The 125129-nt window shown below is 48.1% G+C and overlaps 2 protein-coding genes and 1 long non-coding RNA gene across 3 annotated transcripts; 1 reads left to right on the top strand and 2 right to left on the bottom strand.

The window, feature by feature from the left end:
* The first annotated feature begins 12119 nt into the window (after positions 1-12119).
* Atg7 (Autophagy-related 7) lies at positions 12120-35286 on the top strand. The gene is made up of 2 exons (XM_089554993.1): positions 12120-12548; positions 27288-35286. Exons 1-2 carry the CDS (start codon positions 12326-12328, stop codon positions 29105-29107), a joined length of 2043 nt encoding a protein of 680 aa, XP_089411119.1. The 5' UTR covers positions 12120-12325; the 3' UTR covers positions 29108-35286.
* A 7251-nt stretch (positions 35287-42537) lies between these two features.
* Positions 42538-69162, bottom strand: LOC149334022 (REST corepressor 1-like). The gene is made up of 14 exons (XM_089554992.1): positions 68865-69162; positions 68062-68121; positions 66648-66722; positions 65387-65439; positions 63280-63441; positions 61876-61997; positions 58326-58389; positions 57883-58007; positions 55602-55821; positions 54567-54644; positions 53352-53409; positions 52218-52390; positions 49438-49679; positions 42538-47776 (listed from the first exon to the last, which is right to left on the bottom strand). The coding sequence occupies exons 1-14, from the start codon at positions 68974-68976 to the stop codon at positions 47671-47673; spliced, it is 1650 nt and encodes a 549-aa protein (XP_089411118.1). The 5' UTR covers positions 68977-69162; the 3' UTR covers positions 42538-47670.
* A 4787-nt stretch (positions 69163-73949) lies between these two features.
* Positions 73950-74869, bottom strand: LOC149334021 (uncharacterized). Its single transcript, XR_016284983.1, has 2 exons — positions 74643-74869; positions 73950-74095 (listed from the first exon to the last, which is right to left on the bottom strand). It is a non-coding gene; the product is annotated as an uncharacterized LOC149334021 (long non-coding RNA).
* Between the last annotated feature and the right edge of the window lie 50260 nt (positions 74870-125129).

Below are 125129 nucleotides of genomic sequence, written 5' to 3'. Positions count from 1 at the left end.
CGCTGTATTGTGTCACTGCTGTCATCTTCACTTGGTTCTTTTAGAAACTGCATACTTGCGTACTTGTAAGTTCCATTCCGGCATTTTCGAAGTCGGGTGCGATCAACAAAGAGATGCAAACGCAATCATGTCAACGAGGTCAACAAGCCTACAATTATCCCCAACTGTGCTGAGCGAGTTTGCAAATGAGGTAAAAAAAAATTGCGCTCTTGCTTCTTCATCCCCTTTCTTAAAGTTTAATGAATGTTTTTCTCCGACAGTCGCTTTGGCAAATTGGTGTGACATTACTTTTCGCAGCGCAAGGAACAAAGGACAAATCAAGTTCACAGACTCAGCGCCGTGTCTGTGAACTTGTCTCGTCCTTTGTCCCTTGCGCTGCGGAAAAATAAAGAAATTGCTGGGGGTTTAGCATTGCTAAGCACGGAATATTGAACGATAGCAAGTTTTTGCAGGTGGACGCCAACGCCAGGTACATAAGGGCGAGATTGAGGTGTCCACTGACCCAGGAATTCTAGTTGTGCACCTTTCATTTCGTCATAACCAACGGAGTCTAGAACGTTGTCAACGCCAATGTCAGTGAGCCCCAATGAATGCCGGCGGCCCACTTCTTTTGTATGGTGAGCAAAAACATAACAGGAAATCAATACTAAAGATAGCAGAAATTGCGGCAAAAGCTCAAGAATACACAACGCAACTCGTGAAAAAAAATTGCAAACAACTCAGCGACTCGCTTATGGGTACTCTAGGCACGGCCAGAACCTGGAATCTCTTAAGAGCACTCATCGATCCGACAAAAATCAAATCGGAAAGCAATAAAGCCATCAAAAGGTTTATACACTCATTCGAGGGATAGGACGCCGCCCTCCTATAGAAGGCACGCACAAAATGTTTCAGTGATCACAGCCCCCCGCTATAGACCTTATGCGAAATGCACTGCCATCTAGCGGTCGCCGCGCGCGATCCGCCATGTTGGAGGATAGCCGCCTGATTCACAGCACGTACTGGTACACGCTCGTCGCACGCGCTTTAGTTTCACCGTCCTCAGTATGCCCACATATTGCTTAGTGCCTTGCTGTACGCAGAAGGGTCACAAAGACGCCCAGGGAAAAAAAAGGCAAGAGGGCTTGATTTGAGCGCATTTCTATTTTTGAACTGCGATCCCCGACATCGGCGACACAACTGTTGCAGTACCGTCGCTACATGTCGAGACGTCGCGAAACACATTTCGTTAGCGCCATGTAGCAAATGAAATTAGAAATAAGCTTTGTAGGCACGAAGAAAATATCACACAAAAGTAGTTTTTCTCCTGCGATTGCCCTGAAGTGCTGCGATTATCGGCCTCGCAATAGAGTAATCGTGATCAGCTGTTCAGTGGTACCGGTCGCGCTTTGTGAGAACCGTCGCTCCTAGCGTTATCCGCCGCAGCGATTTCACATGCTAGTTTTTAGTGCGAATATTTGTTTCGACGGAAACACCAGCAAGGGTCAAGTGCCCGTGGCACGGAACGTCAGTCAGTCAATTGTTTCAGTTAGACCAGGGAAAGGTGCCTATTTTGTGGAGCGACGGCTTGATTGCATGTAGCGATTTCACTTAACCGACCGGTTTCCACGAAACCTTGTTTTGTGTAAAAAAGAAAGGACCGTAAGGGAAGCCGCTCAAGCGGTACCATAGTTCCAACTAGTAGCGGGAATGCATAACGCATGTAGAATCCTCCAAAAATCTCAGTGCACAACGGCTTGCTCGTCGTGGTAAAGCCATAGACACTGCTGCATTCACGGGCTACGTGTTTTTAACGGCGATAGTCCAAGAATGGTAAACAGTTGTATAGTGGGGTCGTGCGAGGACCTAGGGGTCTATATGCCCGGTAATAAAAATAACGTGTGTTCTTTCTCTGGCTAGGGCACTAGGGCAAACTAGGGGCTCTGGGCGCTAGAGCACTAGGGCAAACAAACATATGCTGTATGAACTTTTCAAGGAAAATGAAAAGCGTCGCATGTTGACAGGCCACTTTTTTCGACACTGCCAACATGAGCGTGAAGTTTACTATCGTTCGCTTTTGGTGTCGACGCAACACACAGAAAACGCTACCACAACAGCAGCAATTCAAGCGGCATGCCCGTTCGCAAAAAGTATCCAATCAAATAAAAACTGACTCAAACTAGACTGAAATGCGCACATTTTTAGCCGTAAACGAAAATTACACTTGCTTCGTACATTTCTTGGTGTTCAGCGCCGGCAAACTGACATAGGACTCCGTGAAAAACTTCTATCTACGTACCCGGTGGCGTTCGGAAAGTGTTTTGGACGCGTAGTAAGTGTCTGCGAAGTCGCTTGGAAACTTGGGCAGCAGAAACAGGTCGACTGACCATTAAGTCATGTTTACAGGCTCAAGTGACAGGAAATAAGATTTTCGAGCCAGCACAGCAGTAAGGAAGCTAACGCAGGGCACGCCTAAATCCAGAGAGCAGAGGCGGAACGAGCTTCAGTCATCCTCCAACATGGCGGATTTCCGCTGGTTCTTCTTTTCTCCGATAGATGGCAGCAATTTTGCATAAGGTCTATACCAAGGAACGTATCGGGGAGCCGAACTCGACCGCCCCATAACTGTAGAAGAAGTTTACGCTGCCATAAGGAACACGACCAGAAATACGACAGCAGGAGCGGACAGATTCGACAACGCCCTGATCTGACACCTGAGCGACGACCTCACACAAGAGCTCGTGAGCTTTCTTAACAAACATTGGGAAGCGGAGACGGCTCCCGAAGATTGGAAATACGCCGAAGTAATAATGATACCTAAACCTGTTAAAATCTTGAAATTGAAAGCCTCAGGCCCATGTCGCTCACGTCGTGCCTTGGAAAGCATTACGAGCGGGTGGTTACGCTAAGACTGCAAAATTACATGGAAGATAACGACTCTGTACCCCATACCATGTTCGGCTTCAGAACAAAACTCTCGACGCAGGACGTTCTCCTCCAAATACAAGAAGGTGTGCAGTGAAACGCGCCCCGGGCATGTGAAAATGTTGTAATGGCCCTGTGCATCAAGGCGGCATTCGATAACGTCAGCCACGAAGCGATACTTTCGGGCCTAGACGACCTGGACTGTGGATGCAGAGTCCACGGCTACGTCAAAGCCTTCCTGTCCGATAGTACTGGCACCATCGGTATAAGAGACCTTCGATCGGACAAAATTCGCGCGCCAAACAAGGAAACACCCCAAGGGTCAGTTATCTCACCCATACTATTCAACATGATAGGCCTAGCTCGAAAATTAGAGAATACCGAAGGCCTCAGGCACGCCATGTACGCCAACGACAAACAGTCTGGACAAGCACGGGCTCCCTCGGAGACACAGAAGAAAGGCCTACAGGAAGCGGCCTCCTGTGTAGAGCAATACCTCATAGAAAGAGGACTCGCATGCTGGACCGAGAAATCGGAACCGCTGCGAGACTGCCGAGGCAATCAAAGCCGGGCCGTCCCAACGAACGAGGACCTAAAACTCAACGTCCACCTGGAAGGATCGCCCATACCCGAAAAGAAAACAATAAGAACCCTAGGCGTGTGGGTTCAATCCAACCAGCGCAGTACTCACACTTTCACCCTGCTCAAAGCAACAATGCTACAAGTCGCACGCATTATCACCCGCGTGACCAATAGGCGACATGGCAAGCATGAAGAGGACCCACTAAAACTAGTTAGAAACCTGGTAGTTAGCCGAATCACGTACAGCCTACCCTACCAGTCCCTCAACAAGAGCGAAGTACCACAAGCGGATGCCCTGCTACGCAAAGCGTATAAGACAGCGCTCCGACTACCGCGCAACACGTCTACTGAAAAACTCATGGCCCTGGGATTGCAAAACACCTTTGAGGAGCTACGAGTGGCGCAGCTTGAGTCACAAAAACTCAGGTTGTTGTAGACAACGACTGGAAGAGCTCTTACAGAGACTCGGATACCGCGAGCAGATGCGAGAAATGAAGAGGACGGAAACAATCCCCTACCAGGTTCGCAAGTCCCTCAATGTAGCGCCAATACCAAGGAACATGGACCCCAACCTCCGATGAGGCAGAAGAAGCGAGGGCTGAATTCATCGAGAAAGCATACGCTCCTCAAGACACGACCGTGTATGCAGACGTGCGCTGGAGAAGAGGAGGCACCAAAATCGCAGTGGCCGCAGTGGTCAATTCTCCTCTACGCGAAATGACCAGCGCGTCTATGCGAGACTGCACGGTGCAGAGGCTGAGGAAGTAGCCCAGGCTCTAGCGCTGGCGGAGGGCTACAGAACTGGGCGGTCGCTAACAATGCTCACGGACTTTCAAACAGCTTGCCGAAATTACAAGAATGGCAGTATAGGTCATCACGCGCACCGTATACTTCTCGCAGCGAGCTACAGAATTAAAAATGACAAAGAAGAAAACGATAAGACCACACATAAAATTGTGTGGGTACCGAGACAAACGGGGGTGGCCGGTGGCGGGAACCAAGAGGCCGACAGGATAGCTCGAGGATACATCACTTTCGGAGCATCCAACGAGACCGCGGAACTCACGCCAGCACCCAAGGAATAGTCGGCCAAACTAGAAAACTATAGAGTCAGAGGAATGCGATATCATCCGCCACACAAATCAGGCACGCCAACAGCGAAGAAGCTGTCACTTGCAGACAATTACAGAGCGGCTCTTAACCAAACCTACATATACAAACATATATAAACAAAACCCACCCTACGATATACGCGGACAAATGTATCTGGTGCGATGAAAAACCCATTCTGTATCACATCACATGGGCGTGCCAATATATATACGTGGTCCCCAAAACTGGCTGTGGTTTAGCTCTGGTCAAACCTGGAGTGACGCGGTAGCTACAGCTGGCTCCGGTCAAAGGTTTGGTCGGCGTCTTCCTTTTTTTTGGTACTAATAATGACCCTGCTACCCGACCAGACGAGATTTGGTCAAACCTTAGACTTCATTCAGTTATGATGGTCGAAATGGCCAACCTTTAATGACTCAAGTACGCCAATACGTTACCTCCATGGTCGTCCGGCTATCATCCTTGAAGGATCATTTGAAATTCAGCCTCGCCTGCAAAGCAAACAACCTGATTCCGACCTCGCTCCGCTTGCTTCCACCCGTCGACTCGGCATTTGGTTACCAAGTCGTATCAAGAGCGGAACGCCAGCTACTGCAGGCCATGATTCTAGACTGCAGAGACACCACCAGGATTCTTCAGACTCAACTTTTCTTTGCTCGTCTCCGCCTTGAGTACATATGCCCTAATGAGTTCGCGAGCATCGAACTGCATGAGAACTACAAGGCCAGCCTTCAGTCCCGCCGTTGACAAGCGGCGCACAGGAACAAGTTGATGAGATTGATGCCCTGCCGCAAGGATCCCAGAGCTGTTAGTTCCGCTGTCTGCACAAGTTCCACGGTCCACAATCTTTCTTGCTACAGACCCACCCCGCCCGAGCTAGCCGTGCTTGAACTTGGGTGAAAGTTCAACGCCGGACCTGCACCGGACACGAAGAAGATGATTTCTGCTGCTGAACGCGCAATTAGCCGAGGTGGCCATAGTCGCCGTGATGAGGCTGACACGAGCAGTGACGTTTCTTCCTACCCTTCCACGCCTACAGCCCGCACATGTTGGATGAGGAGCGCCATGCAGTCATCCTCATCATCAGCCTGACTACGCCTACTGCAGGGCAAAGGCCTCTCCCATGTCTCTCCAGTTAACCCTGTCCTTTGCCAGTTGCGGCCACCGTATCCCCGCAAACTTCTTAATCTCATCCGCCCACGTAACTTTCTGCCGACCCCTGCTACGCTTGCCTTCTCTTGGAATCCACTCCGTTACCTTCAGGGACCATCGGTTATCTTGCCTTCGCATTACATGCCCTGCCCAAGCCCATTTATTCCTCTTGATTTCGACTAAGATGTGATTAATACGCGTTTGTTCCCTCAACCACTCTGCCCGCTTCTGGTGTCTTAACTCTTCACGTTACGCCGATAACTTTTCTTTCCATAGCTTGCTGCGTTCTCCTCAGCTTAAGCTGAGGCCTTTTCGTTAGCCCCCACGTTTCTGCCCCGTAGGTGAGTACCGGTAAGATGCAGCTGTTGTACACTTATCTCTTGAGAGATATTGTCAAACTGCCATTCATGATCTGAGAGAGGCTGCTATATGCACTTTACCGTATTCTTAATCTTCTAGTTATTTCCCTCTCATGATCCGGATCAGCAGCCACTACCTGCCCTAAGCACACGTATTCCCTTACCACTTCCCGCACCTCGGTACCAATTGTGAACCAGTGTTCTCTTGCAAGACTTTTTAACGTTACTTTGGTCTTCTGCTAGGAGTGCAATCGCACCAATTTACAAACGACTTCGCGTCAAACCCTCCAACTGATGCAAATAATTTCTTTAAAGCAGATTTGAGGAATAAGACTATCGCGGTTAAAAAGCAAACTGCATAGTATATACACAGTATACTTACATGAAAGGCGCGAATTTTCTGTGAAAAAAAAACATCCACACTCATGGCCTGGGAAAACACAGCCTTACATCCTTTGGACGTACACCTCGTCTCTCAAGCGGATATATAAATGTGGACACTGTCCGTACCTTCGACGGGCGTACGGATAAGGATATCCGAAGCCGAATTGCGTTTGTATGTCCGACGGACGTCCGATCTCGGCGCAGGACGTTAGGATCTAGCTCGGACGTACAACGGATATCTGTTGTTGCTTGGGAAGGTTCGTGCGTGTAAATCACGGCAGTGTGAGGTAGCGATGACTCTCATGCGGTGCAGAACTTAGGCAGATGCGGGTTCAGTCCCTTACAGCTTTGAAAGACTTGTGGAGACTTAGAAACACTGGGCCATTTCCTACTATCTTGCCGGAGGTTTGCACATCAGAAAAGGACGTATCTAGAAATTCCAGTTACTAGGTTGGGACTCACTTTGTCGGTCCCGCTTCTTCTCTCCTTCGTTGCTAGCGCCAGAGGTTTTGCATTTCATCAAGTTTGGGAATACCTCCACAATTATATGATTGCTACCTACCGGCAGGTTCCCTTGCTAATGGTATCCAAAATTTCCGCATTTAAAAAATCTCTCAGCAATTTTTCTTCCATTCAATAGACGATATGCGAAATTGCTTGGCGGTCTGGCAACACCGCGCCCACAACTTCCGGTTTCCATCTTGGCTCGGTCGAGCTCGTCGAGCTGGTGTATCGTTTGCTATGCGTGCTTTCTTCTTGCGAGTGGAATTTCAACATGCAAGCTTCAGTTCCTGCGTTGTTTTCACAGCTGATCTTTGAATGTAGGTGCTTTCAATACTTACTCCTACCGCGTCCTCAGCTTCGCTTGAAGTCTAGCGCTGATGATCCCAATAATCGGCACTCGAAAGCGGGTTGGAAAGTCGAACCGTGACCGTGTGCTGTTATCGTGTTAATGCTCGCATTAAAGCACCAGTTCAGGCATCATGCATTATCATGGCTATTTTATTCCCAGGTGGACGCGAATTCATCTGGTAGGGTAGCGAGCGGTTATTTTGCGGTGAGTGCGCACGTGTGTTGACAAACTTCTGTGACAGTGCGAGCTTTCGTTCGCGCCGACGCCAGGAGCTTCGTGCATTGCAGTATAATCACACAAGACCCTCGACCAGCTGCGTAATTCGATTCCTTTACTGTAATGTGCAATGCGCATCCGCGGTTTTCAACGTCACCGTTTCAGAGCCCGGCGTCGGTTGATTTTCGCCACAATTCGTTGAAACCGCGTCCTGCTTAAGACGCAGTCAGTCAGTCGACATTAACAAGAGGAAAGTAGGCATGCACATATAATTCAAAATATTGTAAGCAAAGACGCAGCTTTTTTTTTTCAGATAAGCACTGAGCCACCGCGGCGTCTTGATTAGAGAAAGATGCTACAGCTGTAGGTGCATGCATGCACGGACTCGATACGCTGGTCAAGCTGTGTGTGCAGGGGCGAAATTAGCATGTTCGGTTGCTTCCGAAACTTAATTAGCTTACTCCCAAACTTGGACAAATGGCTTTGTTGCGAAGCAAGTTGGAGCTTGTTACAACGATAATAAAATCTGATGGCCTGAAGCGTTTTCAGAACACTGTTGCACATACTTCCTAGCTTAGAAATGCGTCCCTCCTTCATAATAAAGTAGCTATATTATTCGCTTCTTTTTTTTTAAGATTTTCGTCGCCGCAGATATCGAAGGTATAGGAATCCTTAAGAAATAGAGCATTCGCACCTCAGTTTTTATACGTAGGGTGTATTGCTTCACAAAGACTCCTTAACGCGCATGACATATGCGTATGGTCCAAAGAGTTTGCTCGCCCTTCTAAAACTAATTGAACACGTAGCAAACTAAGCAGTAATCTGCATATGGTTCTTCGAGTGAACTTATTTCGCCACGGCACGAGCGATTGGCACGCTCAAAAAAATTACCTTCTCTATTACGTTGTTCAAGTATGCGTCTATATATATTCACGCCCGACCAGAGAGTTGATAAATGCACGAAATCGGCTTCTAATTTTGATCAGAGAATACAAAGGCTGTGGTCCCTATCTTAATTTAAACGCAAATCAGCTCGAAAGCTTTGTCAAAAATCAGCGCAGAAAGCGAAAGCTGCGCACTCCGCGTGCAGACACATGATACCTCGCATGGCGTTTTGTGTTACTAAAACGTTGGGACGGAGTGAAAAAATAGAAAAGCGAAAAGCTGGAACGCACCTAGTTCTGGCACGCATCGTAGTGTCTTTTCACAGTGGCGAGGGTAGCGCAACACTGCATCGGCATTTTACTTTTCAAACGAAGCGCAGCCGTTTTAACCCAAAGCTGGGCAGCGGTTTCGTTTTCTGTACCGAACCAACATGGAGGACTTAGTTCTCGGAGCGCCGAGAGATGGCGCTGCGCATTTCGCGGAGAGATTAAGTCCGCTGGTAAAAATGCAGCAGCTAAATTTTGGTCGTACGTAGCGTCTATGGACGGCAGAACACCAGACCCGCTGATCAGAGATGAAGAAACGGGAAAGACGGGCGATCTCCACCGCGTACTGACAGACCACATGAGGCAACTACGCAACTGACGGCATGCCATACGTCTTCGAAGGCGTGGAAACACCCTCACGACCTCCGGACGACAGGCTGTGGACGGTTTCGAGTGGAGCGGTCGACAGAGCCATTGGCAAAATCAGCGCGCGTACAGCCTGCGGTTTGGATGGCATCCCCGCTGGCCTCGTCAAGTGCCTCGGAGCCCAGTCAAGAAAACAAATGGCGAATATCTTCGGGGACATTCTGGAAGGTGCACCGATACCAGCAGACTGGCTTCGTGCCAGAGTGACACTGATTCCCAAGAGGGGTGGGGACAGCGGCCTTCTGCGGGACTACCGGCCTCTGACAGTGACAAGTGTAATGTACAGAGTGTTTACGCAGGTGTTAAAAGTGTGGATGAGTGGCTGCGCGGAGCAAAATGGGCATCTGACGGAGCTCCAAAATGGTTTTCGTCGAGACCGGCGGCTGGAAGATAATATTTTTGTCCTCACCCAGTGTATTGAGGTTGCAAGAAGGGAAGCTCGTGGGCTGACCTGCTGTTTTATGGACGTCGCGAAGGCGTATGACAGCGTACCACATGAGCCTCTAATGCAACGCCTAGAGTCATTGGAAATGCCCTCCGCCTGGATCGACGTCCTTCGTCGCCTCTATGCACGCTGCACAGTGGTGGCCACAGTGTGCGGCGTCAGCTCGGAGCTAGTGGTCGTACAGAAAGGGTTGAGGCAGGGCTGCCCGTTGTCCCCTCTTCTGTGTATGTTGTACGCTGCAGGGGTGGAGCGTAAGCTGTTGGAAGCGCAGTTGGGGTTCACGCTAAGCTACATCAGCGGTGGTGTATAGGACCGATGGATACTGCCAGGTCTAGTCTTTGCCGATGATGTAGTACTAATGGCAGAGACAAATGCGTACCTCCAGGCCCTCATCAACATATGCGCTGAGACCATGGCACCACTTGGCCTGATCTTCAACTCAAAGAAGTCGGCGGTGCTGTTTTTCAGCGCCGCTGGACGCCGAGCAGCCGGTCCACCTACCTAACGGGGACGTCCTCGAGATGGCAACGGAATACCGATACCTAGGCATTAGGTTCAGCACGCAGCCAGAATATGCTGCAAGACGTGAGGAACACTTGAAACAAGCTTCGCAGCGAGCGGGAAACAGGCGGTGCCTATGGGGCTGCAATCGATTTGTTATGGTCCGCGAGCTGTGGAAGGCAGTTCATGTGCCCGCATTGTCATTTGCGAACTCAGTTATCTGCGTGACATCGCCCACAAGGGAATGGCTCGAGCGTGGTCAACGAGCGGTGGGACGTCTGGCGCCGGGGTGCCATATGGGCGGGTGGCTAACGAGGCAGTGCAGGGAGACTTCGGTTGGTCTACCTTCGAGGCTCGCGAGGCAAGAAGCAAAATAGCCTACGACGGCCGGCTGCGCCTGATGCACAAAAATAGGTGGGCGCGCAGAGTCTGACTATGTAAGTCAAAATTGCCTGCGGACTACATGGGTGAAGCGGCTCCAACACCTTTGTCGCAAGTTCGGCTTCTTCAGAAATGAAGTACGAGCCGACAACGCGAGGAAATGGACCAAGGCAGTTAATACCCAAGTGCGTGCGAATGAGTGAGAGGCGTGGAGGGCTGCCATGGAGGGGAAGTCGACACTGGAAGTGTACCGGGCAGCCAAGCAGGACATCTACGTTGAGAGCTTCTACGGCAGTGTAGGCAGCCGCCTGTTTGAGGCACGCGCGGGTGCCATGCCAACGCCTGTGTACCGCAAGCGCTTCGACACTACAGTCGAATGCACCCAGTGCAGAGCCTGCGGAGAGCACGACGAAACGGAGCACATCGTCCTACTCTGCGAGAAGCTGCCAACGCCACCGCACGAGGGCGCTATGCTTCCGCAGGCGTTGGGTTTCCGTTCTTCGAACGAGGGCTGCACAACGGATGCGGCAAACCATGCGGCAGTTGCAGCGACGAAGCGCCGATTGACAGAGTGGTGGACGCTGGTGCGACATTAGACCAGTACTGTTTCGTCGGTAATTGCGTGTGTGTTTGCCGCTTCGCGTTTGATAGTGGTGTTTTTATGTTTGTGTGTATCCAGCCAGGGCACCTTTGGTAGGCGCCCGCCCGTTACAAAGGGAAGGCTAAATCATCATCATCATCATCATCGTCTATTCTCTAATCTTTTCTCCCGTTTATTTTTTACTTCATCTTTATTTATTTTTATAATTTCCTCTTTAATTGTTCTGAATTCTTACCCAAAGTTAAACCATTAGCTTTGGTAAAAACTGGTCAATTGGTTTTTGACGAAAGGGGATGGCGCAGTATCTGTCTCGCATGTCGCGGCGGACACCTGAACCTGAAATTTCCGGAGAATTTCACTACGGCGTACTTCATAGCCTGAATCGCTTTCTAATGTTAAACCCCCATAAACTAATCTGTCTCGTATCTCTGTGGACACCCGAACAGCGCCGTAAGGGAAGGAATAAAGGAGAGAGTCAGTGCAAAAAGAGAGAAACGGGTGCCGTAGTGGAGGTCTCCGGAATAATTTCGACCACCTGGGGATCTTTAAAGTGCACTGACATCGCACAGCACACGGGTGCCTTTGCGTTTCGCCTCCATTGAAACGCGGCCGCCGCGGTCGGGTTCAAACCCGGGTACTCCGGCTCGGTAAACGAGCGCCTTAACCACTGAGCCACCACGGCAGGTTATCTTTGGTGCCAATTTACTTTCTTTTGGCTCTCCTCACTTAACCCTGGCCTATCCCCCGTCGTGGGTATGTGCCATTTCACCATGGAGGGGAAAAAACTACATGCATGCCACTAAGGCAAGAACAACAACAGCTACTGTCAGCCGTCCAATGGGACTCCTTGCCATGCTTTTCTCTAATCCTCCCGATGACACGCCATAAAAATGAGCCTAATGCACACTGTCAGCGCTGGCTTTTGCACTACGCAACCAAAAACGAAACTAGAACCGAAACCGCGAAACTATTTCACAGCGCCCTTTGATGACCGTGAGAGCCTTGCGCGGCTTGTGTTGTCATCATCACATGCCCGCTGTCTTTCGCTGGCGGCTTTGTTTATCGCTACTTCCTCGGAGGGCGGCGTGGTTCGTACGGCGTGTGTGTACTTTGGAGACGAAATTATGCATCAGCTGTGAGGGAGAGCGGCGCTCGATGCACCGCTGGGGCGTCCCCCAGGCAACGTAGAAGCGCCGCGATCGTGAAAGCCGTGCGTGTTTTTCCGGCAGTGTGGTGCAGTGCACGGTAAACGGCGCAACCATGTCGTCAGCCGCTCCGCTGCAGTTCGTGCCCTTCTCGTCGGCCATGGACGGCACCTTCTGGAGCGAGCTGAGTCGGCGCAAGCTGGTTCAGTACCGTCTCAGCGAGGGGCCCTTCGAGATCAGCGCCACGTACAGCTGCGGCTCGGCGGCGGGCCTTCCTGCCCTGGCGAACCTCGACATCGCGTCATTCGGCCACACCGGCGGGGGCCTCAGGACGCCAGGTGTGTGTCTGTCGCTTGACCCTGAAAATCAGCGCTCTATGGGTGTTGCAACCCTTGACCGCGTAACAATTTCAGGGTGAACGATCGCGAGTTGCAGCCACCTGTTCTGAGCGGGCGCCCGAATAGCCCATTAGGCTACTGCCCAATATGCACTGAAACTCCCTTGGATGTCCTGTGGACGTCCATGGGACATCCATGGGACGTTAACTGCCTATTGGGTGTAATGTAGAGATCGAAACTGCTGCGCTGCGCTCTAGAGTACCTCAAAAGCTAGGTGGAAACCGCAGCGTGCCGTGAGCTTTGGCGAGCCTGCTCATATTCGAGCATTGCTGTGTGCAGTGCTAATCTAATTACATCTCGGAGCTCTGGCTTCGATCGTCGTCCTTAGCTTCATTACCCTGGTGGCAATTAATGATGCCCGGCCGCTAAGCTGGACGTCCTGGGACTGAGATCTTTGTCAGAGTCGGGCACATACGAAGTCTACAGGGTGCGGACACCGTGGATGCTTCCATTTTTCATTCATGAAAGTATTCTAATGCCATCAGTTTTGGGTACTTGACGATTTCATTGTAGTCGCTTATGTGTGGTGCCTGGGTTGGCTTCCTACAATGAAAAAACACCCATGAGAGTTCAACAGTGCTGTTATGTAAAGAGAATTTGCAGGCGAACTAGCTCATGCTACTTTTGACTGGAGCACATTGAGGCTATGTTTCAGTTCCAGACTGCAGTGTTTCAGTGCGTTTTAAATGATCAGGGACAGTTGTAATAAGAAATCAGGATCCCGAGAGAAACTCCCTTCATAATGCAAAGTTTGCTGAATTAGTGGAAACCGCTGGTGACATACTCAGATGTAATTATGTACACTCTGTCAAACAGCGCCAACTGTGTGGTATTTTTCAGTGGGGAAGAAGCTCGTGTGGGTATTGGGTCTATGGCCGCCTCCAAAATGCGATTAGTTTCTTTCTTCACTGTCTGGCTGCATTACCATCGGTGGTGTACAAGAAGCAGCTCTGATATCGTACATTACTGCTTGTACAAGGATGGAACCTTTTGATGCCCTAGCTGCTTTGCACTTCTTTTAAAGGGTCAGTCTACTGAATTTTATCGACCATATTTTCTTTGCAGCAACCGATAGCTCTTTACTCAAATTACCGTTTAGCCAGCTGTGGTGCCAAGGAGTGCGGTAGAACATTTTAAAATAGAATTTATTAATGTGGGAACACATCTGTATGAGATGGTAGTCTCATCTGGCAACCATATGGATTTCCGCCCCGCGGCGACAAACATGGCGGCGCCCGTCGAAGCCGGACCTCTCGCTTCGGACTGAATTCTCGTTGTTGCTGCCTTTTTCAGTGCGTTCACTGGCCATAAATGGGGCGCCTGTCTTTCGCTTCGTCTCATCTCGCCTATAAGAAAACATATAAGAGATAAATTTGCTTTATTTTAATGATTAGAGTGACGATTCTGCCGCTCCTAGGCTTAAGTGGAGAGTCGGTTTGTTTACAGCAATGGTTCCCGTCCTGACGACCAGATGGCGTCACTATAGGCTGAGTTTATTTTTGCGTCTCTGCTAGCATACGCTGAACTAAAAGTGGGAATGTGCCTGCGTTTTGAGTACGTGTAACTATAAATATTCATGTGATTTACAGAAAAAGCGAGCGGTACGCATTCTACAGTTTACTAGAACAAAACGTGCGTTTCTCTGGCATTGGGGCATACAAATGGTACGTAGTATATTCACTTATGCTTCTACAAAAAAAGACTACCACTTTCTTGAACAAAATGAACGTTTGGGGTCGCCACCATGCATTTTTACGCGACTTTTAACGCCGAAATAAAATATAAATTCCTGCCTAAACCGGGCGCAGACCCCTCGTTATTGATGTTATAGGGTGCCAACTACCAGAATATGCCATTATTTATACACTCATCTCGGTGAGTAGACTGACCCTTTAAGCCCAGCCACCTATCAGTGAATGGGAATGTTCACTGAAAGCTTCAGCATTTAGCAATTCATGCTTTGGCAAGCGAGCAGAACTTGGCTGAGTGCCACACCTCATATGCAGGAGCATTTACTCTACTTCAGTGTTGGCCAAGCATAACTTCCAGGAGATTCTTTTAAAAATAATGTAGAATTGCATCTACGTGAGGGTAAAAAACATATCGGGTGTTCTGGACTTTGAACTTCACATTTTCAAAAGCTATTTGATGAACATCATCATCATCATCGACCTGACTACGTCCACTGCATGGCAAAGGCCTCTCCCATGTCTCTTCAATTAACCCTGTCCTTTGCCAGTTGCAGCCACCGTATCCCCGCAAACTTCTTAATCTCATCCGTCCATTCTAACTTTCTGCTGCCCCCTGCTTGACTGCCTTCTCTTGGAATCCAATCCGTTGCCCTTAAGGACCAGCGGTTATCTTGCCTTCGCATTACATGCCCTGCCCAAGCCTACTTCTTCCTCTTCATTTTGACTAGGATATAATTAACCTGCGTTGGTTCCCTCACCCACTCCGCCCTCTTCCGATCTCTTATTGTTACACCTATCATTTTTCTTTCCATAGCCCCTTGCGTTGTCCTTAACTTAAGCTGCACCCTCTTTGTTAGCCTCCACGTTTCTTCCCCATTCTGCCCTTTTCTGATGAACATAACCCTCTTCGTAATTAGAGTACATATATAAAAGCCTTATGTGAAGCACAAGTGCAGTTTTTTTTCATTTCAGGAAGTTTTCTTGTAACCTATGAAATTAAAATTTTGAAAAGAATGTGCAGTTTGTTCATTTGAAACTCATGGATTAGTGGAAGAATACGTACTGCCAAGTATTCAGGATGCAATTCACAGTTCGGGCTTTTATGCTGCCAAGTCTCTGTACGCATGTGCGGTGTAGATCTTGTTAATGCTTTTGTCATTGATCCCATCATGATGACATCAGAATTCATTTCTCGCTTGCTGAGCGTGTCCGGTGTATACTCAACTTCCATGCCAGGGGAACTTGCGAATCACACGAGGCTAGTTTTCTCACCAGCCAGAGAAAAGAAACAACTTTCTATTGCTGCATGTTTGGCAGGGTAGAGTGCTCGAGTGTAGATGAACCTGCAAATTCGTCAGCAAAATGTGTTATGCTTGTGAATGGACACTGTTCAATGTCAAGAAGGTGGTGAAAGTGAACGGAGGAAACTTTTCAATGCCTGGCGCAAGGTTGTCGGAGTGGGTCTAATAGACGCAGCACCTATCTTGACAACTTCAAACTGTGTGCATTTAGACCATGCTTTTAAATTTCTTTCGATGTAACTAGATGCCAGCTGTGAAGAAGCCTGCACATGAGTTTGCAAAAGGCATGAGTCTTCCTTCATTGTTTAGTCGAAGGCTGATCGATGACTCTTGGTTTAGTGCAATGCAGACATTATGCGAAAGCATCTGCAGGTGTATTTGACTACTGCAGCAATGTCGTAAACTGGAAAGATCGCTGGCAAGAGGAACTCTGGGAGGATTTTCTTTTTACCGGGTGCCGTCCGCACCGTTTTTCTCTGCTGGATTCTGAGCACTAAAATTTAATTTCCATTGTACAGTATGCGATGACTAAAAGAGTGTAAGAGAAATCTACACACTGATGTTTCTAATTCATAAATCATTCTATAATTTGCCTGATAACGTTGTTGGACAAGCTTATTGCACCAAAGTGCTTAACAGCAATTGTTCAGTGTGCAAAATTAAACTGCGGGTAGCAGAGTGAAAGCAGCTTACTTCTAATTTTATTCGTGCATGCCAAGCCATTTGCTTAAATTTCTTGTGATCTAGCTCATAATTTATTTGTTTTATTCATTCATTGCGAGTTCGAGATGCACATATTCAAAATATGTGCACCTATTTATCTGGCAGTTATTCCTCAAGTTCATAGCACAATGACAGTGCACACAGAACATTACTTTAAAACAGAATATTGGGTAGTTTGATGGCTTTGATTTCACTTAGCATGAGTCTGAACATTTGCAGGCTAGTGAACAGCATCGCCAATCAAATGAAGCGTAAATGTAGGTTTCCCCCATTATATTGAGGTAATATACATGGACAGCAACGTATGGGCCCTGGCAGGGGAACAATAGGCTGGAACAATCTTATCTAGCAGCCATGAATTATCAAACAGGCCAAATAATTTCACAAGCCTTCCACACAAGTAGGAAATATAACTTCTCTTGGCAGCCATTGAGGTCTTGTATGGGCCACAGGAGGTTTTTGAAAAGTCACGTCAGAGTAAGGACACTAAATAATTCTACAGCATACCTTGAGAGAGTAAATGAAATCATTAATTAATGAACACATAAAGCCTTTATTGCAAGGGAGGACCGGCTTTTTCCGCTGTTTGAGAATCTGGAGGGATGGGGCTGTAGGCGCAGAACCAATTTCTAGTCGGTCATTTCCATAGCCTTCTGAGCTGTGCATCGTAAGTCAGGCGAGAAGAATACAGTTTTCTTGGAAGCAGTCGGGGAGTTTTGAGGACTGCACTAAGCTTTTGTTCTGAATCGAGAGTCATAATCCAAAGAAAGTAATCCTACGAACTTCCCTGAAGTGAAATGCACAGGTTTTTAAGCAACCATTGAAAAAATGAAGCTCGCTTTCTTTAGTCTTTCTTATTAGTAATTTGGCTTGACAATTGCACGAGTAATTATGGTCCTAAGGTTCGTGTATTTTACACGTTCATCAGGTGAAGTTTGGCTTACAGGAGACAACCTGAGTGGCAGCACACCTATGTTAACAGCTTGCTTAGCCAGCTTTTAATAAAGTGAGGTTAGCTGGTTTTTTTTTTTTTTTTTTTCAGAGTGTGTATCGAGAGTACTTCACCTTTCATTAAGCAAAGCTCGAACATTATGGTTAAGGTTTGGTGTTCTCGACTACTATTTCCTGAAAAATTCAGCAGCCTTTCTTAGTGTTTATTTCAAAACAATCTTTTTTTCGATGGATATTGTTTTCTACTTGCGTATTATTGGTTTTTTGGTGATATAATGTGGTATTGCTGTGGGGTCAATGGTCCCTTAGAGTTTATCTTCGCCTTTTCACCTATGGGGCAGAAACGTGTAGGCTAACAAAGAGGGTTCAGCTTAAGTTAAGGACAACGCAGTGAGCTATGCAAAGAAAAATGATAGGTGTAATGTTAAAGGGACACTGAGGAGAAATTGAAGTTGGCTTGTATCGACAGAATACCAGCTCCTGATTACAAAAACGCCACTCATACTGACAACAAAGCTCTTGTAACGTAGAAAAGAGCAAGAACCAAAATACAGGTATCGCCGCCACAGGCCAAACTCGCAAGTACAAGCGTCATGACGTCATATAACAAAACAGTGTTACTGGAACCAATGGTTCTAGCAACGCTAGGACACGAGAAGCACAAATCACTGAGGCGCAGCCAATGCATGCGCAAATCTCCTTGACGTCGCCAGATGGCGCCACGTGCCGGGCAGCTACGCGCTCGCCTGAAGCATCGGGACCAATCAGCGCCTGCTCGCCGGCGTTAGGCGGGCTCCCGGTATTCCGCTAGCGGTATCAAGGTACACGGTATGCTAAAGGTGTCTATTTGCGAGAACTTCGTTGACGACTTCGAGAACGAGATCCATCGTAACGCTCGCAAAACGCCGGTGCAAACGTAAGCGAAGCGACTGTAGCGACGGCCGCAATAGCCGATAGATGCCTTCAACGTGCGGCCGGCGGTAGCTTTCTTTTCTGCTGCTGCTAGGCCGCACTGCTGGCAGCCAGAAATCACGGAGTCTGTATCACGTCATGTTTCACGTCACTTAGTCCTCTGTCGTCATAGCCGAATCCCAAGTTTGAATCACAGCGGCGGGAAAAACCTTTTCAAATTCGAATCCAAATTTCTTAGAAATAAATGCATTTTTCGCTGCCGGCCAAGTGGCAACAAAGCCATGACATGCCGAACTATCGGATTTTGCTATAAAAAATATATTAATAGTGCTCTCCTCAGTGTCCCTTTAAGAGATCGGAAGCGGGCAGAGTGGGTGAGGGAACAAACGCGGGTTAATGACATCCTAGTAGAAATCAAAAGGAAGAAATGGGCTTGGGCAGGGCATGTAATGCGAAGGCAAGATAACCGCTGGTCCATAAGGGTAACGGAGTGGATTCCAAGAGAAAGCAAACGTAGCAGGGGACGTCAGAAAGTTAGGTGGGCGGATGAGATTAAGAAGTTTGTGGGGATACAGTGGCGGCAAGTGATAACGGACAGGGTTAATTGGAGAGATATGGGAGAGGCCTTTGCCCTGCAGTGGGGGTCATCAGGCTGATGATGATGTGTAGTTGATTTACTGTGGCATTACTTAGAGGTGCGCTTGCCAAAGGAAGCACTATTACCATTAAAAAAAAGAAAGTTCGGAAGTTATGGGCTGGATCTGTAAGACAAAAACGTAAGTGTACTTTCAAAAACTAGGTTTCCTTGTTAGCCTTGGATGTGTGGGCTGGTTTGAATTTTGAAGGGTCCGTTCAAATGCTTGGCTGTTTCTGCAGCTTCTCGTTGCTGCGTGTTCTAACTTGTAGCCTCTCGCCCTGTGTGCTCGAGATCTTCGCCTTTTTCCCCTTTCATCCCTTCGTTCTATGCCAGGAACGTTGGCTAAGGCCGTTGAAGAGCAGGCACTGTGGCACATCAAACGCTGAAAGCAGCTATAGACACGGAGGGCTCTGCAATGCTCTGCCCAGTACCACAAAAAAGAAACAAGCAAGTCAAGAAGTGGCTCGGTGTGGAGGCAGATAAAAGCAGCAAAGAAAGCCGAGCACCCTGTTCAGCTAAAAAAGAAAAAATCCGGCTGATGGCAGAGGCTCCTGAAGTTGCAAGCAAAGCTAGGGACTAGACCATGCGTGCTACTTAGCAGGAGCAGCAGCATGGATGAAGAAGTAAGGGCACATTCAACAGCCAAAGGACCTGACCACGACAGATTCTTAGCACTGCAGTGTTTCGGGACCCACTTGGTCCCTTCTTCGCAGGCTACTGAGAGATGATCGAGCAGCAACAGGGAGCGGTCTACCCTACGCCGTTGTTGTCACATGACAAAGGCCATGAAAGAAGAAGTGAAAGAAAAAAAATGAGATGGAACGCTGGCACATACAAAGTTGGTTTGCATCAATTCTCCTTGGCTAAGCAAATTTGTGATCTGAGTCCTGGAGGTTTAAATTATCTAGAATTCATAGGTCTGTTTGAAATCCTTATAATATCTTATTTAGTGGTTTTCTTGGATAAGCCTATTTGTGCTTCCGCACTCAAATGGAACTGAGGAAAGAACCATCGCAAGCCACATAATCGTCAGCTGTCCTTATGCAAAGAAGTGTCTCTTGTTAGCTGCCTGGAGATAGCAAACGCATCCTTTTGCCATGTGTTATGTTGTTTTGTTATTTCAAGGTTTTAATCCCATCATACATAATGCCCTGACACGTTTCATCCTGGCGTCACAGGCGTTTTTGAGAGCTGTGTTTACGTGAAGGTAGGACGTCGAATGCAGCCGAACTGAAAAACAAAGAAAAAAATGCTGCTGAAATTTTAAATACATGAAGAGTGCAGTAAACCAAAAAATTTTTGTTTGGTTGTTTGAATTTGTGGTTAGTGCCGCAAATTCATGTACTTTTTCGCGCGAAGAGAAAATTCTTGTGGATCAAATTGAAATTTCTCGCATAAAACAAATTTAGTCTTTTTTGTTTTGCATACAGACATCACACAGAAAACAAAGCAAAGCATCAGTCGGTTTGGTTAGAAAACCCATCTACGTTCCTGTGGTCCTTAACCCATGTCGCTTCAGAGCCAAACCCTGGACTGAACCCAAACTGAGCTAAAAAAATTCCTATTTGACACCCTGTTTGGTGCACGTTAAAAAACTCCAGGTGATCAGAATCCTCCAACAGCGGTGTTTACTTACGGTACACAGCATTGACTTCAAGAGTAAAAACTCGTCTGTTTGTTAAAGGTAGTCAAGCAGAACTTTTTGCTGGGCTAGTTGGTTCATTGTGATAAGAGTGAAAACAGCGCGAAAGAAGCCCGAAGGTGAAACGAAGAAGGGACAGGAAAGAGCACTGAACTCGGACAATATATAGGAAGGCAGTGGCAAAGATAATCAGATGCAGTCAACGTCACATGGTGTAAAGAGCCATAAAAGCGATAGAAACATGACAGGGTGAACAAGCTAAAAGTCAACTGAATCAAACAAGGGATGATAACAAAAAGAGATACACTTGATGACTATGAACAGTGAAAGCAACAAGGTGTAAAGAGCCATAAAAATGGATAAAACATCAATAGCGGTTAACAAGGATAAAACCGATAAAAACTGACGAAATGAAATTGTGAAAGGAATAAAAACTGGCTGAATATGACATCGTGGGGCTAAAAAAGTGCACAGACCTTAACAATAAAACGATGAAACAGAAAATACTGAATGGCTGCCGCGGTGGCTCAGTGGCTATGGTGCTCGGCTGCTGGCCCGAACGACGCGGGTTCGATCCCGGCCGCGGCGGTTGAATTTCTTTGGAGGAGAAATTCGAGGCCCATGTACTGTGCAATGTCAGTGCACGTTAAAGAACCCCAGGTGGTCGAAATTTCCGGAGCCCTCCACTACGGCATCTCTCATAGCCTTAGTCGCTTTGGGATGTTAAACCCCATAAACCAAACCAAGAAAATACTGAATGATTGAAACACACATAGTCAGCAATAAAAACTTAGCAATGTAGTTCTAAAAAGGCAAGTTCACTCCCGTACAATGATTTTGACGCGTCACTGACACATTCCAAGCCCTTTCTTTCTGTAAAGAAGGCTTCCTTTAACTCCCGGGCTACGCTGTCTCTACTTCTATCTAGAACGACAGTTTCGCGTAACCGAGGCATGCATTTGCATTCTTTGCAATGAAGCGCTAGATTAGAGCCAGTGCCTTTTTCAAGTGAACGCTCGTGTTCCCTTAAACGTTCGTTCAAGCACCTTCCGGTTTGTCCAATATAAACTTTGTCGCAAGTAAGCGGAATCTGGTAGATCACCCCTTCCCTACACCTGACGAACATGTTGGCGGGCTTTACGCCACAGGTATGCTCACTTGGTTTTTCGTTATTAATCCTATTACACAACGTAGCTAGCTTGCAAGGGGCAGAAAACACTACGGGAATCTTATATTTATTGGCGACTTTTTTCAAATTATGTGCTACACGGTGGGAATACGGGACTACGGCTGGTCTCACCCTCTTGTTAAAGGGACTGAATTTTGAAGGCCAAATTTTTTTTTCACCACAACGGTAAACTTAGTGTGCCAGGCTCTCGATTCCAGAACGATTTAATTATAAACACTGGGGAAGATTTTTACCACAATTTTTTCCCATCAATGGATGCGCCCCATTTGAGCACCCCTAAGCTAGAAACCATGATTATTTGTGTGCGACAGCAGTTTCACGCCGTCAAAAGTGGTTTACCAAGAACTAGTCTAATCCCGTCTGCCTGACAGTGATCAGCCAGTATTAGCAGAGTCCTTCAATACTTTAAATGTATTGACTCTGGTAGCCTTGTAGGGCCGCATACCCTGCAGGACTTGGCTTTGGGGTGAAGAAGGAGGGGGGGGGGTCACCAGACTGTGTAGTGCCAGCCTTGCCTCCACTGGCACCGCATTTGGGATCAGTTAGCTAATTTACCCTATCACCTTCCCATGGAGACAAGGAGACAGGGAGTGTTTGTACCGAACAAGTAAACAAAAGGCAGGAAAATAAATCCTCCGTGCTTCAATTTCAAGTACAGAATCATTTTTTTACATTACCTGTAGTTTCTCCACATACCTCGATACTTTTTCACCTGGAATGAAAGTTAATTTTTCTTGGACAGAACTTTTATCTTTTTGCTCAGTTTAGGGCTTTTTAAGTCAAGTAACAGTGCCGTGAATACAGCGTTTAGTTTAAGGCATCTTGTTTTTGCACAACTGTGATGAACGTGAGAACTTCCTCGCTCCAAAGCATAAAATTTTGGTGCCAACTTTCTTTTATGTTTTACAAAGGATGTAAATTTGCAATGAAATGAAATATTTTTTGACTAAAAAAAGTATTGTTCATACAATAGCATTAAAAGTCTCATCGGGGTAGAAATGTGTCGTCGGTCATGAAATTCGCCCATTGGCTGGTGAGAAGCGACGTCAGCAGAGTGGGTCATTCCTATAGGCTGGAGGGAAGCCACGTAACCAGACTGAACCTGACGTCTCTTCCTGTAAATGCCCGCCGCGGTGGCTCAGTGGTCATGGCACTCGGCTGCTGACCCAAAAAACACGGGTTCAAATCCCTGCCGTGGCGGCCGAATTTAGATGGAGGCAAAATTCTAGAGGCCCGTCTTCTGTGCGATGGCAGTGCACGTTAAGGAACCTGTTGTGTCCCCTTATTGCTTTTGTGTGTGTGCGCCCCCGCGTCCTCCTCCTAACGACAGTTCGCATCCTCCTCCTAACGACCACTCAATCCTCCTCCTAACGACCACTCGCATCCTCCTCCTAACGACCGCTTGCCCCTCGTCGCACGCTGTCGCCGGATGCCCCCCCACGGTGCGTCCCCCGCACCCTCCTCCTGTTCTGGGAAGCCACTCCCTGCCGTGGACGCTTCTCCACTCCCTCCTTTCTTCGGGCGGCCAGTTCGGCTCCTGCCTCGGTCGACGCTGGTCGCACCCTCATCGGCTTTAAATAAACGAAGTCTAAAAGTACCGTGTGCGTCTTTCGCTGCATTCAACACAGCGACCGGACACGACAGTGGCGACGAGAAAGTGGATTCGACCCGCGCTACGCAACGCTATTGACAAGCCATGGCTACGCGAGGGTTTCCCAATCAGATACCAGAGTTCAACGGCTCATCGTGGTCATCGTGGGTTGGACGCCTTCAGTTCTACTTTGAAGCTAACAACATCACAGACCCAGCCTTGAAGAGGGCCAACCTGCTGACGCTGTGCGGGGAGCAGACCTACGATACTGTCTGCGCCCTTATTCAGCCAAGCACACCAGCGGCAGTGTCTTACGACGACATCGTAAAAGCGCTGCAAGAGCACTACAACCCAAGGCCATCCGAGGTCTACAGCCGGGCTCGCTTCCAACGACGAGATCAACTGGGAGGAGAAACTGTGAGCGCCTACGTAGCCGCGCTCAAGAAGCTCGCTGCCGACTGCAATTTTGGAACGCTGTCGACAACAGCTACCGGGCAGGAGGGAGACGCAGCTTCTTCTGCTAACACCACCATGCTTCCCTTGGACGTGATGTTACGCGACAGATTTGTGTGCGGACTGAGTGACGAGTCACTGCAGCAGCGCCTGTTCGCTGAGAAGGACCTCACATTCAGCAAAGCTTACGACATCGCCGTTCGAGCGGAGAGCGCCGGTCACCAGCAGAGAGGGATTCGCCGGAACACCGAGCCGGTACACCAGACAAGCAACCAGGTGCGCAAGCCTTCTGTTGTTGTAAAATCGGTCAAAAAGGCACAACGCTGCTGGCGGTGTGACGACCAACACAACCCCCAGGGATGTCGATTCCAGTCAGCCACGTGTAATTTTTGCCACAAGCGAGGGCATATCGAAAGAGCATGCATTACGAAACGGAGACTTGCCAAGATAAAGTCACCTTCCCAGCCTAATCACAGCGTCAACGCCTCAGAGAATACGCCGCTATCTGATCTCCATGGAACAACATCAGCAACACCATCTGTGTTGTACGACCTGAACACCATGAATCTCGGCACGCGACCGAAGATTTTTACAGAAGTAAGCGTACATCACCAGCTGATTAAGTTCGAGGTGGACTCCGGCGCAGCCTGTACTCTGATCAGTGAGGACACGTTCCGAACTTCATGGCCATCTGACGCACCCGCCCTGCAACAAGACGACACGCACCTGCGAACGTGGTCAGGACAGAATCTGCCGCTATTGGGCTCTGCCAACGTGCAGGTTAACTACAACGGCCAGACCCATACGCTACCTCTGCTTGTTGTGAAGGGCACAGGATCAAGCCTTCTAGGGAGAAATTGGTTTTCTCTACTAGGCGTGATGAAATGGAGTAAACATCAAAACGCCGATGCGCTAAGCCGTCTGCCACTAGACGCAACTGTTGACGAACCATTTCCACCAGGAGACGTTCTGATGTTCGAAGCACTGCCAGAACCTCCGCTTACAGCAGGCACAGTTGCAGCATCTACGCAGAAGTGCGCAGCTCTCCGGCTAGTTTACACAGCTGTTCAACAAGGCAACGTGCATAAACTCAAAGGGGACAACTTCGACGCTTACCGCAGGCGAGCTACAGAGTTGAGCACCCATCGCGGCTGCATCATATTTGGGTCCCGAGTTGTGATGCCGAGAGAACTACGCGCACAAGCTATGTCTCTCATCCACGCCGGACATCGGGGCATCGTTGCAATGAAAAAGTGTGCCAGAAGCTACATGTGGTGGCCTGGCATTGACAACGACATCGAAACAGTGGTGCGAGAATGCAAGCCTTGCCAGAGCAGCCGGAGCGCCCCGCCGAAAGCTCCTGTCCCAGAATGGGAAAAGCCAGACACACCATGGCACACACTGCACATTGATTTTGCAGGACCAATTGAGGGCTGCACTTTCCTTGTGGTCGTAGATGCCTACACAAAGTGGCTTGAGATAAGGCAAATGGGACAGACGACTTCGGCAGCAGTCATTGACAACCTCCGATCACTATTTGCAATGTTCGGCCTGCCGCGCAAGGTAGTGTCGGACAACGGAACACCGTTTGTGTCTGCGGAGATCCTCAAGTTTTATCGCGACAACGGGATCTCATCAGTTACATCGGCCCCCTACCACCCAGCGACAAACGGACAAGCCGAGCGCTACGTAGCCGAGCTAAAACGCGCCCTTGAAAGAGATCAGACAGGCTCGCTGCAGCGCCGCCTTGCGCGCTTTCTCTTCAAGCAGCACACGACGGTTCAGAGCACAACAGGCGAGACCCCCTCGAAAATGATGTTCGAGCGTGAAATGCGAACCCAGCTCACAGCCATCCTCCCCGAGCCAAAGGCAGAGACGTTCCGGGAAGAAAAAGCAATTCCGCGCTGCGGCACGCTTAATGAGGGGCAGCGCGTCCTCGCCCGACAGTTTCTGAAAAAGCCACGCTGGGAGGAAGCTACAATTGTCAGACGCATAGGCCTGCGCTCTTGGCTCGTCAACATACATGGCACAGTAGCACGCCGACATCTCAACCAGCTGCGTAGATTTACGACGCCGTCTGAGAGCTGTCCGCCAGCGGAGAGAACACGTGCACCATTTTCCCACATAGCCTGGCACCTCTTCCCGGAAGAAGAGACTTCGCCCAGGACAGACCCAGGAGACACAGCGAACAACAGCCAGCCTACAAGTGTTTCTCCCCCGAGCGCACAAAGCCAGCGCGCCTCCACGCGTGAGCGCCGACCCCCTGCACGATACCAGGCAACTTTCTAAGGGGGAAGGAAGTGTTGTGTCCCCTTATTGCTTTTGTGTGTGTGCGCCCCCGCGTCCTCCTCCTAACGACAGTTCGCATCCTCCTCCTAACGACCACTCAATCCTCCTCCTAACGACCACTCGCATCCTCCTCCTAACGACCGCTTGCCCCTCGTCGCACGCTGTCGCCGGATGCCCCCCCACGGTGCGTCCCCCGCACCCTCCTCCTGTTCTGGGAAGCCACTCCCTGCCGTGGACGCTTCTCCACTCCCTCCTTTCTTCGGGCGGCCAGTTCGGCTCCTGCCTCGGTCGACGCTGGTCGCACCCTCATCGGCTTTAAATAAACGAAGTCTTAAAGTACCGTGTGCGTCTTTCGCTGCATTCAACACAGCGACCGGACACGACAGAACCCCAGGTGGTCGAAATTTCCGGAGTCCTTCACTACGGCATCCCTCATAGCCCGAGTCGCTTTGGAACGTTAAACCCCATAAACCAAACCAAACCTTCATCGAAAGCTAGGTAGCACTGGGAGGAGAATTAACCCATTAAAGAGAGTGGACACGTGATGTCCTGTCTTTTTCACTGCTCTTGTCTCATTCCAGTGCTGTCTAGCCTTCGATATGATGAACCAACTAGCTCAGCATCAAGCGCTGTCTACATTTCACCTGGCAGATAGCTGTGACAAACGCGTGCAGTGCCTTCATGCGGAAGACAGGGCGATAATGACTGTTCATCCTGGTGGCCTTTTGTTGTTGATGCTTAAACTCTAAGCTCACTTTGAGCTTTCGGGTAAGGTAGAATGAAAAGATGGTCCCGGGATGGGGAGAGAAATCTTGAAATGTCTAAGTGGGTTTTGCAAATGCAACACTGGCACACGCTTAAATGTGACACTGGGCATCATGTTATTCGTCACTGAGTGCATGCCACAGTGCGTATGCACTAGGCAGAACTCGTTTCGGCTAAAATTTGAGGCACCACAAAATTTACTGTCTATGGACTGTGCCGTGTATTTCAGTTGTCTCGGTGTTGCATGTCGTCTTGTCACGTAGCTTGAGCGGCACTCGGTAAACACTCGTTAAACGTGCCCATTTGGCTAACCAACTGTAGTAAAACGGCAGTTTGGGCGAGTTGGTTAAGCATCTTGTAATAAAACAGCGCAAGGACACAGGACGAGAATGAAGAGAAGACACACATGGCACTGATGTGCGTCTTCTCTCCGTTCTCGTCCTGTGTCCTTGCGCTGTTTTATTACAAGTGGTTAACCAACTTGACGAGTTTAAAGCTGATCTGTCCTTTTAAATATGCTGTTTCCATTTTGCAGATTCCTGTCCACTGCGGGGCCTCCTCTACCTGCCCAACAGCGTGGCCGACATGAAAAAGATGGACAAGGCCGAGGTGATGCGCACCTCGGGCGAGCGCGTGTGGCAGGCCGTGCGCGACGGGCGAGCCGTCAAGGACCCGAGCCTCCTCAACCGCTTCTTGGCACTCATCTACGTGGACCTGAAGAAGTACACCTTCTGCTACTGGTACGGCTTCCCGGCCGCACGTCTGCCCGAAGAGGTGACGGTCACGCAGCCGCCCCGGCGCCTTGACGAGCTCTTCGATGACAAACGATTGACACGGCTGAACGCCGCCTACACCACCCTCGACACGCCTGAGAAGCGAGCAGCATTCCTCGTGGTCCCCGAGTCGTCTTCGGGAGATCTTGAGATTCGTCCCCTGGAAGATCTACCCACCCTGATTGGTTCCAAATTCTTCCTCGCCTTCTCCGACCCATCGACATCGACCACCCACCCGGGGTGGCCGCTGAGAAACCTCTTGGCCCTCGTCATTCACCACTGGGGCCGCCTGGTGTCTGAGTGCGACGTCCTCTGCTACCGGCACGAGGCACGCCACGGCCGTGTGCAGAGCGGCCACAGCCTGGTGCTTTCCGTGCACCTGGGCGGGAACTTCGTCGTCGCGGACGGCGAGGACGGAGCACCTGGATTCGTGGGCTGGGAGCGAAATGCGGCGGGGCAGCTCGGACCGCGGAGCGTCGACCTCAGTGCGAGCCTGGACCCCGCCCGACTCATGGAGAACGCGCTTGAGCTGAACCTGCAGCTTATGCGCTGGAGGCTGGCGCCCACACTGGACCTGGAGACCGTGGCGTCCACCAGGTGTCTCTTGCTGGGCGCTGGCACGCTGGGCTGCAGCGTGGCGCGTTGCCTGGTCAGCTGGGGCGTGCGGACGGTCACGTTCGTCGACAACAGCGTCGTGTCGTACTCGAATCCCGCGCGACAATCACTGTACACTGAGCGCGACTGCCGGGATGGAGGACGGCTGAAATGCGACGCCGCTGCCGATGCGCTGCGAGCCGTCTCGCCTGCCGTGTCAGCCCGGGGCGAGAACCTGACGGTGCCCATGGCGGGCCACAGTGTGCCGAACCGCTCGGAAGCTCAGGTTCGAGCCGACGTTGAGAAGCTGGAAGCGCTGATTGCCGAGCACGATGCCATCTTCCTGCTGTTGGACACGAGGGAAGCCCGGTGGCTGCCGACGCTCATAGCGGCCGCGCAGCGCAAGATCGTCATCAACGCAGCGCTGGGGTTTGACACATTTCTCGTGATGCGCCATGGCGTCGCGGGCGAATCCGGGCCTGACGACTCGGAGAAACTGGGCTGCTACTTCTGCAATGATGTTGTCGGGCCTGCAGACTCGACACGCGATCGCACTCTTGACCAGCAGTGCACCGTGACGCGTCCTGGGGTTGGCATGATGGCTGGGGCCTTAGCCGTAGAACTGTTGGTGGGCCTTCTGCAGAGTCCTCTCAAGGGCCGATGTCCCGCCTTTGGAGCCACACGGGACGGGACCGGCGATAACGAAACGGAGGCCAGCGAGAACCCACTGGGACCGGTACCGCACCAGATTCGTGGCTTCCTGGCTCGTCACATGTACATGGTACCGGCATGCATGGCGTTCCCCATGTGTACGGCCTGTTCACGGCCTGTGCTGGAGGAATACACTGGTCGTGGCTGGGAGTTTGTGCTTCAGGTGCTCAATGATGCCTCCTACTTGGAAAGACTGACAGGACTGAGCAGGTTGCATGAGGAGACTGACCTTGATCAAGTCTGGGCACTCAGTGACAGCGAGGAGAGCAGTTCTTGAACTGATCACATGTGTCACGACAACATGCTTTCTTGTCGATCACTTTTTGAATACTATAAGAACAGCACAGAGCCCGTGGTTCATTTGCATTGTGCAGAGATGGCATGAAGCAACTTGCCACACTTTACCCTTGAGAGATTTCATATGCTCTCGCGGCACTGTAGCTGAGGCCAGTGATGAGTGTAGACTTTCTCGCAGCAATGCATAGCTGGAGTTGCAGGTTCTCAGCCAATCATGTGTCTGAAATATATCCAGTGTAAATCCTAGCTAGCACTTGCCTTTCCAATAGTACAATGCATGCTCAACCAGCTATATATTATGAGATGTCATACTGCCTGGAATATAAATTGTGCAGTCCACGTGTTTGTCTTGAGCACTTAACGGCATACTCAGTTGTGTATTTGTGACATTCGCTGCTGCTTGACATGCTCGCTGTATTTTTCAGCGATATGAAAAGTTAAACACGATCCATGGGAATGTGCAGGCAATATAAGATGATGTTTCGAACCCGACGGCACTTGCCAATGACGCCAGTGTACACCCCTGTGAGCTGCTCCAGTGCTCTAGACAAGTGTATGGACAAATGTACCTGCTTTGTATAGCACGCTCATAGTAGTTGTATTGTCATTGCAATGAATACCACGGCCTTGCTGTCAGAAAAGACAGAAGATGCTGTTCAGCACACCGAATGCAAATGAACCATTGTGTTGTGCAGACAATGTCTTTTCCATTCCTTTGCCACAGTATTTAATTTTAGTGCATAGTCATGAATACTTTGGTATTTGCGCATTTTGATTGTGCATACTATTTATGAACGATGAAGGTACGCTTTTATTTTTTCCTCCGTGCGTAGCCTTGTTTAGTGAACGTGTTTGAGATACCATTAGTACAGACAGTTAACCTTAAGAAAATGTGTGTGTTATAACGGAGTAATTACTCATTGACGTCCACCCTAGCGCAGCCATACGGCTACAAAGGAAAGCTATACAGCTTTTTCAGAAACTTCGCAGTTAAAGAAAAATTCGTCCTGGTCCGGGGTTCGAACCCGGGACCACCGCTTCACCGGAGCAGTCACTCTACCAACTGAGCTAACCGGGACGGCAAGCTTATGGTAGGGCGAGGGCGAATTGATCAGTAACTCGAAGTGGGAACAGTGTTGGTCAAATGTTTTAGGGGAAACCCCCAAGGTGCAGCAGTGTCAGTGAGTAATTACTCCCTTATTACAAATCTACTCCACCTTGGGGGTTTCCCCTAAACATTTGACCAATGTGTGTGTTAATCTTTCGATGCTCCTGAGTGATATTCCATGTTTGGGGATGCAACAAATACTCAGTTTGCTGACATCAGTGTCGTGCCATGGTTTCTTTGACCGTGGGATTTTATACGTACAGCATGAAACCGTTTTTCAGCTAGTCTCGTTTGGAGGCCAGTTCTCAATTGAATAGAGTTGAGTTCGCTCACCTTTGAAAGGACTATGAACGTGAAAATGGTTTGTAGTGATAAATCAATGTGCCATGACAACAAGCTGCCGCTTGCAACAAAACGGACATTTATTGAATTGTGAAAATACATAAATGTCAGTGCTGCCTGTGATGTAAGATGGCTCAGTAGCCCATAGAATCATGAGCTTAAATTTCATGGTGCTGTTGTCACTTGTGCTGCCTTTTTGTAACTAACTGGTTTGGAGTGTCAGAATTACCGTATAAATGCGTGTAAGGGCTGCACCCGTGTATGGGCCGCACCCCGTTTTCCCCAAGGAAATGTTAAAAAAAAAATAAATCCATGTAAGGGCCGCACCCGAACTTTCCATGACCCAGGAGGGTATAGCCTTCTAAATGCACGCGCCGTGGCCTCCGCGATCGGCTCCGGCTGCAAACAACGGCGCGTTCGATCATGGAGCGCTTGATCGTAGAGGCCAAGCACACGCACAAGAGCTTCCAAAAACCGTCTATAGATGGCGCGCGAGGCCGCAGCCATCATCATCGTCAATTTTTTTCCCCCCGCATCTTCCCGCTATCTACATCGGCATCAGTATCGCCAGCTCCAGCCTTTTATGGCGTGTTAGCGCGTCCTCCGTAGTTGTGGCTTTCGCGTGCTGCCGCCGAGTAATGTAGATTTAGCACGACGGGCAAGCACGTTATCAGCTACACGGCTGGGAGTTAGCTCTCGAACGCGGCAAGCGTGCGGCGGACAGGGAATTCGACGTGGCCGAGAAGTGCGTCCGATGATCGTGCTATCAAAAGGGTGCATTGAGAAACACAAGCTGCAAAAAGCGCGCTTTCCGAGGCGAGCCGTGCTTGTTTCCCGAACTGTAAGAAGAGCTGCTCTGCTATGTGATGGAAATGCGGAGCAACGGCTACGCGTTGACAGCGGACATGCTGCGTGGCTTCTTTGGGATGAGCGTGCATCAGGGCACAGCACCAGCTTGGAGTCGAAATACTCTGCGAGTGACGATTGAACGTAGAATAAATGCCGCTCATTCCCTGATTGGTGTGTTTTTGCTTTTAATTTTTTTTTTTTTCGTGCGCCGCGTGTATGGGCCGCACCCCAAAAATTGGCCCCCGAATCTCGAAAAAAAAGTGCGGCCCTTACACGCGTTTATACGGTAGTAATGTGCAGCAAATCAGCCAAAAACTAGCTCTCTTAGCCCAAGCAAGGAATTGGTTGAAAACACTTGACCGAGTTTGTGTTTAAAACTGGTGAGATGGGCGCGCAAGTCGACGTTACGGTAGTTACGTTTTCGTTGTCGTTCACCACACCTATAAGTGAACGCAGCGATGCTAGTTTGTACCGTGTTGATGAATGTGCTGAAAAATGGTTTTAATGATTTCTCATCATAATTCATTTTAGATTAATTTTTGCCTTGCTACAGCCAGAATGCCTGCAGATGCAGCAGCTTTTTCAAGCGTTCGAATCAACTACGGCCTTTTGTGGTCGTTATGCATAACTCGCTGCATTAGTATAATATGGTGGCTAGCATAAAAACATGTTTTGTTCCAAATAACTTCTTGGGGATTAGATTAGATTATGTGTTTGAAACCTCTACTGAGGAGATAGAACATATGTTTATATGTTTTTGAGAACAACAATAATTTTAGAACAATTTACATTAAATGCTTACAAAGTCGTCACAAATGGCTCTTATTCAGAAACATTTACAAACTGTTTTGAGCTTAAGTTTCTGATCACTTTGGAGGGGGGGAGTCTCAAAGGTGCTCCGCATAGTTTTAAATGCATTTGAGTGATTACTGGAGGAATATTTCATAAATGGCCTCAAGCAATGCTAGTGACGTGACACCCGTGCTGTAGATCTTTGCAGGGTGTCGCCCCTGGAGGCCGGCGCGATATCGGTCTTCTACACAGAACCGCGTAAACACGAGGGCAATCTGGGGAAGAGCATGATGCTCAGCATTGTATGCTCGTTAGCTTAATAAATATCCTATAGTTTACGCAATCACGGCTGACATCACGAATTCAGCCACTGGAGGCGCCTTTGGGAGAGTTGTTCTTTTAATTGCAAGTTCTCCAACATATGTCTCTTTTCTCAACGAAACAGACAGGCAGAGCAGAACGGTGGGGCTAAAAAGTAACATTCAAAAAACCAAAGTAATGTTCAACAGCCTAGCAAGGGAAGAGCAGTCCGCAATTGGTAGAGAGGTGCTGGAAGTAGTGAAAGAATATGTCTGTTTAGCGCAGGTAGTGACCGCTGATCCGGATCATGAGAGGGAAATAACTAGATGAATAAGAATGGGGTGGAGCGCATATGGCAGGTTCTCTCAGATCATTAATGGCAGTTTACCAATATCCTTCAAGAGGAAAGTATACAACAGCTGTATCATACTGGTACCCACCTATGGGGCAGAAACTAACAAGGAGGGTTCAGCTTAGGTTAAGGACAACGCAGTGAGCTATGGAAAGAAAAATGATAGACGTAATGTTAAGAGATCGGAAGCAGGCGGAGTGGGTGAGAGAACAAACGCACGTTAGTGACATCCTAGTTGAAATCAAGAGAAAGAAATGGGCTTGGGCAGGGCATGCAATGCGAAGGCAAGATAACCGCTGGTCCTTAAGAGTAACGGAGTGGATTGCAAGAGAAGGCAACCGTAGCATGGGGCGACAGAAAGTTAGGTGGGCGGATGAGATTAAGAAGTTTGCGGGGATACGGTGGCCGCAACTGGCGAAGGACAGGGTTAATTGGAGAGACATGGGAGAGGCCTTTGCCATGCAGTGGCCGTAGTCAGGCTGATGATGATGTTGAGACACATGAGGGGCGCACGATAGTTCCCGCTGTTGGAAATTCTAGAAACAATTTAATTGCTCACGGGGTGTGTTCTCATATTCATTTCAACAGGAACTTAGAAGTGGTCTCATAAATTCCCCTACTTACTGCCGGGATGCGATGTTTGCGTGGTAATGCTTAGAGTGTCAAAACAGCGAACTAACCCATATATGCCTTCGTCCTGCATACAAGACAGTGCTTTTGTGTGCAGTAATTGTAAAGGTATTGTACAGACGCTTGTGGCCGCTAGCGTTGGTTGGGGAGGCTCTAAACTTTTACTTAATGCGTGCTCTGTTTGGTGCGTTATTGTGCATTCAGAAGTAGCTGAAAGTCTTCTAAGCAGAGACCGTATCGACTAATTGTGATTCAATCACATCAGCTACACTGCACAAGGAAAGCGAACAAGATTTTGCGCATTGCCTTGAGAAAACCACCACGTGTAATGAGAAATGTGATCTTAAAGATCGATGTCGAGTGCTTCAAGCTTTGCCGCACGCAATAGTTAGTGTATTTACCTACTGTCCTATATTGTAGGATGGCTCAGAAGTCAGTGTCGAGAAAAATATTCCCATCGATAGAAGAATTATTGTGAAGTGAAATGAACATTTTATATCAAAGATATTTATTTTTCTGAGTTTTAGGCATATACTGGCCAATACCTGTAGTCGGAAATTGGACCCATTGCTTTTTTCGGATGTTATGCTAGTCCATTGCAATATTTTGTAGATCACAGCAAGCGTATGTAGTTGTGTATTCTTTCTACAACGAACTGCAATCATGGTTGAAAAACAGCGCACAAAAGACTAGACACAAGAGTAAAGGCGACGACAGGACAAGCGCTGAACTCACAACTAAGGCTTTATTGCGAAAACCTGGGTATATAAGGAAGGCATAGTCATGAAAACAAAATTGAACAAACAAAACTATGACAATGATAAAACTAGCGTGCGCCCAAAGCCCAAAATCTGCCAAGAAACGTGATCTCGTTATCACTTAAAGCAACAGAAGGTTTGCTAATGCAGCCCCGTTGCTCCGTTGCGATGAAGTATGCTTCTGCTACTTCCCGCGTGGTTTGATCTCTGTGAGAATACAACACCTTTGCTTGGCTTAACAAAGCAGTGCACTTTTTCTTCTTGCTTTTCATCACTGCGCACCCCTTGCAATGAATAACAAGATAAGATTGGTCATTGCATTTATCTAAATTGTTGTTGTGTTCTTGCAAACGCTTGTTCAAGCAACGGCCGGTCTGTCCGATGTAGCGGGCTCCGCAGGAAAGGGGAAAGCTGTAGACGACACACGTGCGGCAATTGACAAACGGATCCGTGTGCGCGACACCGCAACCTTTTTTCTTTTTCGACACTTTCTTCCTTTCTATCGCAGCACACACTTGTTTAAGCTTGACAGGAGCAGACAGCAATACATCAACGTGGAACCTTTTTCCTACATTTTTCAGTCCGTGGGAGACCTGGTGCAAATATGGCACAACTGAGGTGCTTTTCTTTTCTTTTTCCGGACTGTTGAGTGGTGCATTCAGGGCCATCTGTCGCTTGAAGCACTTAAGTAATCTGGAGCAAGCCTCGTTCACCATTGCATCTTGGTAGCCGGCATTCTTTATCCTCATGATGCCTTCCTTATATACCCAGGTTTTCACAATAAAGCCTTAGTTGTGAGTTCAGCGCTTGTCCTGTCGTCGCCTTTACTCTTGTGTCTAGTCTTTTGTGCGCTGTTTTTCAACCATGAACCTATACCAACTCGCCCAACTTAACGTTCTACTAAGAACTGCAATCATTTGTCACCTGCGGGCTTTTTACCATGTGTTGCTCATTTTTGTTTTGTGTACGTGGTGGAAAGCTGTGTAATCGTGCTCAGTAAATGCTGTGTGTTCAAGCATGAAACCTCATATTTGAGTCGTGTGTTGGTTTTTGAATCCACATGCTAGCATGTGCTGCATTGTCACATGGTGTGACGACGCACAGTCGAATGAAAGTGAACACGAAGAAAAACAAAACAAAAACTTTATTGGGCGAACCTAAAGGTGTCTTAAAAGTACAGAACTTTTTGCCACTGCTATTCACACATGCGTTGGGGCTTTTGCTCAAACGAAACTGACGTCGGCCTTCTGCTGAGCTCTTTTCAAATGACACTAAGAACTTTCTTTAGCCTGCGGACACCTTCACGAAGAGCTATGATTATCGTAAAATGAAGCGCATGTAATCGCGAACAACCTCGTAGCTTCGCGCGAACATGTTTGATATAGCTCGTCTACTAAGACCCAATTGGAATTGATAAAACCGTTTGCAGAATGGTGATCGAGACTGCCAAAAGTGCCAGAACTTCGAGGCAATCCAGGGTTTCATTGAAGACTTTCCTCAATTTCCAAAAATAAGTTTTTTGAGTTAGAAGAATGCTTTCTTTGACATAGCATTATCAGCAGCGTAGTACATCAGAATACAGCTAAGACATGCTAACTAGCAGTCTGGTTAACTTATATTAAGTAGTCAACTTTTTAACTATTACTGTTAGGCTCCTTAATTACTGAGAGGCGTGAGCCCACTGTAATACTCGTATCAGTTTTTCGAATTTCCAAACTTGGTTACCCTCGGCGCGCTGCAGCCAAAAACATTTTGGCTGCATCGCGCTAAAGTGCATGCACTTTCGAGAAGCTTGCAGGCAAAGCAACCTCTCCAGTGCGCGTAACTCGTTGAAATAGCCAAAAATTTGGTGGGCCACAGCGCCGAGGGTAACCATGTTTTCGAAATTCTAAAAGCTGATATGGATATTTCGGTGGGCTATACTACTATCAGTAATTAAGGAGCCTAACAGTAATAGTTAAAAAGTTAACTAATTCACCATTAGTTAACCAACCTGCTAGTTTGCACGTATTAATTGTATTCTGATGTACTACACTGCTGACAATGCTATGTTCAAGAAAGTGCTCTTCAAACTCAAAAGCCTATTTTTACAAATTGTGGAAAGTGTTGGGTGAAACGCATTGTGTAGGCCCTACGTTAAATCGACACCGGTCGTTTGATGGGACAATGTGTTGTGCCGAAGAAGCTTTACATTTTACCATCGTCTGTCGGATCTTGCAGTACAGACTGCGGCAAACAATATGCCAATGCGACAACGAACACCGCATGACGACCGCACTGATTAAAAATGAACGTTGCTTTGATTTTGCACACGAGCCGAACTGCCAAAGTAATGCAGGAGCACTGCGCTGTGATCGCTTCCCGTCACCTGTAGTTGGTTTCGAAACGATAAGTGGCGGAAACGACATCAGTTGTCGCCTGTGTGACTGCACTAGCCAATACGGCCAGTTAGGAGCCTCCAGATAATGTACAGCCTTTGTCGAAAGTTGCCAGCCCAACGGTTTACTTTGGGGCCATGCTACTTGTGGCACGTCACCAGCGTTCCATATTTCTTGAAAGTGAGCTCTCTCAGAAGCCTAGGTCTTCCACGGATGGTACGAGAGCCCGACTACAGGGCTTTAAGAGACAATGAGAGCAGCTCCGTCGAATCATTGTTCTCAGTGACAACTGAATCTCTGGCTGTGTTGACGTTTGTCCGGCGGCTAAAGGTGCATTTATCGCTGTAAAAATCTGATTTAAACGCCTTCCCACCAGTCCATTCAAACTCGTGACGTCAGGGCGAAGTATGTGTTTCGTTTTTGGAATTTTTATAGCCTATAAAAGCTCCGTTTCTGATGACAGTGGTCTTTGTGATTGGAATGCAGTACACTGTCGATCCTTTTAAAAGCAAACACATTGTGTTAGCTTTTTACTTTTTACGAAAGTTGCGCCTGCTGATTGGATGGATGTTCTGAAGCTTCCCCTTAGAAACGATGTGGTGGCAACGGACGCGTCGCGAGGTAGTGCAAGTCTCGAGCATTGTTCCTTCCCTAATCTCCACCAATCCTCTATACTTATTGAAAATTAATTAACTATCCTCGTCTACTTCGAGCGAATTGACTACTTGCTGGCAGTTCTTAAACTGCAGTGTTTCTTGCGGTTCCGTCGTACATGCTGAGCCTTGCAGTGTGTTGAATTGTCCTCATCTCCAAACTGTGTCTGGTAGCATCTCAATATCGAGAGCAAGTTCAGGTGTGTGCGAATTAGAGCTGAGCACGCTACAGTACATACAGTACGGTAACACTGTAATGAAGTCACTTTTCTCTGGATGTGCGCTTTATTTGCTGGTTGCCTCAACCGAGCAGCCAAAGCACAACGTGCAAAGTTTCCTGTAGGCCAGTAGCCTGGGTTAGTAGGTCGCGCATGTTTTGATGTGAACGGTGCTAAATAGAAAACGCGTGAGAAACAAAAAAGGCCCAACAAGCGTTGCTTTTAGTTAGTTTTTCGTTATCATGAAAATGAATTTTCGTTTTTTGAGGAAAGGAAATGAAGCAGTAACTGCCTCGCATACCTCAGTGGACACCTGAGGGGTGCTGTAAGGGAAAGGATAATTAAAGGATTGAGTGAAAGATCCCAAGTTTCTTTTGCCCTGTCTACATTAATGTAGTAGGTTATTGTGTGTATCCATGGCATCCCCAGACATTCTTGGCTCAGTGCCACCAGACCGCTTTCCTTCTCGCATCTCAAACTGCCCTCAACTGTTTTGTAGGGCAGGATGGCAACAGGAGAGGAGCCAGGCACTTTACAATGGTGATGAAGTACAAGAAAAACCAGAGTTGCGGCACACCCACGCGCTTTCCAAGACTAGACATGCACAAGTTTACGCCTGACAGTCAAGCGTGTGAATCGGTGACGGTTGTATCGTTGTAACAGTTGTCGCGCACTGCAAATAATCGGTGATTCTCTGTTCTTTACGAAGATGTTCTACAGCGTGCACATCGGTATCTTTTCTAATTCATGGTGACTTCAAAATATGAGTTCTTGCGGCATCTTGTCGCAGATTCTTGAAGAAGTTCGCAGGCAGAAAGCGGCAAATCCATTCTTCGCTTCTTTCTTGCTTGTCGATGCTTGGTGCGAACAGAGTGCTCTAGAGAAGGACACTGTCAATACTGTCAGTAAAGGCGATACTTCTGCGACATAGTCACCTAATTGTTTTGAATTTCTTGCCATGAAAAGGCAGTATGGAATGTGCCACAAAAAGTCAAGTGTTTCCAATCTTGGAACAAATCCGCTCCTTCTGGTGCCTTACCAAATCTCAACAGTGGTCTGTCACAGCGCATCAAATTAGTACTGCGCTTTGAGGCAAATTGTGCTTAGAAGTATGCACTAAATTTAGCGATCGATAGCTACAGCGCAAATGTCTTTCTTAAGCATCTTCCTTGCTCTAAATCTCCTCTTCTTTTACGGCACTGTCCAGGTTTTCTTTCCTAACTTCCTTGGCTTAATTAGAGCGAGCAGCTAGGCATTTTACCCACGACTGTTAGCTATTTTTTTAAATAGTCTTTTTGTACATCCTCGGGACGTTCCCAGAATGTATATCTGAAGACGCTGCGTCGTCCTACAGCTGAGAATGTCCTGTCATCATCATCAGCCTGACTACACCCACTGCAGGGCAAAGGCCTCGCCCATGTCTCTCCAATTAACCCTGTCCTTTGTCAGTTGCCGCCACTGTATCCCCGCAAACTTCTTAATCTCATCCGCCCACCTAACTTTCTGCCGTCCCCTGCTATGTTCGCCTTCTCTTGGAATCCACTCCATTACCCTTATGGACTAGCGGTTATCTTGCCTTCGCATTGCACGCCATGCCCAAGCCCACTTCTTCCTCTTGATTTCGGCTAGGATGTCATTAACCCGCGTTTGTTCCCTCACCCACTCCGCCCTCTTCCGATCTCTTAACGTTGCACCTATCATTTTTCTTTCCATAGCTTGCTGCGTTGTCCTGAACTTAAGCTGAACCCTCTTTGTTAGCCTCCACGTTTCTGCCGCATAGGTGAGTACTGGTAAGGTACAGCTGTACTGATCCTCAACAAGTCTTCACTTGTTCCTGTTGTCCAGCCTTGATACGTCCTCACAAAATCCTCGAACTTGCCCCAGGTGATCTTTTGGTCTCTTTTCAGAACATAAGATGACAATGTGGCGTGGATATTGTGCGTTAGTATTTGCTTAATTATTGTGGGCAGCATTTATGAAAATTACTAAACAGTTTCTCTCCTTTTGAGCTGAATTCTGACAAAAATGAATTTTGTAGAAGTTAATTTGGCCACACTCAGAAGAATGACTGGTTTACCACACCTTTGTCAGAGCCCACGGTTTTGTTTGTGCAGTCTCTTCATGCAGTGACAGATGTAGCTCTCTCTAGACTTTTAATTGTCGACTTGCAAAACTGCACGAAAGCTGAATTACAGGAAGGTTTCTTCCAACCAAAAACCGGCCTCATTCCCAAACAATTTTCACTTCCATGTCTGCTGACTGAAGGAGAGACGAGTCAGTCACCCTCCACTGCATCCTTTTTCGAAAAGGTGAGGGGGGCTTCCCCCTAATCTGCATAAAACTGAAGCCCCGACAGTCACCATCAGCTTGCGAGATAGAGTGTAAAGGGAAGCTGTTGAAAGGTTACAACGATGCATTCCCTTGACGAGTAACTGTCTCGACCCGGTCCTCGCGTTGGCACCCAGGTGCTCTGTTGTGTCCTTTCAACAACTTCCCTCTCGTACGCATAAAGGAACATCTCCCCTCCCTTTACGAACAAGAATGCGAGATTGCCGTCTGCGAGCAAGGGTTTTCGGTTGGGAAATTGTAGAGGGCACTCGTTATTCTTCAAGTTGTCAGTTCTGCAACTTCAGTGCCGAAGTCACTGAGCTAGATAAGTGCATTTACAATGCGCGAAAAATGTAATAGTCCAACCCCACCAGAAATATGCAGTGGATAAGAACAGAAAATGTAAATGGCCTCGTGCGACTTCAACCTTTTGACATCAAATGCACTGCTCAGCTGCAGACACTGCAACTATATTGGGAAAGAAATTCTATTGCGAATTATTTTACTGGGCGCGGGCGAATTCCACGTGATTTTTAATGCCTTGCGCACCATTCCGAGAGAGAACATCGCAACGAAAAATTGTCACGGTGGTATAACCATGTATACGTACACCCCCATTGGCCCAATTATTACAAATGCTAGTGCCAGTATCTCTTATTTGCACACAGTGGCCTGTACATAAAAAAGCGTATTTATCCTGATGACACACACATATATATATATATATATATCGTTTCTTGGGTCACAATTATTTCCTTCATAATATCACTATTGCACACAAATTTTTTAATGAAACTGGCAGATTTACGATATGAGGTGCACATGCACGAGATTGAGCTGGCTTGATTTCAGTGCAATGCCACAATGACATCCTCCCAGTAACGCACAAACTGAGGACATCCTTTTGAGGACATTCGGCCATTCACTTAAGATATCCCAAGGACGTCCTGTTTGAGATGAGGACGTTTGTGCCATTTGATGATGTCTTCAGGTGGTTTGGTGTTCTCGGACATTGGCGTAGTGTCACCAGTGGCATGCATAAGAATACAGCTAAGACGTGTTATCTATTAGGGTGTTAAAGGAGCCGAAAGGGACTGTGAGGAAATTTAGGTTGCAGTATGCCTAGGATGTGAAAGGACGCTGCTTCACCAATATCCTCCCGCAAGAATTTTTTATTGAGTTTTGTGCTGAGTCATCTGTAGTCAAAATTTGAATTTACACGTCTTTGCGCCTTCCTCTCTCCACTCGTCACGCGAGCGGGAGGTGAGCTTCTTGCCGCGGCCATGACAGCTGCGTGACAACAGAAAGATGCCTCAGCGAGCCAATGACAGCCCTCCACTGCTAGCATAACGAACGCTGCATGACGCGTTGCGCGTGGATTCAGGCAAGAGCCCGACACAGCAGGTCGCTGCGAATTTTTAAATATATATTGTAAGTGATGGGTTCACTTTTGATGTCCTGTACGTGGCATAAACACACGGTGGCCTGTACATAAAAAAGCGTATTACAGACAACCTCAAACACCCTTTCAGGGACGCTTTAATTAATATTACTGAACTCTTTACCTGTTATAGCTAGGCTCATTTCTTGAGAGGATTGTAGCCCACGATAAGTAGCATCCATATCAGATGCTGGATTTCTGAAAATGCTATTCTCATCGCAGCAGCACTGCAAGGAATTTCAGGGCTGTACATGGGAAAACCGAAACCGCGCGGCCAAGAGAAAGCATTAGCCACGACTACGAGTGCGTGTCACTCAGCGATGTGGGTGTCACGCGCTGTCTGCTCGCTCGCCCTTTACACCCGAGCGTTGCGAAAAGACCCCGCAACACCCGCGCCGCCATGTGATGCGTGCTCGTAGGTGTGGCTAATGCCCTCTCCGGCCGCGCAGTTTCAGCTTTGCCCGTGTGCAGCCACGAAATTCCTTGCGCTGGCACTTTCGTAAATCCCCCGTTACCATTATGACAGTTACGTGCAAGCAACAAACTCTCCCGCACTTGCATGTTGCACTCTTCCTTTCCCGTGGCAATAAAGGCGCCTTAGTGCGCTCACCTACCATAAGGATCGCAAATAAGAGATACTGGCACTAGCATTTGTAATAATTGGGCCAATGGGGGTGTACGTATACATGGTTATACCACCGTGACAATTTTTCGTTGCGATGTTCTCTCTCGGAATGGTGCGCAAGGCATTAAAAATCACGTAGAATTCGCCCGCGCCCAGTAAAATAATTCGCAATAGAATTTCTTTCCCAATATAGTTGCAGTGTCTGCAGCTGAGCAGTGCATTTGATGTCAAAAGGTTGAAGTCGCACGAGGCCATTTGAAAACACCTGTTCGTTCACTCGCTGCCACTGCTGTTTCTGGGACAGCAGGCTATAAGAACTGAAGCAAAATCGAAGGAGGGACTGGATCGCATGGCATCTCATACCCATCGTTCGAAGCTGCAACTACATAGGAGAAGGAATTATAATCTGCCCTCCGTCAGCGAGTTCAGCGCTTTAGCCCCTGTTTACTGATGACTTATGCTTCATTTCAAACAACACAACAATTCGGTGTCTCTACTCCAAAAGCCCCTCGCGTTAAGTTTTTGCTCAAAATCATCGATCAGGTACTGCGCTCTTCGAATGATGAAGGCTGCCAGTGCCGCGTTTTTCAGCCAACGCCAGCCAGTCGCAAGGAAGGAAATATCTCGACAGCCAAGTCCATCCGAAATTATACTTATATGTTTATTTCTCACATTCACATCACTTACACATTCACTCCTCTTTCAAGAAAGCACAAAAATACCGCACATGCACACAACATAAATTAAACACTTCACTTCTCAAGCACTGTTCCACTCACTTGACACCACAACAGCACACTTTCCCAACAACGCTGCTACACACATAATGAAATCTCGAAGCAGAAAACTCGGAGCGGCCATTAGCTAAGGTGTCTGGAGCAGATAGCAGGCACAGGACGCGTGTTCCTGCATGTGCGAAAAAAGCACGCGTCTGACCAGAGCGCAGAAGCGAAAAGCATAAACTTTTTTCATCACTCAATCTCCACAAAACGCTTCTGACAGGCCTAGCGTAGCCCCAACAGGCTTGTCGACCTTTACCTTGTGAAACCAAGATTACCTTTACACAGACAAGGCCATGCACTTGTATTACGCACTTTTCTGTGAGGCTGCCTACAGACTCCATGGCCAACCAAGATAACACCTCAATGGCTGCTTCGCAAAAGTTAGAGCTGAGGATTCCATTTAATAGCATAATGACACCACTGAAAGACCCACTGACCTGAGAACAGAAAGGACATTTGCTAACAAGACTGAGCTAAGCCTAATGTGCCAACAAAACAAGACTGAGCTAAGCCTAATGTGCCAACAAAACAAGACTGAGCTAAGCCTAATGAGCCAACAAAACAAGACTGAGTTAAGCCTAATGTGCCAACAAAAGATGACAAAGGACTTGAAGCAAGCTCCACCGCAATCAGCTTGAGCTTCTGCACATACAAGCGATACGTGGCATTCAGCAACTGTTACAACATAGCAAGTGCTGTCTGTACCCACGAAAGAGCTACTAGACTGCTTTGACCGCCCATGCTTCCCAACTGCCAACAAAGACGTGTTTGAGGCTCAATGTGCAATACAGCACGCAGCTGCTACACCTTGGGTGTGCTGAATGCCCAGAAGCTAACCTAACTATCAATCATCCCAGAACAGAAGCAACAGCTGGAGGCAGAAAACAGTGCACTCCTGCTGACACACAGACATGCGTACCACCAAACCACGCAGGTGTTTCACCACTGCACAGAACTGTACACGCGAAGCCCTTAGGACAAAAAGAGAAACTGAATAACAGGTCAACAAAACTACAGTAGTTGATACCACCGGTCAAACTAGAGCTGCCTTACACACACTCCATGAGAATATGGGTTGCATTAGGCATTCACTTTGACACTGTTGATGAAAAGTAAACACCTACTCCATGACGACCACCTGCTACTTGCAAGAGCGCTATTGCAAGGCGAGCGAGGAACGTGATGATTTCTAGTAGTTATTGAGCAAATGTGTTCGTTTTAGTCCTTGGAAAGAGCGCAGTCAGACAGCATCTACAAGGAGTGGAAGCCAGAGACAAAAAAGGGGGGTGGGGGGGATGAACTACCGAGACGCACCACATATCTCCAGATGGCCTCTGGCAGACTCACTACACCATGTGCGAGACACTCACAACCACTGAAACCGTCACGAACACTCTAGAACTCGCACGCTCACCGATACAGATGCACACTACTAATATACATTTGAGTGCTGTCAACATGCCCGACAAGGAAAGAGTTTGTGTAGCAACTGTTTTTCGCGCATATAGCCACCGCGCATTACATGGGCAGCGGAGTAGCCTGGTCTAACCACATCCACAGGTGATTTTGGCATCGTGAATCAAATGACATTTTCTGCAGAGACGACGACCCACGAGAAAAGACGGAGAAAAAGAGTAGTGCACGACATATTCTGCCCTTACTTCCCAGGTCACGACTCGAGACACACATAAACAGGTGCAATTAGTGCGTTGTGGTTTCAATGCCATCTTAGCAAGAGTGATCTTACACGAGCAAAGCCACTCGGCCCACTGGTAAAACGATCGTTGGTACAGCCACGGACAAGCACATCTCAATTCATACGGAGCAACTTTTTCTTATAGAGTCATGTCCTCCAAAAAGGTCAAGACGCCCTCACAGATACTCAGTTCTTGCATCACGGTGCCAACACATGCGACAGTCTCTACAATAGTGCATCCAGCTGAAACAGCCTTGTGTGAAAGAAAGTACAAGTTTTGGAAACGCAATGCTTGGAAACTTAGTCGGACACAACTTAAGTCTGCAGTGAAGCCCCACCCACATTCAAGACTGCCACACAGAATTTTCCACGCGAAAAAAAAAATCCGTTTAAACTTTTCCGTTCGCTAAACAAGAAGATAATCAATCATAAGAAAAAATCATAAGCTCTAGAATTTTGATACCTGGCTTGTTTAAAAAAGTCAAACATTCCAAAGCCAATTTTGTAAACTGTTTTGATTGGTTAGCGGAGTACTACAAGATGCCACGGACCACAGCCCAATGTTAACTGCCTTCTTTTTTTAAGCTGTATCCTATTATAAATAGCACTAGGAGTCTAGAGAGAAGTATGAAACAGCATGCAATAGTAGCAAAACAAGAATCTACCACAGACAAGTGCTCCTCCTGTATCTAGTGAAAAGTTTTGAAAAAGCTCCAAACAGGAGACACAGCTATGAGAGGCACTCAAGTGCTATCTACCGGGCTAAACAACTCGGATCTTTGTATAAGCTGCATTTATTGAAAAAGTTGAGTGGTCCACAAGTAGTTTTGAGCACCAGGGGCACTGCTTCATCGAGAAGGGTGAAGTGATCAAGAAGAACCTGGAAGAAACGAAATCGACCGACGGAAAGAATGCCACAATGTGCAACTGCAAGTATTTGTCTGGCGTGTTCAAGGAAAGGCTCAAAGCATGCACCTATAACAAAAACAAGAAAATAGGTCGACAAGCAATATGGCCACCACCATAACCATGGCAAGGCAGTGAAGACAATTGACAGACAATCGCGGCAGACAATCGTTAACATTGCACCCACACAACTTGCAAAAGACTCGCCCAAAGGCAGGCGTGATCACACGACCCCGCACTTACAACTTCCAAGGAACCTGACTATGACGTACAATGCCGATGTTCACCAAAAGGCCACGTATGGCAACCTGGAAGCTAGGAACACGTGCTCCACAAGTTGCCCACACGAACCCTCCTCATGCAATCCTGTGAGGCAGAAATGTCCGTCAGAACACTCGGGCAAATCCTACCTCTTTCTCACACATCAAGGCTCTGCTGCACAATCAAGTAAGAAGGAAAATGAAAAGAAAAAAAGCAAAAGCACGCACAAACCAGCCATCAAAGATCACATAGCCGACCTTTTCCACCTCAATGTCACACTCACGAAGGCCATCGTGTGACCGAGTTTGTTTCAAGGACTCTGCTACTAATCGTGGTGGCTTTATGTTGCCTGTGGAGCATTGTGAAGCTGCTTCCAACACGGCCAAGCAAGCCCACAATGCACCACCACTCCATGGCAGACAGGACAACACAACCCAATACAATCCGTGGGATTATGATGCAGTCTGATAAAAACTAGATAAGGCCGCCACTCTATGCACTCTATTTCCAGTGTTGCACACACAAAAAAAAACTCTGAGCAAAAGGCACCAAACCAATGTGCGTCAAAAAGAAAGGTCAAACACCTAATCAGTGCTGAAGGGGAAAGCAATGATAAGGATTGAAATCTGCCTTCAGAAAAACGGAAGAGGCTCTCAGTGGTCTGAGCTTGATTGAACTCTCAAAACTGCTACCGGCACTCTGATGCTGCTCACAAATTGCATGTGGCACAATTCATTTCACTGCTTCGGTGACGATTCGACAGAGCAGGTCGCACCAGACAAGACATCCATGAAACATCCATGAAACAGTAGCACGGTCTAGTCGGTGCACTGTGCCCTATGCATCCATCCAGAAGGTGGCAAGCAGGATGACGCACCCCACGCAGCAACAAAACATGGCAGTGTCCAATACGCAGGGTTCATGACCCACCTCTTGAGGGTCGCACCAAATCGCCACCAGCACTGATCCACCCACAATGGTGCTTTAGTCCGTAACTTGCACCATGAAACCGGACTGCAACAGACCGGTACGGCACATGCGTTGCCACTTGTTGCATTCACCCTCGCCCCAAAAGGAAGACACGGGGCGGTTGACCAGATGTGCGTGCCTGCTCTACGTCTTGGCTGCATCACTCAAGCTCGATGCAGCGCTACAGTACGATTTCCCCAAAGTTCAGCAATCTACCGATTTCCACGGAGTCCAGCAATCCACCATTTCCCCAGAGTCCAGCAATCCACCTGGTTCTGTACAACTTGACTCCATCAAAACGACAAATGCTTGTACTTTAACCAAGTTCACAATAAAGCCACAAACCACTTCACAGTAGTGGCACCAACACCCTGGCTTTACCTTCGTCCAAGTGGGCAGCACACTGGGGTGCAGAAAGAAACAAGCAAAAGCTACAACTCGATTGTTGTCGCAGAAATGGCGCCTGCAAGTTTTGAAACGAGCCAAATCCGGTTAAACAAATGGATCTGCACGACACGCCGCTCGGTGGAGAACTACTCCATTCGGGCAAGATCCAAGACACAATCTCGCCATGCTCATTCCAGAAGCGGCTGCCCTCGACGACTTGTCAATACAAAGCGGGAAATGCAGTGTCAATCTCGGCAGGTGCATCAAGGGACCTGTGCGAGAGTCCGGTGCCAAGTGCCGCAGTGTCATTCCAACCAGCTGGCTCTCCTTGACGTCTCCACTGCATCACACTGAACTCAGAGGATGCCGGGCAATTTCAGTCTCAGCAATTTTCTTCTTTTTCCAATATCCAGCACTGGAATTCAGCCTCGAACCGAGTTGAATGTCCCGACACCACCGTCTGATGCCACACGATTCAAATGCCCCACTGTCTTTTGTAGGTGCCAAAGGTCACACCAGCAATGAAATGAGCTGGCCAGAAAAACAAAGAGGGAGGGGAAACACACGAGCACAAAAGTTGTCCGGTCCACAGAGTCCAGAATGATGCGGAGGCAAAGGGCCCCCCCAAGCGGTGCAGTTGTCGACAAGCTTCTTCTCTGCCATCCACAAGTTAGAAGAAGCCTCGACAATGCGGCCAAGGGGTGCACAGTACAGGAGAGGTGATGGTCATGGCTGCCCCTTGTGGCCATGACGGACGGAGCCCCGCCTTCAGAGGGCGTTGTGCACCTGCGGCGGCTTGTGGACAGCCGCCGCGGATGCGGAAGTGGGCCGGATCAGGGGCGGTGGCTGCTGGAGGATGGACCAACTGCCGGACCTGCGAGCAGAGGAAATGGTGCGTGAATGAACCACTCTGCACCGCAAGCGGACTAATGGCCCCGCCTGAGAAAGAGGCACTCGTGGAGGCATGCAAACGCCACCTTTTTCTAGTGATATACATCCATCATCATCATCATCCTGACTACGCTCACTGCAGGGCAAAGGCCTCTCCCATGTCTCTCCAACTAACCCTGTCCTTTGCCAGCTGCAGCCACTGTATCCCCGCAAACTTCTTAATCCCATCCGCCCACCTAATTTTCTGCCGGCCCCTGCTACGCTTGCCTTCCCTTGAAATCCACTCCGTTACCCTTAAGGACCAGCGGTTGTCCTGCCTTCGCATTACATGCCCTGCCCAAGCCCATTTCTTCCTCCCGATTTCATCTAGGATGTCATTAACCCGCGTTCATTCTCTCACTCACTCTGCCCGCTTCCGGTCTCTTAATGTTCTACCTATCATTTTGCTTTCCACCATCATACTCATAATTTATTACATCGTTAAAAGACCCCTACAACAATTTGCACCTATCTAGTACACAGGACCAGACACATCGGCGATTCAAAACGATCCCCTTCCCCTTCTCTCTAATCATACACCTCAGCGAGCCACAGGTCGCAGGCCGGGGCTATGCTCCATCTACAAATGCATCACCCAGCTCGGGTGTTTACTTTTTTTTTTTTTTTTTTGAGGCTACACGACATTGCGTGCCAGGATTTGCGGAAGAGGTCAGCTTGCTTGAGGACTTATATACGGCACGAATGCTCATTAGTCTTTACTGTACATAAATGCGTACATTTTCTGGCTACCTTCAAAAGTGTGTCCAGGAACATTTAAAGATCCACTTTTGAGATTGCTACAGCAGGTCCTCCTCTCCACCCTGATAATTTCCAGCAAACCTGATAGCCATGCAGCACTTTAGTAAGCACAGATCAATTTTACTGTTTTTTTAAAGCAGACAAGAGTCAGAATGTGAGAAAGCTGGCATCTGTTGCCAAAAGGGCATTGCCAATAAAGCATAACACAGTTTTTTAGCATGGCATCAAAACGAGTTTGTCCACCATAATGCCTGTTGGAACTCCTTCATGGATGAGAAGCATGAACATTGAAAAATGAAGAACACTGAAGAATTAGAAGGACTCAAAATACATTGGTGATTGCAGATAAAAACTGTTCCAAGATTACTTAACATTGGTAGTTAGTTACTCTGCCATCAAAGCAATGCTGCTTTGATGGACAGACAGGACTGGTGCCAGTCCTATGTTGTGTGTGTGTTGTCTCCATCTTTTAGCGCCAGTGCGCTTTTTGCGTAAACCATGTCAGGCTACAGCCAACTAGCTGAAATAAAAGTATTGCCAGATACTAGCCGTTCTTTCCCTTCCTTACGAGGGTTCAAGGCAGAAACACTTCGACAATTCTGTATCAAAACTGTGAGCAAGTAATCTCGAGGAGCTGTGTCCTTTGAGAGAATGCTGTGATAGAAACTCTCTCCCAACGCAGTGCTGAGATGGCTTTGCATCAGTCCAGAGGGTGGCATACGTGAGGGGGAAAGAAAGGCTTACGACAGCACTCGCCAACAAGTAGCACTGTTTTTTTTTTTTCATTACTGCGAGAGCAGTACTAGTTTCACTTTATGAGAAAGGTGGAACCTGTCATCCACCCACCTGGGTGCGGCCACTGGGAGGCCGGGGGGGGCCCCCTTGCCCTGTGAGGAGGGGGATCCGGGTGGGGGCCTGAGCAGAGGGGGAGGGTTGCCCACCCCTCCTCCCCCTGGAGCAGCAGCAGCTCCGTTGGAGAGGACACTGTTGCCCCCGGTGGCTGCTGCAGTGGGGGACCCCGGCCTGCTTCCTCCGCCACCCCCGGACTCCTTGGTGGTGGCTGTGGGGGGCTCCACATCACCTGCCCCCTGCAGAGGGGAGAGAGAGAGAGAGAGAGCAGGGGATGAGGCTTCTCTCAGGAGAGGATGGCAACACACGCAGCCTCTTCTTCATCCTCTCCATGCTAAGCTACGAACACACCATCGAAAAAAATTTCTGACGATTACATCACTTCCTAATGCGACATTTGAGCGCAGCTCATCAGCTGTTTCAGCTTTTCGATAGGTTGAGGCAAAGAATTCGAGCAAGACAAGTATATACAGTCGAACCCAGATATATCGAATTCAAAGGGGATCAGAAAATAGTTCGATATAGCAAAAATTCGATATACAGATATAGGCTAAAACTGCACTCCTGATCATAACAAATTCTGGCTTACCGTTTGGAACAGCCGCGAATCACATAGTATAGGCACGCAATGTGAAAGCACTTTATTTCGCGGAAAAAAATCACTAATTTTGGGCTGCTTTTTCCTCTGGGAAACGAAGTTCAAAACACTGGTCTCGATCTTCTCGAGACTGTCCAGGTGCGAGAGCCCAGTGCCTGCCATTTCACTGCAACAGCGCCGAATCAGGCTGAGCGCTGACGCCAGTTCAGTGGCTGCGCACGGACGCGTTTCTTAGACAACACAGTTGCCCTCGTCGTCGCTGGAATCGGCGTCATGAACGCCAGCTATTCCAGCCACAATGTCCTCATCAGCGAGGTCGGCTACCGCTTGAACTTCGCTGTCAGCGTTATTAAAGTCCTCAACAAGACAGAGCGGCACCGGGAAAATTGGACAAGTCGCGAAAGGTCCAAGCACTCATCGTCATCTAAATCTTCCGGACATTCATCTCCGGCCACTTCAAGGCTTGCCTTTCCAAAACAGTTGGCTACTGTGGCCTGCTTCTCGTCGCGCGTTGAAACACAGGCACACAAGAAAAACATGCGAGGCGCAGATGGAGCGATCCGAGCGAAGCCTATGCGAGCGGTAGTCAACCCGGCTGCGAAGGAATGACAGAAGGAAAAGAAAGAGCAGGGAGAAAGATCGGCGCTCTGGGCTTCGCTTTTTTTTTTTTCTCTCTTCTCCCCACACCCGCGAGCGACCGTTTTCTCCCTCTTCCTTTCCCCAGGAGGCGTGGCTTGGAAATGTCGCCGCGCGTCTCCATGCCGCGCACTCTCTCCGCTGAGCTCCAATGACCTTGCCCAAGCACACTCCGGCGGTACGGGAGGAGCGGGAAAGCTCGCGCCGGTGGGGTGCAAAAACGGGGGAACAAAAAAAAAAATAAAGCCCTGCGCCTGCTGACTGACTGCGGAAATGTTCTCCGCTGAGGCGGCTGAGGACCGGTCAGGAATGTCTTTGGGGAAAGCGCACCTTCCAGGGGCGCGGTGTTCGATATATCCAATGTCCGGCGAAAATGGAATTCGATATACAACGCAACTGTCCTATACTTTTACATAGTATTTTCAAGGGGGTAATCTGTGTGTTAGATATAGCCAATAATTCGAAATATGCGGGTTCGATATATCCGGGTTCGACTGTATTTCGAATCAAACAGAGCTTGAATTATCAAGGTTTTAGTGTACTACCATCTGTGAGAAATTCGCACCATGGTGACCATTCAAACCAAATAACTCTTGGCAAGTACAGAGAAATGTGCAGCTTCATCCACGGTGTCCACTGATATCTCGTATGCGACGTGCATAACAGATAAAGTTTCAAACCAATACCGCCAAACGAAAACATTAAAAAGATCTTGTAGATTGAAAAGGACACAGACAAACTGCAAGCACAGTTGTCTTTACTTCAAGCCATGGCCATCATCATCGTCAGCCTGACTACGCCCACTGCAGGGCAAAGGCCTCTCCCATGCATCTCCAGTTAACCCTGTCCTTTGCCAGTTGCCGCCATTGTATCCCTGCAAACCTCTTAATCTCATCCGCACACCTAACTTTCTGCCGTCCCCTGCTACGTTTGCTTTCTCCTGGAATCCACTCCGTTACCCTTAAGGACCAGCGGTTATCTTGCCTTCGCATTACATCTCCTTCTCAAGCCCATTTCTTCCTCTTGATTTCAACTAGGATGTAATTAACCCGCGTTTTTTTCCTCACCCACTCCGCCCTCTTCCGATCGCTTAACGTTACACCTATCGTTTTTCTTTCCATAGCTCACTGCATTGCCCTTAGCTAAAGCTGAACCCTCTTTGTTAGCCTCCACGTTTCTGCCCCATAGGTGAGTACCGGTTAGAAAGAGCTGTTATATACTTTTCTCTTGAGGGATATTGGCAAACTGCCATTCATGACCCGAGAGAACCTGCCATATGCGCTACACCCCGTTCTTATTCTTCTAGTTATTTCCCTCTCATGGCCATACCACCGTTAACCATGCTTTCAAGCGTCTTACACATGCCAACTGCAGCTATGAGTAAGAATGCTTTGTCTGCCCAAGAAATGGTCAGAGCAGTGCAGATTTCCCGTAGATGCCACAACATCCGCATACGGATGTCCAACGGATGTACAACAAAGCACAGAGGAACGGCATACGGATGTACAACAGAGCAGCGCGGAAGAGCAGTGGCAGAACCAACCTTGCTGTCGTCCGTGCTTGGCGTGATCCCGTGCTCGGCCTCAAACTCCTGCAGCACGGCGTCCAGGTTGTAGCGGCGGCGGTAGTTGACAAAGAAGCTGCGCACGTGCGCCTCCGTCTTGTTGCCGATCACTTCCGCGATGGCCTTGAAGTCACGGCCGTACTTGCGGATGCCTGCGCAAAAGGGCGACCGAGGCATCACCGGACCGTCACACGGAAGAAACCTTCACCACCACCACTCGACAGAATGCCAACCGAAGGCTGCTGACGACCTACAGAAGGCCAGCAAATGTTCAGGCAGATTCAGAACACACTCTGCACTCGTGTTAACGCTGTTAAGGGGGGATGAGGGTCTTAAAAACTTTTTTTCATTTGTTAACATATCTCTCCAAAACTTAGCACCTTGGTATATCATCGAATGCTGATTTCGAATATGCATTTGGATTTCAGATATCTCGGCTGGAAGGAAATATGCGGCAAAATAAAATATCCTAATTAGGTAATGTTTAATGGGCCTTTTTATTAATTTATCGGTTAAAGAAAATTTTTTTAAGAATAAGCAGCCATTTGCAAAGGCCCAAAGCACATCCAGAGCTAACAGAATGTCTACAAAATCATTTTGTTGATCATAAATAAATAATAAAGCTGGAAAGGAAAAATGATGTGGCAGTAATTAGCCCACACTTGGCCTATTTGCTAATAGTATATCATGTTTCAAGGAAAAGAGAATGCTTTAGGATGTGCAGTGGACCTCTGGGAACAGTTCCATATTCTTAAATAAAGCTTTTTTTAACTGATAAATTACCATAAAGATCCGTGAGAAATGGTCTAATTTGGATGTTACTTTGTGATAAATTTTCTTCCAGGTGAGATATCTAAATGCATATTTGAAATAAGCATTCCATGACACACCTATGTGGCAAGTTTCAAAAAGTTATGTCTACAAATAAAAAGTTCGTAAGACCCTCATCCCCCCCCCTTCATACCCGTACCCTCCTTTCAGGGAGTGCTTGGCATCACTTAAAAACGGCAGATAGACAACAGGCCTTGTAGACAACAGCACTTTTAATTCATGGGGCCCAAGTACTGGCTCAAATAAAGTTTGGGAATGCTGCCTCAGATTGCTAACACTCACCCTGGACGGCGATGAGCAGCTCGTCGTTGGTCCAGCGGGCATTCACTCGGGTGTTGCCCTGCAATGCATCGGCAGAGGGGAACACTGTCAACACATTCCACTGGTTTACGATGCCTTTACTGCACCTACTGTGCACAAAAACAGCCTCTTCACTCTCACTGCTCGATCTGAGAAAAGACAGCCAGAAAATCACGAGCCTTTGCACCAAACTGATTGCACAAACATCAGCCTACAACAGCGGAGCAAAGGGGAAAAGGAGAAATTGCTCCCTTTCTTCTTAATTGCAACAACACAGGACCTTTGACCACTGACTACAGAACCAGAGGCAGTGATTTAGCCACTGCAATTTAGAAGGAAAGGTGAAGTCCCAAATCCAAAGGCTCTCAAATTTTCAGCAGGGCATTTCTCAACCCTGACGGTCCCACCAGTGAGAGACAAAGAATCCTTGAGCTCACACCAATGCAGCATTTCACTCAGAGAACTTACATGCACTGAACAAGCGACAGGCAAGATAAGAAAAACCACAAAAAAGCAAAAATAAATAGTAAACAAACAAATAACAGAGTGCGACCTTTAGCTACTTGGTACACTGCCATGTAGGATATTAGTGTGAGGGCGTAATACACAACGAAGGAAGACAGCACAAGCAGCAATTGCCGAGTGAAGGTTCCACAGAGAGGAAAACAAAACACATAACGAAGGTTTAGATAACCCTGTGCACAATCTATGAAGCATTTACTCTCTTATGCGAGCCTTCTTCTTTATTTCTTTCCTCCCAACAAAACCTTCGGGTGTCAGTAGCACTTCTGTCAACTGCCTTTCTTGCATCCCACAGCCTTCCAGGTAAGTAATATTCTGCATACAAACATTACATGACGTTATGACAAAATATGGCAACATAAATAACTCTTCTCGCATGTGCCTCAATTATAGCTGCACATTTGCGTATTTAGGTTGAACATGCTACTGCAGCATTGGTACCCTTGCAGGCAACAACAAATGCACACATCAGACAGTGTGATTACCAGCTCTTCCTTACAAGCAGCTGTTGGCAGCGCAGTAGAGGTTTACTGTGGCCGGGAAGTGGTATGAGCTGCACCTAGTTCTCTGAATGCATGTGTCACCAGCGAACCCCACTACTTGGGTGCTCTACATCATAGCCCCTCTTGGACCGCTACAGTTTTGTGCACGGGGGGAGAAGCAGCGACAACGCACCTCGGGTGGGCGCAGGTTCTCAATGCCCATGGCCGTCTTGTGGCGCAGCTGGCTGATTATCTGCTTGTTGTTCTGCACCTGCACAGTCAGAGGAGAGAAAAGGCTGAACAACACTGTGACAAAACAAGATACGGTCACAACATACAGTTCCTCACGGAGTTGCCACAACTCTTGACGGTCACACTTCAGGGTTGTGACAGTTCCACAAGAGCTCCGAGTGATTGCTCAGTACCCATCGCTCACAACTCAGGCAATCAGCAAAGACTAGCAACACATGAACCAAGACATAAGCACACAAGGCACAGCCAGCCTTTCTAAACAGGTCGTCTCCCTTGCCATTCTTCCAACGAAGCTCTCTGCTCCACTCATGGACGGCCAAATATTTTTCTAGAGCACTTGAGATGCGCTCCTGAAGAACTGAATAGCAGGATTGGCAGGTTAGTCTACTAGGTTGGTGCTGTGCTCAGCCAGCCCATTTTCTATCACCAGGCTTTTATCTTCCTGGCTTTTCCTTATTGGCTGCTTTGGACAGAGATGGCTAAACTGATTTCGAGTACTCCACGAAGCACACAGTGAACACGGCCACAAGTTAGCCACAGACTGGCTTGCTCGACTCGAAGCGCTGGAAACCAGCATTTAACACAATGTCTTTGTACAGCATCATGTCTACCAGCCAACAAGAAAGGATGGGGGTGAGTGAATCATATCTTTCTACTGCGCAAGAAAGGATGGGGGCAAGTGAAATGTATCTTTCTCAGTCTCACAAGACGTCACAGGACACCACCACAATCGGCACTGTGCATTTGTGACATAGGGCAGCACTTGTCCGTGAGGACTGCCACGTGCAGTTGCCAGGCTTCTGGAACATGCGACGGGTCATCTGAGACATGGGAGACCAATTCTTCGCTAAGTGTGGGAAGCTAATGAACAAAGATGGGCCCTGTTCCAGGCTATTCTGCCTCATTTTCCTCCTAGAGAACATGCATGCACTCCATGAAACGCATGGAATTCTCCTCTACTGCTGTCGTGGCCCACCTGGCGCTTGAGGGCCACCAGCTCGGAGTCCATGGCCCTGAGGATGGCGTCCCCCTGGCCCTGGGGTCCCGTGGCCATGGTGACCAGGTCGGGGTACTGCAGGCACATGCCACGCGGTGGACGCCGCTTGCCACCCCCCGCTCCTCCACCCCCACGGATGGGGGCCTGCCGCTCGTGGTGCTTGCGGGCCAGGGTGCCCTTGCAGCTGCCACCCGAACGCCTGCGCATTGGACCACCAAGTCATGTCATGCAGGTACACGTGAAAGGGCTGCAGAAACAAAAAGGCTGCCCTCTGACAGCTCAACTGGCCCAATGAACCCAGTCGTTTTGACAGCCATCAAGGACAAAACATAATGTTTGTCAGTCTAGCTACGTCCACTGCAGGGCAAAGGCCTCTCCCATATCCCTACAATTAACCCTGTCCTTTTACCAGTTGCAGCTGCCATACCCTCGCAAACTTCTTAATCTCATCCGCCCACCTAACTTTCTGGCGACCCCAGCTACGCTTGCCTCCTCTTGGAATCCACTCCGTAACCCTTACGGACCAGCGGTTATCCTGCCTTCACATGCCCTGCTCAAGCTTATTTCTTCCTCGATTTCGACTAGGACGGTCATTACCCTGTGTTTGATCCCTGGCCCACTCCGCCCTCTTCCAATCTCTTAATGTTACAGCTATCATTTTCCGTTCCATAGCTCGCTGCGTTGTCCTTAACCTAAGCTGAACCCTCTTTGTTGGCCTCCACGTTTCTGCCCCATAGGTGAGTACCCATAACATACAGCTGCTGCATACTTTTCTCTTCAGGGATATTGGTAAACTGCCATTCATGATCTGAGAGAACCTGCCATATGTGCTCCACCCCATTCTTATTCTTCTAGTTAGTCCCCTCTCATGATCCCGATCAGCGGTCACTACCCGCCCTTCAACCTTCAACTTAATATCTTAATTCCCTTGGAATCCACTCCGTTACCCTTGAGGACCAGCGGTTGTCTTGCCTTTTCATTACATGCCTTGCCCAAGCCCACTTCTTCCTCTTGATTTCAACTAGGATGTCATTTACACACGTTTGTTCCCCGCCATGCAATGCCCTTTTCCTTCAAGTTTCAGCACCGTACCGGGAAGGGGACAGAGGTGACATTAAAGAAACAGAGAGCAATTAAAGCTCCCAGTTGTTGCACCCTCCCTCAAGCAAAGGAGTGGCAGTGATGCTCTTTCCACATCCCATCCTCACCACAGTGGTTGCATCAACTCCCAACACCAAGCAAGCCCCAAAGAGAAAGCACAGTGAAGCTACAGCGACAACCACATTGAAGTGCCCCAACTTTCTTCAGTGGAAAATTTAATATGTGGTGAAAAGAGAATAAAGAATCCACCAAACTGTGTGGGAAACATCAAACAGTCCTCTAGAATGCACCTCACGTTATCTTGAGAACAGGTATGAACATACAGTGAGAATTTTCTTTCCCCACCTTTTCAAGGTAACTGAAGTAACCTTTGCCACCAGACTTGAGAGCCACTAGAACGAGTCAGCTTTTTGATACCCTGGGGCAGAGCGCATCGTGTGCAAGTGCAAAGGAAAAAGTGGCTGTGGGTACGACACAATTTGACGCTTAATAAAATTAAATCTCTCCCTTCTTCTGACACAGTATGACGCAAGAGGGCTCATCACTTGAAAACAGCAAGACTACTACTCCGTAGACAACAGCTGGTGAGCTCTCAACACCACATTAGCCGAGAGTGCACAAACTGCAAGAAAACACTGCTGGAACCAAGGAGCTAAAGAATGACTATCCACACATTTGGCCCCCTACTGGGGACTGCTGTGACTGCGCCATACATCCCTCCTTCACAGCGAGTCTGCATCCCAAGTACACCTTGGGATCACATACACGACCCCAATAGCCACATGGCCTTCACGTGACTCAAAGCAACTCTGTCTGTGGACGTTGAGTGGGAGTTTCTGGCCACAGCACACTATGACAGCAGAGTCATTTATACTTCAGAAAAAGTGACCCTCAACTATCACTAAAGAGAAGAAGAAAAAGAAGTACACTCACCCTAAATACACACCAATTGGCAAGAGCAGTTCACTGCTCCCCTCGTAGCTTTATACAAGCACCAGAGTTTCAAAATTCAGCCCTTCTGTGCACTCTGCCCCCCCCCCCCCCCCCCTTCAAGGACCACCTTCTGACTGTGATACCAGCCACTTACCACGAGCAGAAGGCTCACACTGTTCAGGTGGCATCAATTAGAACCACATTCCAAGACACCCCCCCTACTCACTTCCAGTGCTGGTAGCAGCTGGAGCAGAGGCTGCCCTTGCTGGAGGTGTACGACTGGGCCATGGGGGCCCCACAGCTGGAGCAGGGGCCGCCCGGGGGGGTGGCGGAAGAGCCACCATCCTCCTTCTGCAATGGAACAACAACAGGGGACTCCCTGAGATGGCCCACAACGCACTCACTCATCTGCTGATGCCAGAGACATGCACGTGAAGGGTTTTCCAGTCTAACACAGCAGTGGCATACAGAGAGAGTGAACCACACTCTTCTGATACAATGCCCCGAGAACGCTGCAGTGTCACTCTGGCCCAAGAGCAGGGGTTTTTCATCAAGAACTTGGCCCACAAAACAGCAAAGTACCAACGCCAAAGAGTGGCCAAGGGAAGAACGGCTAACCTCAATGTTAGTTTGCAGACTGAGCCAACTCAAAAAACGGAGGCCACTCACGTTTTCGGCGTTGTCCACCTCCATGTCGCTGTCATTCTCGGAGCCACCGTCAGAGCCACCCTCACTGCGTCACAGGGGAAAAGGAAAGGGGACAAGGCCCATTAGGGAGACACCTTTAAACAAAGCCCCCCAACAGCACAGACAACACTCAGACAGTTGAGCACGAGGACTTTACGACCGAAGCTCAATCCGGCAGAATTAGCTAAGGACACTAGCCCATCAGCCGTGAACATGCCTGCGACAGGGACATGAGCATGCCGTTATTGACAATCCACTGAGAACCAAACATGTCTGAGGAGAAGGAGGAATTCCTTTTCCGAAATCTCTGATGTTAGTAAAAAGACGAACACAAATGGGAACCAATACATACTACATTCTTACAGCCAAACACAGCTAACAGCGAGTCAAGTTAAATATAAAACACACATAGTAGCAGTGAATGCATCTGACACCTGTCCCATCAGTAGACACCTGTCCCGTTGGTAGCAAAGTTACAAATGCAGGGCATGACAGAAACATAGCATCAGGCATGTTTAGTTTATTGGTTTATTGGGGTTTAACGTCCCAAAGCGACTCAAGGCTATGAGGGACGCCGTAGTGAAGGGCTCCGGAAATTTCGACCACCTGGGGTTCTTTAACGTGCACTGACATCGCACAGCACATGGGCCTCTGGAATTTCGCCTGCATCAAAATTCAACCGCCACAGCCGGGATCAGATTTGTTAAGAGTGCAGTTAATATTACATAACCACATTAATGCGTCTGAACGCATATGTACAATAAGCTGTGCTTCATAAATAATGAAGCTCCAATTCTTTTGGGGTCAGGGAACAGGACCCTCCCAAGACCGATTTCGTACCTTGAAAAGGTACGAAATTAACTTCAGACTCAACCTTCATCGTGTTTCCTGTGAACTGACTTCATCGAGTAGATTAAAAGGAAGACCGTGCTAGAACAGGATCGCACCTAAAGGGAAGCATTATGCACTATCAGCTTGACTGGCACTGATCCAGTGAACATCATGAAACATCATCCACACACTAAGTTCTCCGTTCTACTCTGAGTAACCACATGTACATTACTGAAGCACACTTGGCAACACCCCATAGCAACATGGGTGCAAGCAAATGGCAGGATATTTTGGGGACTGGCCCCTGGTCACATGACAGGGAATAACAAAAGGTGGACACACACACACACACACAGGAATGACACTACGACACCGAGGGGGGGGATATGGCATAAGTGGATGCTGAAAGTGCGAAATCCACACTTCATGCTGTTCCCATCAGTATCTCTAAGTAAGCAAGAAGACTGCGTTTTACGCCAAGTCTTTTGGCGCATAAGCAGCAGAAAGCCCTGCAAACCAACACTGCTCTCCCAATGCCCGGCACCCCACTCCAGTTAGCCAGCAGAGAGCTAGCTTGACTGAGATAAAAATGGAGTGCGCAGCAAGGAACGTGAGGATCCATGGAACAGCTGTTTTTACTGCCAAAGCTGCACACTGGCTGTTATAACCACCACAGCTGGACAGAACAGTGCAATGATTCCGACCACCCTTTTCCTATCTTGTGAGGGAAGAGCTTTACATCTGCGCCCTCAAAATGCAGCTACCCCAGGAATACCGAACTTCTGAAGCTACACACTCAACAACTTGCCATAACCACAGAGCTAAGTATACAGTCGAGGACAAAGGTCCGTGGACCACGTATTTCTCACATACTCATGGAGACCAAAAAACAAAATTTTGACTGTCACCTCCCCAAGTGTGGTCTCCAGCTGCCGGCTAATAATAGAGCTATCGCTAAATACGTGGTCCACAGACTTTTGTCCGAAACTGTACATATATGTTCTGAGGAGGAACTGGGAAGTGGAAAGGAAGGAAAGCCTGCAAGCCGCACCTGCTCTCTTGCAGTTTAGTCAGACCGGCTGGGATGCACAATCATCGCAGAGAACACAACAGCTTGTGAAGTTCAAAGACAACCTCTCGAAAAGAGCAAAAACCAAGAAAAAGACACCACCAAGCAGCTCACCAACTGAATAAACATGGGCATTCGCACGGAAATCCTGTGTTGATCAGCTGCTGTCTCTACCAACTGTGTCTCCAAATATCAGCATGACATATCAGTGGTGTGATGGTTGAGACAGTGCAAAGAAGGGATGAATGAACGAGAAGTAACATATTTACACTACTGTAAGTCGACTCGAATGTAAGTTGACCCCCAATATCATGTGTTAGGAAAAAAAGGAGGGGGGAGGGGGCATGCCCCCAGAGCTAGAGAGCAAACATAAAACTGCAGTCACTCTATAGTATACCCTATATCTCATCTGTCTCACCTTTATTTATGGTGCCATGATTTGGTTTTGACTGTCAGTCCAACCCCACTTCAGATTTTCAAATAAAAAAAGAAAGGTCAACTTACAATCGTGTAAAAGTATTAACTAATTCACATATGCAGATGCTACAGAAGCAGTCGTGTGCGTCACATTCTGTCTGTCCTCTCGCTGCTCTCTTTCATCCTTTATGCCCTGCACCCACTAACCCAGCTTGGCATTCCTTTATGAACACAATGATACCTGCAAGGTAAGAGCAAGCATTCTTGCGGCAGAAATCTGCGAGTTCCGAATTCGGACACGGATCAGCTGCATACCTCATAGCGACGTACCCTTCGTAGATCCAAAAAACAGCCAACGTCTTGACAACCAGCAACGCAATGCACTGCTCACACAACAACCTCTGAATGATCAAGCTTCAGAAAATAACCACAATGTATACCACAAATAAAAACAAGGTATAGGGAAACGAAGACCCCTCCCCCACGTAGCCCCAAGAGCCAAACCAAAAGAACGAAGTTTAGCAGAGTGGTTTGTTGGGCGAGTTGGTTTACCATATTGAAATATACCTGCGCTTAAAAGACACGGACTGAAAGATAGAGACACACACACACACAGCGCTGGACTTACAACTGAATTTTTTATTCGGGAAACACTGCTCTTTATAAACACCAGCAGCTGATAAAAATGGAAGACGGTAACACCCGGATGATGGTGACGAGACAGTTTGTTGATTTTTTATCATCCGGGTGTTACCATCTTCCATTTTTATCAGCTGCTGGTGTGTATAAAGAGCAGTGTTTCCCGAATAAAAAATTCAGTTGTAAGTCCAGCGCTGTGTGTGTGTGTGTCTCTATCTTTCAGTCCGTGTCTTTTAAGCGCAGGTATATTTCAAAAGAACGAGCCTGAACGGAGAGTGGATGAAATTTCCAAACACATGCACGAGCCCAAGTTCAAAACCAGCTGTTCAGTGTTGCCTCGTACAAGTTGACACTAGGACCGACAGCCACACGCACGAGACAACCACAGACATGGAGGAGAGACTGTGAACTGAGCATGCAAAGACAGGACAACAGAGCCAACCAGGCATGCCACATTGAGAGACAACGTGGAGACTACGGGGTGCCACAAACTGGAGGAGCGGGGGTGCAGAGGCGGCAGGGCAGAGGAGGATGGAGCGGTGGCGGAGGCGGTGCAAGATTCCTGGCGTGGCCCACCTGCCCTCCTCGCGGGATCCGGCCAGCCGGCGGGCCTGGCGGTCCATGAGGCTGGTGCGCGTGCGGGTCTTCTTCCACGAGTAGTAGTACTTCACCAGGCTGGGGATGGTCTTGTCTGGCAGCTGCAGCAAGGGGAAAACGTGAGGGGGACTTTGTCAATGGCACGTCCGAGTCTCTTTTAGAATTCGCCACTCTGTCTTGACAGTGTGCAGGGCTAGTCCAAGAGTTCCCAGGCCACCACAGAACCTCCTTTCAAGCAATGATCGTTAAAAGTAAGGAGACTCCTCGTCACTCCCCGGAGATTTTAAGCCCCGGGGGTGTCATTAATGCCCCACTTCCACGGCCCAAAGGCTGACCCTACAGCCTGGAGACTCCTGACCTTTACCTTCTGACCTGTGCACGACCTTTAACCTTTACCTTCAGTAAGGGCAATGCATTTGTCCAGTGACAGGACCCAAAAGGTCTCCTCTGTGTCACTTTTGTGCAGCCCGCTTTTCACTGGATGCCCCTGTTCCACTCGCAGTGCTGAGTGAAACACTTCTTTCACATCACCATAAGCACCACTACATGCACATAGGCCAGGCAGACCTACTTGCCCACATCTTCATACAACTCTGATCACAGCTGCCTACCACCACACGAGGAAACAAGACCTGCTACTGGCCCATCATGCTTCCAGTTCACAAGGCAGATCAAGCTCCCTCCGCCAGAAAATATCTCGAGACTCTGGAGACAAAGGACACCTCAACCACGCTACGAGCGGTAGCTTCCACTTACAGATTGGGGCAGTTATGTGCCTGTCCTTTTTTTTTTTTTTTCAAAACGCGACAGATGGTTTAGACTCCTCTGATTCTGAAGAAAGGAAAGGCGCATAACTGCCTCCTTGGGTCAGTGGACACCTCAATCACGCTCTGAGGTGCATGGCAGTGGTGTACACTGCACGGTATTTCGCGCTTAGCAAGGCTAAACTGTCAGTAATTTTTTTCCCGACTTTTGTCATTACGGTTTTCCTACATGCAATTTTTTGCTTCACGGGCACCCTTAAATCTGCCCTTGCTCCGGCCAGCCACCTTAGAGCACTTCTAGAACCAAATCACTTTCGTCAGTCTTGCAGAAATGTTACACGGCCCACTTCAGCTAGGGCAACCAACCTGGGAATCACGAAACCCCAAGCCCTTTTCTGCCAACACCACAGGGAGAAACATTAAACAGCAAAACACATCAGAGGAACCAAAACGACAGAGACATCCGACAGCTCTCCAGCACAGCTGCCCATCAAGGAAATTTTAAGCCCTTGAAAAAAATGTTTTTTTTTTTAACCAATAAAACGCACAAACTCCGCTCAACACCTGCTCGTCGGCAAGTAGGAAAAACAGATGCCAGTCCCTTGTAAGAATAACGCACCATCTGTCGGATCTTGTGGAAGTTCTTGCCGTGGAACTGGAAGGCCTGCTCGAAGAGCACCTTGTCCTCCACGGTCCACTCGTCCGGGAAGGGGGTGAAGTTGGCCAGGTCGGCCACCGCCTTCTCCAGGTCGTACTTGTGCCAGAAGAGCATGCCCAGCGCCTGCAGTGAGTAGTGCCCCACTCAGTACACAACATCCCTGTGCTAAGCACAAGTCCGGTTGCACACACTCGCAAGGAATGCTGCAAGGAGAACGACGGTGAGGCTGCAGTCGGAGATAGTTGACTGCACATTCCGTTTAATTAGTCAACAGGCGCACATCTTTATGATCGCAGTTTTATGGCCAAAACAGTGCAAGCTGAATGAGACCCGAATGAAAGAGCCGACTTGCACTCTGTCTGTCTGTCTTGTATTAGTGTCCCTACAGCAGCACACTAATCACCAGCCTGACAGTGAGCCAACTCATCCTGTTTCCATCTCTGCAACAAACAAATAAAAGCTACTGGGATGCTTCAGTAACCTGAACAGTGATGCGACAGCATTAGGTAATCACATCTGTCACTGCTTCAGTTGCAACTTCCGTGTGTGTTTGCTTCAGTTTCTTTGCAATGTGCCAGCGAGATGTGAAGTCAACTCCCAGATTCGGACTGCAGGCTGCACTAGCAGGTATCTGCTACGCTGTGATGGAGCCGACATTCGCAGATACCACATTTTTTTTGCGATTTCTGATCACGATTCTCTATCGAGGTTCCTGTCTAGAAACTAGATATCTCGCAAACTGGTGGGCAGGTTGTGATGACTTCATGAGGTCACATGATCTCTTTCGACCAAATTTTGTCTGATATCAGCAGGGTATTGGTGTGATGACAACTCTTAACACATCGAATTAAAAAAGAAGAAAGACAATGGCCTTTGTCCGGGGAAGAATATAGCAGTGTACACGCTGGCCAAAGAACACATTCAGCACAATCGTCACCAGCAACTACAAGTCCACCCAAAGACAAAGGCCTCTCGAACTTGTCTCCAAGCACACCTGTTCAGTCCCAATCACAGCCCCAACCACCCTGCACAAGCAAGCAAATTTCCTAATTTCACACCTTCATCAAACTCAGTTGTCCCTGGCTAGGTTTTGTCTCACTTAGAAGCAATCTTCCTTGGCAGCCAAACAGAATAGCAGACTTGAGGCAATTGGACAACAAGAAAATCCAGGCTCTATCATTGACATCACTGGCTATGACTACTACTGTCATTGCCAGCAACACCCTAACGATGTCCCCACCAAAACCCTCCTACTTTTACCTTCCCCTGGAACCAACTCAGTCATACTAAAGAACTACCAGTTATCTTCCCTTACATGCTCATTTCGTCTTCAATTCAACTAGCATCGCATTTGTTCCCTCACCGTCTTTCTGCCCCTTTAAAGAGGGACACTGGTCTTAGAAATAAATTTTTATTAATGAAGTCACAACCATGACATCAGAGAACATGCATTTTTTCGGGCTGATTCCAAATATGTAATTTAATTTTATGTACAACAAGTCCTTGCGCACTTGTGCAATATGATAGGTAACTTTTGCTGAGTTTGAAAGAAATTCTACTGCACGGAACTTGTTAGACTGCATGCCAATGGTTTCTCTTGACATCAAGCTATGCAATAAGGGTAAAATTGTCATCCTGCCTCTTATAGAAGGTGAGTTATAGGACCTTGAAATCATGTTTCTTCCTGTTTGTGAAGTGGCAAATTCAAAACCCTGTAACTGAACTTCTATGATAGGCAGGATAATGATTTTGCCCTTATTGCATAGTCTGATGTCAAGACAAGCCAATGGTATGCATCCTAGCTAGTTTCCTGCAGCAAAATTTATTGAAAGCTGTCGGCAAAAAGTTGCATAATATATTATATAAGTGTACACGGACTAGTTTCAAATAAAATTAAATTACATAATTGGAATCAGCATGCAAAAATACATGTTTCTTGAAGATTCAATTACTGTGACTTCATTAACAAAAATTTTTTTTCGAAGACCAACTTCCCCCCTTAATGAATACCATGACAATAAACCAGGCCTGTCCACAAAGAGAGTCCCTGCCAGGTAGACGCACCCACCTGTTCCGCATTGTAGCTGTACTTCTCCTTGGCGAGAGTCATGTACTCGTCCACTGCGGAAGAAAGCACACAGGGGTGACTCACCTCCGCCACCTGTTGAGCACACGGCTGTTAGACAGGAATGGGCCAGTCATAAAAAACAACCCTTTGAGCACAGCAAGAGCAGCATGCTAACTAGTTATGCGATTGGTTTGTAAAAGAAAGGCAGATCAAGACTTGTTAAAACCCCGCGACAGCCAGGATGCCAAGACATGTGATTATACTGCCAGTGACTGCAGCAACTACTGCCTTTCACCACCAAGATAACCCGAGTAACAACACATCTTTCGCATTTATCCATCTCACATTTCACTGAACTTTTTATTAATCAATCTGCAGGTTCCTTCACCCCAGTCGCCACCAGCGTTTTCAGCAATTACAATTTACCACTGTTCAGCGCAAACAGAAATGTTTTCTAATCATTCCTGGTGCATTCCAGTACTAATCCAGGAATATTAAGAACATGTCCTAATGCTGCATTAGCTCAGTGTGCGGCCCTAAATTAAAAACCTTCAATTTCCAAGGCACAGTGAGCGGCTGCAATTCTGCACCAGTTCCTCCACATTCATTTTTTTGTTTTGTTTTCTTGGCGACACCAGTCAGTCCTCCTCAAACATTCACCAATCACCCCTAATCCTCCTCATTCATCCCCTGCTCCAGCCACAATCTTGAGTGGAAACGATTGTTCTTCACCCCTGCAGCTGACTTGTGGTGTGGCTAGGAACAAACAGTCCTTCCTTCTACTGTACACTCTCAAAACTTTCTCTGAAGTGACCAATACCACTCGAAACCCTCAAGTCCAGCCAATCCAGCAGCAAAAAAGGCACTTAATCTGCGGCATTTAACCAGCAAGCATACACAGACCTGGAACATGCGCAACTCCCAGCTAGGAAGTCAGATGGCACATGACGCCATGTGTATCAATTGATCAGCGCACCACTATACTGATGAAGACATTCCGGCGCTTCTCAGAGTTAACTATGTCAATGTCTAGTTGGCTTCAATGCTAATGCAGTTCTGTTCCTCATGTGCCTGCCGTAACTACTTCCATCAGATGGACTACCACCTTCCATCCTCCCAGGCTAGCTGCACAATCTTTTGAATTCACGCACACTGCTTCTCTTGTGCCTCAACCTCACAGATGTCTAACCAGGCTGGGCATACAGAGGCATCAGTACTTTCTCAAACACGCACCACTACCACAATTACCACTGCTACTCACACTTGCTGTCCGAGATGTCGGCGCATGGTGACCACACCAGGAGGGCCCGCTCGGGGGCAAAATCCGGGCAGGGCTCTGCACCAGGAGAAGGTACGGCATGGCACGCTATGGCATGGCATGGCATGAGAGGCTGGCTTAAGTGATCGCAAGGTGGCTCCCAATCACGGGACAATCATGCAGGAATGTGGCAGGACATGCACATCCTTGGTCAAAGGTAATCAGGCCACATAGAGTTTGCTCTCAAGCTGGATATTGCCCCACTTGTCGGCACCCACAAAGACCAGAGGGTCCTTGAAGGTGAACACAAGGGTCCCCCTCACTCTACAGCTACTTGTAGCTTCAGCTGTGCCACAGGGACCCCAGTGCACAGGAAGAAGGCAAACCATGCGACATGAAGATGTCTGGCCAAGGGTGCACATGCCCTTCCAACCTCCTGCCCTGACCATTCCACTGACCATTCCAGTAGCAATCTGCGGCTACAATGGTCCCTACTATCATCATCATCATCAGGCAGATTAACAGAGCAAAGAGGGCCTCTGTCGTCAATCTCCCACAAACGCAATCTCCAATGGCTTGAGCTCCTACCGGTGCATCTAATTTATAACAAGGCACCCACTGCTAATACAACTTGAAGCCTTTGCCAAGGTTCATGGTTACCTCTGGATTTCATCCCACTGGGTCAATTATGTTGAAGTCAGTAGAGACTCTTCACCTTGTCACATACCACACTGCTGGTTCACTATTCCAGGCTCTCCACAAGATGTTCTTGAAATGTCCCCAAATTTTTCTTGCACTCTAAATTCCACAACCCCAATCAGCCTTTCAGTTCAGCGTACATCATATGCACATGCACACAGAGTGCCACTACAGGAACCAGGCAAAAGAAATGGTTGCTGAGGTTTCCTCAGGAGAAACAAAAGTGATGAAGGACTGCTACACCAGGACATCCACTCCTGCAGGATACTGACGAATGGGATTGTGGCCAGATGCTGACAGTTTTTTAAATGCACTGGCTATGGTTACCCCCCCTTGCTAACGTTCTTGCAGAAACCCACATTCAATAATCCCCATGCATTTTCCACATAAAAGCATTTCTGGGACAACAGTGGCATCCACGGCAAAGCTTGCCTGTGGATCTAAGGCCCTTCTAAGCACACGACTTCAACAGCTTGACCTGCAGTGACCTTGATAGCCAGGAGGCATGCTCTGATAACACCCACTGTTCATTCTTCCCCAGATGCGAGTTGAACTGTAGCCTTATCTCTTCTTGCATGTCCCTTTCTAAATTTGCAAAGTTGTTGTTGTCAATACTGCTTCCTCGATTATTGCGTGACAGCTCAGTATCGCAAGCTGTGATGTATGTGGCATGAACAGCATGAGGCATTGCTAAATGCCAGTAAACTGCTTGGCTCACCCATTGAGACGATGTCTGGAACCACCGCTTGGAAGTCATGGCCCACGCGCATTCCATGGTCTGGAAAAGAATTAAAAAAAAAAAAAACAATAATGCAAGGTGTAGCTGGTTAGCATAGAGTTTCAGGAATACACATTGGCTAGCAAAAAATAAAACAGAAAAAAATACTGTTTTTCATTCGCATTTAACATGCAAACAAGCACGGGGCTCAGAAGGTAACCGACAATGCCCAGGAACGCAACCACCGTCAAGCACAACTGAATTGGCTGAAAGAAATTAAGCACACGGTGCGTCCGTGGAAGACGAACGCGTTACGAGACACGGCGAGGTGCTCGCAGGACGCGAAGGGCGACGAATCGAGAAACATGCCATCTCTGCCGTCCGCCTGGACGGTCGGCGGGGGGCTGGAAGATGCGTACAGCATCGCCGGAGGACCAGGACGTTCTGGTCAGGGCGGAGTGTCGACGTGAAACGCCGCGCGCGTCGCCAGCGTTTAGTGCAGCACACCGGCGGGGAAAGAGGCGTTCGCGCGCGGGTTATCGCCAGCTAAAGTCGCGCCCCGGGTCCATGATCGCACAGCGTGCAGTGTCAACGGGGCAAAACGCGAGCGCCTGCCGTGAGAGAGGGCTCGCCGCTTTTCAAACGCGCGTCTCGCGAGGATACGCTGCTGCTGGCGGGCAGGGAGACATGCAGCGGCGGCGGAGCCCAGGAAAAAGCGAAGACGACGACGACGCGTGCCAGTGGCGCTTGGTTTCAAAAAACAGAAGTGCAAAAGAGCGGCCGCGCTAGGCGAGTACGGTTACCTTGCTCCGATTCGTCGGTAGCGCTCCCTTCGTCGGTGAGGTGCCCGTTCGGACTCGAGGTGTGCGATCGGCGGCCGACGCGGGACTCGTCGTTTCGATCAGCCAGCACCATGATTTTGCCAGGGACGGAGCGCTGCCTCGGACGCAGAACTAGACCAGCGCGCGGGCACAAACTTCGTGCAAACGGTAGCGAAGACGCGACTTTTTTTTTCACTTTTTTTTTTTACTAGTACGGAGCTCACACCGCGACCAACACTCGCCAAAGTGGAACTGCAAGAGAGAAAAGTGCTGCACCGACGCGCATACAGAATCAGGCGCGGAAAAAAATAGTTCTGCAGGTAGTCCCAGTTTACTTCGTGCTGCATAAGATTTGCTAAACTTTGGCTACTTTTTTGACACTTATCACAAATTCCTCGCGCAAAAATATGCCACTATAATCCAAATAATCTTTTAATTTTTACTCACAAAAATCTACGGATACGACGACGATACTAACACTACCAAAACAGCACATTTTGAATGGCCTGTATTATTAAGTAAATTTTATTAACGCGTAAAAAATTTTACTCTAACAGAGACTTTGATATATAAACTATGCACAGCTACTGTTAATTTCTTTATATATTGTCTAATCACATAAATATAAAGTAAAAAGCGCAGGCCACTACCAAGCGGGGTTAGTATCACGCTGGCTCCGTAGAAAATGAGCCTACAACGCAATATTCGTGCGCCACTCGTAGCGGTGCACCAGCGCTCAAATTTTCGTTGAAAATAAATACGTGCGTTGTTTAACGTGAAATTTCGCAGCGTATTAGTGCAGACTGGAGCCGTCTCTATCGCTCATTCGCATTTCGCGTGTCTACGGGCATTTGCAGTAGCACAAAAACTGCACAGATGTGCCGACTACACGCACGAGATTCTATCCTGCGTTTCCACCCCTTGGCTGAATAGCGGTTGCAGCTATATGCATTTAAAAGGGAAAAAAAAAAAAACGGGCTTTCGAACCCAACGCTAACTTTCAAGGTTCCCTCTCCGACGCTCATGTCATGGGCGAAAATTCATGACACTCGGAACAACCGCGCGCCGCGTATCCGCGCAGTAGCCGGACGTCAACAGTCGCAGTGTCGCAATCGCGCCCAACAGCTGCTTGCGGAGGCAGACTCATTTTCTCGGCTCCTAGGATCGCTTCATGGGCTTCCTTGCGGTATTCTGTCGAAATAAAACTGGGTGTCCCACATCCCACTTATCGTTGACAAAGTGAATTCATTTGCGTTGCTACACGGGAGAGATAAAAGTAGAATAACGGACTTTGCATCGACACATGTCACTCGTGAAACTAGTCATATATAGGTCTGATTTGAAGTTGTCCACGCGTACGTAGATCTCATATTTATTAGCGCTGCCTCTGTGATTATAAATTTAAGCCAGGAGAAACCACTAAAGGGCTCTAGAGCACTTTTACGCCAGCTGACATTCAAAACATCGCGCATTTCGATTTTCTGATGAAAAGCGCAGACAACTCGACACGTTTCTGTTCGTGACTGCTGGGCGGTACAGGAATGTTGTCACATGTGCCGATTCGGAGCAACGTCTTGGATTAATGTTTTCTGTTTCGCATCTGTCATGCGTGCTGCGCTATATAGTATGTGTAAAGTACCACGACGAAGTACCGGTATGGATATCGGAGAATATATTAGTTTGGCTTCGTCGGATGCATTTGTCATGATGGAATTCGTTCTCGCACATATTCTAGGGAAGACGACTAGAAACCACTGTCGTCGCGCCTTTTTGAAGCTGGTGTCAGCTGACAGATACAAAACTTTTGGTCTTGATCGATATATGGTGTCGGCATGTAGGAGAATTCAATGAATTGGCTGGGCATCTTAGCCAGCTCGATCGTGGATTTCGGCTGTGCACTTTAGAGCGCCTATGCACTGAAGTATGCTTTGCGGAATTATGCGTCTGAAGAGTCAATTGTTGACCGCGCGCATCGAAGGCAGTGTTTTGCGAAACTTTATTAATAATTAATATATACTACAACTACGAATGTTGACTGCGACCAACTGAACAAGATTATTTTTCCTTTTCTATATATTGCGTTCGTTGTCTCACAATCCATTTACTTTTCTTCTGTCGTTAGAGTCGCGTGGTTAACTGTCTTCATCGATGTATGTTATCATGATTATAGTTACATGATTTGGAGGACGGATTAGTTCTGAGCACAGTAGCAAAACGCTTCATAACCCGCTATTTTCCTTCATTTTTTACAAGCTAGTTGACAAGATGAATAAAAAATTCAAGGGGCACTTTGAAGATCTAAAGTGCGTGAGGAGAAAGCCTTTCCACGCAACTAACTAGTCCTGATTGGTTAACGACTAACTAGTCATGACTAGTTAGTCATTAACCAATCAAACTCACGCAATAAATTAGCCCTGATTGGTTAATGACTAACTAGCGATGACTGGTTAATGACTAGTTAGTCATGACTAATTAGCTAGTGACAAACTATTCATTATTGGTTAATCAACTAATTGTGATGACGAACTAGTCGTTAACCAGTCATAAACTAATTAGTCATGACTTGTTAGCCATGACATGTGACTAGTAATCACTGACTCACTTCAGATGTAACGGACGGACGGACAGAGTCATGGCCGTGAGTAGGGTTCATTAAAGGCCTTAATTTTTCAGCGGACTCAAGCATTACCTAAACTGCTTTCCTCGCGCGCTGAATGACACCACGGTGTGTAGGCGCCCAGATCTGTGGTCCACAACGCGTTATTATCGGGAACATAAATGGATTGTGCGATATAAGTTAAGAGCTTGTCGGTGATGTGATGGCTATGCTTGAGCGAGTAAGCATTTTTTTTAATGGCCTGAACTAGCCAGCTGTGTGTGGCACGTTCGGCGAACCGACGTCGTCGCCGTCTTTAGCAATGTCGCCCACGCTCTCCCCCATGTCCTCCCCACCACTCTCGCTCTCTCCCTCGCTGCCCCTGTCACGCTGGTGATGGATGGCCCATTGTTAGCTAAGGCGGGAACCCAGCTTGAGAGGGAGGGTGGTGTCAATACGCGGAGGAGCGGATTAGACCTCTCCCTGATGTAAACAGTGTGACATCAAAAAGGTGTGCCCCGATGGGCAAAATCATCGACTTCCGGTTCTTAACCGGTTTTTCTGGTGCCGAGCGCTCCCCCACTGCCTCTGTTCCCCGATTCGAAACGCCTCGCAGCCTTTCTTCTCACGGTGCATGTTTTGCCCATCGGACCAGAAACACGTGCGCTCATGACGTAGGTTGGGAGAGGTCTATTGGTAGGCGCCGCATCGTTCGAAACCACAGCGCTCCGATTGGGCAAGACGTGCGCGTGTTCTGAAACGCGTGCACTGCGGATCAGACACAAGATTTTAACGTCCCGAAGTTGCTCGTTGGCTATGAGAGTCGTCGTAGTGGAGGCCTCCGGATCGATTTCGACCACCTGGACATCGCACAGCACAATGGCTTCGTTTGCATTTCGCATCTGAATCACATCGCCGTTGAACTAACACGGAAGGTAAAAGCGAAAAGGTGATTTTCGACACTGTTGTGCCAGATCTTCAACAAATCTTCGTTCCGCTGGCATCCTGTCGAAGTCAGGCGCCGAGCTTATTGGCCCAGCGCCCGGCGGCAACTCGCAAAAACTTTTCCAGGCTTGTCCGGGCCGTGCACACATCCTCTGATGATGCCAGGGTAACCCGCCCCCACGAGCATTTCTGCCAGCTCCTTCCGTGGAGGGTTGTATCCAACTTCTTGCAAGACCACACAAGAAGACACAACGGACCCTCCTCTTGTGGGCTCAAGACGTCGCCCCCACCTAGGGGCCACACTAAAGCCCCTCAATAAACTTTAGGCTTTAGGCCACACTCGGCCCACCTGCCCTAACCCCCAACCCTCAAGGGTCAAATAAAGTTGTTTCTCTCTCTCTTTCCCTTGTCCGCGGGGGGCCAGCGCGGACCGCTGCTGGTGACTCACCCTCCGGACGGAGCGGGTGACGCAACCGTCGCTCAACCGCCGAGGGTATAAAAAGCGTGTACGGAGGTCGGAGAGAGAGCGAGACGCAGTCCGAGTTAGCCCGTCCCGAGAAGCCGTTATGCTATCGGACTCCGCGCCGAACCTTTGTGATGCCATGTAAATATTGTATATAAAGCCCCTTTCGCTTGCTATACGACATCGAGTTTCTTCGGCGGCATTGCCCTTGCGTGACGACTGGCAGAATTACCGGTCGCACTACCGGGACGACAATGTCATAAGTGTGGTGACAGCGCGAGATGCATCAGGCGCAGCGCATTTCGGGCAATAAACTTTCGCTGACACTCGCAGCATTTGTGGATGAGTGAATGTGGGAGCTAGGTGGCCATGCAGCAGAGAGGGAACGTCGTGCTCGGGACACCAGAGCCCGCAAGCATGCGGCGGATGGAATGATGAACGCGGTCAGAACGCTCAAACGCGCTATGCGACAAAGTCCCAAGATTCCGTAGGCGCGAACATTCAGGACTGCGTGCACGCAGGCACGTAGCCGGGGAAGGGGAGGGGGGGGGGGTGCTTTCCTCCTGAAATAAAGCCCCCAAGCCGGCTCGTACGAAAGTCCCTACCACCTCCCAACCCTCCTGCCTGGCAATGCTCTGCGCCCCCCCCCACCCCCTCCCCCGTATTTTTACAAAAGGATGTTACCACCTGTAGCTCGAATTTCAGCGACAACTTCGCTGGCACGCAGTCAGACACGTAGCCAGGTGTTTTCGGGAGTGTCCAAGGTAACCTCCTTTTGTCGCGTCCTCTCAGTTTCACAGCGATAGAGGGTTAATCCCAAGCAACCACCGATATCCTTCGGACGGGCGACAGAGGTCTATTTCGGATGTTCTGTACGTCCGCTGAGCATCCGCAAACAGCCGGTAGACGTCCGTCGGCCGTCCGAAAGGTGGCCAAAGGTATACGGTTCGCCCGCCGACGGACGTCCAGTTGAGTACGTCCATTGGCGGATCTTTCTCGAATATTCGCATATATGGTGCATGCGTGCTTTTTTCACTCCGCGCAATGCAATAAAACCAAAAACAAATTGATGCATAGCACGCATATTTTATTGTGGTTGATGATACATCAGCAGAGCAATGGGTTACATTCGGAAAATTTCTTAAATGTGACTCTTCAAATGTGGCAAGCTTGGGACACACATCCGTAATCATCCCACCCACAGGATTTCTGAAATAAAAAAGAACGCGGCAAACATCAGTCATGTGAAACAAATGGCACAATGCAGTAGCCCAAGTAAAAACATTGGAACCAATTAATAGAAGTGTTTAATGCTGCAAGTATAACAGACAATGCACTTTATCAAACACCACAATAAATATAAGGCAATAACAGCTCTCACTTTTCCACACCATATTTGACAATGTATCTGTTCTTTATTTTCGTGGGCCTTAGGGCACTAACCTGCGCAGCACTGTACGCGACTGTGCAGAGAAAGCCGCAAAGCTTCCGTTGCGAACCACTGCGACCTCACGTGCTCGTGAACATAGCGATGCCTTAAAAATTAACAAGATGCGAAAACACTCCGCCCCGCAACTTTGAAGAGGAGTGGGAATTAGTCGCGCGAGTTGAGGGCTCCCGAAAGTGTGAGAACAGCACACACTTGGGGAAGCCATCTCCTCGCGCTTACTGCTCCCACTGTCCTGTGAACGAATGTTATATGAGCATGCTGCATTGTCCTAGAAGCAAAGTCCCAAGAAGTGCACTGGATACATACCTTCGTAGGCAATCACATGTGCACTAAGCCTTCTTTACACCAAGGTCGACGCAGTACGGGATTCCGGTGTTCCAGAAGAGCTTCAGGCGCTTCCCGTATCTTTCGAATTGCTTAAGTTACATACAACTTTCGTCCACAGACCGAACAAAGCCACATTTTATAATAACAGAGCTATAAAGATCTGCGCGACAACACTACGCGACATATCAACAACAGCGCTACGGAGCCGTACTAATGGATTGCATTGGTCTGACCGCGAACTGACATCTATGATGATGGTGATAGCAGAATGCACGGGAGTTTTGTTTTGATGCTTACGAATGGTTTCAATGGCAAGTTTAGCTAGCAATACAGTGGACATGTCGAGCAACTCCTCTAATTTGAAGAAGTTTTATAAATATTGAGTTCTTGCAAAATTCTGCAACACCTGCTTCTCCTCTTAGATAAATTTAGCTCGTTGGCGGCTCTTGCACTGCAGGTAGGAGTGGAATCGTACCAATTTACAAACGTCTTCGCGTCAAACCCTCCAACTGATGCAAATAAAACAGTATACATACACGAAAGACTCGAATTTTCTGTGAAATAAAAAACGTCCATACTCATGGCCTGGGAAAATACTCGACCTTACATCCTTCGGACGTCCACCTCGTCTTTCATGCGGATATACAAAAGTGGACACTATCCGTACGTCCGGCGGATGTACGAATACGGATATCCGAACTCGGATTGTGTTCGTACGTCCGATGGACGTCCAATCTCGGCAAAGGACGTTCGGATCTAGCTCGTACGTCCGACGGATATCTGTGGTTGCTTGGGATGTACTGTGGGTAACTGCACCCAGTCATTGTTTTCAGTTCAAATTGCTTCTCTGGCTATTTCTAGCTATGCTAGCATTTGTCCTGCATCAAAAAAACACATTGGTGGCTCAGAAAACTGTATTTGTAATTCTCCCTATTCCTCCCTATCGCTCCCCCTCTTTTAACGCGATATCGTTCGAGGCCCGTTACCCAGAACATCCGGCGTCGCCGTTGTCGGCGTTGTGAGCGAAAAATAGGTGGCCACCCTCCGGAGAAGCAAGGGGCCACCTAGGTCACGTGACCTTGTGGCGTCATCCCCACCTGCCCACCGAATGCGAGCAAACCCACCGTGGCAGGTGGCGGTTAAATTAATTATTGATCAAGAGAGGTTGCTCGGGAAGAGCAACTTGGGTTGCACAAGCCCCACTGATGGCAGCGCCTTCCATCACAATGCAGTGGCGCACCATTGCGGAAGGATTGGTACGAGGACTCCCAGGGACCTGTGAATGTAAAGCTGAGAATGACCAGTTACGCATATATGGTCATTAACTCATTAAAGGAACCCTGAAATGATTTCCACAATCATATTTTACTGCAACAGCTGTGTAGAGGTGATCTCTGCGAGTATTCTAGTCCGATTCAAAAAGCTGCGCGTGGAACCAATAATTTACAAACAATTTTTAAAACTTGCCGCTCACAGCCGATTAGGGCGACACCTCACCGCGCGTTTTTAGCCTCCCCTGCCCAGTGACGTAAACTGGGTGGCCTGTGCTATAGTGAACTATAGCCTGGGCCATGTACTGGGCGACCCTTATCATTTGCTCTGCCCACTGACGTCACGCGCAATTTTTGAAATAATTCATCGTCAACTGAGCATTGATGTTCCTTGAAATACTATCTTATTGATTGCTTATTATTTTTTTAAACACACGTATACAGAGGTAAGGATCCAGCGCATTTCTTGAAAGTAACGTAGTACTTCCGGTAGTGAAGGAAATCCGTCTGCTCACAAAACCACGCGTTTTCGTCAAATCTCTGCGTCCGCCTTTGCGAGTTCCTAGCTGCGCCGACGAGTCGCTGCTGTCGTCACTGTCGTCGCCCTGTGGGTCTCGGTGTGGCGTGTACTGAAAAAGGCTCGAAGCCCATCCCAGCGGTGGCTGCACGCAGCCGCCCTTCGAGATCCGGATCCATGCCGTTCGAGCAGCTAGGCTATGTGATAGTAGCTGAATGACGAAACTCACGCGCGGGAAAAGGGCTGCGACCACCGGAAGTAAACAAGCCGAGCGCCATTGCTTGACGTATGCATAGGCGGAGCCCCGTCTTTTCTTTTTTTTTTTTCGGAGCCAGCCTCTCGTGTATGAGTTGAGGGTAGTAGGGGGGGGGGGGGAGAGGAGGAACATCATTTTTAATCGGCGATATCTTCGGTGTTGATGAAGTTTGCTTAACAATTTTTGCGGTGCGGTGACAAGTGATGGAATACCGATCTCTCGTGCGCTTTTGCTAACCTTGGCAAAGAGCTTTGCGTCATACCCTTACGGCGGAGCTTAAATGTCGCCCCCCCCCCCCCTACTTTTTTCCACATTCACTCTCTCCTCGAACGCCATCTCAAGTTGGGAGGACTGGGAGATCCATGCTCACGTCTGCAGACCCGACATCGGAGCCTGCTGCGGGTGACTATAGGGCTTCTGACGTCATGTCCCAACATGGCCAGTCTCGTGCAGTGCGGGACCGCGCAGTGGCCCAGCGGGGTCTGAAACTCACTTGCAAGTTTTTCTGCCTGTCTGTCTCCCAGTCCTTTTACTCACGCTAGCCGCAGCTCAGGTATACTTCAGATATCGATGCCAGATGCCGCGGCTAGAAACATCTTTTTACTTCCGCTGTTATTTTAATAAATAAACCACTCATAATATCATTATCTCCCCCACTCGATTCAAAATCGTGGCATCCACACCGACTCCAAGGTTGCTTCGTTGGGCAGGACCAGTGGCGTAGGCAGAAATTTTGTTCGGGGGGGGGGCTCATGTTGCAGCGCGGCGTCCTCATAGAATTTGTGGAGGGATCAAACGCAAGAATAATAACTGCATTGCAATTGACAATTTCAGTGTGTATTAGATAACGCTATGCACTGTCTAGACAAGTGAAATGTGTATTTCTTTAAATAAAATTATGTATTCGTTTGTCTTCAAAATCGTGGCAGACATAACTGATACCAATGCTTCCATGCTTTTGCGTATTTAATAAGTAAAGAAAATATCAAACGATGTCTAGAACTATATCAGTCCGAAACCAGCAAAGTAGTGCATGCCGCTGATGTGAAAAACGTAAAGGTCATGAAATGAGCAAGTATAGAGTGCACGGGCACCCAGATGAGCTCAGCGAGTCGGTGGAGGTGGGGGGCTTCATGTGGAGCAGGCATTGTGCAGGGGGATGAACCCTGCCCCTGACATAATTTATAACGGCGGTTTTTGAATCACTAATCATCTAACTTGCACCTCTGTTTGCCAGAGCAATAGCTGTAGAGGTCTTCTCGGCTTTTTCAAGGGCGGTATCTGAAGGAAGTTCGAAAGTTAGGGAAATTATGGCGGGGACAGTCAGTGGCTCCGTGCTCATCGCATCCCATCCCCGTGCCATTTGTGTAGCGCTGCCTTCCTGCGACCATGGTCTCCGGTGGTGGTGCATGTCCCTAGGTAATGGTTTGGCATAGTTTGAAGTTTAAAAGTTGATTGGGAGTGTTCTCAGTGATTTTTGTTTGCGAGGATAATGATGCCTAGCTGGTCGAGCATATCTCGTCCGTTAGCTGTAGCAACTAGTTAAAGCTAGTTTAGCTTTTAAGTGGGCCTCTCGAAGTTCGTGCGAGGTGTTATGGACTTCCACACTTAAAAAAGAAACACACTTCTATGCCAAACCGTTTCCTTTATCACCCTAAGCAACTTCAGCAATTAAATATTAGCTGCAGCGTCCTTTACTAAAACATTCCTCCGTGTGAGAGAAGAAAAGAAGTTGCAGCCGCAGATAACGCTTCCTAGGTGCACCGTAGTATTCACGGCGTCTATCTTAATATATTGTTCTTTTCTAGGCATGAAAGCGATTATTTTTCTAGGCATGAAACGGTGTTACCATTCCTTCCAGCGGAGATTTGAAATGTTGCCGGCATCGCTGACCTCTACGAAGAAAAGTTTGAAAAGTCCCGTGGCGCGTTTTCCGGTTCTGCTGGGTTGGTTTCCGCATAACACCCCACCAAAGTGATTGGTCGTCATGCAGTAGCGTCACGCATGACGTCACTCCAACGCGCGATGGAAACGTAGGCACCACGCTGAATGGTGCAAGCGGATTACCCACGGATCAACAGTGACGTAATGATAATCGATCGACGTCATTAGCTGGAGGGCCTCCCCAGAACTTGTGAAGGGCATTTACCCCTTCCTCCTTGGGTTATCTCAGACTATATCAGTGCTCTTCGACGAGCTACCTAACATTAAATCTGATTTCATGGGGCTTAACAATGTTACGAGTATTTACGAGGCATAATCATCATCAGCCTACCGCTGCAGGACAAAGGCCTCTCTCATATCTCTACTATTAACCTGTCCTGCTCCTGAAGCGGCCACCATAGAATGTGACACCCTCTACCATAGCTCGGTGTGTTGTCCCCAGTCCATGTTCAATCCTTTTCGTTAGCCTCTAAGTTTCTGCCCCTTAATTGAGTACCGGTAAGGTACAATTAACTGTTACATATACTTTCCTCCTGAGGGATATTGGCAAACTGCCTTTCATGATCTACGATTATCTTCCAAATGCACTCCACCTCATTCTTATTATCCTAGTTATTCCATTCTTGTGATTCGTATCTGCGGTCACTGCCTGCCATAACTAGTAAATATATTTCCTTACCATTTACTTGCAATTAACGCATCGCTGCCTCTTGTAAACTGCTGCTCCTGCCGAGACTATTGAACATTGTTTTTTTCGTTTCCTGCTTTATAATTTTTGGATACTGAAAAAAATTGCGCAGAAACAGGAGGACAAAACAGAGACAAGGACAAAGGCGAGCGCTTTGTCCTCATGACTCTGCGCAATTTTTTTCAGTATGACAATATCAATCAACTAGCCACACTTTCTGCTCTCCTAAGTTTAATTTTTGGACCCACCGCTCTGCTTTGCCTTTTTAGGTTCTCGATCATGCTTTGCAATTCGTTCCGAGTTACTCGACAAGGCAGTGTCGTTAGTGTTAAAAGTTTGCGTTGATGCGGGGCGTGGGAGCCCCGCATGCGAGGAACCTCTCAACACAGTTGCTGGGTGGAGACTGCAGTGAAGGGGAGAGAGAGTGTGAAAGAAAGCACTTCCTGTGCTGTGGGAGTGCAGACGGTCACGGTATGGCGCCTAGTCGGAGGGAATGGGGCTGTAGGCATCAGGTGTCGCCGGGGGAGACGCCTGCTAGCTTTTGTGGGAGAGGACGGCCCGCGCTTGTTTTCTTGGAAGCGGTCGGCTTGTACGCGCGGAGGAGGCAAGGGCTGCTGGAGCAGCCTTGCGTCGCTTGGTCGACTACACGATCTAGCACTGGAGAGATCGTGCCTTCGTGCCTAACACCCGTCCTTATTGGGATTTGATTACTTTCCTTGTGTAGGACTATGATGGTTGTGCAGCCGCTATACATGCATTCCAGTATATTGCATAGGCCTGTTCCACACCCATACTCCGTAATTCCTGCATGCCCTCTGATGTTTAAGACTGAGTCAAATGCTTTCTCATAATCTATGAAGGTTATATATGTCAGTAGGCTACAGTCTGTGTATTTCTTTATCACCTGATTGATGGTGTAAATGTGGTCTATTGTCCAGTACCTTTTACAAAAGCCAGCCTGGTCTCTTGGTTGATTGAAGTCTGTCTAAGGCTGCTCTGATTCTATTAGCGATTACCTTAGTAAATACTTAGTAGGAAAGTGACAGTATATAAATTGATAGGTGTGTAATTTTTGGAGCCCTATACGTTCCCTTTTTTATGGATTAAGAATAAGATAATGCTGGCCTTCTTACAAGATTCCGGTATGTTCGTGGTCATGAAACATTGCGTATACAGGGTGGACAATCTTTCTAGCACAATATCCCCACCGTGCTTCAACAGATGTGCAGTAATCTGTTCCTAACCAGCTGCATTCCCCTTTTGCATTGCATCCTTTGCATCCTATATTTTGCTACCATAAGGATGCCCAATTCCTCTGCACCGCTGTCTGCGTCATTATCCTCCTGTTTATTTCAGCTATATACAGTAGAGATCTGTGTAGAACTCCTCGGCTGCATTAAAACGAAGGAGACACAATATTTCGAACGAAACCAAACGATGTGCTTTGCTTCATGGGCATTAGGGTATGCCTTGTACCAAGTTTCAGTCGCAGGCGTTGAGTGGAACATATTTTAATATGATCTTCAATGTTCTCCGAGCAGGGTGTTAATGCGTGCAGGGCCTTTGTGGGGTGAATTGCACGCGGCTCACGGCCTGCTTCTGCTTGAAACCCTGACTTAGAGCTATTTTCGACCCTCGAATTAGGTGCGCTGTGTGGTCATTGTTTTGCACTCTTACAACAATATGGCGCCTGCCGGGATACAGGGATGTCCTGAAGTAGCCTTTTGCCGCCTGGAAACCTGAAAATGAATTGGTTCTGTAGCTAGCAATGGCTGGTGGGACGCGTACCGAAGCTGTGGAACGATAAGGAACACGGCTATCTTATCGCTCCACCTAATAACGTGAGGAGCGCTCTCGCAAAAATGAGCCGAACGACGAAACCAAAACTATGCGAGATTTTTTTTTTTTTTTTGTCAATATGTGAAGTGCGCCGAGAGGTGATATGTCCAGGGGGGGGGAGGCGAGTCACTTCCGTCCCGCCTAATTGGAGAAACCTCCGCTGAAGCCGCAACTCCGCACACCATCCGTTGTGAACGTAACTGAAGGAGGAATTGGCGCTAGCGTCTCTACTAGTAGAGAAGATTTAACCGAAAGAAGGTTCTGAAAGGAGAACAGGTGTCTCACTCTCTCTCTCACTGTCAATCATTTTTGAATTTCTTACTCGCGCGGCCGTTGCAACCGCCGCGCATCGTTTCCGGGTTTCGCGAACTACGTCAGTCTACTTATCTTGCGCGCTGTCGCCTGCTTTGCGACGCCGGTCGCAGACACTTTGGTGCCGTGTTCCTTCATGTGTTTGCGGGAGTTTGCGGTGAGCTCAGCAAACAAGTGCATACGCTCTTTTGAGAAATCCCCCACGAGGTTCGCCTGTGCCCGCTTTCCAGACCCCCGGGCTATGGAGTCGACGGCCTCGTTGCCGGGATTTCCCTAGTGCGCAGGCACCCAGATGAGCTCAGCGCGTCGGGAGAGGGGGCATGTGCAGCAGGCATTGCGCAGGGGGATGAACTCTGCCCCTGGTAAAATTTAGCATAGTGGTTTTTGAGTCACTAATAATGTAACGGGCGTCTGTGTATGCCAGAGCAATGGATATAGCGGCCTCCTCGGCTTCCTCAGAGGTGGTGCCTGAAGGGTGTTGCGCTCGGGTTGTGGAGAACCCGAGCAAATAAGTGACCATTCTGTGTTTAAATCGGCTTTAACTAACTTGATGGTAACATAGTACGTGTAATTCTTGAGCCCTGCCGTTTATTCTTTTCAGCTTTTATTCTTTGCTCATAATTTCGTGTTAAATTACTGTTAATTTGTTTGATTGTATTTGCTGTAACCTACTGATTTGCGCGAGCCATATTTTTGTTAACATTTTGTGTTACTTGTGACTGCTGTTCTTTTGTCATTTTGTCTATTGTACCCCACTCCCCTCTGTAATGCCATCGGGCCCTGAGGGTACTGAAATAAATAAATAAACCGCAGTGGCTACGTGCTCGTCGCAAGCGGCATGGCTAAAATGCATGGCTACAACAGAGGTTCTCAGGTTGAGTACTACGGAACCTTCCTTGGTGCGGTTTTTAGGCTCCCCGGGCGCTAAATGCATGCATGGCTCAGATCCTTTCCTGTACCCACTTTATTTTGGCACTACTCATAATTTATTTTGGCTCTAATCATATTAATCATACTGTATTTTCACTAATAATACAGGATACGATGTTATTCACGGTCAGTCATTATTGTATTTGGGCATTTTTAACGTTGGTGACTGAGACTGCGTGCCATTTTTTTGCGTGCATTTTACGCTCGGAGATAAGAAACCAGATGTATGTTTCGTGAAGGGCAAAGTATTGTACTTGAGAGAAGCAAGCGTAGCAATGGGGCGGCAGAAAATCAGATGGGCGGATGAGATTAGGAAGTTTGCAGGACAGGGTGGCCGCGGCTGGCACAGGACAGAGTTAATTGGAGAAATATGCGAGAGCCCTTAGTCCTGCAGGACAGAGTTAATTATATATATGGGATAAGTCTTTGCCCTGCAGTGGGCGTAGTCAGGCTGCATCTGCTGATGATGGTGGTTCCTAAGCACCTTTTCGAAGATGGTGAAGCAATCTTAGACTAAGCAGCTTCAGGAGAGCTTCAGCCCAGCTTCATTTGAGCTTGCCTGTTTTAAGAAGGGAGAATACTTGTATCCGCAATAGAAACACACAAGCAATACGGAAACAAATAAACAAAGACAAACAAACACTGAAGCTTCAAGCTGTGGATAGCTTCCTTTCGAAGAATATTGAGTCAACATGAAAACTGCATGACTCACATCAATTCTTCGAAAACATAGCGCAAAAAGGACACGGACGACACAGAACAGGAGTTCTGTGTCGTCCGTGTCCTTTTTGCGCTATGTTTTCGAAGAACGGTTACCAGCTAGCCCAAACCAATCTACTGTCTCACATCAATATTTTTTTTATTAACATGAACAGCTGATGAGGGAGTAATTACTCAATGTCATCCACGCAGCCATACGGCTACAAAGAAAAGCTATACAGCTTTCTCAGAAACTTTGTAGTTAAAGAAAAATTTGTCCTGGTCCGAGGTTCGAACCCGCGTCCACCCGGCACCACCACTTCTCCGGAGCAGTCGCTCTACTGAATAGGTGAACTGAGTAACTCGAAATGGGAACAGTGTTGATCCAATGTATATAGGGGAATTCTCCTCTTGTACAAGGTATTCAAGGGACGTCATCCACAAGGGGCGCTCCCGGCCGCCGCGTTCAGCAGAGTCTCGTCGCAGATAATTTCAGTCCGACCCGCAAAATCGTGTGACTGAGTGGATACGCCGTGAACTGCGCCAAACAGGAAAGAGCGGGCACGCTTAGAAGGTTCCACTTTGTTAAAACGGTGACCCGTGAAAGCGGAGGCGCCGGCGTGTTGTGCGAGATACAGGACTGAGAATGTGCCAGTGCTTGGCAAGCGGGCCAGCCCAAGATCTGAGCTGAAGGTGCCGACGGCCTGAAAGTGGCGTTTTTGGAGAGGCGAGTAATTCGACGTGTCTGTTCGCTTAGCTAGTATTAGGAACGGCGACAACAAGTCTCGCCGGGTGGCAGCCAGCCCGCCTGCTTCTACTGAATGGCTCCGAGCAACTCGAGGGTGATTGCCCCCCCCCCCTCCTGCCGTCGTGGACCGCACGGAGAAGACCCAGGTGACAGCTGATTCCAATTACCGAGCTTTGCCCGGTCGCAGTGCAGGGCCAAAAAGAAGGGGCTGAAGTTTGAGCAAAACCAGACCCCTTTCCGAAGTTTCTTCACGTGTCGAACGCCGCCGCCGCGGGGAGACAGACGTTATCTCCCCCGATTGCCGTGACCGTGGCGGGGAACAAAGGGCCTCGCTTTCTACCGCTCTTCGGCGTGCCGAGCACCGCGACGAGCTGGCGGGCATCATCCCCAACCCTCGCGAACATCTCCAAGGACGAAGGACCGCTTTCCGGCCTTTTGCTGACCTCGCGTTCCGGCCTTGAGCGGCAGGTGTCATCCGATGGAGAACAGATGTCGGTAGTAGAAGTAGTAGTAGTAGTAGGTTTATTTGGCCATATTATGTACAATATGCCCTCGAGGTGAGGCTAAAGGAGGAAGACCAAGCATGCCTCCTGACAAGGCCTACACCCCGATTAACACATCACGGAAACGGTGGCCGAATGGACAAAAGAGAAAAAACAATGAGCAACATTATCACAATAGAAAATAGTTAATGAGTGTTACGACTCATCTAGAGACCCGCGATGAAACGGTGGTGGATTCAACAGTAGCGGCAATTTCGACGGGTCGTTTGACCCCCAAGATGGCCCCACGGCTCGGTGCCAACGACCTCCTAGAAGGACCGACGACCGGGGAAGATAGGTTGCCCCTCGATTGAAAGAGGCCCGAAACGAATCAGAGGAAGCCGGCACAGCTGCGTCTGTGACGTCAACATGCCACACCTGTGTTCGAAGACGCGAGCTGCCAACTCAGTGCTACAGTGATGCGGACTTTACGCTTCCTCCTCGCCAGTTCCCACGTGCGGGCTCTCAACAGGTGTCTTAGTTGGCTGTGACGTATGGTGCCGATCTTTTGTGTCACGATGAATTGCCGCCTGGTGAAAGGGCTCAACAGGTCTTCGTTGGCTGTGACGTGTGGTGCCGATCTTTTGTGTCACGATGAATTGCCGCCTGGTGAAAGGGCGGAACCTTGGGCTATTTAACCTGCGCCCAAAGTGAGCACGAACGCTCTGAACCTTGGGTAATAGGTTCATCCAGTGCGGCTCTGAACCTTGGGTAATAGGTTCATCCAGTGTGGCTCTGAACCTTGGGTAATAGGATCATCCAGTGTGGCTCTGGGCCCTGGGTAAAAGGCTCATCCAGTCGCTCGACGTCATGAACTCTTAAATTTTGATTCCTTGCTCTTATTTTGTAAATTTTTGTAATTAAGTATCTTAGTTTCTTGCCATTAAATCTGCTTGTTTTCGTATGTCCAACCATCTGAAGTTCGACCGTTTCCTCATCCCGGCTGTGCCCCCTTGGAGACGCAAAAACTGGCCACGCTACCTCGAGCCATGACATGAGAGACAGTAATAAATACCAATTAACAGTTAACAAAACATTTTATAAAATGCACATTCAGGTAAAAAAAGGAAGACAAACACACACTCAAAAAACTAAGTATAAAGGGTTAGCTGAAAGTCAACCGGGGGGAAAAAAAATCTTCAGCTTTTTCTTAAATACAGACACACTACAACTTTCTGAAGCAATCTGAATAAGAGACTGGTAGGCATTACACAATGTTATAATTTGATAGTCTGTTATTTGTTTACCATAATTTGCTCTGGATCTTGCAGTATATAGGGCAACTGAACGTGGACCATACGCAGACCATACGGTGACCCGTGGGATCCTTCGGCTGGCCAGAAATCACCACTAACCGCAGTCGACGCTACCTCGACGGCAATCTCCTTTCCCCCAGACTCAACACGTGACGAGGGTGTGACCATAAGTGCGGTGTTTGTGCGCACAAGTGAACCTAGGGAATTTAGGGAACGAGAACGATATAAAACTCGACAACGAGTGAGGCAGAATCGTCTCACTTCAGATCACTTTGCTTGTAAAAATGTCTCCTTTCGCCACCAACGAACCTCTTCGCTCAGCAGCACTCCTGTCCTGGTCGGAACGGGCGTCGTCTCGACCGTGGTTCCGTCGAGCCGCGACCTCGAACCTCACTTTCAACACTAGCTTAACTAGCGAAGGAATCATCAACTAGTTAAGGATGGAACAAATGGATTAGATGCACAGCGCGTTGCTGCCAACCGGCCTAGATTCCAAGTCTTGTGCAAGTCAAAAATGCAAAACATTCTCACTGGGTCTGGTGTTCATGCTGCGAGTGCATGATAGTATTTGTTCGACCGTTCTGTTGAGTAAACAAGGTAGCTATAACGCTTTGCCTTTCTGCTAAGCACTAACTTTTAAGTTTAAGTAGCTCGCGGACTACAGCTGCTGGAAATATGAGTTTCTGTGGCGCAGTTTTAGAATTTGGGTAATTAACTGCTTATCCTGTTTATCCACAATTTACCCTGCATGAGTAGCAGACAGTCATCAGCTAATATTAAAAGCTGCAAGTCGTGCACAGTTTTGCGTGCAGCGCAGGCGACCAGTTTTGCTGCCGACTGCGGCATATACGCTGGCCGCCGAACCGAAACACTGAACAGGCAGCTCAGTTACAACAAGGCACAGACGAACTCGCTGCAAACTTCATGCGCACAAAGCGTTCCACAAAGACAAACGGACGTTGACACATTTCACAACTTGCAAAGATGTTACGGATCATTAGCAATATAGGCCGGGTACGGCGACTTGACACTGCGAGAGCTGGCGTGAAACGACCGCCAACATGGCGCCCTAATCGCGACGACAACCGCGCCATCTGCAATAGTATCATGAACAGGGAACGGATTAACAAGACTGGCGTGCTTAGGGAGTACTGTATATGCTGTGAGGATGAGAGGGCGACTGCGGATGAAGCCCGCAAGGTAAGCCATGCATGAGCAATGCAAGCTAAATGTGCTCCTCACCGCATCGATACTGATGTTTATTACAAAAAAAAATGTTGCAGGTAAAAGGCTGCGCTCATGTTTTTCTTGCTTTCCGTTGTCGTTCCGAGTTCTGGGAAGGCTTGCGTGGTTTAAGGGGAAGGAGGCTGCTTTCCTCCCTTTTTCCCTCAACGGCAACGTTCCCGACCCTTTCGATCGCACCGAACGCCGAACCTACGGCTCTGAGTGCCACCGTAAACTAACGGCAGCGGCAGACTTGGCTTCCGGAGCTACGCGTCCGCATCGCAGCTTCGAAAGCACACCCCTTCTCCTCGGGAAGAGTTAGGGAGAAAAGGCGCGGCTAGCGGGAAGGAGAGACGGGCACAGCGTGCATGCTCACGCTCCTGTGGCCGCGTTTCGATGGAGGCGAAGCGCTAAATGCGCCCGTGTGCTGTGCGATGTCAGTGCACGTTAACCCAAATGGTCGAAATTATTCCGGGGCCCTCCACTACGGAACCTCCTTCTCTCTTTCACTCCTGTCTTTCTCCTTTCCTTTACGGCGCGGTTGAGGTGTCCACCAAGAGTGATTGGTAAAGAGAGGTTGATCGGATGGTTCTTGACACTCACAAAGTGAACAAGGGAGGGAAAAGCCTCAGTGTGCTTGTTGACGTTTCGACAAGAGGAGTTGTCTTCGTCTTGCCGCTGTTGCGACGCAAGGTAGCAGATCCCACCGCTGCCACCAGTTGTCGCGACGCAAGGTAGCAGATCCCACCGCTGCCACCAGTTGTTGCGACGCAAGGTAGCAGATCCCACCGCTGCCACCAGTTGTTGAGACGCAAGGTAGCAGATCCCACCGCTGCCACCAGTTGTTGCGACGCAAGGTAGCAGATCCCACCGCTGCCACCAGTTGTTGCGACGCAAGGTAGCAGATCCCACCGCTGCCACCAGTTGTTGAGACGCAAGGTAGCAGATCCCACCGCTGCCACCAGTTGTTGCGACGCAAGGTAGCAGATCCCACCGCTGCCACCAGTTGTTGAGACGCAAGGTAGCAGATCCCACCGCTGCCACCAGTTGTTGAGACGCAAGGTAGCAGATCCCACCGCTGCCACCAGTTGTTGCGACGCAAGGTAGCAGATCCCACCGCTGCCACCAGTTGTTGCGACGCAAGGTAGCAGATCCCACCGCTGCCACCAGTTGTTGCGACGCAAGGTAGCAGATCCCACCGCTGCCACCAGTTGTTGAGACGCAAGGTAGCAGATCCCACCGCTGCCACCAGTTGTTGCGACGCAAGGTAGCAGATCCCACCGCTGCCACCAGTTGTTGCGACGCAAGGTAGCAGATCCCACCGCTGCCACCAGTTGTCGCGACGCAAGGTAGCAGATCCCACCGCTGCCACCAGTTGTTGCGACGCAAGGTAGCAGATCCCACCGCTGCCACCAGTTGTTGAGACGCAAGGTAGCAGATCCCACCGCTGCCACCAGTTGTTGCGACGCAAGGTAGCAGATCCCACCGCTGCCACCAGTTGTTGCGACGCAAGGTAGCAGATCCCACCGCTGCCACCAGTTGTTGAGACGCAAGGTAGCAGATCCCACCGCTGCCACCAGTTGTTGCGACGCAAGGTAGCAGATCCCACCGCTGCCACCAGTTGTTGAGACGCAAGGTAATAATAATAATAATAATAATAATGCCTTTATTTTTCATCACAAGGATGAGGGAGGCAGAGAGAAAAAGCTAGGGGTGTAGCTTGACGAGCTCTCGCCTCCCCAAAAATAGATATAACTTGTACAGGGAAAATATGCAGACAACATAACAGCATACCGGCAAAACTTAAAAAAAAAGAAAGAAAAAAAAAAAGAAAAAAGAAAAACGTGGCAGTAATACTAACGAAATAAAGGAAGCATGAACAGAACCTATTTTCTGACACAACTGTAACACTTTGTAACGCGTAAAAATCAAACGTAAAGGCAAAATTACACAAAAATTACAAATTGCAAAATTGTAATAACATAAATTTAAACACAATTACAGGAATTACAATTTAGAAGTTACAAAATAACAACCACAAAAATTATACAAAATTACAGAAATTACAATTCAAAGTTACACCCGGTTACATATACTTGAAACAAAGTTTTGCAACTCTTTTTTTTTCGAGTGCTCAACAGTCATGTTGTGACTATGGCAGAGGTTGAGATAGTGCGGTAGACTATACCTAAGCATCTGTTTGCCATACCCTGTTCTGTATGCATAAATGTGCCATATTTCGTTGTTTCTTGTTTTGTACGATGCGTGTTTTTTGCATAATGAAGCCAGTGTGGCAATGAAAGGAGTATTGTTTTTATTTTCGGTTTTGTATTTAAAGAGTAAGTAGTATGCATATAAATCATTAATTGGCATTATGTCCCCTTTCTCGAAAAGTGGTTTGGATGGGTGGTCATATGCTACATTATATACTATTCTAAGAATTCTTTTTTGTTGGGTAAGTAATTTTCGGAGGTTTGTGAAAGATGTATTTCCCCATACCAAGTGACAGTAATTAAGATGCGAGCAGAACAATGACTTATACAAAAGCATTTTCACATTTACAGGGAGAATGTTTTTGTGAGCGTAAATTGTTCCTATGACACGGGATAGTTTAGATGCTATGTAATTTATGTGCTCGTCCCAAGTCATTTTCTCATTGAAAAATACACCTAGTATTTTGAAAGAGCTAACAACATCTATTTTAAAATTATCAAGAAATATACCATCATTATTTTGGATGTTCTTGTTCTTGGGGCGGAAAATAATAGCTTTAGTTTTTGAGGTATTAATCTTGAGGGCATTAAATCTTGTCCACTTTTCAAGTTGAGTAAGCGTTGTGTTTGCTTTTGCAATCATAGATGAGGCGCATGACCCGGAAAAAAGCAAGGTGGTGTCGTCTGCATATATTACAATTTTTGTTTCTTTGTCTATTTGTGTTATGTCATTCACATATATATTAAAAAGGAATGGGCCCAAGATGCTGCCTTGGGGCACACCAGATAAGATAGCTTTGACATCTGATCGGTGACCGTTTAATTCTACATACTGCTGTCGATGTCTTAGATAACTGCTCAAAAGTAACAAGGATTGTCCACGGAAACCATATACCTGAAGCTTTTTAAGCAGTAACATGTGGTTAAGATGATCAAAGGCCTTCGAAAAATCTACATATATTCCTAAAGCTAAGCATTTGTCATCGAAAGAGTTTAAAATGAATTCTTTTTGTTCTAACAAAGCGAGTTCCGTTGACAGATTTTTCCGAAATCCAAATAGCAGATCCAGGTAGCAGATCCCACCGCTGCCACCAGTTGTTGAGACGCAAGGTAGCAGATCCCACCGCTGCCACCAGTTGTTGAGACGCAAGGTAGCAGATCCCACCGCTGCCACCAGTTGTTGAGACGCAAGGTAGCAGATCCCACCGCTGCCACCAGTTGTTGCGACGCAAGGTAGCAGATCCCACCGCTGCCACCAGTTGTTGCGACGCAAGGTAGCAGATCCCACCGCTGCCACCAGTTGTTGCGACGCAAGGTAGCAGATCCCACCGCTGCCACCAGTTGTTGAGACGCAAGGTAGCAGATCCCACCGCTGCCACCAGTTGTTGCGACGCAAGGTAGCAGATCCCACCGCTGCCACCAGTTGTTGAGACGCAAGGTAGCAGATCCCACCGCTGCCACCAGTTGTTGAGACGCAAGGTAGCAGATCCCACCGCTGCCACCAGTTGTTGCGACGCAAGGTAGCAGATCCCACCGCTGCCACCAGTTGTTGCGACGCAAGGTAGCAGATCCCACCGCTGCCACTAGTTGTTGCGACGCAAGGTAGCAGATCCCACCGCTGCCACCAGTTGTTGCGACGCAAGGTAGCAGATCCCACCACCGCTGCCACCAGTTGTTGCGACGCAAGGTAGCAGATCCCACCACCGCTGCCACCAGTTGTTGCGACGCAAGGTAGCAGATCCCACCGCTGCCACCAGTTGTTGAGACGCAAGGTAGCAGATCCCACCGCTGCCACCAGTTGTTGCGACTCAAGGTAGCAGATCCCACCGCTGCCACCAGTTGTTGAGACGCAAGGTAGCAGATCCCACCGCTGCCACCAGTTGTTGCGACGCAAGGTAGCAGATCCCACCGCTGCCACCAGTTGTTGCGACGCAAGGTAGCAGATCCCACCGCTGCCACCAGTTGTTGAGACGCAAGGTAGCAGATCCCACCGCTGCCACCAGTTGTTGCGGCTCGAGGTAGCGTGGCCAGTTGATGCACCAAGGGGGCTCGTCCGGGATGAAGGAACTGTCTGAACTTCAGATGGTTAGAGATTACAAAAACAAGCAGATTTAATGGCAAGAAACTAAGACACTTATTTACAAAAAGAAGAGCAAGGAATCAAACGTTAAGAGTTCATAGCGTCGAGCGTCTGGATGAGCCTGATACCCAAGGCTCAGAGCCACTGGATGAACCTATTACCGAAGGTCCAGAGCCTTCGTGCCCACTTTGGTCGCAGTTTATATAGCCCAAGGCTCCGCCCTTTCACCAGGCGACATTCCATCGTGACACAAAAGATCGCCACCACACGTCACAGACGCAGCTGGCCAAGACACCTGTTGAGATAGTTAATTAAAAGACTAGCGCATAAAACTATAGACAAAGACAGAGAAGGAGACAGGACGAGCGCTCGTCCTGTCTCCTTCTCTGTCTTTGTCCTAGTTTTATGCGCTAGTCTTTTAATTAACTATGTCAAACCAACTAGCCCAGCTTTCCGCCTTGATTGACCTGTTGAGAGCCCGCACGTGGGAACTGGTAAGGCCGTTGTACGATCGCTTTCGAGCGGATCCGCCAGGCAGGCGGACTGGCGGACCGAACGACCAGACAATAGGCATTCGCCCCGTTCGGCAGGCGAAAGGAAAGTTGGTGAACTTCAACTTTGGGGCGGACGAGCGAACCGCCCGGCGACCGAATTGCAGCGATTGGCTGCTTTTTACGTGACGTAAGCATCCGCTCCTGCCGGGCAAGATGGCCGTCCGTCGACTGAACTGGGGAGCGAGGCATAGGTCGTGGCTGTAGTGGTGGCACCTATGCCGCGAGGCATACTATATTGGCCACATGTTAATATTACGAGTGTTCAGAGCGACTGCGAACTTCTCCGCGTGCAGCAGCGGCGAGCAGCGACAGTTTCCCGAGTTGAAATCGACGCTGATGTAGTTGACAGAGCGCCTCTTCAAACTGACGCAAGACCTACGAGTTGGCGGTGTCACGAAGTGTTTATATGGAGCTGTTTGTGGTTGCTGCAAGCGTTCCTAATTCCTGCGAGGATCATCACGCACAGCGGCGGACAACAGCTGCTCACGGTGAACTTTTGTGCGTGCATGAGCTGCGTAGCACAGTGACTAGTCCGCGTAGTGAAAGTGATTGCGATCGAAGCGAGTGCTTTTACGTCAAGGCAGTGAAATGTGCGCCTTCGAGAGCTCACTACGCACGCCGTGCTTTCCGAATGCTGAAATGAAAGTGGCGTTGTGCAGCTAGTCGCATTCGTTGCGATGGTTGCAGTGATCGCGACCGAACCGTGCACATGACGTTGTTGCTGGCTACGCATTCGTTACCATTTTGTTGGCGATTCGTGTTGGCACTGTGCTTGAGAATTGCCGTGTGTGCGACGTGACGCGACGCGAGCTTGGCTGCACGGCCGTAGGACTGTTTTGCGGCGACAACAGCGATGTCGCCATCCTCTGCGCTTTGGTGCTCCATTCAGTACGTTTTGTGATGATGGGTGCTCGGTTTACGACTCGCCGGAGAAACTGTGTAACCTGTGTGAAAACATCGGTGCAGTGCAAATGTATCTTCGGGAGCGTCATTTATTTTTATTTCCTGCCGGCTGTGCGCACATTTGCCTGCAATAAACATATCGGCGTGATGAATGGGTGACTGAACACTTCCGCTAGCCATTTCGGTTTAGGTTGTAACAACATGGTATTACGCGATTACAAACAAGAATCATTGCCGCTTTTGAATCACGACTGATTGACAGTGTACAAATCTCTAATATGTGCCAACTCATAAGTCTGTTTTTCATGAGCATTTCAATTGATGTAGTGCAGAAAAAAAATAAAAAGTGTGGCAGCAGCTTATGCAATCAAAACTGACCACAGAGCAAGTTGAGCATAACGAGTCTTGATGAAAAAGAAGAAAAAAATATTGAGAAAACCTTTGCCATTGCTTTTTTTCTCTTTTTGCTTAGCAGTGTTAAGTCAATATTGACAAATGCTTGGCAGTATTCAGTTTAAGTGGGATGTTGGTTTCCACTGCAATCAGAAAAATACAGTGGTCTTGAAGCACCTCATAGGCAATGACAGTGTCTGTTGTTGATTTTGCTCATGGTCCTTTTCGATCCAGGGATCAGTGGTACGAAACTGGATGTGTTCGCAATGCTATTGTTGCAGAGCTGCTCGCGAAATCGGCCTTATTGGTGTTAAGCGGTTGTCCAGCGGCGCTTCCTGGGTCAGCCGCAGCACTTTGTTTAACAAGCCATTCTCGAAGCTTTGAGAAGATCTCGTCGATGCACTTGCATATGTCTGTCTGCTACCACCTTCATTTGCCTGTGACTGCTTGCTACAGACATGACTACTTGCAGACTGCAAAATAAGCCCTGTGGAGCTGGTAAAGCTACGCTAGGAACAAAGACGATGGTAACAACATCACTGCACAGGGTAGCAATTCTTGCTCTGTTGTCGTCCCTTAGCACAGTTTTGACATGCCAACTTGCCACCGGTGCACCACACAGTACGCTATGATCAAGTTCTGTGAAATTTACAGAAAGCAACAACGGGAGAGGAAGTAGGTTGTATAGGCATATCTAGTGCATGCTGCACAGATAGCTTCCTGCCTTATTATAGCCTGGCCCCTCTGTTTTTAATCCTTCATCACCCAGCACCTATGGCCCTATTTGTGTTATTGGCATGTGCTGCAAATCACCAAACACATTTCATACTCTTGACCCTGCTAGATTGTTTTGGCCCATTAAGTTGTTTGATTCAAATCGGCAAGCTTTTAGAAGACATTTCTGCAATAGCCAACTTTTTCTTGTTCTTCACGACATGCACCTTGACTGCAACATCCCCCTATGATGCTTTTGTTCTTTGCTTTGAAAAAGCATGCGATTCCCCTATTTATGTGAGGCTGGTTTTCTCGTGCTTTAACTTGCATCCAATAGCTCTAAACTGGATCCAAGCTTAAACAGCCAGCCTTCGGCAGATTTCCCTTGCCAATTCTTATGTATCTTGCCTTTTCCTGCAATCTCGGACGTCCGCCAAGGCACTGTTTTGGGCCTCATCTTTTCATTACTTGCATTATTACCGTCCCTTCAGTGTTTTGTCATATGCCTTCACTGACAGCCATATGGGGTGTGCCATATTGCAATCAATACCAGCATTTCAGTTGTTCAAAACAACAATTAGCATGCCCTGGATTGTCCTGTTTGCTAATGTTACTAAGAATGCAGTAATATTGTTTTTTATTGTCAGCATTACATTTTGCCAACTTATAAGGCCTTCCGATAAAGGTATATTCACTGTATACTGGTTCAAATACCTAATAATCCTCATACACCCACCCACAACCTAGGATATTTACACCATGACGTGTTGTTAGTATCACCGTCTTCCAAGTTACTTGCATTCAATTCCCCTGTGTGTCATCAACTTGGGTATTCTAATGGCACATGGCACAAATCTAATTTAACTAGAGTCCTTGAATTAGTTCAGTCCTGAGCCGCTTGTTTTATTTTCTCACGCCATTTTTGAAGGTCCAGTTTGACAGCACTAAAAGTGCATATTTGAATGTCTTCATCTTATGCAGGTTTTTTTTGCTCCTTACCAACACGTCCCCAACTAATCAGTCCCAACTTGTAGTCTCTCGCGCACTAGGTGCACTAACACTCTTGTGCCTCATTTAGCTCATATGCCACTGAATTTCAAGATTCGTTTTTGTTCGTGCCACAGAAGGCTGTAACGGTCTTGCATCCCACAAGGCTATGTATCTTACTGTCCTTTGAAGTGGTTACTACATAAATCATGCTATAAATTACGAACTCACTGAGCTCCTACCTGGCACACCATTTTAAAGCTCGCTACTAAACTAACGTCATTTAGGACAACTGAGGTGTGATAAATATGAAAACAAATAGATCTGATATAGTGCTCAGTCACTCGGTCACCTCGGCAAACCAGTACAATGCTCTCTTATGCATAACGTGTTCATTGAGAACTTTGTTCATAATTTATTTCAAACTATATCGGGGCAGATTTACACAATAGTAGCATTTGGGCTAACTTTGCACAAGCTAGCTCTAGCTACCTACATTCGCTCACTGCAAAGCTAAACATGCATTAGTGCACCCACCTGTTGTTGACCAGGCTTCTCTTTGTGCTTGTCTGTTCTGCTCAGCTGAGCAACACACTGACTTCATGATGTGGCTCAGTGAGAATTCTACATGTGTATGCTTATGCATGTATCTTGTATATAGTCACATGCACTAAGGATAGTATTAACTGGGCAATTGGTTCAGCTTAAAAACTCTCATCATCAGATTGCAGCAAAGAGATAGCAATAAAAGACAAAAGTCATCACTGCCTTTCTGTTTTTCTTCGTCATCCTTCGGCCTGACTTCAACTTGGGTTTTTTCCAACTTCCTTATGAATACTGATGGCTCAGTTAATTCGTTTCCTTGCAACCCAGACTGGCAGTGGAATAAGGATATTTTGCTAAGAAATTGGTAATTAGTAACTAGTACGACATTATTCTATATATAACAAGTGGTGCGGATATCGATTAACAAATACAGATTCTCTCTTTTGCTTGCTGCTTTGGGAATCAGAGTTGCCCTTAAAATTTCTCATATTATTTTTTACTGATCAGAAAGGACGTACCTTCAAGATTGCTGTAGAGCTTTACTGGAGAACTTAAGCATCTATGGCCCACACATACTTCAATGGCTTATTTTTCAATTCATTCTGTCCTGAGACATCATAGCTCTTATTTCTGAAAATTAACTTTTTCGCATTCTGCTTCATATGATTGTGTTTGTTTGAGGTAACTGCAAAATATGAAGCAGTTCCCGTTCCCTTGACTATACAAAGCATTCTATCCTAGTCTCCGCCAATATTTGCTATGTAAACTTTCCAAATCGGTTTTTGCATTTCTTTAACCTCTAGGCCAGTGTACTTACTCTCTTATCTAATTATGTATGGATTAATGAGGATGGCACATGTATACTTTTCTGAAATACGAAGCAACCACTTTGTTTTAAATTCATGGGACAGTTAAGAATGCTTTGTGGTTGTACGCACAATACGCCACCTTGTTTCTGTGCATGTCAAAATTGATTGGCTCTCAACAGAACTTTCCACACTTGTTTACTATGCTGCATACTGGTTTGCACAATGTTCACTGCAATGTCACCTCAGGAAGCACTGGTAAAAGGAAGCGGCCTGCCCACTGTCACTGCAGAACAAAAGCGTGCACTTTAGTACAGTGATGCGCACCATATCCACTTTGAAGCCACTGAGTGGTATTTCTATTTCGATTTCCGTAATTGTGTGAAAAACATGACGAAAAAAAATCAGAAAAGAAATCAGTATTATTGCGTCGTCATTTTTCTGTGATATTGTAAACACCTGCAGTTAACACTGATCTTCCATATTAGTAAAGGTTGGGAACATTGTAATTTCCTCATGTATAGATGCATTCATATCTGATGGTAACATGCTAAAATATGCAGATTTTTTCATGCACGCATAATACACACATACACATACACCTTTTCTTTAATGAGAGACAGTGGCGTGTTTGATGTCATTTGACCACACATACTATGATGTGGATAGAGTTGAAGTGCGGCGGGAGTGAACACGGACACAAGAAGAATGATATACGGGTGATGCTGGATTTCCCACAGCTGAAGAACTAAGCTGGGCAAAAATGATCTGGTTTGGTTTACGGGGTTTAACGTCCCAAAGCGACTCAGGCTATGAGAGACGCCGTAGTGGAGGGCTCCGGAAATTTCGACCACCTGGGGTTCTTTAACGTGCTATGACAGAGCATTGTTAAAGGCTGTGAACAAGCAGTCCACATCAGCAGCAGCAGATGCCCTCTCTACAGATGCAACAACCAATCTTGTCAAGGTCACCTTGACATCAGAAGCAGTAGCATGGACTTGTACTATTCCCTTTTATCTAAGAGCACACAGAGGCATCTGCTCTACGTCACCTCTTGTGTAGGACAGTCCAGCATACACTGTTCGTGATATCGCTTTGGACAGTTGGCAGTATCAGTGAGGTGTTCGTTGCGGGTTGTCTCTTTTTGTTTCATGTTAACTATGCGTATCTATTCCTACAACAAATATTTTTGTTTGCATTGAATTGGCATCTAAGCTCAGCCAACAACCAATGTTCAGTTTTGGTTTTTGGCTGTCAGAACATGTTATCACCGAACACTATAGTCAGATTCAATTTAAGTCTGCAGTGAAGCTCTGCCATCTGGACCGCCGCACAGAATTCTTCCGCGCCAAAAAAAGTAGTCCGCTGTTAAAACTTTTATTGTATACTACCATAAGAAGCTTATTACAAGAAAAAATGATGAGCTCTAGAATTCTGATACCTGGATAGATTAATAAGGTCAAACATCGAACAACTTATTTTGTTTACTGTTATTGGTTAGTGGAGTAATACAGGATGCCTCGGGCCATGACCGAGTGCTAACAACTGCGGTTTCTTTTAAGTTTTATCCTACTATACATGAGGTACGCGGTATGTGAACCAGAATCATAAAATTTCAGTCACAGCAATTTCATCTTGTTCAGATGTTTGATGTGTGTTCCACAAGGTCACCATCCTCAAATCCAGCAAACCATTGTCATGAAATGCACCATTATTTTTTTACTTGCAGTTATGTTGTAGGTAGGCAGCCAAGTCTGTGTTAAAGTACTCCACTCAGGATGTCGGTTTGCTTCTGCAAACAATGGAAACTCATTAAAAGCATGTGTTTGATTGCACAGACGGTTACCAGTTCAAAATAACAACAGTCATATTCACCCGACATCACTGCTATCATTCAGCAGCACAGAGAACCCTACGCAACGTCGTATAGGCTTGCGCCTACGCTTACGCTGCTGCTGAATGACTGCGTCGGCAGCGACGAACTGCGCGACTAATGGCCAGTTCACCCTGTTTGTGTTGCCCATGTAAGCAGTCAAAACCTCTACAGCCGAGCTACTCATCTGGTAGCTGACGAGAGCCGCGTACAAGAGCAAGAACTTCAAAAACCACGCCATGGCTCAGCCTAAGTGCCGGTCGCCGAGGGGCAAAAAAAGACCACGTTTTCGCGCCGTCTGGGTTGCCAACAGGAGCATGCTATTGGACAGACGGCAATGCCGGGTGCGCCAATCGGAACGCTTTAAACCATCCGCCTCGTCCGCCAGCTCCAAAATGATCGTACAACACCCATTCCGCCCCACGCCCGAGCGAAGGCCGAAAGCGAGCGGTTCGCTCGCTGGCGGATCCGCCCAAAAACGATCGTACAACGGCCTTAAGTCCGCATTCCTAAGTCCGCAGTCCGCATTCCTATAGCATTGTGTCGTGTTGACGTCACAGCCGCAGCTGCGCAGGTTTCCTCTGATTCGTTCCGGGTTTTTTTTTCAAGACGAGGGACACCCTTTCTTCTCCTGTCGTCGGTTGCTTCTCGAAGGGAGGTCGTTTTCGCCGAGCCGAGTGTGGGAAGAGCCTCGTCGGCCACTTCCCAGAAAGCCACCTTTTTTGGTGAGGTCATCGTGGGGTCAAGTTGAAGTCAAACGACCCGTCAAAATTGCCGCTACGTTGAATCTCCCTCCGTTTCATCTCAGGTCTTAAGATGGGTCGTAAAACCGCCTAGAAGTGAGACAGTATTACTCCGCCATTTCAGCTCCTCAAAGACCATTAGAAGAACTTTTTTTTGGGGGCTAGATGGTGCATATTGTAAGAAAAGAACAGTAGCGCAACCAAGACGAACACAAGAGAGGACCACACAGGACTAGCGCTAAAAAATAAAAAGACCAATAATGTGGGTGAATTGCGCGGACGACCATTGGACGCCGCTGGCACTGGCGCCTGGGCGCACTGGCGAGCGGGTCGCCACGGCTAGAGTTACCAAAGGTAGCCACGGCCACAAGACAGCGACACTGTGTTGGAAGAGTGTGTGACGAGACTCCTGAGAAAGGAGGCATTCGGTCTGCGGTCAACCAGTTCTTGCGTAATGTTAGTACCCTTCCTTCTTTTCCTCCACACAACCCTCTCTCCTCATCCCTGCTCTAAACTGTGACGCACGGTGTACCCTGACCACACCATCTGAGACCTAACAGCGTAGGACGCGGAGATCGCCTGAAACAAAACGATCCGCCGTAATACGGTAATACCAATAAGAGCTAAATGCAATCTTCAGACATAAATTACTACAAGAACACTCCCATAGTTTTTGCTTTGTAAAATCGAGATAGTTCACTTACACTTACAAATAACATACCGCAAAATAATCCGAAAATCATTAATGGAGGCCAGCTGTGCATAGAACTACTTTTTTTTCTGGATTTCTGCTAACAGGAATTTTTTTAAAAAAAGTAAAGGACTCCAGTGTGTTACTACTTCTACTACCAGTCATCGTCTCGATCAGAAATGATGACTGACAAAAACTTCGTCACGCAGCCAGGTGATCTGACTGGGACGGAGATTTGTGTCCAAGCAAATGCGAGGATGCAGCACAAAAGTAACTTCGGCCGCGCTGCACAGAACTATGCTCTCAATCGGGCTCATTTTCCTTTCATTTCTTGTTACGTCCTTTATTGCTGGTGGCAGGGTACAGAATGGCGGGAAAGCCGCCAACACGTGACACATGGTAGCTCAGGGTTGCTTGGCCCTAAAGATTGTCCCGCTATAACACTCCTCCCCCCTACGTCACGAAGTCCTTCAGATACGCAGGGCGGCTGCGTTGGCGCTGTGGTCGCTGGACTTGAAGGGAAGCACTCGCTTCACGGTCCTCACCACAGGAAGCAGATTCGGTACTAGGCGCTGCAGCCTCCTCCAGTCTTTCTCCTTGGTCCCGTCTTCCAGGGTCCTCTAGGCTTGAAGGAATGCCAAGCCCGGAACACCCTGCCGGGGAAGCAACCAGCGGTTCCTCCTCTTCACACATCCCAGAAGCGAAACTGTCCAATGCGTAGCTGGCAGAACGACTTCTGAGTTGGTCAACATGACGTCTCCATCGACGACCGTCCTTGGTGACGACCAAGTACGACACTGGTCCTGTGACAGCATCCACAATGCCCGGCAACCACTTGGGCCCATAGAGATAGTTGCGCACAAACACTCGATCCCCCACATCAAACAGTCGCACTGCCTGGCTACGGCGCTGCATCACCTGCTCTTGTTTCTGCTGCACACTGGACTGCAGGTCAGGATGCAGACGCTCTAACACAGTTGAAAGTTTCCTGCCCATTAGCAATTCGGCCGGGCTCTTGCCTGTTGTAGCATGAGGCAGGATATGCTGGGTCATTAAAAACCTAGCCAGACGTGTGTCGATATCGCCTCCAACCATTCGCTTGAGTACTCCCTTGGTTTCGCGCACCATGCGTTCTGCTTGACCATTCGAAGAAGGGTGATATGGGGCAACGGTCACATGTCGGATTTGATTCCGGCACATGAAGTCTCTGAACTCCTCCGAACAAAAGGCAGTGCCATTATCAGAAACAACAGTTTCTGGAATGCCATGGGTAGCAAAAAGGAAACGAAGCTTCGCACAAACTGTAGCTGTCGACATGGAATTCATCCGGCACACTTCCAACCACTTTGAGTGAGAGTCCACCACAATGAGGAAAACTTTGCCTTGGAAGGGCCCAGCAAAATCGATGTGTAGTCTTGTCCAAGGACGCTTGGTGAATTCCCAAGGGTGAATCTTTGCAGCTGCTGGCGCAGACCTGGATTCCTGACAACGTGCACAGTCTCTCACCTTCTGCTCAACATCTCTGTCGATTCCTGGCCACCACACGGCTCCTCTGGCAAGCCCCTTCATCTTGACAATTCCTGGATGAGCTGTGTGAAGAATGTCCATGACATACGGTCGAGCTGGCTCTGGAATGACCACACGACTGCCCCACAGCAAACAACCTTGGTACACCGACAGTTCATGCTTGCGGCTCACAAACGCTGCAAACTCTTCTGGCAGCTTACCCTCTGGCCACCCATGCTGCACCCAATTGCAGACTCTAGCCAACAGCTTATCCCTTGACGTGAATCTTGCCACCTTCCTAGAGTTCCATGCTACTTCCGGCGCCATTTCCAGCATCCCTACTTCCCCAAGACGCTGCTCCTCTTCCTCTGCCCTACTGGCTCTCAGTGGTAAACGACTGAATGCATCAGCATTGGAAAGCTTCTCCGCTGGTCGATACTCAATTTCATAGTCATAAGCCGATAACATGAGGGTCCAACGCAGCATCCGTGGTGATAGCACCTGGGGAATGGGCTTGGCATGGTGCAACAGTCCTAAGAGGGGTTTGTGGTCTGTCACAATTTTGAAATGTCTCCCATATAGAAACTGATGATACTTCTTTATGCCAAAGCCGATGGCGAGCGCTTCTCGGTCTGTCTGGGCATAATTCCGTTCTGCCGCACTCATAGTTCTCGACGCATATGCAACCGGTCTCTCGCTGCCATCTTCGCACACATGACTCAACACAGCACCCAGTCCGTACGGGGATGCGTCACAGGCCAGCACTAGGGGTTTGTTGACATCATAGTGCACCAGAACATGTGATGACTGTAGCAGATCTTTCGCCTGGCGAAATGCTTCCGCCTCAGCTTCCATCCAACGCCACTCGCGACCCTTGTCCAACAGCCGGTACAGTGGCTCCAAGGCATGAGCTGCTCCTTTAAGAAACTTGTTGTAAAAGTTCAGAGCTCCTAAAAAGGCTTGAAGTTCCTTTTTGCATGTCGGCTCTGGGGCCTTGTGAATAGCACGCACCTTGTCTTCTGTCGGCTGCACACCTGCAGAGTTCACACGGAATCCCAAGTAACACACTTCCTCAACACCAAATTGACATTTGTCAAACTTTAGTCGCAGACCGTCTTCATGAATTCTTTTGAGCACTTCTTGTAAACGAGCATTGTGCTGCACCTCATCCTTTCCACCGATCAAGATGTCATCCAAGAACACAAGAACACCATCAATTCCATGCAACAGTTCTTCCATGTACCTCTGAAAGATAGCCACTGCCACTGCCACGCCAAATTGAAGACGGGTTACGCGGAACAGTCCCCGATGTGTTGTAACCGTCAACAAGTCAGCTGTTTCTTCATCAACAGTCTTCTGTTGATACGCCTGTCCGAGGTCTAGCCTTGAAAACTTCGAGCAACCTGCCAGCCTGGCAAACAGCTGCTCCGGTGTCGGCAGGGGATACGTCTCCCACTGCACTACACGATTGACTGTGCTCTTGTAGTCCCCACAGATCCTTATCGATCCATCTTTTTTGACAACTGGAACGACAGGTGTTGCCCACTTCGAGTGCCGCACAGGCTGGAAAATGCCTTGGCTCACTAACTTGTCCAGTGCTTCGTCCACCTTCGGTCTCAATGCAAACGGTACTTGTCGTGGCTTCAGAAATCGCGGCGGAGCTGCCGGGTTCACCTCTATGCGTACAGGAGGCCCTTTACTTGTCCCAAGTCCAGGCTCAAAGACTGAAGAATACTTCTTGAGCAAGGCTGTTGTTCCCCTACTGCCAGTTCGACTCGGCTCGTACACACTGTGAACACCACTCAGACTTATTCCCAAAGACTTGAACCAGTCCCGACCGAGAAGTCCGATACTAGCACCCTTAACCACCACCAATCGCAGGCGATGTTCCTGCCCCTTGAATTCCACCTTCACGGTCAGTTCACCCAACACTCGTAGTTCCTTGTTATTGTAAGCTCGGAGATGAAGATTACTTGGGCGCAACGCCCTTTTCGATATTCGCAGCTTCTGCATAGTCCGGTCGTTGATGACTGAACACACTGCACCAGAGTCCACCTCCATCTCTAGGGGACTTCCGTTGACGCGCACTTCCACTCTCACGGCTGGCTCTTCACCAGACAGCACGAACACGTCGTAAACGTCCGACGCAGCATTCTTGTGACGGCCTCCACTGGCCCGTTTTTTGTTCTGAGAGTTGGGTTCAGCCGAAGCGCGAGCTGCCGCCTTCCTCCTGCATGCTCTCACTATGTGCCCTCGTTGCTTGCAGAAGTGGCACTGCATATTCATGAATGGGCAACTGCTTGGCGAATGCGCACCCTTGCAGCGGAAACATACGCTTGTGCTTCCAGGCGAACCAGCCTGCTTATGGGTACCCTCCTTGGCTGTCACTGGCGCAGAGACCTTCGCAACACACGGGTCGAAACGCTGCCCGCTCACGCTGCCAACTTCACACGATGCGGCACTGCCGCGAATTTGCTCGGTCTGTCGCTGCGCAGATTCCATTGCAATGGCTTTCTCCCGAGCTGTAGCAAACGTAAGCTCCGGCTCCGCCAGCAACCGACGCTGAAGGGTCTCGCTTCGCACCCCGCACACTAGCCGGTCGCGCAACATGTCATCGAGCGACGCACCGAAATCGCAGTGTTCCGAGAGACGTCGCAATTCTGCGATGTAGTCGGCAATTGACTCACCGGGCTGCTGTTGACGTGTGCCAAACTTGAAACGCTGTACTGTCACCGACGGTCGCGGCGAGAAGTGGTTTGAGAGACGCCTGACGATCTCATCGTAGGCCACGGCCGACGGCGCATCCGGAGAACAAAGGGAGCGAACGATGGCATACGTTGCTGGGCCGCAAACGCTGCAGAGCGTTGCTCGCTTCTTCTCGTTACCGTCGATGTCGTTTGCTTGAAAGAAAAATTCGAGGCGCTCCAAATACAAGGGCCAAGACGTCGCCTCTGTTGGAACGAATGCCCCAATCGTGCCCAGCGCAGTTGCCATTTTTACCTCGTCGCCAATTATATGTTACGTCCTTTATTGCTGGTGGCAGGGTACAGAATGGCGGGAAAGCCGCCAACACGTGACACATGGTAGCTCAGGGTTGCTTGGCCCTAAAGATTGTCCCGCTATAACATTTCTCCCTTCTGTCCGCTGCAGAACAACAGGAATTAAAAAAAAAAGAAAAGAAACCACCGCCTGCGCCTCCAATCTATTTGACACTACTTCACCTTTTATTATTCAGGTGGCGTTATTGTTGCATTCGATGCTGCCAGCCATCGGAAAGAGTGCGGTAACTGCGGTTAATGCAGGAGCAGTGCCTTCTGGCACAATGTCAAGTTCTTCCTCTGCAGAGAAAGGATTACGCATTGGTGCGTGCATAGTGGTGTGTCGCAGCGGCCTCCAGCGGGAAGGGGAAGGGGGGGGGGGGGGAGGGCTGCCTTGCTTCTGTTCGGAGCGTATCAACAGATACGGCGGCGTTATCGCGTTCGCTGACTCACATCACACGCAAGCCGTAACTCTGCCGCCTATCGCGCGGAGGTCGTCAACGCCTCCTCGCTATGACGTCGATTCGGAGTGCACGAATGCTGATAGCATGAGCGCACGGCTTGGTCGAAAACGTCCGTGCGAGCTCTGACCTGTAGTAGGTTCAGTGCCCATAGGGCAGGTCGCTCATCCCAAACTCCCATAAGACTCATTTTTGCACAGATAGTTCTCCGGAAGTCTCTCTGACTCTCAACCAAAGGGCTGATGCGCAGTGCAACAGAGAGCACGTCACTGTTTTACGTCACTTGCTCCTCACATCAGCCTTATCTATTAGCTATGACCAGGCCACGCTGCTCACGTAGTTCTAACAGCAGCGTGCCATTGTAGTCCGTATGCCCACCGAGTTACTCAATGTGGGCATCCATAGCGCTTATCATGGTGATCTGACAGTTATTGTTTAACTCTTTTATGTCCTTACTGAAACAGTTGACGAACACATCACTGTTCTGTCTACACTTCCTACATATCTATAAATGAACCGTTTCTATCCACGTCCTCTTTAGTGCAACTGTGCATAGATCATCAAATGTTCATTACACGATTTTTTTTGCCCGCCACCAATATGCGCCTTATCGAACAAGTGGGCCATATTCCCCCCACTTGATTGATTCTGAGTTCTTGTTTCATCCTTGCCAGAAGTAATTTTCTATTCTTGGTTGTCACTTCATATCTCGAAGATGTGTGTCCGTAAAAGTCCGTTTTCTGATTTCCTCTTTGTTCTGTTGCTCTTTGATCTCGTTCCACTTGGCTTCTGCTGCCCTGCACATTTATATAGGCAGGCGGAAAGTTGGCACTTATCTTTTAGTCTTTTCCGTGCTCGTGTAATGTTCTTTTCCTATCTTGATGTTCTTTACCTATCTTGAACATACTGTATTATGTTGCCGCAACTAGTTTTTTTTTTTCTGTACTGTGTTTATTGCTATATATGCACATTGTTTTTTATCATCTTCCTAGTTCTGCCATGTAACGGTCTCCTGGGCCCCGTCAAGCTGCTCACCCAGCTTTTAGCCCAGGAGACCATTGCAGTTCTTTCTGGGAAAAATAAAGAATGATTGACTGATTGATTGATTGATTTACCCTGCTGCGGTGTGGGGACTTTGCTAGCCTCTTTACCTACTTCAACAAAACTTCGTGCTGGACTAGTTGGTGTGGGACATAGTTGAAACTTGGTTCAGCGCAAAAGACGAACACAACTCCGTGTGTGTCGTTTCCTTTCTTTGTGTTCGTCTTTTGCGCTGAACCAAGTTTCAACTATTTACCTACTTCACCTTACAAGCTTCTGGATGCCGTCTAAAGAATTCCACAGCTGTTCCCACGAGCCGCCATCCCATTGGCTGCCCAAGCTCACGATGAAAATGGATTCCATCGCGTGCTAAAGCCTCCTGGGTTACCGGTGACGCGTACTTCTCGGTTTAAATGTGCCACTGCAAAATGCATTTCCTTTCCTAGCCTTCCGTTTCCCCTGTTAGTTGCAATGCCGCTCCCCTTTCTATCCTTTGCCCTTGACCTACCACTACCAGCAAGCGTCTGGGAAGGCATAAAAAATAGAAGCTGCTTATGTCGTTGGTTCGAGTCCCTCTCGCAAGCTATAGCCTCCACATCGACTAGCACATGCAAGCTATATGCAACGAAAAATCATATGATAACACTCAGAACGCTGTACGACAACAGGCTGCGGCACAATTTTGGTACCAATGTCCTCACATATATATGGCGCCAGATGGAGGTCGACCAATGGGGACTATATATATAGACGAATTACATGCGTAGAATTGCCTGAAGTGGCGGTGCTCAGCTTGTTGCGTACGGCCGCTTGATGACGTCACCCTATTCTTCCAGACATCGCGCGGCAGGATTTTCTGTAGCATCTGCGAGTTCGCACACACGGGCACTTTCGATCCTCATTGAGTCAATGCTGATCGAACTCAGTGCAGATCGACGGTTGTCACACGGCCACTTTTAAGCGCAATCGAGCTCGACCCTGCTTGACTCGATGCCCATTCTTCAAGAGTGCTTGAGGTTCCAAGCACAATCGAAAGCACTCTCGCTCTCACGAAACTGTAAAAATATACACTAGTTAACAAAACAAAACTACTAGTGTTGTTGTTGTAATTGATTAAAATGCAAGACGGAACATTTTCAGACACTATGCCTGCTTATATGCAAACATATTTATAAATAATCTCGACAGCGCGCTCCAAGCTTCGCCGTCAGTGTAAACAACAAAGATGGCGTCCTCCTGCTCGTCGACAGTGTTACAGTAACAATGTCGTCGACGCGCAAACTGCGGAGCGAGTGCGAGACCGCCGCTCTGATCGACTGCTGGCAAGACCACCTAGATGATTTGCGGCGCCAAAACAGAAACACCGTATTAAAAAAAGAAAGAAACGTTGTGTGCGTTCCCGCCGGGACTCGAATGAAAGCGGCGCGGAGCTTTGAATGGTAGCTGACTGCAGTATAACGGCGTGTGTCCAGATCTTGACGTCAGTTAAACGCATTCTTTTCCTCATTAGAACGAAAATATACATGAAGCGCAAGAGATGTACATTTCTTTCAGTAGGCAAACGAACTGTCGCGCGAGCCCGCCACGGCCGTCTTCCCGTTCGCTTGCATATTTCAACGCGATAGCATTGAAAGTCCCGTTCCGCGGAACACCTGTGATCGGCGTGACTGGGAAATCCTGAATGGCCGAGAGGGCGATGACGTAGAAAAACGTACGTAGTTTCGCTGGAAAGAAGAAAATGTTGTCGAGCGGCATCAACCGCTGTTGATTCCGAGAGTCAGGCACTCTTACCTCTTCACCGACGAGGAATGTTCATTCAATTCGCCGCACAGTAGGCGAATTACATTACAAGAACACTTAGTTAATTAGGGTCATTAAATAGCGTTATCAATTAATATGGACGATGTTTGTAAAGCAGTATGTGTTATTATATGTAATGACAACAACCTTGGAGGTGTCGATGTCCGAGAAAGGGTGCGCCAGGGGATTCCCTACCGACCGCAGGGTCCCTTTCGCGCTATCGCGTCATGCTCCGAAGTTTTTATTTCTGTTTTTGCTTACTTTCAAAATGTATCGTTTTTGCAGCACAACACCGCCGGAAATCGAATTATTGGCTTAAATTGCGCCCTCGAAGGAAATGAACTGAAGATACTCAGTCTGTGACTGGTGCGAATGTACAGCCAGTCTCTACTAAATCCGTCGTCGCTGGGTACACGTTAGCCAGAAGGGCTAAGAAAACGCGAAGCGCGTGCTTACCTTCGAAGTAACGCGCTCGCACGAGCGCGCCGCGGAAGAAAAGACTAAGCTCCTCTCGATGAAATACAAAACAGAAAGAGCGCACCCCGGACGTCGCCACATTGCTCGCTAGACTGCACTGTGGAAGCGGCAACACTATCATAGTAGTCCAGCGAACAATATGGCGGCGTCCAGGTGGGAAAAGTTTAAAGGCAAATTTCGCTTATTTCGACGCTTCACTCTAGACAACAGGTTTCCATGAAAAACAAACATTATAAAAACCAGCGCCGGCCCTGCGCTGAAAGCACGAACAATGAAATGATCCCAAGGACAGCGCATACGGGGCAGGCCGCGGCGGCCAGCCGCCGACCGCGAAACTGTGTCCTTGAACGAAGGTCACCATTTTTTGAGGCCACGGTGTCTGCTGAGGCGCATGTAGTGGAAACTTACATGCATCCCCTGGAAGCGCACGCATTTCTTCACACAGCTAAGCCGCGCAATTCTAACGTTGAGGACATCTGCGGTAAAATCGTTGAATAGCATAACTAGCATGGACAGACGTCCCTGCTCCCAATCGAACTGCAAAGACTACGGCATGAAAGCAAGCGGTTTTGAGCGGCGGTACCCGAGCCGCCCGAGGCACTGAAAACCGTTAGCGACGCTGAGAACGGCCGCCTTCCCGAACCGACACTTTATTAACGCGATGAGTGTTGTTTCCAGAAGGCGTGCACACGTTGAACACGCCATCTGCGTTAACGGCTTTTGACACTCGGTGGGAGGGAATCATAATAGGTCGAGTTCACAGTGCTCCATCGCCGATTGTTTCCCTCAACAAAAACAAACAGCAGCATGATGAAAGCTTTTGGATATGTGGCGCCATCTATCCGAAGATTAGTGAAATGTCAAGAGTACTTTCTATTGCGTTCCCCAGGTGCCGCTACATTTGTGCGCACCATAAATTTTGAAATTTTGGATAGATGAAGTGTGATCAGACAGTGGTTGTAACCCGTTCTCAGAGCAAACGATAACAAAAGCCATAGCCTCCTAGATATTACAGGCAGCCATACCCAAGCAAAAACGGTCGCGTACGCGCAGAACTGAGAGAAAGCTAACGCATAGACATCAACGCTGCAATGCGAATGTGCAGAACTCAGAGCTGCATTGAATTGATAATGAATTAGTTCATTAAAATTTAGGTTAATTAATTATAGTTGATTTATAAATTAGGTTCTGTAATAAAAAGCGACAAACTAATAACCTGGATCAAAGCTTCAAACAGGAGCCATTGTTACCCTGGAAATCACCTCGAGGCAATATCCCTGAACCATGCCTTCTCACACAGCATTCCAGTTGGGTCTGGAGTCCCCCAAGGATCTGTTCTTCGTGTCAAGTTGTACGCTGACGATTTTGTCCTGATGAAAACATTAATTGTATTGAAGATCAAATCAGGCTAAACAATGACTACCAGAAGGTAATGCTTTGTTGTGAGATGCGGCAAATGGTGATAAATTTTGATAAGACAGTTTATGTGAGATTAGCACTAAAAAGAAATATCTCCTCTTCAAGTATGGTACTACCAACAATCCGCTTTCTGGGGTAACGTGGTACAATTGTATCTCGGCCTATGAATTTCCAGTAATCTTTCCTGGGGAAAACATATTGATAATGTCTCGGCTAATGCTCTTCGGAAACTGTTCTTATTGAGGCGCGCTATGCGGTTTGCTACACCTGGATCTCGTTTACTTATAACGCTGTTGTCTGGCCAAGCTTAGAATATGCTGTAATCGTCTAGGATCCCTACACTATGACCAATATTCGCAAATTTGGAAAGGATTAGAAAAAAAGCAGCGAGATTTATTTGTAATTCGTATGGCCGCTCCTCCATTACTGACCTTTTTAGCAAAAGTGGCTTACAATCCGTTACTGATAGGAATCGTATTTGTCGCTTGAAATATTTTGTTACGTCCTTTATTGCTGGTGGCAGGGTACAGACTGGCGGGAAAGCCGCCAACACGTGACACATGGTAGCTCAGGGTTGCTTGGCCCTAAAGATTGTCCCGCTATAACACTCCTCCCCCCTACGTCACGAAGTCCTTCAGATACGCAGGGCGGCTGCGTTGGCGCTGTGGTCGCTGGACTTGAAGGGAAGCACTCGCTTCACGGTCCTCACCACAGGAAGCAGATTCGGTACTAGGCGCTGCAGCCTCCTCCAGTCTTTCTCCTTGGTCCCGTCTTCCAGGGTCCTCTAGGCTTGAAGGAATGCCAAGCCCGGAACACCCTGCCGGGGAAGCAACCAGCGGTTCCTCCTCTTCACACATCCCAGAAGCGAAACTGTCCAATGCGTAGCTGGCAGAACGACTTCTGAGTTGGTCAACATGACGTCTCCATCGACGACCGTCCTTGGTGACGACCAAGTACGACACTGGTCCTGTGACAGCATCCACAATGCCCGGCAACCACTTGGGCCCATAGAGATAGTTGCGCACAAACACTCGATCCCCCACATCAAACAGTCGCACTGCCTGGCTACGGCGCTGCATCACCTGCTCTTGTTTCTGCTGCACACTGGACTGCAGGTCAGGATGCAGACGCTCTAACACAGTTGAAAGTTTCCTGCCCATTAGCAATTCGGCCGGGCTCTTGCCTGTTGTAGCATGAGGCAGGATATGCTGGGTCATTAAAAACCTAGCCAGACGTGTGTCGATATCGCCTCCAACCATTCGCTTGAGTACTCCCTTGGTTTCGCGCACCATGCGTTCTGCTTGACCATTCGAAGAAGGGTGATATGGGGCAACGGTCACATGTCGGATTTGATTCCGGCACATGAAGTCTCTGAACTCCTCCGAACAAAAGGCAGTGCCATTATCAGAAACAACAGTTTCTGGAATGCCATGGGTAGCAAAAAGGAAACGAAGCTTCGCACAAACTGTAGCTGTCGACATGGAATTCATCCGGCACACTTCCAACCACTTTGAGTGAGAGTCCACCACAATGAGGAAAACTTTGCCTTGGAAGGGCCCAGCAAAATCGATGTGTAGTCTTGTCCAAGGACGCTTGGTGAATTCCCAAGGGTGAATCTTTGCAGCTGCTGGCGCAGACCTGGATTCCTGACAACGTGCACAGTCTCTCACCTTCTGCTCAACATCTCTGTCGATTCCTGGCCACCACACGGCTCCTCTGGCAAGCCCCTTCATCTTGACAATTCCTGGATGAGCTGTGTGAAGAATGTCCATGACATATGGTCGAGCTGGCTCTGGAATGACCACACGACTGCCCCACAGCAAACAACCTTGGTACACCGACAGTTCATGCTTGCGGCTCACAAACGCTGCAAACTCTTCTGGCAGCTTACCCTCTGGCCACCCATGCTGCACCCAATTGCAGACTCTAGCCAACAGCTTATCCCTTGACGTGAATCTTGCCACCTTCCTAGAGTTCCATGCTACTTCCGGCGCCATTTCCAGCATCCCTACTTCCCCAAGACGCTGCTCCTCTTCCTCTGCCCTACTGGCTCTCAGTGGTAAACGACTGAATGCATCAGCATTGGAAAGCTTCTCCGCTGGTCGATACTCAATTTCATAGTCATAAGCCGATAACATGAGGGTCCAACGCAGCATCCGTGGTGATAGCACCTGGGGAATGGGCTTGGCATGGTGCAACAGTCCTAAGAGGGGTTTGTGGTCTGTCACAATTTTGAAATGTCTCCCATATAGAAACTGATGATACTTCTTTATGCCAAAGCCGATGGCGAGCGCTTTTCGGTCTGTCTGGGCATAATTCCGTTCTGCCGCACTCATAGTTCTCGACGCATATGCAACCGGTCTCTCGCTGCCATCTTCGCACACATGACTCAACACAGCACCCAGTCCGTACGGGGATGCGTCACAGGCCAGCACTAGGGGTTTGTTGACATCATAGTGCACCAGAACATGTGATGACTGTAGCAGATCTTTCGCCTGGCGAAATGCTTCCGCCTCAGCTTCCATCCAACGCCACTCGCGACCCTTGTCCAACAGCCGGTACAGTGGCTCCAAGGCATGAGCTGCTCCTTTAAGAAACTTGTTGTAAAAGTTCAGAGCTCCTAAAAAGGCTTGAAGTTCCTTTTTGCATGTCGGCTCTGGGGCCTTGTGAATAGCACGCACCTTGTCTTCTGTCGGCTGCACACCTGCAGAGTTCACACGGAATCCCAAGTAACACACTTCCTCAACACCAAATTGACATTTGTCAAACTTAAGTCGCAGACCGTCTTCATGAATTCTTTTGAGCACTTCTTGTAAACGAGCATTGTGCTGCACCTCATCCTTTCCACCGATCAAGATGTCATCCAAGAACACAAGAACACCATCAATTCCATGCAACAGTTCTTCCATGTACCTCTGAAAGATAGCCACTGCCACTGCCACGCCAAATTGAAGACGGGTTACGCGGAACAGTCCCCGATGTGTTGTAACCGTCAACAAGTCAGCTGTTTCTTCATCAACAGTCTTCTGTTGATACGCCTGTCCGAGGTCTAGCCTTGAAAACTTCGAGCAACCTGCCAGCCTGGCAAACAGCTGCTCCGGTGTCGGCAGGGGATACGTCTCCCACTGCACTACACGATTGACTGTGCTCTTGTAGTCCCCACAGATCCTTATCGATCCATCTTTTTTGACAACTGGAACGACAGGTGTTGCCCACTTCGAGTGCCGCACAGGCTGGAAAATGCCTTGGCTCACCAACTTGTCCAGTGCTTCGTCCACCTTCGGTCTCAATGCAAACGGTACTTGTCGTGGCTTCAGAAATCGCGGCGGAGCTGCCGGGTTCACCTCTATGCGTACAGGAGGCCCTTTACTTGTCCCAAGTCCAGGCTCAAAGACTGAAGAATACTTCTTGAGCAAGGCTGTTGTTCCCCTACTGCCAGTTCGACTCTGCTCGTACACACTGTGAACACCACTCAGACTTATTCCCAAAGACTTGAACCAGTCCCGACCGAGAAGTCCGATACTAGCACCCTTAACCACCACCAATCGCAGGCGATGTTCCTGCCCCTTGAATTCCACCTTCACGGTCAGTTCACCCAACACTCGTAGTTCCTTGTTATTGTAAGCTCGGAGATGAAGATTACTTGGGCGCAACGCCCTTTTCGATATTCGCAGCTTCTGCATAGTCCGGTCGTTGATGACTGAACACGCTGCACCAGAGTCCACCTCCATCTCTAGGGGTCTTCCGTTGACGCGCACTTCCACTCTCACGGCTGGCTCTTCACCAGACAGCACGAACACGTCGTAAACGTCCGACGCAGCATTCTTGTGACGGCCTCCACTGGCCCGTTTTTTGTTCTGAGAGTTGGGTTCAGCCGAAGCGCGAGCTGCCGCCTTCCTCCTGCATGCTCTCACTATGTGCCCTCGTTGCTTGCAGAAGTGGCACTGCATATTCATGAATGGGCAACTGCTTGGCGAATGCGCACCCTTGCAGCGGAAACATACGCTTGTGCTCCCAGGCGAACCAGCCTGCTTATGGGTACCCTCCTTGGCTGTCACTGGCGCAGAGACCTTCGCAACACACGGGTCGAAACGCTGCCCGCTCACGCTGCCAACTTCACACGATGCGGCACTGCCGCGAATTTGCTCGGTCTGTCGCTGCGCAGATTCCATTGCAATGGCTTTCTCCCGAGCTGTAGCAAACGTAAGCTCCGGCTCCGCCAGCAACCGACGCTGAAGGGTCTCGCTTCGCACCCCGCACACTAGCCGGTCGCGCAACATGTCATCGAGCGACGCACCGAAATCGCAGTGTTCCGAGAGACGTCGCAATTCTGCGATGTAGTCGGCAATTGACTCACCGGGCTGCTGTTGACGTGTGCCAAACTTGAAACGCTGTACTGTCACCGACGGTCGCGGCGAGAAGTGGTTTGAGAGACGCCTGACGATCTCATCGTAGGCCACGGCCGACGGCGCATCCGGAGAACAAAGGGAGCGAACGATGGCATACGTTGCTGGGCCGCAAACGCTGCAGAGCGTTGCTCGCTTCTTCTCGTTACCGTCGATGTCGTTTGCTTGAAAGAAAAATTCGAGGCGCTCCAAATACAAGGGCCAAGACGTCGCCTCTGTTGGAACGAATTCCCCAATCGTGCCCAGCGCAGTTGCCATTTTTACCTCGTCGCCAATTATATGTTACGTCCTTTATTGCTGGTGGCAGGGTACAGACTGGCGGGAAAGCCGCCAACACGTGACACATGGTAGCTCAGGGTTGCTTGGCCCTAAAGATTGTCCCGCTATAACATATTTTTTCCCAGTTGACCAGTGGGCAATACAATATTGGCATCACGCTAATAACTTGTTATTCTAGTGGTTATGCTACATGCATGCGACTATCATTTCAATAAAACCTTTGTCAGCAAGAACTGACTACTATAAATATACCTGCTTCCCTAGAACCATTACAGAATAGTACAACCTTGCCGATCATATATAGTTACATTTAACTCGTTGTCACTGTTTCAGTCATCTCTTTACAGAATGATAACTTACCTAGCTCACTCAATAGGTTGACCGTTTCTATTATGGGCTTCTGCGGGATGGCACCTCTGTGATGTTTTTCTATTGATTATCTATACTCAAGGGCGTCTGCAGAACTTTTTCCAGGGGGGGGGGGGGCACCCGATGTCCGGGGTTGGGGGAGACGGTAGGTCTGTAGTTGTTTTCTACTAGGGCATAAATAATAACCGTAATTCCAGGGGGGGGGGGGGGGGCGACCACCTCCCCTTGCCCCCCCTTCCGGACGCCCATGTCTATACTACTGTAGTATGGTGTAGTAATTTTGTTGTTGTTGACGCCTTGCCTGCTGTACATTTTTTCTTTTATTTTGTCATTTTGTGTTACTGTGCAATTATGACCCACCTGCTATGGTCTTATCTATAAGACCGCAGTATCTATAAATAAGCAAAAAAAAAACATTCTAATAACCTCTTTCCCAGCTTCATAACACGTAATTCGCGATTGAATAATAAACCCCACAGTCTTGCAGCTTAATAGCAGTCTTACACTGGGGCACGCATAAGACGGGGACAGCAAGAAAATTTCCTGGCTGGTGCGTATTTACATACATACATACATACATACATATTTATTTTGTCATATTTACACATGGAAGTATGTGTGTCCGCGGAAGCGCAAGACAGGGCGCTTGTGGGCGGGCCACGGCAATCAAACAAAGTGCAGACTCAGTAAAGACAAAATTACATGGTTTGCAATATAAAAGAAAAAAAAAGAAACAAAAACATATATTGATAGGAACAACAATCACACTTGTACACACTGAAAAAGTAGGTTAAATACATAGATTATGAGGATGCAACAACAACAAAAAAAGCAACCGTGCTTCGTAACACATAACAACAAGACCTTCAAAGTGTTTCGAGCCATTATGCCAGTGTACCGTTTTAAAGGTTCTAGACGTAACTAGCCAGGATTTTACTTGTGATTTGACCTCTTTGATAGTCTGCAATGATAGTATTTTTGTTGGAAGCTGGTTAAAAAGGAAGGGGATGTAGAACATTCGGCACCTTTTTCCATAGTGTGTATATATCTTGGGAAGCTTAAACGGCTCTACTTTTCTTAGTATTTTAGGTTTGTTCACAGGAAGCTTAAAGTTATTAGAAAAGTAGTTTCTACTAATTACTACATGTGTAAATAAATCTTCAATGAAGTACACATCAGCTGCAATCATTCTTTCAGCACTATCTAAGGTCTCCTTAGACGTGCCATACAAAATGTTTGCGGAAATTCTGTGTAGTAATCTATCGATTTGGCTCCTTCTAGACAACGCACATGAGCCATAAACAGTGGCACCATACCTTAATATAGACTCTCCTATAGCCTTAAACACAAGCTGACGCAACCTAACAGAAGTATTGAATTTCATTCTGTAAAGATACATAGAAGTTACACGGAGTCGTTTGATGAGATGCTCAACATGAAAAGACCAAGGCATGTTGGCGTCGAGATGAATACCTAGATATTTGACTCTTTCAGACAAGGGCAGTGAAACACATTGACATCTAGGGCAGAAAGTACCGTGCACAATAACAGATTCCTTTAATGTGACCTTTTTGTGCGGATTTCTAAAACAAACCAGAGCCGTTTTCTGCTTGTTAATGTAAATCTGGTTACCTGAAAACCAATCACACACTTGTTTAACATCCGTTTGTAGCAGCTCTGCAGCCCTGTTGTACGACTCATTCGGAACAAGGAGCGCTGTGTCATCAGCGTACTGGTAAAGTACCGAATTCAGTCTGAGATATGCCAAGTCATTTACATAAATATTGAAAAGGAAAGGTCCTAAAACGGAGCCTTGTGGCACGCCATATAGAAGAGGTTTGAAGTCGCTGAAATTATCTTTGACTCGCACAACCTGAACACGATTTGAAAGGTAGTTTGAGAAAAATATGAGGTAATAAGGTCCGCGAAATCCAATGTTCTCTAATTTCTGCAACAGAATGCCGTGGTCCACTGTGTCGAAAGCTTTGGTTAAGTCTAAGAACAATCCAAGGACAATCTCATTTCTATCTATATGCATGTTAATATTGTCACAACAATCTTCTAGAAGATCTACAGTGCTAGTCTCGCGCCGGAAGCCATACTGTGTGCCATTTAGGATATCAAATCTGTCACAAAACGACAACATGCTCTGATATACGATTTTCTCCATTAAAATAGTAACGGTAGGCAATATAGCGATTGGTCGGTAGTTCCTCTTATCAGTTTTTTTGCCCGACTTATAGATGGGCCGTATAACATATTTTCATACCTTGTGGTATTTCCCCTGTTGAGAAGCAACCGTTAAGAATATGCAGGAGCACAATTTTTAGTTTGCTGTAATTATTTCTTAGATCTCGTAGTCTTATCGTATCCGGGAGGTTTGCTCAGTGGGAGGACCTGAAGAATATTCCATAACTCAGTGTCATCAACCGTCGGTAAGTACGCAGAGTTTGATACGTTTGGACCGTTGTATGGCGCCGGAGGCGCTTGCGGTTGCGCTTTTAAGTCCTTCACAGATGTAGCAAACTGTTCGCTGAACGAGTCCGCCGTAGATTGATTACTTTCACTGCCAAAGGTACGGCTTAATTCAGTATCTAGATTTTTGTTCTTAGTTTTACCCATTATGTCATGAAGAAGTCCCCGCGTTTTTTTCATATTACCGCGGCATTTTACAAACTCAGCAGAGTAAAACCGCCGCTTTCCTAATCTTAACTTCGATGTAAGCTTATTCCGAACTGTACGATACAACTTCTGTAACTCAGTGTCGGAGGGACTACTCTTACAAAGTTGCCAAAGCTTGCTTTTTTCAAACGATAACGCCAACATGTCATTTGTTATCCACTTCTTTTCAGAGTTTCTTAGTTTTTGCTTCACCTCTCTCATGGAACATGAGTAAATTTCGTTGAATTTCTTAACAAGTAAATCATATGCGTCCGTGTGATGATGTATTGTTAAGCTTTCCCAGTCAAAGTTCTGGATCAGGCCATTTACACGTCGGTCGTCTAGTATGGTTATTGTACGTACAGTTGACATTGGTGTTACAGGTTCGCTGCTGACCAAACAAAGAGCCTGAAAATAATGATCTGCCACTTTTTCTCGTATCACTGCAGCCATTAAGTCTAATGTTGGGCATCTTACAGCAATGTGATCAATACAAGACTGAGTAAGCCGGGCACCAGAAAATTCCTCGCGAGTATAACTACGAATAGTATTGTCAATGCCATAACCAGCTAATAAATCGACATAATCCTCAACACCACTTTTCTTTGGCTGTAGAATGTTAATGTTAAGGTCTCCCGCTAATATAACATTACTCTGAGAATGTTTGCACAGGAAGCAGGAAAGTTCAGAAAGAAATAATTGCAGGTCAGAGTTAGGCGGACGGTAGACAGTAATAACCACAAAAGACTAATCATGATTACTAAAAGAAAGCGCAAGAACCTCTGCAGCCATAAAAGTGCAAGTTAATTCCTCAACAAACCATGCATCTTTAACAAACACTAAGACGCCGCCACCTCTACCTGAGGAACGACAGAGCGAGAATGACTGAAAACCCTGCAATATAAACCCGAGAGCCTCTGACTTATTTACATGTATTTCAGTTAACACCACAACGTCTAAATGCTTTAATAACTGACACAAGTAGACATTTAGCTGGTCCCAGTGCCTTCTAATGCTCCTGATATTTACATGTACGAGGTCGAGTACAGGTTTTGAACATGAAGTCGTGAAGACGCGATCTCTGTGTTCTTTCCATTCAGGAAACGAATCAAACTGTTCGCACATGTTCATTGCAGTTTGTTGATATCGTCTTCATTCTGTATCTTTATCACAGTAGAACCCTCCACTTTCCTCATGAGCACGTGTCCATTCTTTGCCCAAGCATATTTGTATGATTTTATCTTGGCAGCGTTTTTAGCGAGCCACAGTAGCTTTTTATGGTTTTATGGTTTATGGGGTTCAACGTCCCAAAGCGACTAAGGCTATGAGAGACGCCGTAGTGGAGGGCTGCGGAAATTTCGACCACCTGGGGTTCTTTAACGTGCACTGACATCGCACAGTACACGGGCCTCGAATTTCTCCTCCATAGAAATTCAGCCGCCGCGGCCGGGATCGAACCCGCGTCTTTCGGGCCAGCAGCCGAGCACCATAGCCACTGAGTCACCGCGGCGGCGTTAAAGTAGCTTTTTAGTATAGGCAGTTATGTTCTCATTGATGTAAATGTTCTCGTCACTCAGTGTGTAGCGCTTTCGAAGCCAGAGCTCACGGTCACTCATTGACTTGAATTTGACAAGAATTACAGGAACTTTGCCATCTCTGGCCGGCAATCTGTGTACGGCTTCTACACATTCAACAGTTTCTTCCGGGATTTCCAACCTGTTTGCAAGTGACTTCAATTCAGATACCAGATCCTCCTTGTCTGCTTTCTTAATTCCATGTATCTCAATGTTCTGCCTGCGAGAATAAGCTTCGAGATTGTTCACTGTGTTTCTAAGTTCATTTATTACAATAGCTTTCACTGCTAAACTCTCAGCCTGCTCAACGCAATGCTTTTTTAGTTCAGCTACCTGAGTGTTCTGCGCGGCCAGCGACGTCTTAATTTCCTCATAGTTTGACGAAAGCAGGTCCATCGAAGTTTCGACGCTCTCAATGATTTTGCCCTGCTTGTCAATTTTTTCTATTACAGAATCATTCTTTGCAGATTGATGGTGAATAGTCTTGTCAATTTGGTCCACACGCAAACTGATTTCAGACAGTTTACCGCTAAGCGCACGGATAGCACGCAACAGTTCTGTCCTAGACGGTTCTCCCTTTTTTACGCTGCTGTCTGAATCAGAATCATGTGAATTCGTTGACTTCAGGGTCAGGCAAGTTGAGCACACCCACTTAGACCTATCAAGTGTCTTCAAGGCCTTCTTATACACGCCAGAACATTTGCCAATGTGAAGCCAGCAGCTACATTCGGTGCAACTTAAGCAATTGTCAAGCAGCACAAGTTTAGAGCACACAAAGCATTTATCATCAGCATTATAGGCGCAGCCATTGAAACACAAAGCAAGAAAACACCGGCGAAATTGCAGTCCGACGAAGTGGTCAAAAGTTATATCGTTATCTAGCTAGAGGAAAACTCTTACCTAGAACGATAATGCGTGCGTCAGTACTCGAGCCCACACTCCGTCGGACTGCAATCCGCCGATCGTCGGTAGCAGCTTAAATAGCGTGGTTCTGGACGCCGCCCATGACGCAATCCCACGTGGCCATTCGATGATAGTTCAGGAGCGCCACACCGCCGGTTTTTCAGCGTAGTCGGAGCCAGGCGATCTTCATGCGCACCGCCCGCAGATAGCCAAGGCTTTCATATTCATAGAACGATAATGCGTGCGTCAATACTCGAGCCCACACTCCGTCGGACTGCCTAACAGTCGACAGTGATAAATAGTTGTAGTAAATAGGCTTTCATATTTCCTGCTATGCGCGTTAAACTCAGCACACGCAAGCATGCGATCATCGGCTACTGCTAACTGCTGCCTCAGTAATGAAGCGGCGTCTACCTCCACACGTCTTATATATGGTCAATGCGTAACTGCACCTTTGTTATTAAGGCGGAAGCCTTTAATGCCTCATCGTTGTAAGCAGGAGTTGTCGACAGAATTGTCACGCTTTTCAATTGGTCGAAATGGTCGTGACGTCACAGTGCGCGAATTTCAAACGGGGCTAATTGTACTTTGGCTAGTAACCATGCAACCAATTAAAGGAATGGTGTAGTGATGCTCCAAGCAAGCGGGACTGAGTTTAGTTAATAGCTTAATTAAGCAATTAACCTTTCTAGTCACACAAGAAAGATAAATAAAACCGAGTAGGAAATTGGTCGAGCTGGGGAATCGAACCAGGGTCGCCGGAGTGCGAGACGAGCACGCTACCACTCCGCCATGCCAGCTCGATGCTATAGAATTGACATAGGCGCGTCTAGTGAATGCGGTGCTTCCGTTCACTCCCATCTTCCTCCCTTCCCGTTACGGCGACGTTTAGGTGTCCACCGAGTTATGAGAGACAGATACATTTCCTTTCCTCAAAAACCAATTTACCGACGAGCAAGGCGCAGAACCGAACGGGCGATGGCGTTCTGTGGGCTCCCTGACAGCGTTGCAAGACGCAGTCGCGTTCCACTCTTAGATTGGTTTTGGTTTTATGGGGTTTAAGGTCCCAAAGCGACTAAGGATATGAGAGACGCCGTAGTGGAGGGCTCCGGAAATTTCGACCACCTGGGGTTCTTTAACGTGCACTGACATCGCACAGTACACGGGCCTCCAGAATTTCTCCTCCAAAGAAAATCTAGCCGCCGCGGCCGGGATCGAACCCGCGTCTTTTGGGTCAGCAGCCGAGCACCATAACCGCTGAGCCACCGCGGCGGCGTTCCACTCTTAGAGGCGAAGCTGAACATCGTAACCCCACATCAGTGACACAAGCAGCAACACCAGGCTTAAGGCTTTCACCTCACCGCACTTTAGGTCAACAAAGTGCAACCCTGATTTTTCGTTTTCTTGTGAAGCCAAAGCGAGCAGCGTGAGGCTTCAGGCGTCGTCTTTCGAACGGCATGTCCAGGCTTCTCAACTCAGCTGGCCTATAGTCGCGTAGCAACCGCTCACTGAAAAAAAGAAAACAAAAAAAATCAAATAAGTACACAGGGGTCGCTTACGGAACTTATGTGCGAGTAATGCGAAAGCATCGCAATTCTATTCCTATTCTATTCCAACTCTATTGTAATGCCACTCTAATTATATATTCCCATTCTTTTCGAATTCTATTGTAATTTCATTCTATTTTTTTTTGTAGTGGGTGCAGTTGTAAGCACTTGTACTATTGCTATAGTTAACACTTCGCATTTTCCCGCCTTTGACGACGTTACAACGTTTCGATCAATCGCGAGTTTTATAACGCTGACACTTTTTTGGCGACGTTGGGCTTTCGTGTCGATGAACCTTCTGTGCTGTCGCGTTAAAAAAAAAAAACATAATGCACGGCAAGGGGCAGAGAACTGAAAGAATCGCTTTTCGGCTTTCTCGCTCTCTACAGATAGATCCCTGAACATCGCAAAAAACTTCTGCACATCGATTGTTTGATTGCAAAGACAGGCGTGGCTGTTACGAAATGTTGTGGCCCCTGCTATAATCAAAGCTAGCAGGCAGATTTATTCGTGATTTTAGATTACGATGTAGCAAAGCGATCGTGAGATAAATGACCAAACGAAATTTGTTGAATGCGTTCAAAGTGGGAAGGCAGCTTCTTACTGCGAACCCCATCATGCCTCTCAGTGGACGGTGCCGCCAGCACGAACGCAGTGAGTGACGATACGCAGTCATAGACAATAAGCTAACCTAAAATGACGTAGGGACCACCAGAAACTAGCGGTGGCGACGTGCAGCAACGAGAGAACATGCAACAATAAGCATAATTTGTGTCCGACGAGCCAAGGGGCGTGGCTTTGCTGGTCCGTGTTGTATGACCCCCAACTGTTCGTTCGGTGTCACAACAACTTTTTCTGCAGTTTTTGTGCCACGGAAACCCAAACGCCTGAAGGGTAACCGGTCTGTGTCTGAATACCTACTTGGTTGTGGAAGCTTTGCTCGAACTTGTGCTCGCATGCTTTCTTTACAACATTGTCAACAATGGCTGGGGTTCAACGTGGCTTGAACCTAGTTATACGAGCGAATACTCTGTTAAGCATAGTCAAATGCATAGCCAAATCAGCATAGTCAAATCAAATGTCAAGGTCAAGGTCAAAGGTGAAGATCAGGTACCCAATGGTCATAGTCATATGATCACGTGGTCATACTACCATAGTTTGGGTCATATCAACACGCAGTTAAGTTCGGTTTGACCTTGTGAGGCACTGAAGGTCATTGTCTCATCCAAGTCGAAATCAGCTGTACCCCAAGGAGCAGGACTCTCACTCTAAAAACATCACGAACAATTGCTCTTTTCACGACTTTCGTCTTTGCTGATGGATACGGTAGGATGGGTTTTTTACTGCGGGGCTCAAAAGCCCAACATATACATGGGATGAAGTGAAGTGAAGCGAGAGATCTGAAAGCTTAACAAAATCATTAAGTGGTACTTCGTATGTTAAAACCATTCGTTTGAGGCACTTCAAGAACAGTGAAAAGACTAAAGGAACTGCTGCTCAAATTCGAGGTTGCCACGCTCTAAAAACACGAACTAATCGTCCAAAAACCAAAAAATGCAACGAACACCGTTGCATTTGAGCACAGGGGGTGCGGGGGGTACTTGGGTTCAGCGGCTGAGAATTTTTTCTTATGTAAAATTCCTTGCTTGTGTGGAAGCGACCTCCCCCTTTGCTTCCCGTAAGTCTTCCCCCGCTTTTGCCGAGCGTTTTACCGCTTTACTGCAGAGCGAGGTCGATTGACATTTTCTTTGACCTTTTCCCCTTTTTGTGTTTTTTCATCAATCCCGACGTGGCCGGCGCTCCCCTTACAAAAGTGAGCGTTGAGTTTCTGGTGTCATGTTCATGCATTCCTTGTGACACACTAGAAAATCACCACGAAGTCAGGTATTCATGTCTTTCGACGATAAAAACTCAGCAGGGACTCTTTTGCGTTAATACAGAAGATTCCCTTATGTCATTGGCCATCAGCCACTCAAGTGACTTTTCTCGCCGTTAATCCCCATGCAGAAATATACCACAAAAGATTCAGATCTTATTTCACACGAATTTCTCTCATGTCATAACACATCAAGAACTCTTATGTTGTTTTCATGCATTCATTTGTGGTACGGACAAAGGCATGCATGAGATAAAAATAGCAAGCGCCGGAGGCATTGGGGGGAGGGGCGGCTATAATTTACGCTTTTATGACGGTGTCGGCAGTCTGGAAAGAGAGAGCTTGGTTACTGGCCAGTGAAGGTTTTCTTGAAAAAGAAAAAAAAAAACATTATGCTTGTCGACAACGATTGAAACATTACTCGAAAAATTCGCCCTTTTTGTTCTTTAGTGTCCAGATGAGCGGTCGTTACCTATGATCGTTATTCAATGCGATGAACCTATCGCGCGGTGGCGTTAATATGAGTGACCAAAAAACGTGCTGCCAGCAAGAGTGAAAGGAGGAAGAGGAAGAAGATGAAGAAGGGTAGGTCATGGCGCAGAGGACGGTCACCACGACCACATCGACTTTGCAGCGCCAGCAGGCGCAGCAGGTGCCAGAAGCTCCACTCCCGCCTCCCGAAGAATGGGACATCCACGGTGAGCCGTCCTCAGTACGACCGGTGGCACGGGAGGAACGCGTTCTGTCCTCCTTGCCAGTTACCGGATGCGAAGCCAGGGAGAGGTCCCGAAGTAAACTAGTTTACGATTTGGTAAAGCCGATAGTTGGGCAAGTTGGGCAACTTTCACAATGAAAAAATAGCACAAAAGGGACACGAGGGACGGAGAGGCTTGTCTGCGTCGTTCCCTATCCGTCCCTCGTGTTTCCTCTGCGCTATTTTTTCATCATGATTTGGTAGGCTGCAAGAACCACATGACTTGGAAAGCGGAAAACAAAGGAAGTGGATATATCGCCGGCAGCCGGTAGAATCCCCCGAAAAACAGAATGCCGGCAATGTCGTCTTATTGGCTGAATGTAGTTACGTGACGTGCACAGCCACATCGAGAAAGATTTTTTTCGGTATTGTTTTTGTAAATGGAGAGAGACAACAGGACAAATCAATAGCATTCTGGGATTCTTTAGGTTAGCTTTGATGGCCGGCTGCCAGCAGCTTTTTATCCGTGGTATTCTGCCGAGAAAAGAGCTGGAAAAAGGGAATGCCGCCATTGTTGATTCATTGGCTGTGTGCCGTGATATGAGCGGAATCAGCCAATGGGGTCCAACTGCCGGCAAAGCTCCCTGAGGGCTGTTTTGCTTGCTGCCGGCGCGGTATTCTTATCCAAATTAGACACTACAAGAAACGGGGCACCGGCGGAAGAAGTACCGTACAGTCTCCATATAGGCATATCCCCCACAAGTAAGGGCCCCCATTCTCTTTTGTCAGACAAAGGCGTTTGTTGGAGGCTGGTTTCGAACACAGCACCCAGCGAGGGGAGCTGCGCGGTTATCGCGGTTAATCACACAGGCACTCGCGCCCGCCCGCACCTGTGGCCCATCATTGTTGCGTGATCAACGAGACTGCTTGCCGGCTGCATCGTCGCCATTGGTAGATTTCCTCTCTTGTCGCGGATGAAAGGTGGCTGTTTGCTCGCTGTGAAAAATTCCAAAATAAAGCCAGGCACACTTCGCCGCCAGGAGATCGATGTGCGCAAAACATTATACAATCCACGCACACGAGAGAAACACAAGGACAGGCGCAACTAAAACTAAGACCGCAAGCTGCCGTCCGAAGCGGACCACCGACATGATTGTTTGATCAAATGACTGCAGCAGCGCCGGTGTTCCTGGGCGTATGTCACCTCTTGGCGTAGTGGCGCTGTACTTAATTAGTATTAGTAGTTTTAGTATTAGTAGTATTAGCATGCACCAACTAGGCCCGACAGAAGTTTTATTGAAGTTCGCGGGCAGCCGTCGCTGCACGCCTCTTCTCGTGCTGTAGGCTGAATGAAAACACGGCATATTACCATCCCCAGTTTGCGTGTGTATTAGAAGATCGACATCAAGAGGAAGAAATGGGCGTGGGCAGAGCATGTAATGCGGAGGCAAGATAACCGCCGGTCCTTTAAGGGTAACGGACTGGATTCCAAGAGAAAGCACGCGTAGCAGGGGGCGGCAGAAAGTTAGGTGGGCGGATGAAATTAGGAGGTTTTCGGGGATACGGTGGCCGCACCTGGCATAGGACAGGGTCAATTGGAGTGATATGAGAGAGGCCTTTGTCCTTCTTTAGGTGTAGTCATGATGGTGATCATGATGTGGTGTGTCGGCTCATAACCGCTCACAA

This window comes from Amblyomma mixtum, chromosome 8, assembly GCF_055824585.1.
Source record: "Amblyomma mixtum isolate Tamu chromosome 8, ASM5582458v1, whole genome shotgun sequence".
Classification (NCBI taxonomy): domain Eukaryota; kingdom Metazoa; phylum Arthropoda; class Arachnida; order Ixodida; family Ixodidae; genus Amblyomma; species Amblyomma mixtum.
Note: the sequence above shows the minus strand (reverse complement) of the source record. Positions and strands in the feature narration are given on the sequence as shown.

Excerpts from the sequence above, each read along its gene's own strand:
- Atg7 (XM_089554993.1), top strand. The coding sequence starts at position 12,326 with ATGTCGTCAGCCGCTCCGCTGCAGTTCGTGCCCTTCTCGTCGGCCATG. Across the intron at positions 12,549-27,287 it reads CGGGGGCCTCAGGACGCCAG|ATTCCTGTCCACTGCGGGGC; the intron begins GTGTGTGTCTGT and ends TCCATTTTGCAG.
- LOC149334022 (XM_089554992.1), bottom strand. The coding sequence starts at position 68,976 with ATGGTGCTGGCTGATCGAAACGACGAGTCCCGCGTCGGCCGCCGATCG. Across the intron at positions 65,440-66,647 it reads CGACATCTCGGACAGCAAGT|TGGACGAGTACATGACTCTC; the intron begins GTGAGTAGCAGT and ends TTTCTTCCGCAG. Across the intron at positions 49,680-52,217 it reads CAAGCACGGACGACAGCAAG|GGGGCAGGTGATGTGGAGCC; the intron begins GTTGGTTCTGCC and ends TCCCCTCTGCAG.